Source organism: Oryza brachyantha, chromosome 5 (assembly GCF_000231095.2).
Source record: "Oryza brachyantha chromosome 5, ObraRS2, whole genome shotgun sequence".
Lineage (NCBI taxonomy): Eukaryota > Viridiplantae > Streptophyta > Magnoliopsida > Poales > Poaceae > Oryza > Oryza brachyantha.
Window position 1 is genome coordinate 5,878,183 of NC_023167.2, and position 143,358 is coordinate 6,021,540.

Consider the following 143,358-nt stretch of genomic DNA (forward strand, 5'->3'; position numbering starts at 1 on the left):
TAAATCTCGGCCCGCTCTGCTCACATGGGGACACAACGACAGTTAGTTTGGTAACGGAATTTTCTAGCCGTTAGGCCCAGTAGCAGCCCATTTAAGCCTCCCGTTACCCTGCCTATTCATCTTCTTCCCCGCCGCACCAGTCACTGCAGGCCCAATCTGCTCTAGTGATTCCTACGCCTGCCAAACCCTAGCTTCTGCTCTCCGAACTCCTGCATCTCCACCGCTCACCGCGCCTGGGCTTCCCCTCTGATCCACCGAAGAACGCCGAAGATGGCTTCCCCGACGGATTCAGGGAAGACATTGCCGCTGCACGTGTGGCACGCCTCCATCATCACCGACCAGCATCTCACGACGCTGTTCGAAGCCAACTTGATCCAAAGCAAGGAAATACCAGGGCTCCGCAGCGTTCAAGGTGAGGATTTCCCTACCCCGACTCACGGGAAGTAGTAGTATTTGAGCTGTTCTTCGAGCGGGGTTTCGGGTTGCCAGTTTCTTCCTTTTTCCATGGCTTGCTGGATTATTATGGGATCGAACTCCTTCACTTGAACTCCAATTCCATTCTTCAAATCACGGTGTTCGTATACACTTGCGAGACCTTCCTTGGGATCCCCCCTCACTTTAACCTATTTTGCCATCTCTTCGCCGTTAAGCCCCAACCCAACCGGAACCATCCGTCGGTGGTGGGCGGCGCCGGCATTCAGCTTCGTGAGGGGAGCAAAAAAGCTTGGCATTCCTTGCCTATGAAGACCTCCCTTAAGGGTTGGCATGCGGCATGGTTCTACTATTCGAACCTAGCCGACTCCCTTCCTCCCTTCGTCGGCCATGCTCCGGTAGCCTGGGAAACCTCGTCACTACTCCCAACGACCGAAGAAATGCCGCAGGTGAACTCGCTGCTCAACCTGGTCAAGAATCTGAAGACCGCCGGCTTAACCGGTGTTTGGGTGACCCGACACTTCATCCGGCGCCGGATCAAACTTCTCAAGGATCGGGTTCGGTTTACCTTCGACTACACCAGGAGTGACGACCCCACTCGGGAGACTATGGAGGTACTGCAGTGGGAAGCCATCCAGGCAAGAGCCCGCTGACTATTCTCCCCGAACACAACCATCCCGGCCAACACCATCGGCTTCCCCTCGCAATTCCATGCTGGGAACGCCCCGCTCCTGTGGTGAGTTCTCTATATCTTTGAAAGCTTATCTTTTGCGGTGAGTCCTACCCCCCGAGTCGCGCCACGCCCGTGCTCAAGGGGTTAGAAGCTTCGACCGATGAGCCCGCCGCTAAGAGGGTGGCGTTCGATCCGGACACCGAGCTCGTCGGGGCGCCGGAGGAGAACGTCGCTCAGACCCTAACTCGTCCTCCGAGCCCACCACCTTTGAGGCACTTGCGGAAGCCTGTCTTCAGAACGGGATCAAGGTAACATAACTCGGACTCTGTGTTGTGGCCCGTTTGGGATTCGCACTAACTGGTCTCACCTTACATGGTCTTCTAGGAAATCAAGCGACATCGACCCAACTGCCCTGACAGGTTCTGGGGACGTCCAGCTCCCGGGTCCATCGAAGGCCATCCTACCAGTGGCACTGAACGTGGTCCCCTCTCCGGCGGCCAACCCCATCATAAGGCCAGCCGTCGAGGCCACTCTCACGATCATCTGGGCCACCGCTCCGGTGCCGACTATGGAGTCGGAGCACACCAGGCCATCGACCACAACTGCTGCCATGGCGCCCCCGGCTGCAGGCGTCACGGGGTTAGATGCCCCCGCGGGAACGGATGCTGAGGTGCCCGTACCATCCACCGAGACAATGACCCCAGGGACATCCCAGCCTAGGGCCCAAGGGAGCCACGCCAGACAAGTCAAGGTTGACCTGTCAGACGACTCCAAGGACAACCCCGTGCACGTGACTCCATCAGCTTACGACATAGCCCACAGGGGGTCGAGGCGTGCTCCAAGGCAAAATTGGAGGTCTTGCGCTCGCTGGACCCACAGTTGGGGGACCTTGGCGCTTTGCGCCGGGATCGCGACGAGATCCTGGAGCGGGCGAAGGCTATGGAGAGTCGCCTGCAAGGTGAGATAGCCGAACTCCATGTGGAGCGAGTGTCAAGTCATGCCTAAATCAAAGGTGCGATGGTTTGACTTTGGCCTTTGATTCTGGTTTGCAACTTATAGTTGTCTTCTCTTGCTAGATCAAGATGCGGCCTTGGGGGAGCTAAAGAAGGCCAACACCGGGTTGCAAGCCAAGTGCACAAAGCTGCTGGCGGTGAAGGCCAAACTTGAAGCCGAGCGCTCCCAGCTGTCGGCCTCAAAGACCGTGACAGAAGCCAAATGCACCCGACTTAAGAAGGCTAAGGACACCGCCACTACCGAGCTCATGGGTAAGCCCTTTCTATCCTGACCTTTGCTTCTTCCTCAATATGTTTGCTGACATCGCGCCCTACTAGCAGAGGCACGGTCCCGAGCGAAATCTGTAGTGGAAGCAGCCGAGGACAAGACCTAGGAGGCTGAGCTGGCTCGGGACTGACTCGTTACAGTTGCCATCAACGTGCTCGGGGCGACGCCGTTGTTGGCACAAGGTTCCTTGTAGATCAGCATAGACGGCATAGTCCAGCAGCTCGAGGGGATGCCTACGGCTCATGATGCCGAGTTGCGGGAGACGGCGAAGTTGGCATCCAGCCATGCCCTCGCCATCGTAAAGTCACTGTATCCCTGAGTGGAACTCGATGCCGTGTGTGAGGGGTTTGCCGCCGACTGAAGTGAGGAGATGGGAATGAAGTACGTCCTTGAGGCGTAGGAGGCCGCCTAGTCGGTCGTAGATGCCCTCGGCCTGTAAAAGAATGTGGAAGTTTGAAGCACTTAACCATGTTTAGGCTGAACAATTGTAATGTGTTTTATTTAATCTTGTTGTGGTGTGTCTCGTCGTCATGTGAAGAGTTATTCTCTCGGCGTGTGCCTGTCCCAGCAGCCCCTGGGCGGACTTAGCCAGCGCGAGGCTTAGCGTAGTATTACCTGGTTCGGTGGCGAGCGAGGTGTGGCCGAGCGAATGTACAACCGCATCCAGACATCGATTTAACCGACATTTAAAGAGTTTGTAGGCAGTAGATTTTACTAAAAAGAACCTAAAGGTAGAGTACATTGTAGCCCCCGACTGGTCTTCCTAGTGGGAGCCACTCGGCGAGGGCAATCGAAGGTTAAAAAGAAAAAAATTACAAAAAATCGACTATGTGTAGAAGGGACATAGCTGTTCGATGTTCCATGAGTTCTCTAGCAGGCTTCCATCTTCCATCCTTAGTCGATATGAGCCGGGCCGAGTGACCTCGGCTATGATGTAGGGCCCTTCCCAGATCAGGGAGAGCTTGTGTCGGTCTTTTGTGGTATGTACTTTGCGTAAGACCAGGTTGCCGACTAGGAATGCTCGTCCACGAACGTTTCTATTGTGGTATCGGCGCAGTCCTTGTAGGTAGCGTGCTGACTAGATGGTTGCGATATCCCTGGCTTCCTCCAGCCTGTTGAGGTCGTCTTCCTTGGCCAGGTCTGCCATTGACTCGTTGTAGTTGCATATGCGAAAGGATTCGTGGTCGATTTTGGTGGGTAAGACCACTTCTGCTCCGTAGACGAGGAAGAAAGGCGATTGTCCCGTGGCCTGACTGACGAATGTGTGGAGTGCCCAGAGTACTGGGGGCAGCTCCTGTACCTATCGTCCTGCGTAGGGATGTAGTCGGTCGAAGACTGGTTTTGATTTCTACAAGGACCATGTCGTTAGCTCTCTCGACCTGTCCGTTGCTCTTCGGATATGCTATAGATGCATAGCATATCTTGATCCCATGCTCTTCGCAAAAATCCTGAAAAAACCCAAAGATGAACTGTCTACCATTGTCCGTGATGATACAGTTCGGGATGCCGAAGTGGTAGATTATGTTCTGTATGAAGTCTCTCGCGTGCGCCGACTTGATTGTGGCGACTGGTTTGGCTTTTATCCACTTGGTGAATTTGTCGATGGCGACAAACAGGTGGGTGAAGCCCCCTGGTGCCCGCTGAAGGGCCCGACTATGTCGAGTCCCATAACAGTGAACGGCCATGAGATCGGGATAGTTTGCAACTCCTGTGCCGACACGTGTGTCTGCCTTGCGAAGAATTGACACCCTTCACACTTCCTAACCAGCTCTTGCGTGTCTGTGATGGCGGTTGGCCAGAAAAATCCTTGCATGTACGCCTTTCCAACAAGCGTCTTAGTTGAGGCATGGTTGCCGCAGAGGCCCGAGTGAATCGACTGGAGGATTTGTCTGCCCTTGTCGGAGAGCACGCAGCGCATAAGGATGCCTGACGCACTTCGTGGAAGGATTTCTCCGTCCGACACGATGTAGCAGTAGCTTCGTCAGCTGACGCGCTCGGCTTCTGCTTTATCTGTCGGGAGGACTTCCTCCATGAGGAACTTGATGAACGGGGTTCTCCAGTCGTCGTTGATGACTGCGACCGTACGGTTGTCAGAGTTTGGTGATTCACCATTGTCCCCTTCATCTGTTCTGCCACTCGGTGTCAGCTTGGGTTCGGCCTTCTTATCGACTGTTGGTTTCGTGAGGTGTTCGACAAATATGTCGGTTCACACTTGGAGTTGCTTTGAACCGAAGTTCGCTAATTCGTCGGTGGCTTCGTTGTTGTGTCGCAGAACGTGAACTAGCTTAAGCCCTTTGAATTTGTTTTTAAGCTTGCACACCTCCTGTCGATAGGCTTGCATGTTTTCGTCAGTGTAGGTCCACTCATTCATGACCTGGTTGACCACAAGTTGGGAGTCCCCACGCACGAGCAGCCGCCGAATCCCGAGAGATATAGCCAACCGTAGCCTGTGAAGGAGCGCTTCATACTTGGCTACGTTATGCGAGGCCGGGAAGTGGATTTGGAGCACGTACTTGAACTTCTCACCGTTGGGCGATATAAGTACTACTCCAGCTCCAGCCCCCGACATGCGTAAAGAGCCATAAAAGTACATTGTCCAGTGAGGCAGTTCTTCTGGTGTGGTTTCCAGCTGTACATCGGTTCACTCGGCTACGAAGTCGGCGAGTGCCTGTGACTTGATCGCAGTGCGGGGCTTGAAGGTGATGTCGTACGACATCATCTCCAGTGCCCACTTTGCGATGCGTCCTTGAACCTCCTTGTTGTGTATGATGTCGCTGAGTAGGTAGGACGTGACGACTGAGTCCTGGTGGGCTTGGAAGTAATGAACAAGTTTCCTTACCGTGATCAGGACGACGTAAAGCAGTTTCTGGACTTGGGGCTATTTTAGCTTGGACTCTCCGAGTACTTCACTGACGAAGTAGACTGGTCGCTGCACCAATTGAGCGTGTTTGTCTTCTTCCCGCTCGACCACGAGTACTGTGTTGACGACTTGTTCCGTGGCCGAGACGTAGAGTAGGAGTGGCTCGCTTGGGTTGGGCGAAGCCAGCACGGGGGGAGAGGTCAAGTATTTCTTGAAGTCCTCGAAGGCTTCTTGTGCCTCTAGGGTCCACGTGAAGTGGTCGGTCTTCTTCAATAGCTTGAAGAAGGGCATCGCTCGTAGGCTGAGTCGTGAAACGAATCGGCTAAGGGCTGCCATACATCTGGCCAGCTTTTGGACGTGCCGGAGCTCGCTGGGAGGCTTCATGTTCAGTATGGCCTGGACTTTCTCCGGGTTTGGATCGATGCCCCTTCAGGACACAACAAAACCAAGAAGCATGCCGGAGGGGACGGCAAACACACACTTTTCGAGATTCAGTTTAATCCTGTATTGTCGGAGGTTGTTGAAGGTTTCATGTAGATCATCTAGTAGGTCATCCTTCTTCCTCGACTTGACGACCACGTCGTCGACATAGGCCTCTATGTTTTGCCCGATTTGATCGTGGAGTCAACCCTGAATCATGCGCTGATAGGTTGCTCCAGCATTTTTCAAACCGAATGGCACCGTGCTGTAGCAATACGCGCCGGATGGCGTGATGAAGGCAGTTTTCATCTAATATGACTGTTTTAAGCTGATCTGATGGTAGCCCGAGTAGCAATCGAGGCAGCTGAGCAGGCGTAGCTAGCCGTTAAATCTACGACTTGGTCGATGCGTGGCAGACTAAACAGATCCTTACGGCATGCCTTATTAAGGTCCGTGTAATCCACACACATCTGCCATTTGTTGTTTTTCTTCTTGACCAAGACAGGGTTGGCCAACCAGTCGGGGTATTTGACTTCTTTGATGAAGCCAGCCGCGAGCGGTTTGGTCAACTCCTCCTTAATCGCGTCTTTCCTGTCCTGTGCGAAGCGGCGAACGTGCTGCTTAACCGGCTTAGCGTCGTCTTTTACATTCAAAGAGTGCTCAATCACTTCCCTAGGGATTCCTGGCATATCAGACGGTTTCCAAGAAAAAATATCTTTATTATTTTGGAGGAAAGCGCAGCATGATGACTTCGTGGGGTTCAGGCATCTTGACCATAAGGTAGGTGTAGCGCGGGCTGGCCAATGATGACATGGTACGCTGTTTCGAAGTCAGCGACTTCAAAGCAGATATTCTCTCTCCGGTAGTTGTGCTTTGTTCCAAAGGTTACCATAAGAGTGATCTACCCGAGTGGCGTTGCCGATAGCCCAGGAATGACCCTGTGGAAGGGCGCATTGCTCGGGCATAGCTCCGACCTCAGGATTTTCATGTCATCGAGCGTCTTGGCGAAGAGAATGTTGAGAGCGCTCTCGTCGTCGATGAGCACATGCTTCAACTTGACGCTCTTGATGACTGGGGCTAGCACTAGTGGGTACCGCCCTAGGTGAGCCACTCGGTCAGGGTGATCCGAGCGGTCGAACGTGATCGGAACTTCTGACCAACATAGGTACTGGGGGACGTCTACTGTTGTGGTGTTTATCTCCCTTGACGCGAGCTTTTGCTTCTGCTTGAACTCGTATGCGAGCGGGCCACCGAAGATGTGGTTTAGCTCGGCTTGTGGGTCCTGGAAGTCATCATCTTTCTTGTCGATGGGCTTTGTCTTGCTCGACTCGGCGGCCCTCGACTGGCCTTTGGCTAGTTGTTCTACGTAGTGCCGCATGACAAAGCAGTCTTTGGCTGAGTGGGAGGACTTTAGGTGATAGGGGCACTTGCTGTTCATGACTTTGTCAAGAGATCTTTGGGCGTTGGATTGGCCGCCGCTTTGGGACGGTGACCAACTCCTTGGGCTTGCGTTTCCATGAGTCCGAGTCCTTCTTGTGCTCCTTTTCCTTTCCCTTGCCAGACGGCTGTCCTTTCTCATCGTGCTTGTCTCCCCGTGAGGCGGACACCGCATTAGCGATCACTGTGTAGGAGTTAGCCATGTCGAATAGATCTTTGACAGTGGTTGGCTCTTTTCTTGTAAATTTGGTGATGAATGGTTCATCCCGCACTCCTTGCCAGAATGCGGCGATGACCACAACATCTTTTATGTCGGGGATAGAGTTGTGGACCTCCGAGAACTGTTTGATATAGGCCTGTAGATATTCGCTTTTCCTTTGTTGGACTTGGTACGAATCGTACTTCGTCCTTGGCCTTTTTTATGTGCCCTGGAAGTTGGCGATGAATCGATCGCGAAGTCAGCCCATGAGTCAATAGGCCGTTTGGGAGCCCCAACAACTAATGTCCGGCCGAGTCATCTAGGGCAACCGGCATATAATTGGCCATGGCCTTGGTGTCGCCTCCTGCGGCCCGAATGACCATGGAGTATACTGTGAGCCACGCCTTCGGGTCGATGGAGCCGTCATACTTCTTAATACCAGTTGGCTTGAAACTATCGGCCAAGTTAACTAAATTATGTTTTTGGTGAAAGCCGGGATACCGTTAGTCATGTCAGTGTCAGAGCTCTCGGGCGACCAATGCCAAGACGTCTGGCTATGACTGCGGTGGTCTCGGTCGCGACGACGGTCCTCCAGGCGTCCGTGGCATTGGTGTTCAATCTTGCGGTGGAGGTCGGTGGAGTCCTCTGGGTTGACGCGCCGCTTTTTGGCCCTGAGCTCTTGGCGTTGCCGATCCAGTCGGTGGATCTCATCGTCGATGTGGCGTTGCCTCTCGACGGAGTCTCTCCTCCATGCCGAGTCGGGAGAGTGTCGGCGTGACCTGTTTTCGCTATGCGGCCGAGACCTAGTCAGTTGCCTGCAGACGTTCGCCCGAGACCTAGGAGATCTGGATGACTGAGCCTCCGAATGAGCGGCTGGGGTACCTGTCGTGCGCTAGAGGGAGTGTTGGATCGCAACAGTAGTCACCATAGCCTTGACCTTGTTTATGGTTTCAAACACGAGTAGGTTAGGCTGCGAAAGCTACTGGATGTTGTCGTCGAGTAGGTCAGCGGCCGCCCGGACGTTCTTCTGGGGCGTCTTGAAGACGTCATGCGCGTCAGCTTGAGTTTAGAGTAGATCGCGCTGCATTCTCCGAGATTGGAGTCGCAACTCGACATGCGATTGCGTTGCACGTCGTTCCTTGTCCTCTCACTCCTGGCATTCTTTTTCCTCCTCGAGTCGATACTCTTACGCTAGTCGGGCCGCCTCCTCCTCTTGCTGCTTGGCCTCGGAAGAAGGTGACGCCGGCTTGCTGACGACGAAGACCTCTCAGGGCGGCACGAAGCTTCTGGTGCTGCTACGAGTTTCGGAAGCATCGAACAAAGGAGTCGGCGCCACCTCGAGATTGGTCTCGACCTCCATTGGAATCGCGCCTTGACTTGCCTGCCGGTCGGCCGACCTGGAGGAGAGCATCTTAGTGTCATGGGACCCAGATTGGATCTAGGTCTGACCTAATGCCTTGTCGGGCTCGAACCGGAAAATCTCTTTGTCGGAGTCGGAGGAGCTTGAGTCGGTGTACTATAGTGCACCGAACTAGTCGGTCTGAAGCCTCATGCCGTCGAACTTGAAGGTTGAGCCCGGCGGGAACTTCCTCTTCATGATGTCCGAGTTGAAGTCAATCGAACTTCGCTGTAAAATACGTTAGATCGAAAAAAAGATAGCGCACCCCCTACCTGGCGTGCCAACTGTTGATGATTGATGTCAGCAATAAACTTATAGGGTGGCTATCGGGCTTAGAATTCGATGGTTAAGATGAAGAGGGGGACGATTTACCCAGGTTCAGGCTCTCGACATGGCGATCGTGTTACGTAGATGAATCTTGGTTGCCCTTAAGGGGACGCCCCGTACCCCTTTATATAGTGGGGGAGGGGCTATAGATATGATAGAGTCCTAATCTAACAAGACTAAAATCTATCCTAATTCGGTTACAGCCCAGATTCGGAGTATACGGCCTGCAATTCGATATGCACCAGACTCCTAGCCGACACCGTACAGATATATTCTCCTTCCTATTCGGTACCCTATTGACCGTACATATTCATGTAGTCTACGGATACCCCTGGTATAGGTATCCCACACTATGTTTAATATTAAACAAACTATTATATATGGAACATTTTTATTTCAAATAATTTCTTTTATAAAAGTAGCATTGTCAGGATCCATAATTAGTAATATTTTAGGGTAAACGGAGTAGCTAAATACCCATATGTGTGGTAGGAATGTGTTGAAAATGTTATTCCAACTCGAAGGTACTGCATATTTAACAACTACTGTCGACGATTGGTGTCGGCAATAAACTTATAGGGTGGCTATCGGGTTCGAGCCCGACACAAAGACACCAGATAGATCCAGATCCAATCTAGGTCATACGATACTAAGATGCCATCTCCAAAGTCAGCTGACCAGCAGGCTGATCATAGCGTCATCTCGATGGAGGTGGAGATCAACCCCAAGTTTGTGCCGACCGCCCCAGTCAATGCCTCTGACACTCACAGTAGCACGAGAAGTTTCATGCCGCCACCAAGGGAGATCTTCGCCACCGTCAAGCCGACCTTAGAAACCTCCGAGAACCGGCGCCAAGAGGAAGAGGTAGACTGACTTGCTGAAGAGCATCGACTCTAGGATGAGCGCGAGCGGCAAGAACGAGAATAAAGGTGTCGGCATGTGTTAATGCTAGATTTTAGCAAATTGACGTTATGGATTGAAACACGATTAAAGATTGAATCAGACAAGAAGGGGCGAATTGGTTGGAGGCAGGAGATTGGATGCGGGATGGATGTAGCCGATAGAGTCTGAATCAAATAGGAATTGGAGTCCGATTGTTAGAGATAGATTCGGTACTAGTTGTGAGTCCGTGTAGATTAATTAGGCTTTATCTTAGAGTTTGTTTAAGATTTTTATATTTAATTAAAGTCCAAACACTACAAGTTAGTTAGTAACGGATTCTTATCCGGTTAGGTTAGTTAACACCGGGGGTATAAATATGTGTGCCCGGGGTCCTTGTAGATCATCTTCAGATCAATTAAACTTGGCATATCGCCTCAAAATCTTCAACTTGCTTGAGCTTTTGGCATGGGGTTTGTCAGCTTCGCAATGTAAGTTCTTGTTTGTCAAAACCCGTCGATCAACTGGAACAAGACTATCTTGGTTAAGTCTGATCTCTTGCCCAGTTGATCGGCGGGCCTAAGTTCTATTATTGCTTTGACCTGTCTAGCTTGAAGTAGTAGTAGTTCTCGATCAAATCCTCGCGAGTTCTTCTGTTTAATCTGTTCGCATGGTTCTAGGCAACTTGATTCTGTCTTTGTTCGGTCTGATCAATCTTGGTGGCTGGGTTCATGTTATCAGATTAGATCGAGTGCTCGGGAGGGTTTATTACTGGAATCTTAGCCAGCATTACCCTAAGTAATCGGTTTATTTATTTATTAAGTTCATCGATCTTCATATTTCTCTGATTATATCGTGCTAGATTGCATACTGTCTCGGTTAGATCTGATCTATGTATATCTAGTACGATCAGCTTATAGAAGTTTGTCCGATTGGCTGGGATTAATAAGTAAGTTGGTAGATTACGCCTGTTTATTATCCTGTTAATCCCATATTGCAATGATTAGATGACTTCACGTATGATTATATTTAGGTCTGTACTGTCTCGATTGAATTCGATCTTCTAGATCTAGTATAATTACATGTGTAGATAATTATTATTGTTTTATACTAGTAATTGGTGTAGTATTCCGGTTTATGTTAAATTCCACACTTACCCTCCTGCCGGCTATCAATTTTATGTGCGACAAGTGCTAAATTGGTCCGATCGGCTGATTAATCTTAAGACTGTCTTGGTTGGGTCCGATCTTTTCAGATTGATTGGTTCGTTAGCCTGTTCGGTGTTTATCCTGCTTCTGACTCAGCCGATTGAGAATATTTATGTCTACTGTCATAAAATTCAAGTAAAGTCGATCGTCTAGTTCATCGGCTAAGGTCCTAGGACGGTATCGACTATTCAGCCAATAGTGGTTTCAGGGTTAACTGTTTCCTATGTTATATCTTGTCAGTTACAGGATCCAACTGACTGGCACACCCAGCATTTCTAAGAATTAGGTCCTGCACTGGAGTGGTCTAAGATTGACTCTCAGGCCGATGTATGTGACCGTTGTTACTATTTTCAGTGTCAACAGCATGCAACACAATCGCATGTCGAGCTGCGAAACCAGTCTCGGAAGATGCAGCGAAATCTACTCCAAACTCAAGTAGAGGGGCACGACGTCTTCAAGACACCCTAGTAGATCGTCTGAATTGCTGTAGATCTGCTCGGTGACATGATCCAGCAGCTTCCCTAGCAAGACCTACCGGTGGATGACACCATCAACAGGATCAAGGCCATGGTAACTACTATTGTGATCCAGCATTCTCTTCAACACACTTCGGGAACACCGGGGGCTCATTTGGTAGCTCAGTCGTCTAGATCGTCTCAATCTAGGTTGAACGTTTCCAAGCAGCTGCTGGTTCGTGACAACCTACTAAAAATAGATCATGTCGTGGGTCTCCCGACTTGGCACAAAGGAGAGACGTCGCCGACAGACAACGTCGCATCAGCGGTGAGATCCACAAACTGGACCAGGAACGCTAGGATCTCAAGGCAGAGAAGAAGCGCCTCCATCAAGAGGACTCCTCCAACCTTCGCCGCAAGATCGAACACCAATGCAAAGCTCGTCGTGACAGCTACCATTTGGATCGAGAACACCGCAGCCGTAGTCAGGCATCTAGGCATCGGTTGCCCGAGAGCTCTGACACTGACATGACTAACGGCTTCTTAGCCTTCACCAAAAATGTAAGCTAGCTGGCTTGGCTGACTGGCATAAAGCACTATGATAGCTCCACTAATCCGAAAGATTGGCTGACGGTGTATACCAGGGCTATCCGGGACATAGGCGCCGACACCAAAACAATGGCCAACTACCAACCAGTCGCTCAGGATGACTCGGCTGGAAATTGGTTATCGGGGCTCCCGAAACGATCCATTGATTCATGGGCAGAGCTTCGCGATCGGTTCATTCCCAAACTCCAGGGCACGTATGAGAGTCCAAGGACGAAGTATGAGTTGTATCACGTCAGCAAAGAAAGAGCGAGTCTCTACGGACCTACATCAAACTGTTCTCGGAGGTGCGCAACTCCATCCTGGACATTAAGGATGATGTGGTCATCGTCGCCTTCCGCAAAGGCGTGAGAGATGAGCCATTCATCGCTAAGTCCACGAGGAAGGAGCCAACCACTGTCAAAGACCTCTTTGACATGACCAATTCTTATGCGACAGCTGCGAATGTCGTGTCAGCTTCACGGGAAGACAAGCAGAAGGACAAGTTGCAACCCTACGGCAAAGGGATGGAAAAGAAGCGCCAGAAGGACTCGGACACGCAGAAACGCAAGCCAAGAGAGTTGGCCGCTGTGGCCGACTGGCAGCCGATCCAATGCCTGAAGCTAAGTGACTACGATAAAGTCATGAACAGCAAGTGCCCCTACCACCCGAAGTCTTCTCACCTGGCCAAAGACTGTTTTGTCATGCGTTACTATGTAGAACAGCTCGCCAAGGGCCAGTCAAGAGTGGTCGGGTCAAGCAAAACCAAGCTCGCCAACAAGAAGAACGATGACTTCCCAAACCCGCAAGCCGAGCTGAACCATATCTTTGGTGGCCCGCTATTGACGCTGAAAATAACAATCAACGGTCACACACGTAGGCCTAGGAATCAATCTTAGACTATTCTAGTGCAAGACCTAATTCTTAGAAATACTAGGCGTGACAGTCAGTTTGATCCTATAACTGACAAGATATAACATGGAAAACAGTTAACCCCGAAATCGCTATCGGCCAGATAGCCGATACCGTTCCGAGACCCTAGCTGATAGACTAGACGATCGGCTTTATAAATACGCCCAATCGGCTAAGTCAAAAGCAGGATAAATAACAGATAAACCAACCGACAAGTTAATCTTAAAAGATCGGATTCAACCGAGACAGTCTTAAGATTAACCGGGCGATCGGACCACTCTGATATTTATCATCCGCTAAATTGTTAGTCGATGTAAGGCGAAGCATGGAATTTGTATAATAACCGGAATGCTATACTGACTATTCGCATAAAACAATAGCACCCAACAGCATGCGTACCCAATCCAGACCTAGAAGATCGAACTATATAGACAGTACAGATCTAAACATAACCACGCATAACATTAGATATTATAGCATACGAATAATGAGATAGCAGAGCGGCATACTCCATCAACTAATTCATTAAGCTCGGCCGATCGGACAGATTTCTATGGACAGATTGCACCAGATATAGATAGATCAGACCTAACCGAGACAGTATGCAGTCTAGCACGATATAACCACAGGAATACGAAGATCAACAGAGCCAACGAATCAATCAATCGATTACTTAAGATAATGCTGGCTAAAACTCCAGCGATAAACCCTCGCAAGCCCCCATCCCAATCTAATGACATGAACCCCAGCAAACCCGATTGATCGGACTGAACAGAGATAGAATCAAGCCGACTAAACTCATGCAACCAAATCGAACATAGTGGCTTACACGGATTTGATTGAGAACTACCACTACCTTAAGCTAGAACAGATTAAAATAATAGTCAACTCAACCCGCCGATCAACCAGGCAGAAGATCGGTTTTAACCGAGACAGTTCTGTCTAAGTTGATCGACGGGCTTGACAAACCAGAACTTACATTGCGAAGCTGACAAATTCTGCACCGAAAGCTCAAGCAAGTCGAAGATTTGAGGTGATGCACCAAGTTCAATTGATCTAGAGATATCTTACAATAACCCCGGGCAGTTCTATTTATAGCCCCAGGAAATAACTCACCGGATAAGAATCCGCTACTACCTAACTTTACATTACTCGGACTCTAAGTAAATAACAGAATCCTAAACAAACTTCAAGATAAATCTTAATTAATTTACACGGTCTCATGGTTAAACACCGAATCTATCTCCAACTTTCGGGCTCAATCGGACTCCCATCCTTGTTCGATTCGGACTCCATCGGCAACAATCCCTTTATGTCCAGCCTCCTGTCTCCAGCCGATTCGAGCTTTCTTATACGATTCGATCCTTAACCGCGTTTCAATCAATAACGCCCATTTGCCAAAATCCGGCGTTAACACCCGCTCGCTTATGATTCAAAACAGAAGCAGAAGCTGACTTCGAGGGAGATAAACACTACAATAGTGGATGTCCCCAAATACCTGCGGTGGTCGAAGGTCCCGATCACGTTCGACTGCTCCGATCATCCTGACGGAATGGCTCACCTAGGGCGGTACCCACTAGTATAAGCCCCAGTCATCATGAGCGTCAAGTTGAAGCAGGTGCTCATCGACGGTGGCAGCGCCCTCAACATCCTCTTCGCCAAGAGGCTAGACGACATGAAGATTCCGAGATCTGAGCTACGCCCGAGCAGTGCACGCCGACAACACCACTCGAACAAATTACTCTTCCGGTTACCTTCGAAACAAAGGATAATTACCGGACGGAGAACATCAACTTTGAGGTCGCCAACATTGAAATAACGTATCACGCCATCATTGGTAGGCCTGCGCTGGCGAAGTTCATGGGGATCCCAAATTACACCTAGCTCATGGTGAAGATGACCGGGCCCCACGGAGTCATCACCCTCCATAGCGACATCAAGCAAGCTTTCAGTTGCAAAACGAAAAGCTGTGAGATCGCCCAGCACGCCGAGGAGAAGGTCGGTCGAGAGGAGATATGAGAAGACTCGACTCGGAAGCCGGAGGATGAAGACTGGCCATCCAAAAAGACGGTCAAGATCTCCTCCAACATGAAGAAGCAAATCCCTCTCGAGCCAGCCGACCCCTCCAAGTTTACATTCATAGGAACACAATTAGATCCTAAATAGGAACTCACGCTCACCACTTTCCTACAAGATAATAAAGATATTTTTGCTTGCAAACCATCTGATATGCCAGCGGTTCCTAGGGAAGTGATTGAGCATTCCTTGAATGTTAAAGACGACGCTAAGGCGATCAAACAGCGATTCTGACGCTTCGCACAGGATAGAAAAGACGTGATCAAAGGGAAGCTAACCAAACTGCTCACGGCCAGCTTCATCAAAGAAGTCAAGTACCCCGACTGGTTGGCAAATCTGGTCCTGGTCAGAAAGAAAAACAACAAGTGGTGAATGTGTGTGGATTAATTTCACGGACCTTAACAAGGCATGTCCTAAAGATTCTTTTGGTCTTCCGTGCATCGACCAAGTCGTAGACTCAACAGCTGGCTGCGAACTCCTCAGCTTCCTCGATTGCTACTCGGGCTATCACCAGATCAGCATAAGGAAGTCGGATCAAATGAAAACCGCTGTCATTGCACCATTCGGCGCGTACTGCTACATCACTATGTTGTTCGGTTTGAAAAATGCAGGAGCAACCTATCAAAGAATGATTCAAGGTTATCTCCATGATCAGATCAGGCATAATGTGGAAGCTTATGTCGACGACATGGTCATCAAGTAAGGGAAGAAGGGCGATCTCTCAGATGATCTACAGGAAACCTTTAATAACCTTTGACAATACAGGATGAAGCTAAATCCTGAAAAATGTGTGTTTGGCGTTCCCTCTAGGATGCTTCTCGATTTCATCGTCTCCCTACGAGGCATCAAGGCTAACCCGGAGAAGGTCCAATCCATACTCAACCTAAAGCCGCCGAGTGAGCTTCGGCATGTTCAAAAGTTGGCTGGGCATATGGCCGCCCTTAGCCGATTTGTATCACGACTCGGCATATGCAAAGGGCCCGTTTGGTATAGCTCCAGCTCCAAACTCCAACTTAACTGGAGCCGGAGTTATGCCAAACGGTACAGATTCTAATTTTTTTGGAGCGGAGTTGACGGAGCTGCTCCTGAAAAATGAACTACATGGGTGGAGCTAGGTTTTTGCTGCTCCACAGCTCCACTCCACACCAAAAGACCCACTAACCTTTATTATTTTATTGTAATTACTTGAATCTGCCACTCATGCTACTATATATTATTAGTAAATATTTATATTGTGTGTTAACTATCATATAGTATTTTATAACCATATATTTGTGTTGTTGAAGTTCAAAAGAAAAATAATTAGTATTTAATTACATGAAAAAAAACATAATTAAATCATGGTTTAATCATGACTACACATAATCCGCAAGGCTATTATTGTCAATCTACTTCGTATTCTCTCTTTTAGGAGTTCTAGAGTAGACCAAGCTAGCCAAACAGTTTTCGTCTACTCTCCAGCTCCTATAGGAGTAGCTCTCACTGGAATTGGAGTTTGGAGCTAGGATCTGGAGTTTAGAGCTCTACCAAACAGGCCCAAAATGTCCTTCTTAAGGCTGTTGAAGAAGACCGACCACTTCACATGGACTCACGAAGCCCAACAAGCCTTCGACGACTTCAAGAAATATCTAACCTATCCACCCATGTTAGCTTTACCGAACCTAAGCGAACTGCTCCTCCTTTACGTTTTGGCCACCGAACAAGTCGTCAGTATGGCTCTAGTGGTTGAACATGAGGAGGAAGGGCACGCTCAAATGGTATAGCGGCTGGTCTACTTCGTTAGTGAAGTACTCGGGGAATCCAAGTTGAAATACCCCCAAGTCCAAAAACTGCTTTACGACGTCCTAATCATGATAAGGAAGCTAGTCCACTACTTCCAAGCTCACCCGGTCTCAGTTATCACATCGTACCCACTCGGCGACATCCTGCACAACAAGGAGGTACAAGGCCGCATTGCAAAGTGGGCACTATAGATGATGCCATATGACTTCGTGGCCGAGTGGACTGACGTACAACTCGAGACCACACCAGAAGAACTACCCTACTGGACAATGTACTTTGACGGATCCCTTCGGATGTCGGGGGTTGGGGCTGGAGTAGTGCTCATATCGCCCAACGGTGAAAAATTCAAATACGTGCTTCAAATCCACTTTCCGGCATCACATAACGCCGCCGAGTACGAGGCACTCCATGGGCTCTGATTGGCTATATCCCTCAGGATTAGGCGGTTGCTTGTTAATGGAGATTCCCAGCTCATAGTCAACCATGTCATGAACGAGTGGACCTGCATTGCCGAAAACATGCAAGCCTACCGACTGGAGGTGCGCAAGCTAGAAAACAAATTTGACGGACCCAAGCTATTTCACATCCTCTGGCACAACAACGAAGCTACAGATGAATTAGCCAACCTCGGGCCAAAACGCCTACAAGTACCGACTAACATCTTTGTGGAGCATCTCATGGAACCAATGGTCAAGAGTCAAACCCAAGTGATAAAACCAACGAAGGGGAAGACAAAAAGCCGGCCAACTCGGCTCCAGCGACCGCACGGTCGTAGTCATCACGGAAGATTGGAGAACATTGATAAAATTCCTAACAGAGGAAGAACTCCCGACCGAGAGGGCGAAAGCTAAGCATGTCAAATGATGAAGCTATTGCTACCTCGTGCTGGATGGTGAACTCCTGCGTGTGCAGCTGGCATCCTCATGCGTTGCATGCTCACCGACGAAGGCAAGAAAATTATCCAATCGGTCCATTGAGGCTTCTGTGGCAACCACGCCTCCGCCAAGACACTACTCGGGAAAGTCTATAGACAGGGTTATTTCTGGCCAACCGCCGTCTCCGACGCACAATAGCTGGTCAGAAAATGCGAAGGGTGCCAATTCTTTGCAAGGCAGACACACGTGATGGCTCAGGAACTGCAAACAATCCCAATCTCATGGTCGTTCACTGTTTAGGGACTTAACATTGTAAGGCCCTTCAAGCGAGCCCAAGGGGGCTTCACCAACCTGTTCGTCGCCATCGACAAGTTCACCAAGTGGGTAGAAGCTAAGCCAGTCGCCCCAATCAACTCGGCGCATGCGAGAGACTTCATAAGGATATATCATCTACCGTTTTCGCATTCCAAACTGTATCATCTCTGGAGTCTTTCAGGATTTATATGAGGAATGAGGGATAAAGATATGCTACGCATCAGTGGCACATCCGAAGAGTAATAGGCAAGTCGAGAGGGCTAACGGAATGGTTCTACAGGGAACCAAAACGAGAGTCTTCGAGTGACTCAGCCCTACACCGGACGATGGGTGCAAGAGCTGCCTCCTGTACTTTGGGCACTCCGTACATCCGTCAGTTGGCCAACAAGCCAATCACCTTTCTTCTTGGTCTACGGAGCAGAAGCGGTCTTACCCACCAAAATCGAGCTTGAATCTTTTCACATACGCAACTACAACGAGTCTACGCGGATTAGGCAAGCGAAGATGACCTCAACAGGCTGGAAGAAGCCTAGGATATTGCAACTATCCAGTCAGCACGTTATCTGCAAGGATTACGCCAATACCACAATAGAAACGTTCGTGGACGGGCATTCCTGGTCGGGGACCTGGTCTTATGCACAGTACAAAATACGAAAGACTGACACAAGCTCTCTCCCATCTAGGAAGGGCCATACATCATAGCTGAGGTCACCGGCCTGGCTCATATCGACTAAAGATGAAGGACGGTAGACTACTAGAGAACTCATGTAACATCGAACAGCTACGTCCCTTCTACAGACAGTCAATTTTTTGTATTTTTTTCTTCTTTTCTTTTCAACCTTCGACTATCCTTGCCAAGTGGTATTACCCTCGAGAGATCAGTCGGGGGCTGCATTGTACTCTACCTCCAGGGCTTTATCAATAAAGTCTATCCCTCATGAGCCCTTCGTCTATTCACTAGCTCAACGTCTGGATGTGGTTATACAACTTCGTGGCTACACCCTACTTACTGTACCAAACCGGGTAAACGACACTATGCTCCGTGCTGGCTAAGTTTGCCTAGAGAGCTGTCGGGATGGGCACACGCTGCGAAGCCAACTCATCTCAGGACTAAGAAACATACAACAGTAAAAGGCAAAGAGCGAACAGACTAACACAAAACATGATTTCCATCACCAACATCAGTTATTACACCACACTACTCAGATCGCTACACTAAGTTGTTTGTCTCTCTTCATAGGCCCATCGAATCTGCAACCAAGTTGGCGGTATCCTGGGCCTCGTTCACTAGCTTCAAGGTAGTCTCCTCGTCACAATCGGCGGCAAAGCCATCGGAGACGGCATTCATGTCCACTCGGGGGTACAAGGATTTGATCACAACAAGGACATGGCTAGTCGCCCGCTTAACCGTCTCCCTTAGTTCTGCCCATGAAGAGCAGATACCTCCTCGAGATTTCAAATGACGTTATCGATGCTGATCGACGATGAACCTTGGGCCAATGACTCCGTGGATCCAAAGATGGGCTATGCAGCTGCGACGAGCCGATCCCGAGCCAACTCGGGTGCTTTGGTCTTGGCTTCGGTGGATTCTATCAAAGCCTTGGCTCGAGCTTGCGTTCCTGCTGACACAGAAGAACGTCAGTGGGGAACACACTCGAATGAAAGTAGAAGCTAGGCCACGGTGTCTTACCCACGAGTTTGGAAGTGGGAGTGTCTTTCCCTTTCTTGAGTCAAGCACACTCAGCTTCCAACACGGTCTTAGTGGCCGACAGCTGTGAGCGCTTGGCCTCGAGTTCTGCCTTCACGGCCAAGAGCCTGGCGCACTCAGCTTGAAGCCTGGTATTTGCCTTCTTTAGCTCCCCCAAAGCGGCAACTTGGTCTAAAAGCAGAAAATGAACTCAGACAACAGAATGAGAACCACAGCCAAAGTTAGTAAGATCACCACACCTTTAATCCGGCATGATTTGAAACTTCCTCCGCACGGAGTTTGGCTATCTCACCTTACAGACGACTCTCCATAGCCTTAGCACACTCCAAGATTTCATCATGCTCCTTTTGGATTGCGACAAGGTTCTCCAAGTGTGGGCCCAAGGAGAGCAAGGCCTCGGACTTAGCCACAGAACGAGCCTTGATGGCCTACAAACAGAAAGTGGGTCATCGAACCCGCAAGAAGATGGAGCCAATGGTGGAGAGGTATACCTTCATAATCCTGATGGAGTGCTCGATGTGGTTCTTGATCTATGCTATGTCCCACAAGTCATCCGATAGGTCAAGGGTGATCCCATCAGTCCGGCCATCCTTCACACAGGTAATCTGCAAAGGACCTGGAGCCTAGGAGGGGCGCAGCGGCATAGAGCAGCTAAACCACCACTAGGATGGGAGTCGGGGCTGCACGGCTCCGGAGCCAGTCGGGTCAATGTCACTCGACCTCCTGGAATAACGAAGAGGGTTGTCAGCATAAACAAGTAACTGAAGTGCTCGGCGAGAAAGTTCATGCTTGTTACCTTGACCCCTGCTTGTCAATAGGCCTCCTTAGGCGCTTCAAGGGAGGAGGACTCGGGGACCGCGTAGGGCTAGGCGCATCGGCATCCTCCGGCGCCTCAAGAGGCTCGGCGTCTAGGTCGAAGGCCAGTCTCTTCGCAGCTGGCTCGTCAGAAAACGCTTCTGCTGCTCTCTTGAGCTCGGGTGAAGCCCAGCTCGGAGGATAAGAGAGATATTGGTGACGCTCCTGCGTCAAAACAACGTCAGTGACTGGCAAGTCAAATATATCATTCGGCAAGGTGATAATCAAAGTGTTTTTCGCACACTTACCATTGGAGGAGCGTTCCCAGCTTGTAATGGCTTGGGGAAGCCTGAGGTGTTGGCCAAGATCATTGTGCCTGAAGTGAACATACGATTGGTCTGGGCCCTAATCGACTCGGTTGATAGCACCTCGGCTACTTCCTGAGTCGGGTCGTCACTCCTGGTGTTGTCAAACGCGAAGTGAACCCGATCCTTGAGAGGTTGGATTCGTCGGCGGATGAAGTGCCGAGTCACCCAGACACCAGTGAAGCCCACGGATTTTAGGTTCTCAATCAAGTTGAGCAAGGAATTGACTTGCGGCATTTTGTTAGAGGTGGACAATGAAGACCAGGAGTCTTGCGCCACCGGGGCATGGCTGACAAACGAAGGAAGCGAATTGGCTAGATTCGTGCAATAAAATCAGGTTGCATGCCAACCTTTGAGTGAGGTTTTCATGGGCAAGGTGAACCAAACCTTTTTGCTCCCCTCACGAAGCTAGATGCCAGCGCCGCCAACAGCCGATGACTTGAACCGATCGGGTTGTGGCTTCATGGCGAAGAAATGGCGAAAGAGATTAAAGTGAGGGGGAATGCCAAGGAGAGTTTCGTAGATGTATATGAACACTGCGACTTGCAAATGGAATTAAGATTCAGATGATGGACTTCAATTCCGTAGAAATCAAGCAACCCTTGGAAAAAAGAAGAGACAGGAAGCCCAAAACCCCTTTCGAAGAAGGGTTCAAAAACAACTATCTCTCTCGAATCAAGGGCAGGAAAGGGCTCACCTTGATCGTTGCGGTAGCATAGCAACTCTTTCCCCGGGATCAGTCTGGCGGCCGTCATCCTGGAGAGGTTCTGGTCCGAGCTTGATGAGGCGTACCAGGATGACAACGGCAACACCTTCCTGGAATCCGCTATCGCCGCCGTGAATGGCACTGTTTGGTGAGAGGAAGGGGAGGCAGTGTCACGCCCTGAGTTTTACCCTAGCCGAAAATGAATTAAATAATGCATTAAAATAATTTGTTAATTAAAATTCAGGATAAAAACAGTGTAAATTAATTCAATTAATTAGAAGCTTTTCGAAATGTTCTAAAATGTCCCGGAAGCATTTTAAATTATTAACAGGATTTATATTTGAATTTCAGAGAGTAAAATTTGCTCAAATAAACTTAATAAAAATTGGCAAAATTGGAGGCAATTTCTTTTTTTTTCCTCCTTCCTTTTTTCTTTCCGTTCTCCTTGTCATCCGTCCGTTCTTTGTTTAGCCGTAGGTTTTCGTTTATGGGCCAACATCTGAGTTTCGCTCGTGTTTTGGGCCCAAAAGGCCACAGGCCTCTCCCCTCCCCCTGTTTGTGCGATCTCTCTCCTGGACGCACACATCTCCCACCTCCCCCTCCTGGTGCACATATCCAACTCCCACCTCCCCCTAGTGCCGCACATCCTCCTCCCGCTCAACAGCCATGAGTCAGCCCCCATCTCCCTCCTCTCTCACGGTAAAACTAATTCCAAGCAATTAGGACTCTAATTTTATCCCTTTGAAACCTTTTCTATTTCCTTTTTAATAGGGGATGGATTCTTAGATTTATCTATAGTTTTCTCCTATAAATAGACCTCCAAGCCCCCACTTTTCCCCGTCTTTTTTTTTCCAGTCGCGCTGCGCCAACACTTCCCCTCTGCTTCACCGACGCCGTCTCCTGTCTCGCCAAGCCGGTGGTCCACTTCTGTTTGACAGAACAGCAGCAGCCCCAAGCTGTTTTTCGCCACAGAATCTCAGGTTCGCATATGTTTTACTTTTCCGAATCAATCTAAATTCATCTACCGTGTAATTGCTTAGATTTTCTAATCTAATTAGCTAGCGTGAGATTGATCTACAGTGCGGAGTTTGATTTCGTATGTGTAGATTTATTTGACGTTAAAGTCGTTTAGTTTCAGTTTAGCAAGTCATTAAATCTTGATTTAACGGCTCGTTCAATCCTGTCGTTGTTCCGCCAACAATGCACGGTTTTGCGTTTCGGATCTGATTCATCGTACGAATATCTGATTCGTGCACGTTTCGGTTCGGTCGTGCGAAGGGGCGTTCTATTCGCGATATGCTGAGCCGCAGCCCAATGCGCTCAAAGTCTCCATCGCCTCCTTCGACCCACTCCCCTTGTCCTCTCTACCGGCCTGGCCTGCTCTCCTCCTCTCTCCTTCCCTTCCACTGGGTCGGCCCGTCAGTCACGGGCCACTCTGCTCGCCTCCGCCTCTCTCCCTTGGGATTCGGCCCCTCCTCTCTCCCACGCGTGGGCCGAGCCACAGCCCACTGCCTCCGCCGCGCTCGAAGTCCAGACCACCTCCCTCCTACTTGGGACACCGACAGGTGGGCCCCACCTGTCGGGTCCGTCTCCCCCCCTCTCGGCCGTGCATGCCCATCGTCCTCTTGCGCCCGCTGCCTGCTGGTTCTCGCCGCCTCGCTCTCTCTCTCTCAGCCAGCAGTCGTGGCCGCGTGTCATCATCGTAGCTGCCAGCGCATGCGCTCGCCGTGCATCGCCGCTACTAGCTGAGTCACCGCCGTCGCGTCGCCACTATCCATCGCGCCGCCGTGGTAGTGTGTCGCCGTTCCCGCGCCACAGCCTCCTCGCGGGAGCTCGCCGCCCTCGGGTCATCACGTGCCCGCACTGCGCTGCTGTCAGCCGCCAACGCCTCGCTGCCACGCCGTGCCGCATTGCTGACGCGTCCCCATAGCCAATCGTCGGCGCCTCCCCTTTTCCCATGCCTGCGTCGCGCTAGCTCTGCCGCCGCCGCGCTGCCCCCTCTGCCTCGCCGTGCTCGCTCCCACGCACATGCATCGTTGTGCCATCCATCCGCGTCGCTTGCCGCGTCCCCGCCGCTCACCAATCCTACAACCACCAGGCCACTTCTCCTGGGGTGCCGCAACCACCGCCGCGGACTCTCCACGCCGCGTTTGTCCCGCAACTGTCGGTCGCCATCTGCTCGCTCGCCCTAGCGACGCCGCGCCCTCGCCTCAAGCCACGCCCTTGTTCGCGTCGGCGTAACCACCCCCGCTTCTCCCGGCGCCGCCCCCTTTCCCACACCCGCCGCCAACCATCTCCCCTCTCTGCGAGCACCGCCTCCTCCAGCTCCTACTTAACCCCCCATCGGCCACGTCGCCTCTCTCTTTCACCTCTCCCTCGCGCCGCACGACCACACCTCGCCGGCACTAGCGCCGCGCGCCAGCCGCCCTCGCGCCATGCTGTCGCCATGTCTGCACGCGCGCCATGTTCGCACCGCTGTCGTCGCTCCTCCTCTTCGCCGTCGTCCCCCGCCGGTGAGCCCGCCCTCCTCCTTTCCTCTCCCCGCCGGCCGCCGCCGCCAAGCCGACACCACCGCTGTGCGTTTGCACGCTCCGGTCGCCGTCGTCACTCCTCCGGCCACCATCACCCTCACTACCGTCCTCAAACCACCGCCACCCATGCGCGAGCGCGTCGGCGATCGCCATGCGCTGTCGCCGCCGTGAGCCCTCTGTCGCCGTCGCTCACCCCTTGCCACCATCCACCGTCGCTTTCGCACACGTGCTCGTCGCCGCTGCCGAGTCGCCCGCATCGCCATCGCCTTCGCGACGCCGTCATTGAGCTCCCTCCGCCCACGCCTGAGTGCGCCCGTGCCACCCGTTGACTCACCGCCATTAACCGCCCCTCCATCCGCACGCCGCCGTCAAGGCCACCACCTCTCCTGTCCTCTGTCGCCGCTTAGCTGCTTCGCTCGCCTCTACCACCGGTCACCGGGCATCCACCGCCGCTGGTCGCTGGACCCCGCTACCGTCGCTAGTCACCGACCGCCTCCTCCCTCTGCCTCAACCAAGCCGATCTCCCCTCTCTCCCCTGTTTTCTGCCACTGGCCGGTAGGGCCCATCTATCGGTGAGGCGCCTCACTGACCGATGGGGACCAGCCGTTGGTCTCTCCCTCTCCCCATGGGCTCCCTTGCGCCAGCCCTCTCCTCCCCCACCATGGGCCCCACCTGTCATTCTCCTGTTCACCACTCTCTCTCCCGAACCATGGGCCCGCAAGGTCAGCCTCTTTACCCGTGGGGCCAGGTCATCAGCCATCCCGTCTGGACCGTGTCCCCCGCCTGCCTGCCAGTCTCCCCTCTCACTCCCTTTCTCTCTCTCCTCATGGGCCCCACATGTCATCCCCTCTACTTCTTTATCTGTCACTGCAAGTGGGTCCTAGCCGTCAGCCTCCTCTCTCTCCTGTGCTGACATCATCCCTCCAATTAATTGCGCAATAACTCATTAAGGTTTTATGTTTAGTTTAAAAACACAGTTAATCTTCTAAAATTCATAAATAATGGATCTAGTCTCTATTTTAGTCCATTCAAGTTTCATTAAATCTAGAAAAATACCAAGAATCCAATGAAAATAGTTTCTTTCTCTGTTTTAGTAGTTTTATAGCCTTTTTTTGCTTGCTTGCTCTGCTTGTCGTAGGTTTTTCGCCTATTGAAGCGTCGTTCGTTCTCGATGTCGTCGCCGAAATTCCTCGTCGGTCTGAGCAAGGCTAGTGGCACCCTTCTTTGATCATATTGATCCCATGATTATAAAATCCCTGCTTTATATTCAAACATGCATTGTTTTATGCAAATCTATTTAATGTATTTATCTATTGGGCATTTACCTTTATATCCGTTGATTCCCACTTGTTACCATTGTCATCCCAGCGTTAATTTGACTAGAATTACAGTTAGTCAATGCTTAGCCATGCTTAGTCCAACTAGCTCACATGTTATTAGTTAATTAATTGTTAAACTTTGTTAGACCTTTAATGGTTGTCATCATGATAAATTTCCCGATGTGGATTAAATACAACTAAAATATTTCTAATGATGGGCCGTGGGTGCATGGTTTTGAGAGTCGTGCCCATGGCAATAAAGGACCGGTTCTGAGGAAACCTGAAAGTCTTACACGTACTAACCACAAGCCAGAGTGGGCAACGGTGAGACTTGTAGTCTAGCTTGTCCCTATTCGACGTACCTAGGCAAGGGTGGGCGTGATGGAGTATGGATGGGAGTCGTGGTGTAACGATGGCCTATGCTGCTTCCGGATTCACCTAGGCACAAGAGGGGGTTGCCCGACTTGGTGTAAAGAAGGGGGCGAAACCTGAAGTGTGGTGCGATTGTCTAAGGAGGGTTAGGTGAAAGGTCTTATCACAGCCACTCGGCATGGTGACGTGTCTGCGCAGGCACAGTGACATGTTGGTGGGTTGTGTCTTGTGGATACAGTTGTACACCTCTAATCAGAGTAAAACTATTCGAATAGTCGTGCCTGCGGTTATGGGGCGAACTGATAGATTAGCTGGGATTAGTTGAACATTTAATAACCTGATTAGTTTTGGAACTGGTTTAACCCTGTTGGGGCCGTTATGTGGTGTAACGTTGGCAGTTGTTTGGGTCTGTCGCAACGTGGTGAAATGTTGGACAGAGGATTGACCCTGTTGTAGTGTGGTGTAACGCTGAACAGCGGTTCGGGTCTGTTGCAACGTGGTGTAACGTTGAACAGTGAATGGTTATTTTCAAGTACTTTACTTTACTTCTTTTCAGTCTTTTTTATTTACAGTTTTGCTAAATTACTGCCGCTTTTGAGCAAGTTAACCTTAGCCTATCCTCGATACCCTATTGCATTCATTATTCTTCCTCTCTTGGGTGTTACTTGTTAAGTACGGTCGTTTTACTCAATCTTGCTTAATTTTTTCCCCACCAGAGCAAGTGCCAGAGTTTCAGTCAGAAGGTTGTTCCCAAGGTTAAAGTGAAGTTCAGTCCACCGTCAAGAATGCCTATGGTGTGGAGCCGTCATCGCCAGCTGAAGCTAAAGATTAGATGGTTTAGTTTGTTTTCTTTTTCTGCTGCATTTCGATAGATAACTGTTTTTATTTGTTTTTATGTCGTGGAACTGTGTATTACTTTGTCATAGTGTGTACTCGGGCTGATTCCTGTACCGAGATTTAATGCATGCTATTGCTTAGAAATTTGGTGTAAATTTCTGGGCATGACAGGCAGGACCGCGGTGGGAATCGGCGATGGTGTTCTCGGGGGTTCAGAGCTAGGGTTCTGGGTGGTTGAGAATCACCAGAGTAGATGGGGCTACAGTGTACCAAATGAGGAGGCTCGAAACATCGGCAGCGGAGAAGAAGATGAGGAGGCAAAGTAACGGGAGAGTTGAGTGGGCCGTTAATAGGCTTAACGGCTAGAAAATTTCCGTTCATGAGCTAAGAGTCACTGTGTCTCTTTACGAGCAAAGTGGGCCAAAATTCTCGGCGCTGGCATGATTGATACTATGCCTGTATAAGGAACGTTACAGATTTATGGTTGTGCCAAACGGTGACATAAACTTTGTAATTTCCTTAAAAACCGGGAATCGACGGTGCGCCTATGCTTCGAGCCCACGGATGTATTTACACAAGCATTGATCGATATTGCCCAAGGCACTTAATTGCACTTTTCATCTTGTACCTAAACTTTGAGTAAATCCGAATATACTCGGCACCAACTACTTGGCTGTAATGGTTAGGCACTTCTGCATAACCTACCCTACAGGCAAAACACAATTATAAATTATATGTCTAGGAAGACACGGCACAACAACCATCTCCAAACCACTCGGGTGCAAAATGCTAAGAGAGAGCAACCAGAGCTGGGTACCACTCAAGTCCGGAAGTGCTCGGAATGGTGCTGCTCGAGTCGGGAACTCAAAATTTTGAGAACACCTTTTTGGTATCAGTCCTGTGGAATACCTGTACTAGGGGTATCCGTGAACTATACATATGCGTATGGTAGGGGGTTACCGAATAGGAAAACAATCGTATCTGTATGGGAACAACCAGTGTTTCGTAACTGTCGGATACGAGTTGTAACCAAATTAGGATAGATCTTAGTCTTATCAGATTAGGACTTTACCACATTTGTAAGCCTATCCCCCACTATATAAGGGGGACAAGGGGCACCCCTCATGGGGGCACGATAGATTCAGATCGGCTATTCTCTAGTTGATCTGCCCACAATCGAATACAATCGTCAAGCAGGAGTAAGGTATTATCTCGCTAGTCGAGAACCTGAACCTGGGTAACCCTGTGTCTCCATCCTAACCATCGATCTTTACGCCTCGCTAGCCACTACATATATCGTCGACAGTTGGCACGCCAGGTAGGGGAAGCTACTCCGAGGTCTTCAACGAGATCAATGGACCCAAACTCAAAGATCATGAAGACAAAGTTTGCCCCGGGGCAAACCTTCAAGTTCGGCGGCATCAGATTCCTTGCTGATCAGTGTGGTGCACTCTCCTATACATGTTCAGATCCATCTGAGCCAGAGGAGGAGGTGTGCCGCTTCGGACCACCTCATTTTCCCTCCCTCGTATGTTTCGTAAAGACCTAATATTTCATTTTGTATAGGGGGAGGTTCCCTATTCAAATATCATATCCCTACCGGATTCCAATCCTATCTCTAACCCTACCCCCATAAAAGCAGTCTCGGGGGGCTCTTTTCGCGCCACCCCCACAGCCACCTCTCTCATCTGCCGCTCCACCGCCCAGCCATGCCGCACTGTCCACTGACGATTGCCGCCACCATGCCATGCTGGCCAATCCTCGCATTCACTAGTCGTTGCCGCTAACATGTTATTGTTCAGAAGTTGGTTATATTTCTAGGCATGACTATATATGTGTACACACTAGTATTATACCCATGCTAATCCAACAACTCAATTTAGTAATACATATAAGATATCATAAAATCTTTCAGATGCAATCGTATAAACCAAACATTCAAAATGGTTTTTCATCAAGTATTTGTTAATTTGATTATTATTTAAACAAACTCTAGTAAAATAGCAGTGAACCACCTATTAATACCAACTATTTAGCTTTGCATAATTAATTATAGGTTGGAACACATTGCAATGACAAGTTTTCAAGTAAACTTGCATGGTCAAGTTTATACACTACTTTCAAAATCGATCAAGTTCATACATTGTAAGGATAATTTTAACTAAATAATTTATTTACATAATCTAATGTTAACAAAAAAATGTATGCTATATAATGCTAGATTTAATGAAAGCTACATTATACAGACATGTTTTGCATCCAATATAACTTTTTGTCTTTTTATAATAAATGAATTTTAACAAATCTTGTTGTCTTCTTGTATTACATAAAAAGATATCTAAATCAAATATTAAGTTATGATATAATACCTAGGTAATATTTAACACAAGTATTTTCTATTTAATAAAATATGATAATTCTTAACAAAGTGAAATTACTAATGATGTTTTCATTGGTTTTGTTTCCCGTTCGGTATTACTAGGAGGTGCACATATTTTTCAATGATTAAAAAATATTCTACGGTGATACATCATTGGATAGTTCAAGGAATTTACTTATTTCATATAAAAATATATTGCCAACATAATATTTCTAGAACCTCAAATACACATTTGTATTTACCAGATTTCCATCTCTGATGTCATTGTTAGTAATTTGACTATATGTACATCCAACCAAAGTGATCTAGAGTCTTTATCAATGTTATGATTTGGACAACCGTGGCATGGTGTTGAATATGAAATCCATTGTGTTAGTATTGTTGTCGGTGTTCTAATGGCGTCTTGTGCCGACCTTATGCTACTGCGCATACCGTGTTGATATTGTGATTAAACTTTGACTCTAAAGGTTTACAATGTGTATTAATTTGAACTTTATTATTGAAAAGTCTATATTTATTTTCATATAAATTGAAAGTATTTGTCTTGTTTTGAATTGGAAAGATAATTTCTAACATACGGAAACTCTATAATTGATAAAGATAATTTCTAATTAAGAAAGTATCTAATATATAGAAAGTTTGTGTAAGAAGATGTGGAGTCCCTCCTAGCTATTCGATCTTATGAAGATGATTTGATCAGTTAAATTGATGAAGAATGAGTAAAATGAGTTGATGCACTATAGGGTACTAATACCGTACTCGTGCTAACGCTACGGCTTAATAATGCAAATAAGATATTATAAATTATTTTCAAAGCAATCATATATAAATCAAACATTTGAATTTGTTTGTCTATCAAGCATTTTTTATTCTGATTATGAAACTCTGACAAAGTACCAATATACCACCGGTTAATATTGACTATTGGAACTTTGCATAATTAATTATATGTTGGACCACATCGTAATAAATTACAAGTTTTCAAGTTTGGATGGTAATTGTAGAACTTGCAAGGCCAAGTTTATACATTCAAAAACATTACAACCATAAATTGATACACTAATTTTAAAATCACTACAATGTCAAGTTCACACGCCGCAAGGATAATTTTAATTAAATAATTTAGTCACTTTACTAATATTAACATAAAATTTAAACTTGATAAAGCTCAAATTAATGAGAACCACTTTATACAAACATGAGTTGTATCACATACAATTTTTCATTAACTTTTGCATACATAAAGGAACAATACAATCGTGTTGCTCGAGTTGGGACGCTCGAAATTTCAAGGATGCCTTTGGGTTAACGTTCTTATTAGACTATATTTTTAATTGTTTCGTATTTAAGCATAAAGTCGGGGGGCTACGTCAATTAGGTGTATCTTCAATACACCTAAATTTTCATACAACCTTTGTTAGATTTTATGTTTAAATTTTCTATTTAAGCATAAAGTGAGGGGCTACACCTAATAGATGCATCTTCGATGTACCTATCATTGTTCTTTCTTCGGGAGCCCTCCACGGTACTTAGGATTACTCGGAAGCACTCGGGGAGCATTCGAAAGATGTCAAGCATATTGTGTGAAAATACGTCTGATGACCAACAATCTACACGAATGATTTGCATGGCTATGTATGACTCCGGGGGCTACTATAGGATATCTATACTAGGGGTATTTGTAGTCTATATATGTACGTATGGGTTAGGAGGTACTGAATAGGAAGGCAATATTATCTTGTATTGGATCGGTTAGGAGTTTGGTAATATCTGGATTGTATACTGAGAATACCATATCATACCATATCTGGGTCGGGTGGATCTTATCTTATTAGATTATGATTCTATTTGTAAGTCATATTCCCCACTATATAATGGACATATAATGGACCGGGGCACCCCCTAGGGGACATACTTATTCCACCAAATATCATCGACAAGCAGGATTAAGGTATTATCTCGCATATTGAGGGAATGAACCTAGGTAACCCTGTGTCTTCATATTACCATCGTTCTTTGTGCCTCGTTAGCCACCCCATATATTACCGTCGATCCAAATCGTCGACAAAATTTATTATAAGTTTGAAAACAAATTTCATTATGTCTTGTTATATTACATAAACATATATTTAAATCAGATACTAGGTGATCATATAAGGTAGCAAATATTTATCGGACGAGCTATTTGTAGTTTAAAAAATATATGACAATTTTTAACTAAGTAAAATTACTAATGATATTTTCATTGGTTGTGTTTCTAGTTTATTATTATCAGGAGGTGTACATATCTTTCCATGATTTAAAAAAAATATTCTACAATGAAGTATCATTTGACAAATCAAGAAATTTACTTATTTCACATAGAAACGTGGGGCTAACAAAATATTTGTAGAATACAATATACTCATTCATATTTTATTAGAGATTTATGTCTGACATTATTATCAGTGATTTGACTATTTAAGCGTCTAATGATAGTGGTCTAAGCCTTGATCGATTTTATGTTTAGTGCAATTTTGGCATGGGTTGCTTAGAACTTCGTTGTAGTGGTATTATTGTTGGTGTTCTAACAGTACGATTAAAATTGTGATTAAACTTTGATTCTAAAAATATACATTTCATATTTGTAGATATTTATGATTAAAAATTTGTATATTTATCTTTATATAAAGTCTAATGTATGGAAACTATGTAATTGGAAAGATATTTTCTAACATATAAAAACTCTATAATTGGTAAGATAATTTCTAGTTTAGAAAGTCACTGATACATTGAAAGTCTATATAAAGTATGTCATTGGAAAGATATTTTCTAACATATAAAAACTCTATAATTGGTTAAGATAATTTCTAGTTTAGAAAGTCACTGATATATTGAAAGTCTATGTAAAGAGGTGGAGTCTGTCCTAGCCGTCCAATTATACGAAGATGATTTTAGCCATCAAATTTCAAGAATGATTAATTAAGTATATAAGATGAATAAAAGTAGTTCGTGCTTAAATGGTAATATATGCATGCATAAAGGTTTGTCATGCACAAAGGTTTGTACACACCTTTGTGATGTACAAAGGTTTTATAAAACCGATGAAAACTAGTCTGATTTTCATGTAGACCGTCTATATAACAAAAATCGCTCTTTTTTTGGTAAAAAAAAATCAAACTAAATTTAGGATTTTACTCCAAGTTAATGGTTCTGGCGAAAACTGAAAAAACTGCTGACGTCCGATTTTTCGGGGTTGGTAACGGTTTTGGTAAAAGATGGATGTATGTCAACTATCCTGTTTAGATAATCAGATGATTTTTTATGTCAAAATGTAAGTGCTCCGGTTATCGTCTTTCGGTAATTGAAAGTAAAACACATACAAGACAATTTTATAATCAAAATCAAGCAGACATTGTAGGAGTTTGAAAATGATTACGATTGGGTGGATCAAAGTGTGCAATAGACGAGATTCACCAACGTTGTCGGCCATGCAGATAATAATTTAGATAGAATAGTTGAATTGGAAACTTCACTTTTGTTATGAAGTTAAATTTACCCTTACTCTCTTAAGCTGATCCAGAAAAGAGGCTTTGCACCATGTAAACTTCCCCCTTCATTATTCATGGATATATATAATCTGCACTACACTAGACAGAGTGGTTCTGTCTGTAGAGAAAATAAAGAGATATGTATATTGTCCCTGGTTTGTTCAGAACTTCCGACAGGATTCAACAAATTAGAATGTCTACTGTTGATAAGAAGAGAAAGCTGACACGTACGTCATAGAAGTTGTTGGAATTGGATGTATATTGCACGTGAGATGTCGGCCCATGGCTGCCTGGAGCGGCGTTGGCGCCAGCTGCATCTTAGGGGATGTTTAGATTGAGAAAATTTTTGAGAAAAATGTCACATTAAATGTTTGATCGGATATTGGAATGAGTTTTTGGACACGAACGAAAAAGTGAATTTCACGGCTAGCCTGAAAACTTCGAGACGAATCTTTTGAGCCTAATTAATTCGTCATTAGCATATGTTGGTTACTGTAGCATTTATGGCTAATCATGGACTAATTAGGCTCAAAAGATTCGTCTAAAGATTTCTTCTGTAACTATGCAATTAGTTTGATTCATCTATATTTAATGTTTTATTGAGGTGTCTAAAAATTCGATATAATGTTTTTGAAAAAAAAATTTAGGAACTAAACGAGGCCTTATACTTCCGGGTTATCCTTTTTCGCTCGGCGGTTTCCATTGCAAGGAAGTTGCTGTTCATTCACCATCTTCATCGTGGTGCGGGGGCGGGTCAGGTGCGCCGCCGCGGATGGTCTCAGCGGCGGCCACCTTCGCATTATTGCGTAGCGGATCCTTCTCAGATTCCTCTCGGATAGAGACCGCGTCGCCGGTGGTGGCATGCTTAATTCTATTCACGGCTACCACCGGAGCGGAAAAGTCTAATGCGCGCGCGGTCGGCTCCAGTCTCTGTACGTATGTATACCCCCTCTTTATTATATATATATATACACACACGTACATTTTAGACCTATATAACTTTATACGTGTAAACTTTTAGACATGTAAAGTTTATAAATTCAAACTTATATAAAGTTTATATAAGTCTATTTCACGTGCACGTTCTTCCAAAAACAAATTTTTTTCTCTATTTTATATGTGTGAAATATTTTTTCCTTTATGTGTATAAAGTTCACATGTATAAATTTATATGTATAAAGATTTTTATATATTAAGTTTATATCAATTATTTTTCGTGTATATGTAATTTTTATATGTATGTATGTAGGTCTATATAAAAAGTTTGCATGTACAAAGTTTACGTGTGTAAAGTTTTCATGTATAAAGTTATGTGTGTAAATACATGTGTGTGTATATATATATAAAGATTGCATGTATAAAATTTATGTGTATAAATACATGTCTATGTGTGTGTGTATATATATATAAAAGTTTGCATGTATAAAGTTATGTGTATAAAGTTTACATGTATAAAGTTTGTGTGTGTATGGGGGTGTTTAGTTGGTGAAATGAAATTTTTTACATGTCACATAAAATGTTTGACTGGATGTCGGAAGGGGTTTTCAGACACGAATGAAAAAACGAATTTTAGAGCTGGCGTGAAAACCGCGAGACGAATCTTTTGAGCCTAATTATTCCATCATTAGCTCATGTGGGTTACTGTATGTGGGTTACTGTAGCACTTATGGCTAATCACGTACTAATTAGGCTCAAAAGATCCGTCTCACGATTTCTCATATAATTGTGTAATTAATTTTTTGTTTTATCTATATTTAATACTCTATTTAGGTTTCCAAAGTTTTCATGTGATGTTTTTGGTGAAAATTTTTGGAAACTAAATAGCCCTTATATATATATACACACACGCGTATGTGTGAGGAGAGGGGTGGGGGGTATATCCGATCCGATCGCTGGCGCGCCGCGGCAGCGACCGCTCGCTCATTAGACCCGCCCCACCGGAGCTCGGCCATCTGCATTGTCGGGCACGGTCCTGTCGTTTTCTAAATTGTCAAAGATATAATTTTTAAAAGGAAACAAAGTCTGATTTCCATGGTCTAGCGGTTAGGACATTGGACTCTGAATCCAGTAACCCGAGTTCAAATCTCGGTGGAACCTTTTTTTTTTTTAGTTTTTCCTATTTATTTCGATGCGTGATATATATAGAAACTAATGCAATCGCTTTCTTAGAAAAATAAAGTTGCGACCTTTTATTTATTTCTATCTGTGATATATATACACAAAGTTCTTTTACAATTGTTGAGGTACTATGTAAAAACATGTCACCTCTATATACAAGATATTTTGATATCAAAAATTTATTTTAATTTTTGATATCTTTAGATATTTTCTCACAGACCATAAAATTTCTCATACACTAATAGCGAAAATACTATACCTTTTTCCTGGATGGTTCAACAAGCATGATATACACTAATATTTAAAATTCTGCCGAAGCATTTTTAAGTAAAGTTGGGCCAATCTTTTACAAGTGCAAAATAAAATTGGTTGACTTTTGGCACCAGCTAATCTCAGTTTGGAAGATTGGTGGGTGAAGAATTCCTTTCTGAATTCCTGTGATATTCAGGTTTTGGTTCTGAATCCCCGCCTGGTTTCAGATTCACAACATTTCCAGCGGCACAGTTTCGGCACTCCCATTATTGACATGGGGGGTGTGACAAGCTTTCAGAAGCTCTCATGTCAGTTTTAGTGGTAAAGGATAGTTCTAATGGGAAGATATAGCATATAATCAAGTGCCACACCAACTCAACCCTATGTCAATAACAATAACTCATCCAGGAGCATCACTCCACAGAGTTCAGGCCAAATCTGAACACTATACATCACAGTCTACACCACCAAAAATTGCTTATTCTATGAGCAGAAAGGGAGGGTGAAAGTGAAACAAAGTTTTTTTTAAAAAAAAAGAAGAAATAAGCAGATGTTAAATGTGGTACACCAGGGAGATGACACTACAGACTATATTAGACATCATTACATTGGACTCTTCACACGAGGCTGCTTTCTTCTGGGAGTGGCAGGTATATGAAGACAGCGACCAACAAGATCAGGAGTGCCAAGGTGATGTACTTCCAGTTCAGCACTGACGGCTGTATGGTCCGCACTGCCTCAGGAATGCCTTCCCCAGCAGAGTTGTCATCCTCTGAAGAGCTTGTCTTATCTTCCTCATTAATAGGATCTACAGATTTCTGAACCTGTACACAATTTCAGTAATGCAACATGAGTTTGAAAACCTCAGAAGTCAGATCCAAATATTATTGATGTTCTTCATTTCAAAAAAAGTAACCAGCATGTTACAGCAGTAGTTTAGGTGTTAAAAAGGATGTTAGATGGATGAAGAGCATTGTAATATAGCCAGTTTTTAAGCTGGACTATTTTATTTGCACTATCCACGAGTTCACAAACTAGAAGGTGGTTGCTTCTGCTTCACTGCAAGGTGCCAGGTGGTAAAACAAATGTTGGATCCATGTTGGTCAGTTGCAAGTTTATTACGGAAATAATTGTTCAGATTTCAAGTTGGACCTACAAGCACCGATGTATGAAGTTGTACGCTCTAAGGACTAAGGTCCAATTTATTCCTTCTCAAAATTATCAATAAAGTACAACGTATCATGCTGACAAGAATGGCTGACACCTCATACAGATATGTTGCCTGTAACCTTACACAAGTGCATTGTAATGGGAGTCAGGAGAAAAATGTTTCATACATATGGGATGAGGATCCTCTGACTTAACTGCATGTGCAGTTGTGCTACTGACATGTGGGCCATAGCAAGGTGGGGCCCACGTGTCAGAGGATCTGTTTCCATACATATGTGTGTTAGTTCAAGCAATTTCAAATCATATTAAGTAGGGATAAGAAAACATAGTAAAAAAAAACTATACCTCATTCGTCAAAAGAAGTAGAAATAACTTGAATTATTTTGCAGGTAACAATATGAATTTAGTACGGATTTTTATTTAGAATGAGATTGACTGCCTTGAGTATATACTAGTGTAGTGTGTATTTGCCACGAATGGGGGGGGGGGGGTGCTTGGCCTGATTCACGTTTTTGTTGCTGACACAACCCAAGTCATACCCAAGAAGCCAAGGCAATTTGGCCAGCTTAGACGAAGCCCAACCCAACCAAAGCCAAACTCAAACTCAAACTAAACTCAAGCTAGACCAAAATGCTTGAATGGTAAAATGTCAACTAACATGTTAATGTGGCATGACTATCAATACACATGTGGATGATGTTGAGCAGCAGTAAGCACCCTTTTTATACTCTACTGTGACAGAGAAAATAAACTAAAGATAATTTTCACCTTAGTCTGTGATGATGAAAAATCAGGAACTATTTCTTGAGCTAATTTAGTAGAATGAAGCTCAGCATCTTTGCCAGTAACATTTTTGCTCAACGGTGTACCATCTTTAACACTTCCTTTGCTCTTCTGAGCTAATATCTTGTTCTTCTTTGTTAACAAAGAAATCTGCAGCCATCAGAAAAGGCCGGCACATCATATATTAAAATATACAAGTACAATAGTTAAGCAAAAAGTTTATAGATATATACTCAGATCACATATTTGTTTCAGGCAAAATCATCAAATAACTAGGAAACTGTTTAAGGAACACATTGCTTCGTATGCAGTACTATATGACTTCACACTGTATTGACTGTAGCACAAAGTCATAAGATGGTAATCATTTTTTTAACTAAAAGTATTTCTCCCTAAAATTATCCAAGACACTACCAATACTTGAATTGGAAAACAAAGCATACCATGGAAAGAGTGTCTTGTTGGCTTTATATAGGAAAACTGTCCACCCTCAAAATTTTGGACTTTTCTATTTACATTTGCAGAACTTTGTACTTTGATTTACAGAAGCTCTGGACAGGTGATCATACACTGTTCGAGATTAGAGATGTCATGCGGGGATCCAATCAAGATGCATGCACATCATTCTTTTATTAGAAAAAAAATCAACTAACTTATATTTACCTCTGTTGACAAGAATAATGAATATGGTTCCATTTGACAAAACACAGACAGCCTTCAAAACAGTCATAAAAAAATCTATGGATTTACTTTGATCCCAAAAGTTATGGGTTGATTTTTAAAATCTACTGGTCCTTTTTGAATCAACTTATTTCTTGCTAAGTTTAAAAGTGAAGATATCAAACCATACTTTGTCATTCATCACACTAAAATTAAATGCTCTAACTGAATATTTGTCTTTCTTTTTTTCTGAATCATGTGTTTCCAAACTGTAGATGAACAACACATATATTTAAAAAGATAAACATTGATAACGACTTTTTGCAAAGAGTGCATTCCGTCATGTATATACCTGATGATGAAGTCGCTCTCTTTCCAATGCAAGTTTTGTGACCAAGTCAGTAATGACTTTGGTTCTCATACCAATGTCCTTGACAGTAGACATCTTAACATGGTTGGCTTCATGTAATGAGTTCTCTAGACTTTCTACTCGACCTCTCAAAAATGATAATTCCTCGCTAAGTTCTAAATTAGTGTCTGTTAACGATGTACATTTTGATTCAGCATTTTGTGCCCTCGTTTCAGCTTTTAAAACCTTTCCCTTCAGATCGTCAATCATATTTTCCATATCTGACATTGTAGATCTCAGCATACTCTGCTGTTCAACAATGGCATCAACAGATGCCTTTGCATGCTCTAATTGGGTATTTGACTCCTTAAGTTTCCTCTCTAAAAGGCTGGCCTTGTCTGAATCATGACTTTTAAGAGAACTTAGCTCCCCATTAAGTTCTACATTAGCTTCAGTTAGCTGCATACACCTTACTTCAGCATTCTGTGCTCTACTTTCTGCTCTTGAGACATCATCTTTGAGACTCTTAATAGTGTTTTCTAATGTGCTTATCTTGGAATGCAGCACATTCTGCTCTTCCTGAAAAGCTTGTGCTGATGCCTTTGCCAATTCCAACTGTGAATCAGATTCGCTCAACTGTTTTTTGAGATCCTTAACCTTGTCCTGCAAGGACAAGAATTCAGGACTTGGATGCGTGAGACTGTAAGCAGTTTCTGTAGCTCCACTCTGTTGACTCTCTTCTTGTAACAAAGATAGTCTTATCAAGCTTTCTTTTAACTTCGACTTCATATCATCCTCCCTGAATCTTGATGCACTTAGTTGGAACTGTATGTTACTAATTCTATCCACGAGTTCCTTTGATGTTCCGAAGAGTATCTCAGAAGCATTTTCTGCTGCATACGCTCTTCCACACAATGATTCAATAGATTCCTCTAGGAAATATTTTTCCTGATCATGATGATGGAGTTTCATTTTGAGTTCTTCTATGATAAATCTTGATTCAGAAAGCTTTTTTTCAAGATCGAGCTCACTTGCTATCGATTGTTCTAACATGTGCAAAACATTTCTTCGTTGACTCTCTGTCTGCATACTAGTGTGGGAAGACATAATGCCATTTTCATACCCACTGTCTTCAGTAATTCCTGCATAATTGTAGTTAGAAAAGAATGCTAATAGATCTTCAGTGATTCCTGCATAATTGTAGTTAGAAAAGAATGCTAATAGATGCATATAGAACCTAGGGTAATTAAGCATTACCTTCTTCGTCACGGGAAAACTCTATGGCTTTCTCAAACTTGGCCGACTCTTTTCTGATATCAGAAATTAAATCCTTCATCTGGTTTAAAGACACCATAGCAGCATCCAACTTAGCTTTAATCTTGCCTCCAGATTCATCTTCATAAACCTTGTGCTCGACATTTTGAATATCATTTTGAAGAGAAGTGATCATTTCATCCAACTCCCTGACTTCTGCATCTCGAATACCATATAGGATGTCTAATTCAAAAGCACTCTTGGCAGTCTCGGAAGAAACAGATTCATCTTCCAATATAGGAGGCTCAAAATCAGTAGCCATGCGAGCTATCTCCATCACCAACATCTCCAAATTTAGTAATTTCTCAGAGGCAAATGGAACCTCAAGTTCCACTCTAGTAAGAATATCCATATTGCTTCCTTCTATATTCATCCCATTTCCATGACACCGCACATTTTCTTGAGAATAGTAATCATCTATACTGTTCTGGACATCCATAACTCCCTTTGAGCCTCCTGCACATTTGGCAATATACCAAAAGGAAAACATATGAGATAAAAGAACTAACGGGGGGAACAGATCAGATGAAAACAAATAATCCAAACTCATGATCTAACACCAAAACACGATGAAATTGGGGTCTCCCCATTCATGTCAGTAACCTTCTCCATATTTTCACTTATACTTATGCTTATAACCCAAAATTTGAATTTTCAAACTTAAATTTACAGTTGATTTTGGGGTTTTTTTCATCGAAGTTTATTTTCGAGACTTGGCTTTTAGATCGCTAAGAATATGTGCACAAAAGTTTTATTCACAAATTATTTTTCATTTCCAAACAACAATCACCTTGATTTTGCCCCTCAAAGTCGGGTTTCTCGTTCATGAACGGCTAGAGTGGGCCGAGTGGCCACTTTCCACGTGGGCCTGATATGGGTAGGCATCAACACGCTCGGCCCATGGTGAGGACGGCCCATTTATTCTATATACAGTCATGGGCCGGCCTATCTATGGTATATATGGTTTTTTTACTTTATGGGTATAAAGTTTTTTAGTATGAAATTTGCATGTATAAATTTATATGTATAAAGATTTTTCTATATTAAGTTTATATCTATTATTTTTTGTGTATATGTAATTTTTATATGTATGTATGTGTGTATATATATAATGTTTCATGTACAAAGTTTACATGTATAAAGTTTATGTGTATAAAGTGTGTATATATATATAATTTACATGTATAAAGTTTATATATATAAGTTTACATGTCTAAAGTTTGTAGGTATAATCTTATAATCCATAGTACAACTAATAGTTGTGAAATGTGATATATTTATTTCTTGGAATGTATTACCTTGAAATACTTCCATCTAACGTCGGTGGAGTTCTCATGTATTGGTTCTGGCTTCTTAAGTAGAAGTTGATGAAGCTTTAGAACAGCTAGAAGGCACATATTGAAGTGCCTACTCACAGTCTGACCACTTCTAAAAAAAAAACCCTATTGTTCTATTCTTCAAATGGTGAGACAGTATATATAGAAATGAAGCTAATGATTCTTCTAATGGCATATTCCTTGTATCCTCCAAACCTCCTACATCCCTAATCATACCACATAAAATGTGAAATGTCTTCCTATCCATTCAAAGCTCGCTTATACAAGCGATATCACTCTCACAAATAAGTTGGAATAGTCGCTCACTCCTAAGTTCTCTAATCTTGACCCTTCTCTCTATTTTCCAACATTTTCTTTTATATGCAATTACAAACAGTACAACAATATAATAATACATAAGTGTAACGGCAATCATCATATTTCTAAGTCCTAAATTTCTTCTCCGCGTTTTGGTACACAAGGGAAGACGAGCCATAACTCTCTACAAAAATATAGCAGTAGAGGTAAAATTCAGATTTGTTTCAACAGAAAAGATACAATTATAATTCAGAAAATGCACTAGTTCTGCACAGGCCTATTAAAAGGCAGCATATACATGCCACTTTCGATAAGCGTGAAAGTTCTATAAAAAAACTAAAGCTGAATTGGAAAGGTAAGACTGCAAACAACATGAACACCAATTTTGTTGGTTATACTACATACCTGCACGAATGCCAATATACAGCTCCCCTTCAATGTGAAGACGATGAACAATAGCTTTTTCTAGTACCTCTTGAATCTTCTTCTAGGACACATGCTATTATGGCCAAATATCACTGTTAGGATTCTTGAAATTAAGATCACACAGAATGGTGTCATACAAACGTGTTGGAGTGATGCAAACCCAACACAGGTATTAACAAACTAAGCCTGACAGAGTTCGTACATATTACTGAATACTCAAATATCGATCGATCATACTAAATAAATATGTTGGTAACAGAAAAGGTGAAATATTAATATTTACAGATGTAAGAGAATATCACAAAAGTTAGCTAGAAGCTAGCTAGCTCTATTATCACAAGCTTTAGTGGTAAAATTCAGAACAACATTGTTCATCAGAAGCAGCAATAATCCATGGTAAATTAATTAAAGAAAAGATCACAAGCTTGCATCATCAGCATCACAGACAGTGCAACCTCATGACCCAAAATCAAGAAAAGAATGAAAGGGATGTTACCGGTGAGGGAGTAGTTGGGGAAGAACAGTACGCGGAGCACGGTGAGGTCGCCGGCGACGGCAAGAACGGGTTGTAGGCGAGCAGGAGCTCCTGGAACGCGGAGACGTTGGCCAGGAACCCCGGGAACGCGCCGGAGATGAAGTTCTGTATCAGGTTGAGCACGACGAGCGACGGGAACCCGCCGCCGTAGGCCGCCGGGAGCTCGCCGGAGAAGTTGTTCGACGCGAGGTTGAGCGCCTCGAGCGCCGGGAGAGCGGCGAGGCAGGGCGGCAGCGGCCCGGCGAGGTCGTTCGACGACAGGTCGAGGTGCTACAGCGCCCCCAGCGAGCAGAGCGCGACGGGGAATCCGCGAGGCTTGGCGAGGTGACGCCGATGGATCCCAGGGCCGGGGATGGAGCGTCACCGGCCGGGGGCTGGAGGTGGAGCGTCGCCGGCCGCGTGCGCTGAACGGCGGAGGCGCGTGCGCGAGAACAGCCGCGGCGGCGTGTGCGCGAGATCTGGCTAGGTCACGCGAGGCTTCCGTAACAGATACAGCTCGATTACTGCTGTATCAATTTAGTTTGGGTTCAGTTTGGAAAATACTTTTCGCCAAAACATCGTATTGGATTTACGGTCACACATTTAAAACATTAAACGTAGTCTAATTATAAAACAAATTTAAGATTGCGTCTGAAAACCGCGAGACGAATCTTTTAAGTCTAAATAATCCGTTATTAGCACATGTTAGTTACTGTAGCGCTTATGGCTAATCATGTACTAATTAGGCTCAAAAGATTCGTCTGACGATTTTCTCCATAACTGTGCAATTAGTTTTAATGTTCAAGTATATTTAATGCTTTATTTAGATGTCCAAAGATTTGATGTGATAGTTTTTGGGAAAAGTTTTTAGAACTAAACATGACCTTAATATTGGGCCAGAATTGGATTCCACGGTATGGGCCCTTTTAAAACAAACGTAGATAACGTTTTGAGTTTACGGTGTGATCCGATACGGACCAGATTGGGCCGAATCAAACAGCTCCTAAAAGGTTTGATTCCTTTGTACTACAATCAAAGTCGTTCCTGCATCACAATCAAAGCAAACATTACCTTTGGTTTATGACCAAAATGCATATCTTCACTCTAGCAGCCTTTCCCTTGGTTCATCAAAATCCCTGAAGCACACGCAGAACCAGCACGACCGAGAATGTTACAAAATGTTAAAATAGAACTGAAATATCGTGTACTCAAGGAGGAATTGCATATCGGGGGATTGCGATGTGCGAGGCGGTGGAAGAACAAGAAGAAGAGACGAGGAGAGGCTTCTTCGGAGGCGGCGGAAAAACTGCTGCTGCAACATGGCCATGGCGTCCAATCGAACTGGAGACCTAGATTTCTTGGCCCCTACTTCACCATGAAGTCGTCAAAGATGAACGCAACTCCCTCTCCGGTCAACTGCGAGCCCGCTTTCTCCCCAACGACGTCTATGACCACGAGGGGTGAAATCGGGTCGGTCGGATCACAACATTTCCATACCCTAACCAATATTTTCTTTTGAATTAAGAACCGGGTATAGGTAGTATCGATAATATATTCCTTGTCCTGTATGCTAACCCATATTTTTTTCTCAAAATCGGATTCAAAAACAGGTACTTTTATACCTCATATATATATATATATATATATATATATATATATATATATATATATATATATATATATATATATATATATATATAATCTAGAAAAGTAATTAGAATTTTAAAATGATACTTTAAGGAAAAATATACAATACTACTCGTGAGCTCATAAAATAGTGATTAACTTAAATTTTATCATGTTTATACGTGGACTCATAATATATTTTATTATATATTTAATAATATGGGACATTCTGTTGGACATAGCTCTTTCCATGTCCTAATCCATTTTTTTTTGCAGATTCAGGTCCAAACTCGGATAATATCGGGTATCCATTTTCTTTTCTATATTATTCCCATGAGCCTCAGGTTAGACGGGCCGGTAGAAAATACCCGTCCCTATTTCATCCATAGCAACGACCACCGCCGGCCATGGATGCCCAAGCTCTGTGCTCAGGCCGAGACAGCTATGGGGCCCATGGGCCTCCACGTCGCCTATGGGCCGCACGTGCGCCTAGGTGGCACGCACGTCTCCGTGTTTTTCTTTTTATTTTCTTCCATTTCTCAAAAGGAAGAGAAAGAGAGAGAGGCCACCTCATCTCGCGTCGCTTCGAGACGGAGGAGATTGTGAGTGGGCAACGACGACCTGCCTGCCTCCGGCTTCGACCACAGGTAACGCCCAGCCCAGCATCCCCCCTCTCCCCCATCCCACCACCGCCGCAGACTCCGTCTCCTCCTGCATAGGCACGGCGCGAGGGTGCGCCTCCACTACTGTAGTCTGTGTCTGTGCGGTTCACTGGTGGTTGGTAGGTCGACACTCTCAGCTGTGAGCGCCGTAGATTCGGGGGCCAAACGCTTGCCCGCCCAGGGACGCTGAATCTGGATCAGCCGGCGGGTGGACTAGTTTGATGCTTGTGGGAGTTGGGAGGACGGCTGTATTACCATCAGCCTTGGGTAGATACGACATACGAGCTCGGTTTGGCTCACGGCAGGTCGTGTGCACAAAAGCAAAGTTGTACTGTATTTCCACCGTCCATGAATCAATGTGATTGTTATTTACAAATGAAAAATAATTTGTGAATAAAACTTTTATACACGTATTCTTAGTGATCTAAAATCTAAGACTGTAAATTAAACTTCGATGAAAAAACCCCAAAATTAACTTTAAATTTAAGTTTAAAAAATTAAATTTGGATTATAAGCATAAGTATAAGCAAAAATATGGAGAAGATTACTGACATGAATGGGGAGACCCCAATTTCGTCATGTTTTGGTGTTAGATCATGAGTTTGGATTATTTGTTTTCATCCGATTCCCCTTGTTAGTTCTTTTATCTCATATGTTTTCCTTTTGGCATATTGCCAAATGTGCAGGAGGCTCAAAGGGAGTTATGGATGTCCAAAACAATATAAATGATTACTATTCTCAAGAAAATGTGCGATGTCATGGAAATGGGATGAATATAGATGGAAGCAATATGGATATTCTTACTAGAGTGGAACTTGAGGTTCCATTTGCCTCTGAGAAATTACTAAATTTCGAGATGTTGGTGACGGAGATAGCTCGCATGGCTACTGATTTTGAGCCTCCTATATTGGAAGATGAATCTGTTTCTTCCAAGACTGCCAAGAGTTCTTTTGAATTAGACATCCTGTATGGTATTCGAGATGCAGAAGTCAGGGAGTTGGATGAAATGATCACTTCTCTTCAAAATGATATTCAAAATGTTGAGCACAAGGTTTATGAAGATGAATCTGGAGCACTATTCCAAATGTCTGGCTATAGCTGCCGCTAAAGTTGTTTAAGAAGGATTTCGCGCTATAGCTTCATTTAGCCCGCTATTAGCCGCTATGGCTCCATTTAGCCGGCTATTAGTTGTTTGGAAGGGTCAACCGCTAAATGTCTTAGCTCGCTATTTAAAACCTTGATCTGGAGGCAAGATTAAAGCTAAGTTGGATGCTGCTATGGTGTCTTTAAATCAGATGAAGGATTTAATTTCTGATATCAGAAAAGAGTCGGCCAAGTTTGAGAAAGCCATAGAGTTTTCCCGTGACGAAGAAGGTAATGCTTAATTACCCTAGGTTCTATATGCATCAATTAGCATTCTTTTCCAACTACAATTATGTAGGGATTACTGAAGACGGTGGGTATGAAAATGGCATTTTGTCTTCCCACACTAGTATGTAGACAGAGAATCAACGAGGAAATATTTTGCACATGTTAGAACAATCAATAGCAAGTGAGCTCGATCTTGAAAAAAGCTCTCTGAATCAAGATTTATCATCGAAGAACTCAAAATGAAACTCCACCATCATGATCAGAAAAAATATTTCCTGGAGGAATCTATTGAATCATTGTGTTGAAGAACCTTTGCAGCAAAAAATGCTTATGAGATACTCTTGGGAACATCAAAGGAACTTGTGGATAGAATTAGTACCATACAGTTCCAACTAAGTGCATCAAGATTCAGGGAGGATGAAATGAAGTCAAAGTTAAAAGAAAGCTTGATAAGACTATCTTCATTTCAAGAACAGAGTCAACAGAGTGGAGCTACAGGAACTACAGGTTGTGGCCTCACTGTTGTTCCGCACATTGAGTCAAGAGCGAGGCACTTTAGGACCAAGTTTGGTGCAATTAAGGTTATGCTCAACAAAAGTGGCTTTGCTTGGGATGAAAGTAGAAAGATGGTGCAGTGTGAGAAGCAACAACATGATGAACATTACAAAGTAAGTCCTTGAACTAATTATCGATTATGTCTATTTCTGTTTTATGAACTGGTAGAAACAAGTTTAAAATTAGTTTGCTTGCAAAGACTGCCCACATTGTGACATATCCTTGTGTTTTTTACTTTACAGAAAAACAACGAGGCAAAAGGCTTGTATGGTGTAGCATTTTCTCACTATGATAGATTAGCTACAATTTATGGGAGGGACATTGCTACTAGAGAAGGTGCTGAAGGACTTGGTGAAGCTATTGCCAACGTGGAGAAAGAAATTGAAGTTCAAGATGTCGAAGATGACGAAAAAGAGAGCGTGTCTAGACAAGTGCATCGACAAAGCTTTGATACATCAGCACCTCGACGGAGCTTTGATTCAGCGACACCTCGATGGAGCGTTGATTCAACCGCTTTAAGCTCTAAGAAGAGAAAGAAAGACAAGGATATCTACAAATGGAAGGGTACCTTGCCAAGTGATCCTTTTATGGATGTCTTTGTGGATGTTCAAGGCGATTTAAAAAGTGTTTCACAACACGTGGGAACAATGGCAGCCTCTATGCAACGCAAAGTTGAGATTTAGGAGAAGGCAATTGCTAAAGACGACCCACATCAAAAACTGTAGACTGAAGCTATGCTTGAGTTGCAAAAGCTTGAGTTGACCGGTACTGAAGTTGTAGGTGTTGCATCTATTTTTATGAAAGTGTTGGCTTAGATGAGTATGCTTCTAGCTCTTCCAGCGTCTCTTAGGAGGGAGTACGTGATGAAATTCTCACCGGTAATTCACTTTATCATTTTACATGTTAAAGACTAGTAACAATGCAATGGGTCTGTATGGTTCTAGGTCTTTCGCTTGTGATGGTAGTTACTTATTCATTTAGTTAAGCTTCTTTGCTCTGATGCAGCAGCTCTTGCTTCGATAATGTCACTTTCCTTTTCTTTCACTAATTTTATTAATCATTGTATGCTTGCATATAATGTTCCACTAATTTCTGGAATTTTTCATTACCCGATGAAGCAAAGAACTAAAGTGTTGTCTCTTGGCTCTCAATCATTTGATGCCAGGCTTTGTCTACAAATTTAAAGTGCAGTCTTCGGCTACTCATCATGAGTCCTAACTACATATGAGATTCTATCTAATAATTTTAGTTTCAAGTCATAACTTTGAATGCCTGAATGTATAAAACTCTAAATTTATGAATGTCTTGTGTGTACGTTGAAACAAGCACATGTGACAGCACAAGAATTTTAGTCTTGTTTATTTTGGTCTGAGGTTTTATTACTATGAGTTTTTTTAGGTAATCTTTACTTTTGGTGAAAGAGTGTGCTAAGATTCCTGTTCTAAACCTTGCAAGTTATTATTCCTGTAGCTTTCTATCTTTTTACTGTTCACAATGTAGTTTCCTGTGTTAATCCATTCTGAAATTTCTCAAATTATCGTTGTTGTATTCTTATAGGGTGCATTAGACTGATGTTATATATATTTTTCAGTTTGGTGTGCAGCTTCTTCCAATTTAATTAATGAGTGCAGCTTGGTGTGCAGCTGTGAAAATTTGTGTTACTTGAAACGTGCATTAGACTTTTCTGTTACTTAAAAAAATGGATATATATATATATATATATCCATTAGACTTTTCTGTTACTTGAAACGTGCAGCTGTGAAAATTTGTCAAATGGTAGTGACAAATTAAGGAGAGTGAAAATTTATCAGCTTCGTGGAAACAAACGAAGTCAGTTGCAGTGACATGTTCACTGGCATCTATTACATGTCCACCTATCCAAACAACGTGATCTAGACCCTTTGCGTTACATCAGCAAAACAAACAAAGCCTGTAATTTGATACCATGTAAATGGTTGCCGCCAAATCCGATTCCAATAACATTTACGATACAACGATCCAACCAAACAACACCTTAATGTTATCTTATTCCTTGCAAATTCCCATTTAAGTATCTAATCTCGTCCTAGGAATAATCTCGGACCTTCTAGTTTTTGAAAGCAAACCTCTTTGCATATGTTCCATTGGAAATGTTTGAACTCGGTCTTGTTGTTGTTTCAGAAAGTTTCATGAATTAGATATAAAATTTGTAATTGGGAGGAGATAGGCTACATATTGAAGTAGATATGGACTCTCCATGTAAATGATTAGATATTGAATATTGGAATTAAAACCGGACTGCCAAATGTGCTGGGGATGGGGATCTGATTGTTCAAAGCAGTGTGCCCAACTTCCGAAAAAGCATTAAAAAGCATGGCACTAAGAGGCATGTTTTATGTGATAATTGCGATTCAGTGAGAAGTTTGAAGAAATTTGTTCCGTACATATTAACATATTGTTGTATCAATAAAATCAACTCATGGTCACAGCTGGTAAGTCTGTTTTCCTCCTTGTTTTGTTGCATTTTGATGCTTTGCAACAACTATAGTTTTCCATATACTTCGCAACATAACTATTTATTTCATCTGTTCCGTGCGACTTGTTCTGCCCTGTGTTATGCAAATAGTTCTAACTATTATTGTTGTTTACTATCAATAAATATTTTATTTTGTATCAAAAATCAAAGATGATCACTAGCGCAGTTTATTTGGGGGATTTGCCTACTGTATTTTACAATGCAATTAATCTCTTGTCAGACCATACACTAGATTTGTTTATTTCATGTTTTGTTTACATGACACAAAGATCTTTATTTCTGTATTTAACACCCTGTTTATTGGTTCATTAGGAAAAGAGAAAATGCCATCTATTTATGATGAAAGGAAGGGTTTTACTCGGAGGGATCTCTTACTTAAGATCAGTGTGAAGCGCAAAAAAATATTAGGAAGAGAACAAGGTGCTTGAGGTGAAGGTTGTTGAATGGCATGCTACATCTAGGTCATGCCTTCGCATTGTCAAAGCTTGAGTTTGCTGCTGCATACCACGGACTCCATGGCTCAAATGTATTTTTACCCTTTGCTTTTCATTGTACTAGAATGCCAATCAAGGCATCGACTGATAAAACTTGCTAAGAGCATATCTAAGAGAATGATCATCTCACTTGCCATACTTAAATTTGGTAATTTTGCACAAAAAATGCCCTCCAAGAGAATGACTATTTTGACTTGTCATGTCATTTGAATGACTAAACTTGAGTCCTCAATGGTTAAATCTAGCGACTCATTCCCTCACTAGCACAGTTGCTATCCATGGGTCCCACGTGGGTGGGATCCTCTTGTCATCCCCCTTGCCATAATTTGGAGAGTGGGGATGGATAGTCTCTTGGAGATGGTATATGAATTTGATGCCAAAACTAAACTGAATGGCTAAATTTTGACTCGTAAAGATGCTCTAAAGAGATAGAAAAGTATGGCAATCCTCCGGTGATCCCATCAACCTATAAGAATTAAAAAAAAGTTGAGTTAACAATTGATAGAAGTTATAACTAGACCACTGTTAATCCCCAAGATAAGTAGAGTAAGAGATCTAAGGCAGTGGCAAAATCTGGTCCATATAAATCCCAGTGGGATATCATGAGGAGCTTTTGCCTTGCTGATGGAGAGATTGCCAAATTTCAAAATCCTTATCATTGGCTGAGCTACTTTCCTCCATTGGCCATGTAATATCTCAAGGCTTTCGGGCCAAGTTATGATTGGAGGCACTCATTTATAACCACTGACATGAATCCATTCTATGAAACAAGCATAAATTATTCGCAACTAATAACATCTTAGAGCTACATAAAAAATGCCCACCCAACTACATATGTGTTGTTGATTTGACTAAGGCTGCGTTCGGGAGTGGTGTGGGTAGGGTAAGTTATCCGGCGTGGAAAACGTGGTAATAGATTAGTATATGATTAATTAATCATTAATTATTAAAAAAATATAAAATAGATTAATATGATTTTTTAAAACAACTTTTATATAGAAAATTTTTGCAAAAAATACACCGTTTATCAGTTTGGGAAGCGTGCGCGCGGAAAACGAGGGTAGTCAGATAACTTACCCTCGTAGACGAACACGGTCTAAGGCAGCATTCCTCTCACCGGTTTCAAACACGAGATTCCCTCGTTTTTTACACACAGGCTTCCTAAAATGCTAAACGGTGTATTTTTTGTAAAATTTTTCTACAGGAAAGTTGTTTTAAAAAATCATATTAATCTATTTTATATTTTTTTACTAATTAATAATTAATTAATTATGTACTAATCTATTACTGCGGTTTCTGTTTCAGATAACTAACACTCGTATAAGTTATGCCGACCGCGGCGTAAGTAGTAGAAGAATCATAGCCGCAATTTAGTTTTTTTTACTATATGGAAAAAATGGAATCTATTTGACTGGAACACATGTTTACATTGTTGTCACAAAATATAGTTCTTAGATATAGGCATGATTAGCATCGAGCACTTGTTAAAGTCGAGAAAAAACCACATTCCAGCTAATTTAGTGGAGCAGAAAGAAATTACAAAAATGGAATAAAGAGATCCTAAAAATATTGGAATATATTTATTTAAATTAAAACACATAATTTCCCGGCCTCCTATTTTTTGGAGAGCCCGTGTGACTGCTTAAGTACTCAGAGACGGGCCGAGAAGTTAATTTTAAATTCCTCATCAAATATCAAAATATATTGTTTTCTGATATCGATGCTTCAAAATATGGGATTTGTGAAATTTACTTCTTAAAATTTCATTGTGAACATGAAACTTCTAATGTTGCATCATCAATTCATTTGTGTGTTTAGTTCCAGCTGCTGGCAGTTCCTTGGAGGCCTTGGCCTATGAATATGGAATTTCATCAATGATTCAACTCAAGAGAAGCTCCTTTTCATTGCCGGACTTCATGGAACTTTTTCTGTTAGCCGCTTAGAATATTTGGAAGGAGAGGAATGGTCTGATTTTTCAAAATAATAGACCTTCTCTTCGGTCTTGGAGAGCTAATTTAAAGGCAGATCTTAGTCTACAATTAATTAGGCTAAAATAAACTCATCATATATGATCGTTCAATCCTGGATCGACTAATTGTAAACGTTCTTTGTAGTTTTCTTTATTAATGAAAATATACCGTGGGGACTTCCCTCACCGTCTTTTGATAAAAAAAATGTTGCAGCACCAATGCAGCATGCTTGAGCATATAAGCACAGCTACAGCAATAATTAGTAAACTTCAAAGTTGGTAATTATTTATTACCCTTTCCTGAGTCCACAAATCGAACAGATCTGCATGACTCATGATATTTTGTCACAAATAACCTTTAAAATCAAAGAAAAAATGAGTATGCATCAATCCCCAGGAAATAAAGTGGAGGTGCAATAAACTAACATAATAGCGCTCAGAACAAACAAAAGTAACATAATACAGAAAAAAAAAGATACTGGACGAGCATAGCATAGATCATATAAACATGTATTGAACCATGTGAATTTTATATCAAAATAAAAGTAGCACTAAAACCCTTGGATAACAGGGAAACAAACAATGCTTACACCTTAAAATTGCATACAGCGAATTTTTTTTTATTTTTTAAACCTTTTTAATAAATAATTTTATTATTAAACCTCTGGGAAAAATATTTACACCCTATGAACCTTTTGGCCACGCCACCAATATTGGTGTGACGAAACGGCTTACCACGCTATTGTCGGTGGCGTGGTAGCAAGACTGCCACACTATTGCCATGCCGATCAGACGGCGTGGCAACATTTTCTTGCCACGGCACGACCAAAATGTTCAGTTTTGAAAAATTTTTGTTCGGTGGTTTAGTAATAAAATTACTTACTAAAAAGGTTTATTTAATATAAAAAAATTTCACGCCGACCAACTCTATGGTGCTATTTTTTCATAATCCGCTAAACAACCATCTAGTTCTACAAAACCCTGAAGAATACATAAATTCCAGCAAAGTCTCAAAATATGCACTAATAGAAAAATGTGCCTAGATTTATTCCCAGAGCGCAGCGCACGGCGCAGCTGCAAAAACCAATTTAAAGATGAGTTTGTTGGCACCTAGAACCTCAGTTCGATACATTATCCACTGTGCTATGAAGTCATATTGATCTATTGATAAGTACGAGTCCAATTGAACCAGCTCTCAGGCGATTCGGTTATGATACGCCGGAACGGATTGACGAATGACGGGAGCTTTAACAATTTTATAATAACACTAAATTTAAGCTTTTGAGTTGTACTAGTTGTACATTCAACTCAATAGGTAAAAATATGATAGGACCCTCTTAATCTTTCTTTTTTATTTTCTTCAGATAGGTTCGTTAGTGCTATAAAGTTGCACATTTTCTCTTTCTACGAGAAACATCTTTACGCCCTTAGTTCTATACTATAAAAAAGATTTACCTAAATTTATCTATATAACAATATAGCATAAATATGAATCTAGACAAGACCAAAAATTTTTATAATATAAAACAGAGGGAATAATCAAGATGGTAAACTCATTTTTCCCAAAAAACGTTACATAAGTAATTTACAATATTATGATGCCATTCATAAAAAAAGAAGAAGAAAGGAACAACTTTCTACTCACAGCCACACCTGATACTCATCTATCTTACTTTTCCATCATAAATTATTTTTAGTCTTATCATGTGTATTCATCGAAAAAACGTTCTATTTAGTGGACATTTTTTCACAATAGCCAAAACACGTGATGTGTGTCCAATGGTATATCTAGGATTTAAAGTATAGGTGATCTACTTGCACAAACTATTTTAAACAACACAACTGTAATTCTCCAACACATAAAATAATTTTGATAAAAATATATCATGCTATATTAACATAGTTTTTATTTTTTCAATTGATTTTTCTTTCTTTTTTCTAATATATATGCGTCTTTAACTATAATATTTTTAGTAACCATGGGACCACCCTCTAGCTCCGCCTATGTGTATACCACACTTTTTTATTTACATACTTAATATTATTATAATAAAAATAATATATCATTCACGAAATAAGATCAATATTTTTTTTTCAATTAAAGCAACACGTGCATAAGTATCTCACTTTACCTAAAAAAATAATTTATACCAATATAATTTTTTTCACATTATTATTACGTTTATATAGCAGATATTTAACGTGCCACATTTCAACAAAAGAAAACCCGCTGGCTCACTATCCTCCCGCCCTGCGTCTCCGCCACCCAAAAATCCTCCGCTCTCTTCCCCGTAAACCCCCAATGGCGGCGGCCAGGACCCTCCTGGCCACCGTCAGCGGCGGCGCCGCGGTCGCCGGCCCTCGACGGTTGCGCTCCCGAGGGTCCCAGTCGACGTCGCTCGGCGTCGGCGGCGCCCACCTCGCCTGCCGGAGGCAGCTCCTCCTCGGTTCCTTCTCCGCTGCCGCCTTGTCTTCCCTGCCGAGTAGGCGGCTCCGCCGCACGCCGGTCGCCTCCGCCTCGTCGGACTCCACCGGGTTAGTGCCCCTTGCCTGCCCCCCACCTTCTCCGGTACTCGTACGGCTTACTCGTGGAAGCATTTTTTTTCTTTCCTAAAAGAACAAAGATTCGTGGAAGCACCCTCTTAGGGAATGCTGATATCTCGATCTTAGGGAGATGATTGTATGTAAGCGCTATTTTGATCATTTGTTATAGAAACAATCATTTCTCCCGGAAATGATTCATTGATGGGTTCACATGCAATGCCATGTATGGATTATATTAGGACCTCATAGGCTTGCTGTTGCTGGATAATCCTGATGCTTATTGATGGGAAAAAAGTCTATGTAGGAAGAATTGGCTGCTTAATTTTACTCCTGGATGAGAAGAAGAGTCTAATGCAAACTAAAAGAGCAATCGAATTAGGTAACCGGCAAGGCAAAATGGGAAATTTAACTATATGGATAGGTTTTAGCTGGCCAAATATGCTGCTTGGCTATTCATGGACAATAATAAGACGGTGGCAGACCAATCTCAAAGCATCTCATGCTTGGATTGACCATATGGTCTGGTTGGTTCTGTAGCCTAATTCAACTAACATTTTTGTTCAGGATTTTGTACAGTCAATTCACCTGAAGTCTTGCCTAATCGTCATCTAGGCTCTAGCATTAGAAGCAATGAGGTTTTCTACCAAATTGGAGAGGAATATACCTTCCCACTACTTGAGATGTAAAAAAATTAAACCGGTTGAATTGATTGAATAAAAACACACAGTTGACAGTGTCAAGATTTTTTGGTCCTTAGAAGTTAGAAGGCATATGCTTTGCTATAACCGTAGCACAGCATGCACTGTGCTGTGCTCTTTGGTAGCAGCAGCAGGGCATACTTCCCTGGGCTTGGTCTGGAGTTATCCTGCTACGCCAATCACTGTGTTTTCTACATCTCTGCCATAAAACTGGAGATACATATTTAAAAAGAAAATTGATTTTGTCCACCTTCTGTGGTAGCACATGTGGGAATTGCTTACATTTGGGATCTTGGAATTCCCTTTCTGATTTCTATTTGGATTCCATACTGCACCAGTGGATGTCAGATAAGGTCGGTAAGTATTTTTTGGAGTTGTGTTCACTTTGGTATGTTTGGAGTTTACATTAACTTTGTATGATATCATAATTTCTACGTAGTGCATGAGTCCTTTACTGAAAAAGGAAGACTTTTGGAATGAAACAGACAAGAGTTGGTATTGTTCCTGAGTGCAACTGCTGAGTGGTTAAATTTATTTGTGACAGGCAAAATATCCAAACAGTTATAATTGTTGTTAGCCATATGGCCCATATCATAAACATATAGTGTTTTCTCCTCTCAATGGAATGAAAAAATGTTTTTCATCCATGGAAGCGATTGGCATGGAGGAATAGGCAAAGGAAAATAAAAATCAGCCAAAGCGAAGGCAGATATTCTGGTGGAATGAAGGAATATACACAACTACACACACAATTCCTTTTTCTCAGCACCAGAGTTCTCTATGTTTTCTCATCCTCTGTTTTGTTTTTTCTGCATTTATTTTCTTTTTTTGTTTCCCTACATTCCAAACAGGTCCTGAATGTGGGAAATTTCTGAGACTCTAAATTCTAGACTAGTGAGGTACTTTATTCTCAGTGGTTGTTTGTGGATATGTAATTTTCTTTTTCAAATCAGTAGTTTGTCCCCCTCTTTTATTAATGAAAAGTAAAAGAGCTAGAAAGATATGTATACAATCATTAGGGACAAGCCATAAATCCACTAATTTTTTCACTAACAGTGGACAATATCTTCTGGACAAAACAACCGTGCCAAACTTTTCACAATCCTTTCTCACACTTTGTATATGTAACTTGTAATTTCGATAACTAATGTGTTATTATACTATTACAGGGAAGCAAAGCCTGTGGGATTTGCAGAGAGATACCCTGCTCTTGTGACTGGTTTCTTTTTCTTCATGTGGTATGCTTACTCACCTGAGTGCACTTTAGACTTTGCACTTGCAGGTGAAAGTTACTGGCGAAGGTGGTCTAAATATTTCCAATTCACAATATGATTTTGTAGGTATTTTCTGAACGTGATATTTAACATCCTTAACAAGAAGATCTTCGACTACTTCCCCTATCCATAGTACGCTTTCCTTATCTTCACGCCACCTTTTTTCAATTTCATGTGAGAACATGTGTCTTCGTGATCTAAAACCTATTCTTGTTAATATAGTTTTGTGTCGGTGAGCCATCTTTCGGTAGGAGTCTTGTACTGCCTTGTTGGCTGGACTTTTGGTCTCCCAAAGCGCGCGGTATTTTCATGCCCACGTCCTTCTTTAACCATGATTCATTAACAATAATTGTAAGGGTTTATTGGTCAACATATCTCATTACCATTGTCAATTGTCAATTAATGTGCAGCAATAGTGGAACAAAATTTCTTGTGTTCCATGTCTTCATTATCCGAAAACCTATAATAAAATGCCTTATGCCCCCACAAAATATAGTAAGATCACTTATTAATTCATATGTGCAATATTTCTGATTGATGAGCATTCTGGAAGGATAGTTAGTATGTACATTGAATTTAAATAGTCCAATTGACTCAGTGTTTATCAATAAGAATAACATATTTTTTTCTGTGGCTTTACCAGTTTACATTCAATTAGGATCGATATTACCTGATCTCCTACATTAATGCAGTTTAAGCATTTTGGTTATATGTCTAGCTTGTGGCCAATGGCTAGGTGTGGGTATCTGCACCCAGCTACTAGGGTTCAAGTCTTTAACTCGCTACTGGTGTCCACCAACTTCAGTTATAGGCAGAGGTCTTTGATGCCTCCTACAAGCCTGTGTAGAGGGGCATGTGTGTTTCTGTGTGTGGTGGTGTGACATGTATGCCATTGTGCTCTCCAAAAAAGAAAATGAAATTAAATTGAGGAGAACTTGTGGAAGAAAGGGTTAAGGGCTTGTTTGGTCACATGCTGCAGTTTGCCACTTTTTCTCTACTTCTTTAAGTTGTTGGTGGTGATAGTTATTCTATATTCTTATCCTTGCTCCATCTTTTTCATGCTCTAGTATAATGAAATTATTAGCTAAATACATGTACATTGCTATGTTATTTTTCGAAAAAATCATATTGAATATTCTCAAATTTTTTAAGATATCAGGATTTCTATAGAAAAAACAGAGTGAAGAAATTAATTTAGTTCCTGTAAAATTCCTCAATTTAAAATGAGACCCAGGGAGAAGAAAATATTGTTCTTGCACTTAGATAAGATTATAGGTCAGATCTTCTCTGCAACTCCATGCTATCTGTAAATCGCTACCACAGCATATACAACAGAAATGGTAAATGAGGTGCTACACTGGAGAAAAATTTAGAAGGGCACAACAGTTATGGGCTCCACCTGTCAGTGAGGGAACAGGGGAGGAAGAACTGACCATCACCTCCATTCAATCTTTTAAGGAGTAGAGAAATTTCTGTCTAAACACGTGTGCTGCTGGCTGTGCCAATAATGTTAAATCCAAAGTTTTTTTTAATGTTAAAGATATCATTTCTGGAAGGCATTAATCAAACTTGGGAAAGTTTTAACTTATGTAGCCGATCAACTCAACGGTTCTGAAGCTGCTATTCCCAGTTGCTGTTTGCCATGCTATTGGTCATGTAACAAGCACCGTGTCCTTTGCCGCTGTGGCTGTCTCATTTGCCCACACCATTAAGGGTACTGCAACAATATCTTGATTTTATTTTGTATGTTTTGTTCTTTTTCCTCTCTTCTTTGTGCTCATATTTTTTCTGCAAATAAAATGAATGCAGCTCTTGAACCATTTTTCAATGCGGCTGCTTCACAGTTTATCCTTGGCCAGCAAGTTCCGTTGACGCTGTGGTTCTCTCTTGTTCCAGTTGTGATCGGTAATCTCATTACACCTTTTGCTTGTTCTAGCAGTACATTACTTGTATCTCAACATTCATGCAAATATGGACATATTGAAGTAGATTTCATGGTTATCAAGGCTCCTGTTCAGGTGATACTCACGCCTCAGCATCCAGGCACTCCAGTAATGATGCTATGACCAGATGCCCTTGCCTTATGATACAGGGCAAACAACAGCCAAACCGATACTTACACTTCTTTCTTTTTAGCAGAGTGGGTACATGGGCCTAATAAGTTGGGCCTTGCCATGTTTCCTTTCTCTATGTGCCTTTATTTTGTTCCTTTCTCTAATTCCTATAGCATGGTCATCATGATATTACCCCAATGGTTTGCTTACTCATACCAACAAGTGATGTGCTAATACAAAGGCATGTGTAATGAACTCTAGCTTGTCGTATGATAGACACCACCGGGCGGGTGGCTGAGCAGCCTTGGTTGCTTGGGAGGAAGAATAGAATAAAGATGAGATAGAAAAACCTTGGGAGTGAGTAGAGTATAATTTGCTTTGATAGGCTTTCTCCTAATAATCCAAGCTATCATTATCAGCTGGAGATAGCAACTCTTGGCCAACTAAATTCCAACAAAACAATAGGCCAATTCCAAATTTAAGTTGTTTGAGTCCTATACTCTTCTCTAAGTCACTGTAGGACTTCGAGGTACTTTTCCCCCAATTTTTCTCTAATGCCCTTGCTAATTTAATGTTATCCCACTTATGCATATACATATATAACTTATCATTTCGCATCTGAACTACATGGTAATGATTTCATTTTAACACTTCTTTAATTCCTTTGGAACAACTCTAGAACAACCTACATTTGGAACCAGAGGGAGTACATGGTAACTAAGAAGATATCTAAGTAATATTATTTTCTAATCTTTTGATTGTGCGGATGCTGATGCTGTCTGTTGCTAGGTGGTACGAACATGAGATGCTGCCAGTTTGCTGTTTATCGTCAACTGCCACACATTATGCACTTACATGCACGTGATAACATAGCTATCTCTGTAGTTGATGGTCCTGGTGCAATAGTTTTTGCTCTTTTTTTTTCTTTGGATGTGTAGGTAGGTTGTCTGTTAAGAGATAGCCCGTGGCTCTTATGAGGCATGGTGAGGTTATTAAGGTATCTTTTATTTTGATGGAGAGCATTCTGCTTTGGTTAATACTGTTAGCACTAGCAAAGCTTGGTGGGAAACGAAACCTATAAAATATTGTCAAGATTTAGGGATTGTGATAGAACTGTACAGTGGAATCGGTATTCTAAATATAATAAGATCCTGACTTGTGATACTGTATAAAACTGATCAGCTGTCTCAGTAACATTCCTCACAGCCTCCATGCATCTTTAATCATTTCAAGCATATTGTGTTTTAGAACTTTTTGAGTTGTCTCTATAGCATCTCCACTTCTGTGCAATGGTAATCATTTGGAGTTATTCTGTTTTGAAATAATCAGGTGTTTCAATGGCATCTCTCACTGAACTTTCATTCAATTGGACTGGTTTCATTAATGCCATGATTTCTAATATCTCCTTCACCTTACGGAGCGTTTACTCCAAGAAGGCTATGGTTTGCTTATTACCTCTATTGATTTGCATGCATATTTCATTCTTCCTTTTGATGACTCCTATTTCACTTTTTTTCCCTTTGTTACTGTTCTTTATCACAGACTGACATGGATAGCACTAACCTGTATGCCTACATCTCAATAATTGCTCTCCTTGTCTGCATTCCTCCTGCAATTATTGTAAGTTTAATTTTGTCCATTTCCCTTGAATTTTCAATAATGGAGCAGGATATATTTCTGCATTTTTTTCTTTATGCATATTACTATTACATCTAACACTTCGACTGTTGTTAGTAAATAGGCTTATAGCTACCTGAAACCCTGTATAACCTTTTATGGTTTGCACATCATAATTTGCAGATTTTAGTAGTTTCTCTTTTGCAAAGCTCCTGTTGTTTCCCAAAGTTGCAGATTCTTGTGTATAACTAAATCAATGCCATGTTGCAACAGAGCACAGTGTCTTCAAACTGGATGCAAATGCATTAGCAGAACAATAGAGAAATAAGTCCGAAAATAATTAGAGAGAAACTGAAACCTTACTATCGAAGTAATTTGAACATCATAATTGACTATTAAGAATGAACATTCACTCCACTAGTGAAATTTAGAAAAGTTGAAACTGATGTCACACCTTCCTATTAGTTAGGTGCAGCCGGTGGCTACATTTGGATGCGCGCGCAGGGGGGTGGGGGGCATTCTAACCGTCTATATTTACAGAAAGATTATACAGTTCATATTCAATTTCATATTATATAATCAAATACTATATTTTTGTATTCCTGCCATGCTAGCTAACGTGACCTGTATTGGCCTCTGCCTGTCCCTTCCAGAGGAAACTGGAACCTCTGGTTTCGATATGTGCTCATGCTTTTAGGCTGTTTGTGTAAGTATATGTATGGAGGTATGGTTGGCATGCATATTAGTGGCCTAATTCAATGTGATGTTTACAGATGTGACAATTTAACCCTTGAAACACCTATTGGTCACTGCATAAAACTTCAATTCAGTGTAGGGAGATGTACATGCACTAAGGAAAAGTCACTGGGATACCACGATGTTATGACACTGAGTCACTGACTGCTGGCAGGGCCCTTGCTTCATGACCATATGGTATAGACTCTAGAGGCGACTAGGTGAGGTAAAAGCCATAGATGTAGGTACTGCTCACATGAACTAACCATGCTGTAGGAAGGTGTGCCTAGCTACCCACGGGGCCTAAGGCCCATAATGGTGTGGTTATCTGGTTTCGAAAAATAATAATACTGTGGTTAGCAAAATTCTTTTGTAAAATATTCTTTTTTATTAAACTTTTGTATAATCCAAGCTAATTTTACATTCTTTATGCATGTTTATCATTGAATTTTATGTTGATTCCTCATAACACAAAATTTGCAGATTGAAGGACCTCAGCTAGTGCAGCATGGATTCAAAGATGCAATTGCTAAAGTTGGACTAACAAAGTTGGTTTCTAATCTCCTAGTGGTTGGCTTGTTCTATCACCTTTATAACCAGGTAAACAGCTTAATATCATATAATTTGCCATAGACAAAAATTATCATGCAATAACATGATTTACAGATGAATATTTAAAAATTTAAGCATTAAGCATTTCCAATACATCGTAACTATCAATATTTTGAGACACTAAAACTTACTGTAACTTTTCAGATTTAGAAGTAAATTAAAGTATTTGGCAAGTATGCATAAACTGTGTGCCACTTTTTGATGATATGTATTCTCTCTTCCATCCAGGTTGCTACAAACACATTGGAACGGGTGACCCCTCTAACACATGCTGTTGGCAATGTGTTAAAACGTGTCTTCGTCATTGGCTTCTCAATCATCGTTTTTGGTACTTGACTGGATTCTGATCTTTGATGATGATTATTGGCATTGGATTCTTTTTCTCGTAACACTTCATAGACTTAATTTTGGCATGCAAATTATGTGATGTTTTTGTGTAATACTTGGTGAACTTGATGTTGAGCAGGCAACAGGATTACCACACAAACAGGAATTGGCACTTGTATTGCAATAGCTGGTGTTGCACTCTATTCTTTTATCAAGGCTAAGATTGAAGAGGAGAAAACGGTATGTGTCCTTACTGTGCATTCTAAGTCTCAACTTTTGCAATGCATCCTACAATAAACCATTGCAACTGAAAGTAACATAAACTTCAATAGTACTCTAACATTTGAAACATGACCTACAAAATTCTGAGCTCTAATTGAAACTTTTGTGAACTTTTCTTCAGCACGGCAAGATTCATAACATACTTAATTGACCAGAACTACAAAATGCCGAGGATCAAAGCACAAAATGTTTTTAATTGACCAAAAGTTAACATTAACATCTTTTTGGGCATAACTCGCAGGGTAACTGAAGCTAATATCCACATTTGGACATCCTGTTTTTGGGTTTGAAAAAGAGCATCAGTTGATAGACAATTCGAACGACCTTAGCTTGATATCTTTCTTGATCTTTTAACTGAAAGTCTGAATTTCCATTGCCTGGGTGGCTGACTATACATGTCCAGTTTCAGTTTGTGTGCTTAATTGATCTTTGAGCTGGTTCATCCTGTTCTGGTGATTAATGCAGAAAATGAAGAGTGCATAAGGAGTTGGTTCTGTGGATATGGTTGCGTAGCTGCTTTGATCGATCTTTTAACTGCAAGTCTGAAATTCCATTGCCTGGGTGCCTATTGTATCTAATTTTGTTGTTTTTATCAGTTTGGCTTTGAACAGCAAAAGCTGCATATGCATATTTTTCATTTATTTTACACGACAGCTGCTAAAAAAGACGCAGAAACAAAGGCTCAATTTATCCCATTTCCCCCTTCCTCGTCTATTCGGACTTCACAATACCACATACGTAGGACATACTACCTATTTACTGTTGAGGGTGTCAAGGAGATATTTACACTGTTATATTTGGATTATGTTCATAGTGAAAGAAACTTTTCTAAAGACTAGTGCTGTTATCACGACGCAAAATGGCATATTTCATTTGCTTCGAATTTCCAATCACTGTTGCTTCTGGCCCTGCATTTGGTCGAGCATGTTAAGTAGAAGGGTGTGTAGTATAAAGTTGCCCTTTATTAATTATCTGTGTAGTTATTATTTTCTCTCTTCCTGTGAAGTCCCATAATTTTCAGTCCAAACTCGAAAGGCGAGAAGGTAAGCTAATCACTACTCCTTTTAAGTCTTCCTAGCATTACCTATATTCATACATATGCTAATGAATCTAGACATATATACATATGCTAATGAATCTAGACACATATAAAGTATATATATTCATTCATCAATGCATTTAGACAAAACCAGAAGGACTTACATAATGAAACGGAGAGAGGTAGTAACATTGTTTATCTAGACTTATTAGCTTGCAATCCAAGTCATATCATATAAGTTATTTTTAACCTTTCTCCGTAGGTGATCTAAAATATATGTTGTACAAAACGTAAACCATATCTACAAAGCTAATGTACCTTGGACAGTTGTACGGTATGGTGGACATTGTTTCATTTTTCTATAGAAAAAAGCGAAATGACATGCAAATGGAAAATAATTTGTGAATAAAATTTTTATATACGTGATCTTAGTGATTAAAATATGAAAAATAAGCTATGATGAAAAAAAATCTTAAAATCAACTATAAATTTAAAGTTTAAAAGGTAAATTTTAGCTTAAAAACATGGCAAAATTTGCTACTGGGCATTGAAAAAATATGTAATTAGCCGGTGGACATCGTAAGATTACAAATTTACTGTAGGGCACCATAAAAATGTGGTAATTAGCTGGTAGACACTTCAGCCATTATTTTATTAATTTTGGAGTAAAAAATTTTAAAAATAACAAGATTGCCCTCGGTGGCCGGGTCGCCACTTCCCTCGCCACAGCTAGGTCACCGCCGTCGTTGCCTGCTTAGTCACTCTGTAGGCTAGGGTTCGGGTGTGGTGTGGCGTCGAGACTGACTGCGCCTGGTTCGACCGGACCTAGTCGGCATAACGAGCTGGTCATTGAGGGCAATCTTATCTTTTTTAAAATTTTTGACTCTAAAATTAATAAAATAATGGCCAGAGTGTCTATCAGCTAATTACCATATTTTTGTGGTGCCCTATAGTAAATTTGTGATCTTACGGTGTCCACTGGCTAATTACATATTTTTTCGATGTCCTGTGGCAAATTTTGCCAAAAACATAGGCTCTGTTCGAATGTGCGAGTTGTGGCAACCCATTAGCTCGCACGGAGAAAGATAAATATAATTATTATATGGTTAATTATGTATTACTTATTAAAAAAATTAAAAAATGTATTTATTTGATTTTTTAAAACAATTTCTATATAAAAAATTTTCGTACAAAATAGTTTGAAAAACATGCTAATGAAAAATGAGAATTAGTTCCGCTGAAACTGATGTTTGGCACTAAAAGTATCCTCAACAGCTCTTCTATCTCATCCTCTATCTTAAAAATAGATGATAAAAGATAATCTTAAAAATAGAGAATGAAAGGTAAAAGTAGAGGTCTAACAGAATATCTATCACATCTTTTATTTTTAAATGTTATCTATATCGGAGAGAAAAATTTTCTCTATTCTTCAAAGAGATATAGAGAATGTCATATATAGATAATCTGCTGGAGTATAAAGAGCTATGAAGGATGAAACTGTTTTATATAATCATCCAAATAAAGATATGAATGACTAAATTTAGATAAGATGTTGAAGATGTTCTAAGGCCGCATTCATTCCCTCCTGCTACTAAGCAAAATTAGCTCTTTTTTCACGCGCACAATTACCAACATATTAAACAGCGTGTTTTTTCAAAAAACAATTCGGTACAAAATAAAATCATGGTTTGTACCTGAACAAGCTAGCAAAACCGGAAATTATATACCTGAATTGGATTAATTCGCCCCTTTGTCTCCCTTTTCTACGGATTGAAAAGATTAATAAGCTTTGTTTGGTCAACTTGACACGCGTCTCTTCCAATTGTTGAGACAAATGTGCTGTCTCCAAGCAAATTGTTTCTTGTAGCTCTATTACATCATCATCGACCAAGATATTTGTCGTAGAGTCAGCCAAACACGAAAACAAGATGAAAAAACATGGGCGTGATCTAACAAGTAACAATATATCAAATTATCCATATTACTGATGCTTTTTTTATATTATATTCTCTAGATTCATATAAACGGTAATAAATCTATACGTATATATAAATAATATATATTGATATATATAGTCAAAATGTTTATTATAAATAGATTATAACAGAGGGAGTAATATATATATTTGCCAGTTGGACCATCTCGGTCCTACCAATTTTTAAAATTATAGCAAATCCAAATCACATCACAGGCACAATAGTATCTTGAAGCAATTTAAAACTAAAATTAGCACTCCCTCCGTATACATGACTACATATACGATGGATTAGAAAACATATGAGTTACACCGAGAATATCCATTAGCTAATTACATATTTTTTAAAGTATCGTGATGTTCTATGTAGCAAATTTTCCCGTATTTTATATGTCGGCGTAGCCTTGGCTACGAAGACATTCGAAAATGTCATCTAGCGGAGCATGATTATCACATAAATATGGTGGTTTTTCCACGATTTTTAATGATTTTTCACGACTATAATCGTAGTTGTCGTGAACTCGTGATAATTATGATTTTCGCGGTGGGAGCGGAGGCAGTTTTGCACTCTCGTTCAGACAGCGTTGTACAAGCACAAACACATGTACGGCCATCCGAAATCTTAATAGTCAAATTCAATCACCCGTCGCCGTCGCCAACACCAGCTAACAAACAGATAGCTAGAACACGTACGTACGGTTGATGGTTCAAAAGTCAAACATTTTTGTAGAGCGTGGCATCAACTCGAATGTCAGAATACTCCCAGCAAAAAAAAAAGAATCATGAGAATATATTTTATATATACACACCGCACCCAGTGGTAGACTTGGAGTACCATGTCAAGTAATCTTGCAAAAGTCAGTATCATCTGTTGCACCTCAATTGTAAAAAAATTGTACTGTCTCCGTTCCCGATGTTTGACGTCGTTGACTTTTTAATACATATTTGATTACTCGTCTTATTTAATTTTTTTAAATATCTAAAGCTATATATATGCATAAAAGTATATTTAGTGATAAATGAAATGATATAAAAATAATTAATAATTATATAAAAAATTTGAATAAAATAAATAGTCAAACGTGTATAAAAAAATCAACATCGTCAAAACGGAGGGAGTATGATTTTCACAAGAGTTGATCAGTTATATAGAATTTGCCAAAAAAAAATTCCGGCGTTCCGACGAACCCTAAAATGAAACGAACGGTATCATGTAAAGATACAGACGAACATCTATTTTTCCATCTTTTCTTTGGTTTTTACATGCACTTACTAAACTGATAAATATTATGTGGTTCAGGAAAAGAATTATATAGATTTTTATCATCTTATATTTCTAAAATAGATTATTAAATTTGTAATAGTTAATTTCATTGTTTATACGGTTAAATAATTGTCATACAAATTAGAAAATATTTTTCATCTTTATCCAGAAAGAACACCGAAGATGCATGTAGAGTAATGTCAAGCTTGAACTAAATAATTAAACATGGTAATCTCAGACAAGCAACAGGCGCCTTCCTCCGATGGCAGCAGCAGCCGGTGGATCACACCGGCGGTTCTAACCGGCCGGCGGCGAGCTCGACGACGTCGGCGCGGCAGATCGGGCACGTCGAGTGCGCGCTCAGCCACGCGTCGATGCACTCCACGTGGAACAGGTGCTTGCACGCCGGCAGCCGCCGCACCACCTCGCCGACCTGCACCAGCCCCAGGCATATCACGCACTGCGCCCACCCGCCCGCCGCCGCCGCGCCGCCGCCGCCCTCGTCGCCGCCGCCGCCGTTCACCCTCTTGTACTCGAACGACGGGATCGCGGACACGATGGCGCCGGCGCCGTCGCTGCTCCGAGCAGCCTGGTGGTGAGCCCCGACTATGAAGACCACGTCGTTGGCCGCGCCGCCTCCTCCTCCTCGCCCCGCCACCGGCGCGGCGCGGCGCCGGCGGACCCTGAGGAACAGGAACGACAGCACGACGGCGGAGGCCGTGATGACGACGGCCCAGATGAGGCCGGCGACGAGGTAGAGGATGACGAAGGAGAAGAAGACGCCGAAGGTGAGCAGCACCACCAGCGTGCGGTCGCCGTCCTCGTCGAACGGGCTACCACCGCCACCCGGCTGGCCGCCGCCGTGGTCGTGGTGCGCCGCCGGCGAGAACCCGGAGAGGAACATGACGCTCGCTAATTAGCTCTAGCTAGCTTACAGCTTAAATGCTCATCTTTGCAAACATTCTGCTGTCTGATCCTATGGATGATTAATTAACCTATGTGTTTAACTGCAGTGTTAATTAATTATAATTACATGCATTATAGTGTAGCTGAAGCAATTAGAAGGATAGTTAACTCACAGAGGATAATTTTTTTTTGTCTTGTTTTGTTTTGAACAAGCTGAGAGCCATGTATTTTGGTATGCTTGTCCAGAAGCCAAAGTGATGATCCTTTGGCCAATGAGGATGATTAGGAGTTGGGGCTGTTAGTATTGACTTTTTTTTTCTCCTTCTTGATGGATAATTGTTGTACAAGTTGCAGCACTGAGTCCAGACAGTCATGCTTGGATTTAATGTTGGGTTTAGTATTTAATTGTGGGAGACAAATGCATGATTACACTTGGGGCAGTTCAGTAACATCGTCATTGTCCATTAAGGTTAGCTGATCTATGTTTAATTAGTGTGTGGTGTTCTGGGACCTGCTGTAGACTTGTCAACGAACTTCATGGAAGTCTACTTGGTCAGCGTGCTTCTTTAAATAATCCCATAAACTCAGATTATTTCTTCATGAGGACACAACATATCAGTCGGCTGTCATAGCGTAATCCTTCACAATTCGTTAAGCTAATGGTGAAGTAACCGGTTTTATAATAAAGTTGCTTAGCTACGGTGAATAAAAGTTGTATGGTTATATTTGTAATGCAACGTATTTGGATAACACTTTATATTCTGAGTATACACAAATTTACTTATAAAGAATAGTGGTCAAAGTTTCAAACTTTCAATGGTGATGGCTGTAAGCCTGTAACGCCCCGCTGTCCGAAAAAAATGTCTTATATTAAGCTTAAGGTCGATAAATCGTAGTGCTCACTCTATATTTTACGATAAAGACGTCATTGACTTTTATGTTTATGTTTGACTATTCGTCTTATTAAAAAATATATATAATTATTAATTATTTTATCATAATTTGATTTATTATTGTAGGAACTTTAAGTATGACTTATAATTTTACATATTTTAATTAAATTTTTAAATAAGATGAATGGTTAAACGTAGATTCAAAAGGTCAACGGCGTCATATAAGAAAACAAAAACGTGGAGGGAGTAATAAGGTAAGAAAATAAGTAGTGTTATTGTTAAGGAGAAATATAGCATAGCTAACTAGACAAACTAAAACACGAGGGCATATACATGGTCATAATAGTGGATTTTAGCGTCACTAATTAGAAATAATTTCTGATACGAAAGAGAATAAAGGAGAGATAAACATAGTTGCCATGGTTAATAAAAGGGTTAACCATGAGTCTTCTCCTCACTAAAATGGAGACCTGGTTGCATGTGTGTGAAAAAAGGGAATAACAAATAAATAAATAAATAAACATTTTTATGTATTAATAATAAATAAATAAGGGTTAAAACTTTTGTTATCAGGGTACGCTATCTTCTCAAAGAATAAACTGGATTCTACCTTTGAATATACGATGCATTACCAATCTTCTATCATATCATTAAAAAAACTGGTCTGATTGATCAGACGAACTGTTATGCCCGAACGATTACAGATACTACCCTAGCCATGACCATAATTAAAACATATTGCAAATACGGAAACAGAAATATCACTAAAATATGTCTCTAATAACAGAAAGGAAAACTATATGGGGCACCCATCCCCATCTTGCCTCGTTCTAGGAAACAAATTGGTAGAGTTGTCTTTTCATTTATGCTTATGTTTATATTTATAGTCTAAAATTTAAAATTTCAACCTTAAATAGTTAATTTTGGTTTTTTTCATCTTGGTTTATTTTGGCTTTTGTTAGATCGCTAACAACATATAAAAGTAATATTCACAAATTATTTTTTTACAATTAAGTTGTTTCCTATTTTCTCGAATATTTTAAGAGCATCTCTAAGAATGGCTAAATTTTGACTCTCCAAATCAAAATTTAGCCATTCATTTTAGTTTTGGCGACTCGAATTCTAATAGCATCTCCAAGAGACCATCCATACTCACTCTCCAAATCTTGGCAATGAGAGAATGGTAATAAGGTCCTACCCACGTGGGACCCACGAATAACAATTATGCTAATAGGGGAATGAGTTGCTAGATTTAGTCACTGAGAACTCAGGTTTAACTATTCAAATGGCATGACAAATCAAATAGTCACTCTTGAAAGGTATTTTTTTTGTCTAAAATTACTAAATTTAATTTAAGTATGGCAAGTGAGATGACCATTCTCTTAGAGATGCTCTAAGCGTCCATCCAAATTCATAAAACTGAAGACAAGTAGGTCGCCTATGCAATCATCTCTTCCTCGTATTCGACAAGGGGAGCGCAAGAGAAAAATGGTAAATAGCTATTTAACTTCACATTTGTCGTTTTGAGCATGCACATTGACATTATGTACTTCCGTTTTGTTTTTCCATAACCAAAACAAATATTAAAAAAAAAGCTTGGACACAAAATTCCATAAAAGAGGCTAAACATCGAGCTATTAAGTTCCAAAATAATTTCAGAACAAGCAGAAGATATATTCTTCAGACATGGTTCCAAATGAACGAATATCCATCCATTTCAAAGAAGACTGGACGAAACATCGCTGTTGTTGGGCTATATATATGTGCCTCAGTGCCTCCAGCCTTTTGTCTATTATAACACTATTTTTCACCTAATATGATTGTGAAAGACTATAATGATCAATAGTACTGCTAAAGTAATTGGGCAATACTATTGTTTGTATTAAAAGTTGACAGTAACAACAAAAACAATGTGGGAGGATAAATCATATCAAATCCACAATTGAATATAATGGAGTATGAAGTTCATACAGAAACTACCAGAATATATAACCAAGCAACTGGAGGACTTCCCACCTGATCTTGTACTACCTTACAGACACTTGGTGCTTGTTTGGATACACAAAGATTGAATTAAATGTCTTCACTTGAAAATCTGACATCTTTTCTTCCTTACGTTCTTACAAATACGGTCGCTTTAACATTAAACAATTAGACCATTGACTATCTCCCTCACTACATTTAGTATAATATTCTGAAATTCAGAAGCATCCCGCAAAACATACAAAACCTTATGCGGACTTAGGACTGCTGACTAGATATGCCCGAATAGGTTAGTTAAACTGACTCAAAACATATCCGTCTTACAGAAAATAGCTAATAGCTATTGCATTAAGAGGATTAACAAACCTAAGAGAGCAGTAATATTAGGCAGTTACACTAAAGTTTAGAAGAATTATCTCAATCAACAATGTCTATCACCTCAGATCTCACACCTGAAACTAACAAAAATCAGCAGTTAGTGAGCTCTTCGATTAAAGTGCCATGCAAACTGATCAACGGCCACCATGGCTTGTGAAGCAGAACAAAGAGAACCATCATACCTGTGTATTAAGATAGCAATGCCAGAGAAATAAATTTTTGGCAAAACACAGTTGTATAATGAAAGTAATTAAAGTAAACTTGGTAGTTGAGATCTGTACATCAAAAGTAGAAAAACAAGATACGTACATACAAACTAACAAATAAGCTCCAATCTCCATGACTATAACTCCTTCACCTTCTGGCTGTATTCCATTGACACAGCGAGCACAGAACCAGTGTTCATTGATCGAGGTGACCAAATCTACAAATGCAGAGCTTGTAATTACAATATTGCTGGAGATAACAAATACTCCCTCTGTTTTTTTTATTTCACACCATTGACTTTTCAGTCTATGTTTAACCATTTATCTTATTAAAAAATTATATATTTATTAATTATTTTGTTATGATTTGATTTTTTACTAAAGAAACTTTAAGAATGACTTGTAATTTTTCATCTTTACACAAAAAGACAAGCAGTCAAATGTAGATCCAAAAGTCAATAGCATTAAATAAAAAAAAGGAGGGAGTATATAATTAGCATTTGATGTTTCTATAGGCAGTAAGGTAGATTCAGATTCATATCATGAGTCTTACACTGGTTTGAGCCAATAGAGAAGAATTCCATCTGCAGATTGTTCCGTCGAACAAAGTCCAGAAATGGTTGCAGATCAACAGCTTTCAGTTCAGTTCCTTCTTGCTCTGCTCTGGGCAGTTAAAATGAACCTCAGGAACTTCAGCATTCATGTATAACAACAAATAAATTCAGCTATTGATACTGAAACCAATCTAACATATTGACATCTGCCATTCAGTTATTAGACTCCATATGTAGTAAAGTATTCCTCGATTTAGTTCCTGGATCTCATTCAAATTTCTGTTACAACCTTCCCAAAATTATGAATACAGTAACCGAACAAATATATTTATGCTGAACATATATGAATCTACCACTTCCAATAATATTGTCCCTTCCCTGCAAATAGCCTCATCTTTTCGCTTCTGCTTATGCTTATAAGCCAAAATGTGAATGTTTAACCCTAAATTTGGAGTTAATTTTGGGATTTTTTCATTGTAGCTTATTTTCCAGTCTTTGTTTTTAGATCGTATAAAAGTTTTGTTCACAAATTATTTTTCGTTTGCAAATATACTATTTGCCTTTTTCCATCAAACACCCAATAGATCACCTTTGAGAGCAAGTCGAGTGACCTCAACATACAATGGAATGTTAAAAACATAAGCAGCATTTATGAGCTTATACTTGGTCCCTGTCAGACTAAAAACTAGCTATGTTATCATTTGTCAAACATCCAAAGGTGACTAACTATCAGAGTGAATCAAAATTACCAACAAGCCAAAACCATACTTGGAGCAGTCGTTTATCAAATCACCATTTCAACCGTTGTCATCCGGTAGTTATGGATGTTATAAACCTTGATGTACCACTGGTTCGTGACATCCCCTACACTTTGGCATTGCCAAATTCATCAAAATTCCCGTCCCACATGAACCAAACTAGAACACCTCTGAATTCAGGATTGACAGAGAATTGCTACTCGTCAGCTTCCGCAGACAGAACCCAACAACCTATCTAACATTCCAACCAAATTAAGCAATCAAGTTCCAACGTTATGCCCAGCCAAAGAAATCAGTTTCACGGTGCTTAGCCACATCGAGGAAGAACAGCCTACGACCCAATAAGTCGACACACACACACACACACACACATTGCGCGTGCTTTGGGGATGGATGCGGGATCGAGAACTCACACGACGGGGAGGAGGCGAGACGGCCCGGTCGGGTCGTAGTTGAGCAGCAGCGCCGCCTTGACCGGCTTCCCTGCAAGACCAGCAACAACGGCGACTCGTCGTTAGCGGCAGCACGCGGCGGAAGGGGGGCCGGCGGCGAGAAGCGGCGGAGGGAAGGGGAGGGGAGACTGACCGGAAACGCCGACGTGCTTCCCCGCCCACTTCTCCCACGCCCGGCGCGCCCAAGCCCAGTCCGCGGCCATTGGGGTGGGAGCGCCGCGGCGGTGCGGGTAGGTGGTGAGACGCTGCGCCGGCGGTGAAGTCCCCTATCACCCTATGCGGGAGGGAGAGCGAGTGTTTTGTTCTCTGGGCCCGGCCCAACTAGCCAATATAGGCTTTCTTGTCGGCCTGTAGTAAGGAAGTCCTACGAGCCTAGAGCATCTCCAATGTTTCCACTAAAATGAGGATATGTGACGTGGTGTGCCAACTCATGTGTCCTATGTTTTTTCTCTTTACTGTCGTAAATAGAGAGGAGAGAAGGCGACGACTAAAGACACCATGTGACTAAGAACACGACTGACAGGGTTCAGATCCCGATAGAAAAAAAGAAGGATCATCATGATTCATCAGAATGATACTATCTTCATCCTAATATAAGTTTACTTCTAGCCTGGTAAAGACAAATTAGTTACAAAAGAAAATAAATAGAGTTGGCAGTGAGAAGTATAGGGACCGGATTATACTAGAACGGTCTCGGTCGTGACCTTAAATACCAACCCATCCTTGGCCCTGAAATGGCTATGAGGGCAAAATCAATCCTTGGCCATGGCCTGTAAGGGGCGGTGCAAGGTGCGCAGTGCGTCGGGGCGGGTAGGACATCGCGGCCACACGTTAGGTTGTGCGACCTGGATAGGGGCGGGGGAGATCCGTGGCTAGCACTATGATGGCTCCGCATGTAGAAATAGATAGAGATTTGAATATGATATGATTGATATGATAAGTACTCCATCAATGCACTCTTTATAATATAAATTAAAATTAAATACGGTCTGATTGTCTCAAGGTGGTCACTACAGCCTGCTAAGAGACTTGATCAACAGCTTGATGCTCTGCGCTGTTGTCTCACCACCGGTGAAATTATAAATGTCTGAGCTGATTCAAATAGCACCGTTCCGTCAGTGTGATGTTCAGCGTTTTGAAATAAAAAAACTAACAAAAGGATGTATTGTGGTAACATAATGAATTAATTGTAAATCCAAAATTTTAAAACTTTGGAATCTGCAGCATGCTATTGATATTTTTTACTTTCTATTTTAAAAGGGTAATTTCTGGAAATAGAAAGGTATATACTGAATTTCATTCAAAAGGTCAATTTGAAACATCTTTGTGTTGAATGTTATGATCTTGATTTAAAATTTTGAATCATAAACCTTTTTCATACTCCTATTGATCTAGAATGCCATTTGATGCCCTCCAGTGACAAAATTCAAACTCAATTCTTCATATTTAAGCCTAAATTCAAAACCCTCTTCTTCAATGCAAAATTCTTCAAATTATTTTCTTATACCAAGAAAATAAGAAAATTTCTCCAAATTCATACTAATTGTGAACTAATCCTAACCTTAGAAAATCTCAAAAGATTTAGAATATTGTATCGTTGTCATATCCTAACTACATGCATGTTAAAAATAGATTTAGAATACTATATCATTGTCTTAAATGATAAGAAATACTATCTCTGTTTCATAATGTAAGATGATTGTCTTTTTTTATTGTAACGTTTGACCATTCGTCTTATTCAAAAATTTAGTACAAATATAAAGAAATGACAATTTATTTTTAAAGTTCTTTTGATAATAAAGTAAGCCATAAACAAAATAATTAATATTTCCATAAGTTTTTGAATAAGACGAATGCTCAAACATTGCAAAGCAAAGAAACAAAACATGGGAGTAGCAAAATAACTTGCTAGCTTAAGAGAAAACGTAAGTGTTTCTAATAAACACCAGAGTAGAGATGGAGTGATTCCAACAAATCATTCAGTTTTTTTTTTGTCAAGATAAAAAATTTTCATATTATAAATTTAATTAAATTTCAAGAAAACCTGACTGAATTTTACTTAAAGTCAACTGTTGAAAATTACACTCTTGGGTACGTGGTACATTTTATCTAACTAATTAACGAACCATCAAAATAAATGAAAAAAAATCTTTAAAATCGCGATGGTTAGTGACTTACTAACCCCAACTACTACTAATAAATACAACTAGTAGCACTAGCACCATCACAATATAAGATACACAAAACCCTAAACCCACTCCGATCCGCCGCCGGCGATGTACTTCCTGGCGCTGCTCACCCTCGTCCTCCTCTGCGCCGCCAACACCCTCGGCTTCTCCTTCGTGGTGGCCAGGATCCTCCGCACCGACCGCTCCAAGCTGACCGTCCGCAGGTCGACCAAGTACATCCTCGTCTTCGCCTGCGTCGTCGAGGCCGCCGTCCTGCTCGCCTCCCTCCGCCTCGCCGCCGACCGCCACGCCCTCCTCCGCTACGTCGACCACATGCGCTCCCAGATCGCAACCCTCAGTGAGTGTATCTTTCGATTAATTGCCAATCTAACGATCGATCAACGAATGTAGTTTGATTGATCTAGATGAAATTTCACGTACGTGTTATGATGATCCCACTGTTTTTTTTTTGTGCTCCTTGATTTTTGATTTGGTATGCTAAATTATAGTTTAATTTTTTTGGATTTAAATAGGGGAGGAGACGAACGGTTGCATGTACCTTTGGAGATCTTATGCTTAATTAATTCTTTCCAACTTGAACATAGGATTAATTAATTTTGGAGATCGTATGCTTAATTAATTGTTTCCAATTTGAGCAGAGGATGAGTTGAAGCAGTACGAGCAACCGTTCACTGCGTTGAGAGACTATATTGGCCTCGGCGTTGTAGACCTGGGAAACGCCATTCGAAGCCTACGTGAGTATCTCATCATCTCTTATTAGTTTCTCCAACTCGTACATGTGTACATGCATTATTTCCTTACATAATTTTCATGTATAATTAATCAATTTTATGCTAATGATTATTAACACGAGAACAAATCTGCATCTATAATTAATTAATTTGTTTGACAGAGGTAGTTGCATTTGTTCTTTCCATTATCTGAATATGTTCAATATGGCCGTTCGTGTAAACTGTGAAGTTTTTAGTCCAAGTAAGAATCATTTACACACCCTCCCAAAACAAATGATAGAGAACGGGGAATCAACATTTTCTCGAGCATAGCACTCAACTCGTGTAATTTCCATGATTTTGCTTTTATCTTCTATGTTTTGAAGCCAAACTTCCGATGGAAATTTAGGCTCAGGGGTAGGGCTCGGTAGTTCTCAAATATGCATATTAATTATGGTTCATGTTGCTCCATCCGGAAGCATAAACTTTTTTTTACTTTATTGTGGTCTACTAGTATAAAAAGTAATGAAAAATATAAACCTCGTTTTACTTCAATGTGATCTAATAGCATAAAGAATAATGAAAGTCTCGTGTTATCTACTTTTGTAAGACGAATCTAATAGTATTACTTTCATATATTTCATATAATGAAGTTACACATTTTTACATGACTTTTATAAGTATTACTTGTATGAGTTTCACGATTTTAACCAACAAATATTTTCAAATGGGTGGAGTATGTATAGTTAGGGTGTACACAGAAGATGACAATTGATGTCGTTGAACCCAACTTAGTCAATTTCCTGAATGTCCTTGTAATTTATCCTAATTCGTTCTACGCCCCTAAGATTTGCTTGATCTCTTATGTACACCTGAGTTTTTATTTGGATCTTTTACATGCCAATTCCGTTAGTTAACCATTAGTTTGACCGTTAGTTCGTTACTATAGAAATGACTTTAGTGTCCTGAGTATATTGCTAAAAGCTAGAAATGTTTGATGTGTAAAATATTTGGGTTGTGAAAAATAATAAGTGATAAATTACAAAATATTTTTTAAAAATAAAACATAATTTCATTAACAAACCAAGTTCTGCATCAAATTTGAAAATAAATTTTCAACAAATATGCAGCGAAAATAGATTTGTTGTAAAAACAAAGGGGATGGAATTATTTCATCACAAACTAAAAAACATATTTATATTTTTTAAATAAATTTCAAATCAGTTTTATGAATTTCATACAACTTCCCAAAAATTTAATCGTAAATAACATATAGTTTAAGTTTTTAATTTTATGGTGAAACTAATGTATGGATTTAATCTTAATTTTTTAAAAAATTCAAAAGAATAAATTTTAATTTTCAAGTTTGGCGTTAAATGATCCTATCTCTTTTATTTTAGTATAAGTTAATTTTTTTCACATCAAAATTTTATCGAGTAGATAGCAGGAGTAATATAGTTATTTTAAAAATATTTAACGGTCAGCGGAAATGATATATAGGGGATTAAAATAAAGAGATGAGGTAAAATTAGGGATTTAGAAAGGATGAGCAAATTTTCAGGGGGTGTGTAGGGAATTTTTCCTATTAAAATTAGGTGTCCCACAGATTTTATTTCAAGAAGACAATTACGATCTTATAAACATATGGAGTATATAGTTGGAGGATATAATTGGCCATCTAGCGTTCCATAATTATTAATATCACCACCAGACAAAGTGTACATGTGTATGTGATTGAGCTACGGCCCAGCGACCCTACTAGGCCGTTGCCCGGGCTTGCCGGTGAACACAATAAAGAATAGAATATTGGTGTTATTGTGGCAATTGAAATATATTTTTTTCTAGCAAACACTTGATAAATAGCCATATAAGTTGGATTTGACTGGGATAAAAAAATTATGGCCGTGTCGAAGTGTGTATGTGCACGTGCGTCTTCTGTATCTTCGAACACTGATCGAGTAATCATTGCATCTGCTAGATATTTGGGCTAATCGTTCAATCAAATAGTTTTAGTCTGATTGATATTTATTTAACCTTTTTTGCTTTATGTACTTTCCTTCGATTGAGTAGGTGATAAGGAGGAACATCTAATGAAGGAATATCAAGCCCTGAAGCTCGACATTGAGCAAATGAAATCTGAAATACGGTCTCTTCAACATGAGAAGGAAGGGAGAGGCGATCTTAAGGTTTTTCTTTTCTTGCTTTCCTGTCCTTTAATAAAGCTCTCTTATTTTATTTTCCCTTCATACTCAACATGTTTGGTTCTTCTTTTGTACTTGTTACACAGGAATCTGTAGGTGGTACCTCAAACCAGCAAAATCAGAGGAAGAACCACAAAATAAAGTTTGTTCATCACTCTTTTTGGGAGGGAATTTTATAAGTTTTGATAACTTGTTTATCATTATATATTTTATATTTGAGGTCGGGATATATATGATCAGCATTTATATCGCATGAATTTGATTATTTTTTTTTCTGTTCAACAAGGCAACCAGTGATAAATGATATTATCGAGTCATTACGAGCCAAAGCAACAAAGTTGCAGCAGGTCAAGATAAGGTAGTTTCTCATCGATGCGTTAGCATTTTAACCAAATAAATCAACTATATAATACAGAGTGAAGTGTTAACACATACTTTTTTTTTTCTTCTCAGCTTACCTTGGGAGAAGTTGAAGAAAGCCAAGAATATATTCAGCATGGATTTCAAACTAAGGCCGTAGACTTTATATGGAGTTTCTGGAAACAAATTTAATTTAGTCCTCCAGCAAGACATGCAAGCATGTACTCATGATGATTCACATTTTTATGGGTCTCAGTGTACATTAGTCAAGAGTTTGTTTATGTACGAACCGTATTTCTGGAGCGACATTGATTCTTTATAATTTTATTATACCTCATGAACCTGCTATCGATAATTCTATATACTTATTCTGGAAAGGGCAAATTGAAATCTTGGAAATTTCAGCATATTTTTGCCAGAAATTATTTTAGTTTTGAACATGTTACAAGAATATAAAAAAATAGGGACGGAATTGTTAAGTGGGAACAAAAATTTAGGGAAATTCAAAACGAAATTCCTTTTGCTTTTTTAGCTGGTAGAACTTCGGGTTTAACATTACTAATCCAAAATACATTCGTAGCTGTCGGCTAGAGAGTGACCTTAGATCTCTCATCTCTTGAAGTTCAAACCATCAAATTTTTCTGGCCTCGGTGCATCGACAAATCCAGCAATATTTAATCTTCTTTGCCTATGATAAGGTGTTTAGATTGTTGAAAATATAAACATATGTAGGGTTAATTATTTCATAAATAAAATCATAACACTGAATATGCAAAGTAATAGAACCATCATCTTATATGGATACGATGTGGACATGTAAACAAAAGCATTACACATGAATATATCGAATATACATAACATGATTGAAACGTATCGATGGTTCTAAACCAAGTTCTAAACCAGAGCACAGCTATGTCACATAAACTTTGTGCAATGGCACATGTTGATGACATCATTACGTAGTTAAAAAAGAACAACATGCCGTGGTGGACCAATAATGAGCATGCACGTGTAGCGTTTCCTAATTAAATACCTTATTTACCCTCCTTCGGTAGAGGATGTTGAAGGTGACAGTTTCGGAGACCTCCTCTTTCAATTTACTAGTGCCACACCGATGAATAGGATAGTAGATGATGTGCGATGATGCAGTACGGAGAAAGTGGCAAAACCCTAGTTGTTTTTCACATGTGTTGCGTGGATACGATGACTTGGTATTCATAGAAAAAGATCAGGATGTGTGATCATGACACGTGTGTTATCTCTTCAACTTGTTATTAAACTAGATAAGTCATGCGTAACCTATCTAGACTCTACACGAATCAACTAAATTGAAATAATGTACCAATTGCGTTTGTCAAAATACACCTCAAAATAATTTAGTTGCCTGAAGTGCTGTTCTTGTTTCACTTGGGCCTATATCAATTTTGGCTGATCTTCGTGTTAGGAAGCTATACAAAAAACTATCAATGTAATCATTTTGCTGGTATAGAAACACTCACAGCTTATAAGAGTGGTAAAACAGTTGCTAACAAGTACAACTATGCTTATAGACCAAAATTTGATTTTTCAACCTTAAATTTGAAGTTAATTTTAGAGGTTTTCACCATAGTTATTTTCTAGCCTTGGCTTTTATATTAGGTTGCTAAATAAAAAAATTGTTCACAAATTAGTTTTTATGTCGATTGCCAAACAATCACCCCTAATATTTTTTAAATGATATTTTTGATTGTTTCGTTATGCTGATCTACATGTGAAAATAGAGCAAAGATCCATACCCCCTTTTGATTTTGCCAAAAAAACATGAAAGCGGCAAAAAGGAGTTGCAATATGATTGGAGGTTCTTATTACAATAATTTTCATTCCCGTGTGAATAATCAAGAGGAGGCAGTATTCCTTCAGAAACTGGAAAGTTATTTGTCTTCAGTGACTGTAAATTAATTTGCCATCTACGCTCCGGTCTGATTCTAATTTTATTATGATTGCCTGGCTGTAACTGCTACTAATGATAACTATTAGTTAAAGTTGCCTCAAAATTAAACTGGGATATGTTTTACTTTTACATTATGTATGTGTGTTCTTAATAGAATTTTGGATATGCAACTTCACTGTGGTCAGATTATGAAAATGCATTAGCTATCAATTCATTTGCAGTTTATGGTAAATTCACATCGAATGAATGGCAGCATATTTTCATATTGTAGCTTGGCTACAACGATGTGCTCTTTTAATTTGTGACTGCAGCCATCAACCTCGTCATCCATCTTCTAAATTTTGTATGAGCCCATTGCAACGCACGGATATTTTGCTAGTCTAAAACAAAAATTTCAAAACAAACTCTAGGTAAATAAAAAAGGCACACATGCGCAAACATAGTAAGCTCATTTTGGTGGACCATTCACGTGCATGCTGCGTGCGCACGCCCCTAAGCCTGACTAGACGAGCGAGTGGTTATGATTCTCTAGATCTATCTCACACCATTGCTCAAATGACTAGCAAAGCATCATCCCTTTTAAGGAAGTCTCCATCTCCTAGAAAAAGTAAGGTGAACTAAAGTTCATATGCATGCCTTTGATGAGGTAGACTTTTGAGATTTTTTTAGAAATTATTTCTTCTAGTTCTATAGACTAAAGTTAATATTAAAATTCCAACAGACATGTGGTGTATGGACCGATATTCTATTTCAAAAGTAGAATATATGGGTCACCACAGCCGCGTCGCACTTGTTTGCGCCACACGAATTCTCGCCCATCAGGGAATCCCGTAGACCGGTACCATCAATATGTCAGAGAAAAAAACAGTGGCATATGCAAGAATTGAACTTTATTTAGTTGCACAATCAAAATCTTCACAATACGATAAAACCTCTCTTCTACGGACGATTGTCCACCAGTTAATTCAGTTTATTCAAATGCTTTGCTACCTCATAAACCCTGGCAGCTAGCTAGGGACATGTTAGGTTTTCAAGGAGATGTAACCATTGTTGATCATCCACTCCAGATTCCAGTGGTTGTTAACATTCTTCAGAGTCCAATAGGACCATCCAAAGGTGGCCTGCCCATAAACATCCATCTGCACCTTTCCATACCTCTGGTACTCTTCCTTTGTTGCATTGGGTACTCTCCACTCAGCCACCCATTCTCCTGTAAAAAAAAAATGATAACACATCACATATTAGATAAACCTTACTATGCTACAATTATTTTAGAAAACATTAGGAATCTTGAGCAAAATAGTTATATTACTTCCTTTTCACGAGGTAAGACTTTCTAGTCTTAACTAGATTCATATCGATGCTAATGAATCTAGACACATACATAAATTATATGCATTCATCGATTGATAAATTTAGCCGAGGATAAAAAATCTTATAATATGAAACTGAGGTAGTAGTAAATAGTAATCAGCCTTTTGAGTATATAACCAATAAAACTCTCTTTTCACAGGAGAAAAAAAAGAGAGACTTGCCTACAAATGTCAGAGGGCCATTTTGTGTTGTGACACTCCTGAGCTCGCTCGAGAAGTTTGATCTGATGAAGTCAATGTTCTGCTCCACAGTCAGGTTATTGAACATGTCGTTGAACACCGTGTAGTAGTGCACATCGACGACGGCGAGGGGAAACCCGTCGGCGAACTGGAGAAGCTCCGTCGGATCATGTGGTCCCAGACGGTTCGACATGACGACATAAGCCGTCGGCGAGTGTTTCCTGACGGCATTGTATCCGTCGCGGTAGTACTTCATCAGGCTCTCCAAGGTGGCACGGGGCGCGAATGGTTCGTTCATCAGCTCCACCGCGAGGAGGCTTGGGCTCTTCGCGTACCTATTTGATCAGTGCGAGTAAAACCGTAAGGAAATTCATCACGACAAGATGGTGTTCGCTATGAGATCATGAAACAAATTGTGATTCAGGCTGAAATATCTGGAACTCCATGCATGGTTCTGAATGTTTTGATGCATTGCTAGTGTACATGCTAATAAAAAAAGCCTGCAGTTCTGAAATTTGTAAGGAATTCATCGTGACGATATCTGACTGTTCAGTAGCAGACCGTGAAAAGGCTTCTGATTCAGACAGAAATATCCGAAATGCCCACAACTCTGAATATTTCTGTCCCTTGCTAGAGCAGCATGTTCATCAGAAAGGAATTTTTTTCCTTTTTCCTGAATGAATTCTGCCTGTTTGTTAAGAAAATTCTCAAAGCATGTTGCCTTTGGCATATAATTGCTCTATAAATATGTAATGACTACAAAAGTTTGAACTGTGTAAATTATAGTTTTGTCACTGGTGGAAAAAAAAATTCCCTTCTGAAAGATGATAACTCTGACCTGGATGCGAGGAAGTCTATTACTTGCACTGTCTGTGCAATGCTAGCATCAGAGGTTCCCCACTCCTGGGTGCCGTCTCTGGAGGAGCTATGCTCCCAGGGATTCTGTGACCCGGGAGCCGCATGGAGATCAACAATAACGCCCAGCTTGTACTTCCTACATATGCATACACAAAGCCAAGATTAGCTCGTTATCTGAATTCAGAATAAGCCTACAATGAATTCTCACTCTAAAATGTTCAGAAGATCTCGTGGTCTCTGAGCATTTCTTGTTGTTCTCATGAGCCAATTCACAGTAACAAACTGCTGATGGGGTCATCTTTTCGTTTTTCCGAGAAAAAAGAAAATCAACATACATGCAAACGGAAAATAATTTACGAATAAAACTTTTATATATGTGTTTATAGCGATATAAAAGCCAAAGCTTAAAATAAACTATGAAAACTCAAATTCTACTTCGAACTTAAGGTTAAAAATTCAATTTTTGACTAATAAGCATAAACAAAAGCCAAAATGACGGGGGTCGTGAGTTTCATGAGCCAACTCACTCTGCCCACTTGAAGGCATTGTCCAAAGTTTGCAGGGATCCTCCAACATATGGAGCCGGAGGATTGGGGTCACTAGCAATCCACCATCCAACAGGGATTCTCACTGCTGTTAACCCGCTTGCTGAGATGAACTTGAAGTCATCTTCGACTATGTATGTGCTCCAATGGTTCTGCAAGAAAAAGCTTGTGATTAGTCCACAAAACTGAAGTGCAATGGTGTCAATCCTTCCGTTAAAAAAATGGCCATAATCGTGTACGCATGTATGCATTGATTTTGTTGGGTCGTAGTACTGAGTTCCAGAAATAAATCATGCTACTGTTTGGCATGTATAGGACCAATGTCATTATAATCATTGAATTGCTGAATTGGATCCGTTTCATCATTCAGAGCTTCTATCAGACCCACAAGCTAAGGCCTCGGCTTTCAGACTTTCAGTTATGACCAAAAAGAAGGGGACCAAATCATAGTGTTTAAATAGCAATCTTTGACATGACAGAGCACAAGACAAAAGGAACAAAAGCAAGATAGTGTTGTTTAAGCAATCCAAACTCAGCACGTATGCATTATTATGTATGTGAAAAATGTACACTAAAAATATTATTTTTCAATAAGAAAAGCAGAACCTCCACATATTTGGGACGCACAGATGTATGCATGCCTTGCAATAATGTTTAAAAACAAAAGAACATCCCATTGTCCTTGACAATAATGTTTTTATATTGGGTCCTTCTCCGGTATATTTTAATGGTAGTATTATATTACTAATAGAATCAATCTTAACCATTGATTAGAAATGATGTTTTTGTACTTTATTAATTAATTGATTAGTAGTATTTTATAATTTTGTTTTTTTGCAATAAAAATCACAATATAAAGGACGATATTACCCTTTTAAATTTCTACTACATCTAATATTATTGATAGTATAATTTAATAATAGTTATTCAATAAAAATAGATCAACGGTGTCAATTAAATTCTACAATGCACCGGAGACAGACCATTTTATATTATATGTGGGTAAACATATTTGTTTTAAAATCCCTGACAGGAGGTTTAAAGCTAGCGATGGATTTGTCAGCTCTTTTTAGTGCAGAATTAATCTTGAGAACTAGTATGAATAAATCCAGCTGAGTTCAGATAAACGTTAACTTGTCGGACGGATAAATATTATTTCTCCGCAACTAATTATCTGTCTTTTGTACTCATATAAAATTGACCCACCAGAACCGTACAAATGGCCAATGCATGCATATCTGCAATGTGCAACTCATGTGATCACAGGTCTCACATGCATGTCAGGATTTGTGCATTTTCTTCCAAACTCAAAGTAAACACTGGGCTATATATATGTCAGGATTTTGTGCATTTTCTTGTTTCTTTCTTCTCTCCCTATAGACATTGACATCAGATACAACAAAAATAAAAGAGACATACTCTTCAACATATGGGCCATTCCAAATCATATAGTTCAGGAAACAATCAGCTATATTTATACCATGGTTAACTAGCTATTAACAACAAAGATAAGCCTATTTTCATGGCAAGTGGGCCCCATGACATTGTCAGATATCTTATCTTAGGGGGTGTTTAGATTGAGAAATTTTTTGGGATCGAGAAGTGTCACGTCAAATGTATAACCGGATGTCGAAAGGAGTTTTCGGACACGAATAAAAAAAAACGAATTTCACGGCTACCCTGGAAACCGCGAGACGAATCTTTTGAGCCTAATTAATCCACCATTAGCACATGTTGGTTACTGTAGCACTTATGGCTAATCATGGACAAATTAGGCTCAAAAGATTCGTGTCAAGATTTCTTCCGTAACTATACAATTAGTTTTTTGGTTCATTTATATTTAATGCTTTATTTAGATGTCCAAAAATTCAATGTGATATTTTTGGAAAAAAATTTTAGGAACTAAACAAGTCCTTACCCTGAGTATTTGTGTAGCCTTGGCTGTACCATAGCCATTGCAAATCTGGTACTCTCCCTGCAGCTCCAGAACTTTTGTTACTGAAAACACTGATGGGTCATCGTCTCCCCAACTTGTGCTTTCACCGTAATCTGCCGTTACTGTGTTGGATCCCAATGCTACCTGCAGCCGTTAACTAAAATATTAATTACATGCTGTTTTACCATGGAGAGTAACTGTAATAGATCAGGGGCATTGTACATGTATGTACTCACCACACTATACAATGTACGTAGCCTATAGGCTGGTACATATTCACTTAATTATGAAATGTGAAGTAGGGTGATCTCTAGTACCTACCCTGTGAAACTAGTAAACTGCAGTGTGTTGGTCCAATTGAGTACATGGATGTTAAGTTTTTAAGCAATTTTACCATCCTTACGAAGTACTAAGAAAGGTACTAGGAGATACCATTGTTTCTATTTTGATACTTCTTGGTATTTTATGTTATCTTATGTTACTCATCAGGAATGGGAAAAATGCTAATAGTTTTTAGTTGACAACTATTAAGTGATAGTGAACACACCAAAATTAGTATGGAGAAAAATAAATCTTTTAGGCCTCTAATGGTTGCCCGTGGAAGTTCTCAACTCAAGTTGAGATGATCCAAGATTAAAAAAAGAGTAATTTTATCATCTTGAGAAGGTACCAATAGGTACTATGGTTTTCTATGTAATCAAATTTTACATACAAAACAATGGTACCTCAAAGTATCCCTTAAGGAAATACTCTTAAAAAGGTCAACAGTGCGGAGGGCAGATTTAGATCTAATAGAAGAGAAAATAATCTACACTACGTGAGTACGCTCTTAAAAAAGCTGTAGTACAAGGAAAGAGGTGGTGTGATGATAGAGTTTATTACCTGTGCATGACTGATAACTTCATTATCACTAATATTAAATCCTAGTGTTAATAAATATTACACACACGTGTGTATATTCTAATAAGTTGTATTTAATAAAATTATGATGAAAGATTAAATGATTTTTATATCTATTAATAGTACAAATGATGAAATTGAAAATCTATTCTACAAAGATGAGATTATAAACTTTCTACGTAGAAACATTTTTAATAAAAAATGAGTTCTTTTAATGTGACGTCTTACCCGTAGGGCGGTAAGAACCAATGATAAATCCTGGATGTTCAATTCTTTATTTGTTTTATCTAATGATAAATATATTTTTGCAACTTAGTTAGTGAAAAAAGAGAAAGAAAAACATTAATGAGTACTATATACATTCCTTCCAAAGATAACCACATGCAAGAAATCTTCGTCCAATAAAATTTCAAACTTTTCAAACGATTAAAATGGACCTGCACGTTATTATCTCAAATATGTGAAGTGGTTATTTGAATTTTCTTGGTAATCAAAGTTCCACAGGTAATCATGGTAAGAGTACAAAATTAGTATTCATAAAACCAAATTTATGTTTTAGAAATCTGGTCTGTAGTTTCAAAATCCAAAATTAGGATAGCTGCAATGAAATTAAATATTGTTTAGATTTTGAAGTATTTGAAAATGTTATAAGCATGTAGGTGATTCACAGTTTGAAATATAAACACCAAATTTGAATTATGCTAATTTAATAGTAGAATTTAAAATTCTCATTAAGGATAAAGAACATATAAAAGTAAGTATCTTACTATATTGTAGTTCGAATTTTTAACTGTGGTAAATGAGAACATTTCATTTATTACTTATTCTAGGCATCAATTTTTATACCAGGTTGAAGGATTTTCTCTTTCTTTATTTTTTTATCTCTTACCTCCAGCAAGGCAAGAGGAATCCTAATTATTGGATATACAAAACAATCTTAGAGCACTTGTCCGGAAAACATAAGAACATAAGTTCAAAAATAATCTGACTCAAAAGAACACGGTCAGGGTATCTGCATATGTCCATTCTTTAGAGTAGATACAATAGTAGACGTGGTGTGTATGACATGTTTTAAAGAAAATAAGAGATGAGATTGAAGAGAGTGGACTACTAATTTATAGCTAGCTACAGGCCTACAACACGAGCTTTTAAGACACAGTGTGTATGATATGTGAGACTATATATTAATGTTTTGTATAAATTAGCTATTGGATTGACTATAGATAAATTAGAGCTAGTTTGCTATACTATTGAACTTGCTCCTAATATAAGAGCAAATTCAATAGTATAGCCAACAACTAGCTCTAATTTATTTATAGTCAACTAATAGCCAATTCATATAATAGCGAGCTATAAAACATATACTACGTATCCCACATATCATACACACGGTGTCTTACAGCTCATGTGTATAATTGACTATAAAATTTATAGCTCACTCTTTTCTCTCTCCTCTCTTAGCTTCTTAAAATATGTTTAAAGCCAGCTTGAAAGAAAATATAGAATGGTCGTACTAGCTCAGTGTGTTGTGTGCCCAATGCTTTTCGCACGTCCCATAAACACGCGTGCCACACTGCCACTAGCGAAGGAAACGATGTGATGACAGAGTTACGAGGGCATGATTGATAACTGCATTTACCAAAATCTAAATCCTAACCTTAATAAATACTCTCTCCGCCTCTAAATGTTTGAAGTCGTTGACTTTTTTATATATGTTTGACTATTCGTATTATTCAAAATACATAATTATTAATTATTTTTATATTATTTTATTTATTGTTAAATATAATTTTATGCATATATATATAACTTTACATATTTTACAAAATAATTTAAATAAAACGAACAGTCAAACATGTGTTAAAAAGTCAACGGTGTCAAACATTTAGGGACGGAGGTAGTATTACACCCACGTGTGTATAAGAGATTTACTTAATAAAATCATGATATATCTTTCTAAAACTATATTAAACGTTCATATATATGTGACGTATGTATATAGTGGTGCGTGCATATTATCATATATCTGTTTTTAATGTAATTGAGCGAAAAAAGAAACGTATTTAAATAGTCGTGCTACCTCATTGTGCCCATAAACACGCGTGCCACTAGCTAGGAAGGAATGTCAGTGCGCGCGCTTTCTTATAATAATAATAATAATAATAATAATAATAATTACCTGCAAGAAGTGACCATTTGGCGCCCTAATCCGCACCCTGCTCTTGTCGCCGCCGTTGCGCACCAACTGGAACGTCTCCAACTGCCCCGGCGCGGCGGCCACCGCCACGACGGCCGCGCCACCGCCGACGCCGACGAACTGGCCGCTCGACGCCCGGAAGTTGAACGTCGTCTCGTTCATCCTCCACAGCTGCTCGCGCGTGCATGCATGCATCCATGTGACCATGTGTATCCGTTGTATAACTAACTCCGGCCAGACACTACCAGAACGTACGTACTCCGGCAAGCCGGCGGCGGCGGACTAACCTTGAAGGTCTCCCAGCCGGAAGGGTCCTGGGTACGGTTGGCGACGACCGCCGCGCCGCCGCCCTGCTCGGCGGTGAGGTACGCGCCGGCCGCGACGGCCTTGAGCTGCAGCTGCGCGCCGTCCTGCGCGCGTTCGCCGGGCACGTGCAGCCACAAAGCAACGAAACAGAGGTCATGGAACTCGCTCGTGGTCATTGTCATGGACATGGCGGCGGCGGCGGCGAAGCAGACGGCGCGAGAGAGCACCGTACCAGGAGGTCCTTGTTGGGGATGCCGTCGAAGAGGGACGGCAGGATCCAGCCCTCGGTGACGAGCCAGCCGCCGAGGCACACCGCTCGGACAGGGAGACGAGGGTAGGGGTAGGGCGACGGTGGGGGCGTCCTCCTCTTGGCGTCGGAGAGGGAGCAGAGGACGAGGAGGAGCCAGGCGCGTTGGAGAAGACGACTCCTCATGATGCAGTGCCCAGTGGATGCTCGCTGCTCAAGCTGCTCTGTTCTGCTCTGCTATCTGCTTTGCTGCTTATGACGGGAAATGATTCTGGACTCTCTCGTCTGTTACTTATGATCTATACAGATACAGTCGTAGCAAATTTTAGAAGAGACGTTAATATCAGGTATATTACTCCGTAAACATACGACTTCAAATATGACATCTACGATAAAAAGAGCAGCATGCATATATTTAGTGCCATATTTGTTATCTTCGTTACAATATATAGAAATATTTGATGGATTTACGTGTTTTTAAAGTCATATCTCATTTTTTAAATTAAGAAATAATAACTGTATAGATGGTGCCTCGAGGGTTTAGAGTACATTCTCGATGTAAGACTGTGAAATTGATGTTTTTTTTCTTTATCAGCTTAAAATTTTGAATTAAAACAGTGACAGAGCCGGTAATACCGTGGAGCCCCGGTAACAAACATCTATTTTTATCGGGGCTCTTTTATCGTTTTTGAAAAAGTGTCTCGAGATGTCATATTTTTTATTTAAAAATTTAGTTTCTTGAGGTACAAATGTACCTTAAGATACCAAAATTTTGAACTAAAATTTTTGGTATCTCAAGGTACTTCTCAATGATAATAAAAAAATCTCTTTTCTCATATATCGGTAGTAATTGGTAGAGCAGTCAACAATAGAGATGCGGCGATGGCAGTGAACTATGTATCTCTTATTGTCCGCCAAAATATTTAGATCGAACTGTCTGGTGCATACTTCGTGCTCAAGGTTTCAAATGTTCAAACGGAGTTTCCAAAATTTCGCCTCTACTTACATGCTGCGGTAAGATGTCCTCCACCTAAAAGGTTTTTGATTTCTTTTTTCAATTAGCAAAAAAAAGCATCAAATCCAAAGAAAATCTTTAATTTCTTTTTTAAAAAGATTTGCTCCAGTCTAACAAAAAGTACCTCGAGATACTAAATCATTTCTCACTATTGGGTCTAGCTGAATAGGATATGCATTGAATAAAATCCAACGATCAGAAACGATTTATAATGCGAGATACCGATATCTCGAGATACTTTTTGTTACTTTTTATTAGACTTTTTATTGTACTGAAGTAAATCTCTTTTTGAAAACACTCAAGATATTCAAAATTGTGAACCCTGTTAGTGATCCTAATGATTAGGGCATTTTAAGTGCGTCGGTGAGGAGACGATCAGCACGGGGGGAGGTTGTCCTTGTCAAGAGGGCGACTGGGTTTTGGTTTCCATCAACAAATAGTGAGAATTATTCAGTTCATGCATCCACTCTTCATCCAACTGTTAAGTTGATTGATGATGAGTCGTGGCCAGGGTCTGTCTCAATCTCCATTTCGTTCAAGTCGGGGCGCCACGTAAACCACAAGCAAATTAAAGATAGAACAGTAGCACCAAACCAAACCGACGATGCATCGGCCTGGAAGTTTGGACCGCATAATATATGTCATCGATCCACTAACAGCAAGTTTTATGGAAGGATTTGTTTATCTTGATCAGGCCCCATGACTGGAGTGGAAATCTCGGGGACCCATTTTTCCATGGAGGAAGAACCTCACAGAGTTAGCGGAAAATAACCCTTTTGATATGGAAATCCACTATAAGGGAGTAGTGGTGGTGGTAAATCTGCCACCTATGCCACCATCAACTTTTTTCTATTTTTTTAAAGAAAAAATAACTTAGACATATATATCAAACTATTTTATTAATTCTATTTTAATCATATGATAATAATATCTATAATAAGATTTCGTTGTAACGCATGGGTAATATGCTAGTATATTATAGGATATCGTAGATTTTTTTTAATTCACCGTGCTGATATCACTTGTTTAAATCAAATATGAATTATTTCTTTAATATTGGAAAAACACATGTGATTAATTTGTAAAAAAATAAAAAACAACTATAGATCATGAAACCAACGAATGGTAGATCATGGCACCAAATGATCAATCTCTGCAGCAAAGTTGCATGCACATAACTCCATGGGCAACGGATATATTTTGCATAATCTTCACGGAAAACATGGTCCATGGGCGTGTGTACCCTAGGGGACTTGCCGTGCGCCCTTTTGGATGGATGCTTCCGTGCTACTGGGATGTGACAATGGCCTTTCACGAGCGTCGCTGCTGTACACTACCGTCTGACTGGTCACTGCCTTTTGGCCTAAGATCTTGTTTGCTTCTGCTTTTGAGCGTAGCAGGATAGCCAAAGATTCTGTAGAGTGATTCCAACATGGCATTCTACATTTCTACTTCTATCCTGCTTACAGCGAGCGAGAAATGCAAGTTGCCCTCTTATTCCATGAATATGCGTTTGTAGAGAAATAATTTATGAAAAAACTTCTATACATATGTTCTTAAAGATCTAAAAATCAAGACTGGAAAATAAACTACAATTAAAAAACTCTAAGTCAACTTTAAATTTAATGTTAAAAATTATAAGCATTACGAGGGTATAACGCTACACAGATCGGTCGAAATTGGCCATAAACCGGCGTAAAAGCAGGAGCAAATTCCTGCAGGTATGGTTGTAGTTTGCCTGTCCAGCAGCTATGGTGGTAAATAATCCTGTCGACAGCTAGCAGCAGCAACACGATTATCAGGCCACGAGAAAGAGAAATATCATCTTCATGGGGTGCACACAAAATGATTTCATATGAATCACTGGTTGAGAATTCTAAACAAAATGCCATACTCCCTCCTAATCTTGTTTTAAGAAACGAAATCACTACTAGTTTGACATGCCCTTTTTATGCTAGCAGTAGAGACCTTGATGGAGCAATCACTCCGGCACGTTAACCAATTCGTACTCAACAAGCGATAGGTTATTGTCTTCTTTCACCGTGAAACTGGCAGGCTCTGTAACCTCCACACGTCCCCACTTGTCGACAGCAAGCCTCATCGAGCCCTTGAACATATCGATTCTCGCATTCCGCAGAATTGCTGTATTTCCTGGCTTCAGCATGTCGACTACAAAAGTAGAAGCAAAGCACAAATAGAGATGAGATCAAGAACTTCAAAATTCGGCATCTCAAACAAGATATTAGTGACAAAAATTCAGTTAAGTTAAACGAGAAATATTTAAAAACACAAAAAAATCTCCAAATCTGCTTCCCCTATACAGTGCAATTGAAATGCATCCGAATTTTCTTTTATACTTCTGTAGCACCAAATTTAATGCCATTCAATTACTTTGGGACAAAGTAGATGTCCAAAATCTGTTAATTTTTGGACTTCGTTTTAACTCAAGCTTATGCAAGTGAGAACAGCCAACAATTTTGTGTACATAGCTTGGCCGCAGTTCAAAAGGTTTCAAGATACCTACTATGGAATGCCATCGAATGAACAAACACCAGCCATACATCAAATTATGTGTCACAAATAAGTAGAGATGGCAGTTGGGCCCGCTGGTGTGGGTACCCACAGATCTCGTATCCGATAGGCATAGGAATGGGTAAGAAATCTTGCCCGCGGGTACACGCGGGTCAGGTACCCGCAAATATGCGGGGGTGGATGCGGGTGCAGGTCTTCGCCCGCGGATACCTTTATCCAACATTTAAAGTAGTCTGGCCCATAGAAAAACCTAAAGCAAATATTACTATGTATAATAATAATATTGTTGTGGCTTGTGAATGCCAGACTTCCAATAATATGCATGTGCACGGTGCACAAAGCATGGTGGACAATGATATGCATGTGAGATGTAACACTATTATTTGCTTTAATTAGTTGATATATGTCGTTCCTTGTTGGTATGGTGGAAATATGTGCTAGATTTTAATTATTCTTGCTGCTGTGATCACTATGATGTGATATTTGTCTCTGCCCAACAGGTACCCAAGACCCAATGGGTGCCTGGTGGGCGTGGGCGTGGGTACGAAACTCTACCTGAGGGTATACTCACGGGCAGTAAAAGTCAGGGTCATGGGTATGCACGCGGACGGGTAAACCCTTTACCCGACCAGCTGCCATCTCTACAAATAAGACACCAGAAATACAGAAAACAACAAGAAGACAACACTAAAGATAACCAAAGGAGTGCATCCAAAACTACAGCTTGAAAGGGGCCATTATATATTTACCAACACTATAAAGGAAAGAGATTAAAAGTTGAGATAACATGAACAGCAAGAGTTCTGCATGGAAATCCAAATAAATTAACTTCCACAGCTGGAATCTTCATCTCCACTTTCAACTAGGACTGGGCAGTGTGAACTGTGAAGACACTAGATCAGCAGTTGCAGATTTACTCATTGTTTCGCTAAAATTAAGCATAAGCAAAACAGCTTATTAACAATTAAAAATAATTTATGGATAAAACTTTTATATACATGTTCTTAGTGATCTAAGGCAAAGGTTGGGAAAAAAACGATGAAAAAACTCCAAATTTAAGTTTTAAAATTCAAATTTTGGCTTGTAAACATAAGCACGAGCCAAAACATGGGGGGATTTTTTCGTTGAATTTAAGCATAAGTGAAAGAACTTATTAACGATTAAAAATAATTTGTTGGTAAAACTTTTATATGTGTGTTCTTAGCAATCTAAAAACAAAGTCTGGAAAATAAATTATGATGAAGAAACCTCAAAATCAACTCCAAATTTAAGTTTTAAAATTCAAATTTTGGCTTATAAGCATAAGCATAAGCCAAAACATAGGACACACTAGTGTGGCTAACAGCCAAAGGGCCACTACACCTTGCCCAACAATATACTACCAAGAGGAAACTAGAGAGAGAAAACCTCAAATTAGGGCATATAAACCATGGAAGCCTTCTTATAACAACAAAAGGGGGGGAGATCCCATCAAAATGCTACAGATGACTGTACCAGCACAAAAATGTTGAATATTTTTTATTGGCACCAAAATGCTATGATTCTTGAGCTAATGTTGAATGGATGCTGCCATTCGTTGGTCAGCACCAAGCAATCCTATAGCTCATTGGTTTATGCTGAATGTTTTTTTATTGGCACCTCCAGCAATCATCTAACCAAGGTGTAGAGCACATCATGCCCAATCATCTAGTTAGCTTTATATGGACACCTCTAGGGAAGCTTCATAAACAGCATAACCACCCAATGGAAAGAAGATCCAATCAGATCCGAGGTTCACCAAAATTCATGACCTTCAGCTATGCAACAAGATCAACAGATGTGATGGACTTAGTAGGCCCATGGGGCAAAACAAGCAGGAGGCACAACGCCAAGACACAACCACAAAATCAGGCCATTAGTACTAGAGATAAGATTATAACTGAGCTGTTACTTGGATGAGTTATCTGCCAGCTATTCAGATGAATTGTTGCCATCTTGCCGACAACAAATCTTAAAGCATGTTGTAGAGGTAATATCACGGAGCAATGAAAAAAATAATCAATCTAAATTCTAACTTGCAGTCTAATTATGTCATATCCGCAGCAGCCGGCATCATGTGTGGCTATCATCCCAGCAGTGTTTATCCCATAATGAATTCAGTTCATGATATAAGATATGATCGGTTGACATTGTTGACAACACTTGCTCCCATTTACCCAGAAGGAACATGGCTAACTGGTAGCATGTATACTTAAGGGCCTGTCAAAACCATCAAGGGAGAGAAAACCAAGAGTACAAGGTGATGAAATGAAGGCAAAAGGATCTACGATTCACCTACGCAGCATTGGAATAGGAAACACAATATAAAAAAGTAGAAGTTTTTGAAAGAGACAAGGAGCTGTTGCTATCACCAACACCATTTGGTGAGGACATGAAGTAATTGGGACAGAGAAAGGCGATAAGCCCATAATAGCCTCAAAAGTTCATATCTGAAGTTTTGAACAGGAAGGAGATAGGGAGGATGGGATGCTAACCATACAAACAGTACTAGGGTTGGAGCTACTGCACATGCGCATGGCCTCCATCTCTAGTGGATTTGATTTTGAAAAAAAAGGAAAGGGGAAGGGTCTCTTCCATCACTATGCAAGGAAGGAGGAATCTAGGAAGGAGGATCCCACCACCAGCATTGGCCCACTGGGAGCCAGACAGGATAGTCATTGTTGACCACTTGACCACCTCCCTCCTCTACTCGAGGCAAAAGGGAGAAAATATAAGTTCCCAAGACATACAATCTGCATTAACAAATATGGAACTGAGGGAACTAACGATGCAGCACATGACAATTTGCAATCAGGCCAGACAGATGAGTGATTTCTTCTTCTGCTATCATGGTCAGAAAGGGTCAGCATGATGCCCATTTGCTTCTCACTTTTCTCTGACATCAATTCATATACTGTTTCCCTGAATAATACTCTCATATAGAGTTGTGAAGAGAACAAATTGTAAGAGAAATCATGTCAATATCAACCTACGGATCACCCTCTGACTAGTACCACAGGGTGCATCATTTCTTAAAGAAACAACCATAAGGTTTGAGCTGGACGGTTCGGTATCTTTCTGAAGAAAAGTGTGCACCCTATTATAAGGGCAAAAGAACATATTTGAGTTGCTGTGCTTGTTGAATCTAATTGTAGCTATTGTATGAGCAGAATTGGCTCAAAACAAAATGTCAGCCGTTAGCCCATCAATCCTTAAGCTGCAAGGTTGCAGCTAGAAATCAACATTTGGTGAGTCCTCAATGCTTGTGATCTTCCAAATGTCTTCTTTTTTTTTTCTTTCCCAATGCCAATTTTTCCTAATGTCCAAAATACTTGTGATCTTCCAAATGTCGATTTGCCTAATGATGTCATAATTTGGAATTTGGATTGCTTGGCTTTACGGTCTAGGCCATAATCATTTTTTAATCATTTTTAGTTTATAATCTTATTCATGAGTCAACATGTGTTGACTAAAGAAAGTGAGGCTAATTCTTACAAAATAGGTTTTCTTATAACCACGCAACAAAAAATAGATCCCTAGCACAGATTAGAGAGAGAGAGATTTAAATAGACCCCTAGCACAGATTAGAGAGAGAGAAAAGCTCGTCACAAACTACAAAGACGAGTCAAAGCCAACATCACCTTGGTCGTTGCGGGCGGTGAAGACGATGACCCCTGTCTCGTCGCCGACGAGGCACTCCGCGATGCGCACGGGGCGAGACCCGACGGCGGCCGGGCCGCCACTGCCCCCGGCGCGGCCGCGGGCGGGGACAGGGCTCGCGCTGACGACCTTGACGGTGAGGGTGTGGCCGCCGGTGCCCGGCTTGAGCTGGTCCACCTTGATGAACACCGGCTTCCTCAGCGCCGGCTTCTCGCCGCCCTTCGCCGCTGCCACCGCCGTCGCCATGGCCCGCCGCGCGCACGTACGGATTGGTGCTCGGGAGGGAGGGAGGGAATGCAGATTGTTGGGTAGCAGCGGAGTCGAGCGGGAGGCGGTCGCGGAAACCCTAACTCGGGGGATTTGCGGCGACGAGTCGAGAGCTCGGAGAAGAAGAAGGGGGTGGTTTGGTGGACTCCTCGTGGACTTGTTTCGGGCCTTCGGCCCACAGAGAAGGCCCACTAGCCCATTCATAACTTCTGTTACAGTCTTACCTCATTATTAGGAGTAGTAACAAATTTGGACTAAAGTATTTTATAATACGTAACGTATGGAATGGAGGGAGGCCCGTTCTGTTCTTTTTTCGTATGCACGCTTTCCGAACTACTAAACGATGTATTTTTTTAAAATTTTTCTATAGAAAAGTTGTTTTAAAACAATATATTAATCTATTTTTAATTTTATGTAACTATTAATTAATTAATCATATACGAATCTATTATATTTTCTGTACTAGTTATCTAACCAACTATCAAACACGGCCGGAGTTGTATTAGCCGACCATGCTTTACTACAGGTAAAATATAATATATTTTAATGTTGTTAAAGTAAAATAAATATATTTTATGAAACATTTTATATTTTTCTATAGGGAATGTTCATATTCATTTGATTTTTTATGCAACTACATTTAAATTTAATTGTTTTGAATAATAAGAAGTATAGGAGGATCATTTGTAAAATTTACAAAGAGAGCAGGTGGGGTGGCATATTCATCACCATCACCACTTTCTTTTTGAATGAGTATAAATACAAGAATTTCTCATAAATTTGCTAAAGTTTCACTGGTATAATTCAGTATTTTAGTTTGGTAGGAATGGAGGAAAAAATTGCCATTCAAATGAGGTGTTAGACTTGATCTTTGTAGACATCTTTATTCACATCTGTCGACAGCACTGGACTCATATTCACATCTTTGAAAATCTGATTGCTATTTTTGTTTGGTGTTTTCTGTAGAGATGTTTTAGGCTATAGAAGGAGACCTAGTAGTTTAGAAATGTTTTTCTATATTTTGCTGGGAAACCAAGTCAGATAAGCATTGTAGAGTGGGATTTTGTTTTGATTGGAGCTGGTTGCTGTAATATTTGGCTAGTTAGGAATGTTATAGTGTTTAGAGATAAACTTGTATCTTCTACTAACATGTTGATTTATAGAGTTGTTATTTTTCCTGACACAGTGCAAGGTGCTAGCAAGAGAAGATGAAGGCATAAAATTGGAGGCCATGAGATCCAAGCTACTGGAAGGAGTGAAGAATATGCGTTGCAGAAATGGAGTGGGATGATATAGTGCTATGGTTTAGGTTTCAGATGGGAGATGGCGTTTTTCTGTGGTTTAGCCTCAATTGTCTTGTAATTTGGACATGGTGGCTCTTTTGCTTGTTTCTAGGATGAGATTTTTTTACCATTCCTTAAAAAGTACTCCCTCCATTTTTTAACGTAAGATATTTGACTTTTTTACTTGCAATGTTTGACTATTTGTCTTATTTAAAAAATTATAAAAATATCATTTATTTTGCTTGTGTCTTACTACCTCTGTTTTATAATATAAGATGTTTGATTTTTTGGTTGCAACGTTTGATCTTTCGTCTTATTCAAAAATTTAGTTCAAATATAAAAAATGATAAGTTGTGCTTAAAGTTCTTTTTATAATAAAGTAAGTCACAAGCAAAATAAATGATATTTTTATAATTTTTTAAATAAGACAAATGATTAAACATTGTAACAAAAAAAAGTCAAACATCTTACGTTAGGAAACAGAGGGAGTCTTTATTATTGAAAGAACTTTAAGCATTACTTGTCATTTTTTATATTTATACTAAACTTTTGAATAAGACGAATGATCAAATGTTCCAACCAGAAAAGTCAAACATCTTACATTATAAAACGAAGACAGTGCCTACTAAAAATTTTAGTACAAAATTTTAGTATTAAGACACATTATACTTGAAGATACTAATTTTTACATAAAATAAAAAAATATGATATATCGAGATATTTTTTAAAGGACGACAAAAGGCTCTCGTGGGATAGCTGGTTGAGTTGTAGTTACGTGCATGCCTAAAGTTGCAGCGGTTTACCAAAACTGCTATGCGTACGAGTTGTATCGTACAATTACCGTACGACACACGGCGTGAGGCGCTGATTTGAGCTTGCTAATCAAACGGCGTGAGAGGCGCTCGCGAGACGCAAAGCAACGGCCGTTATTTGTCGTACAATTTTCGTAAAAAAATCGTATGCATAGCAACGCTCGCGGTTTACCCCTGCTCTGTGCTTTCTGTAAGCTAACCCCACCAAATTTGATACTTTTGTTATTTTAGGGGGTGTTTGGATCCCTCTTGCTTTTTTTTTTCCCTGTCACGTTGAATGTTTGAACACTAATCAGAAGTATTAAATATAGACTATTAATAAAAACTAGCTCTATCATATTCGTTTTTATATTTTTTCAGAATCGAAATCAGAATCGAAAACTCGGATATGGAAACAGAATCAAATATTATCGAATACAAATACGGAGTGAGTACGAATCGAAACGAATATGGTGATGAATATTAATCGGAACATAAAAACCTCTTAAACTAAGCTTTAGATGTCATTGAAGAAACATAACTTGTTATTTTTTATATAAGTATATAACTTATCGATATTTTTAAATATAAGTGATTACTAATATCATAAAAACAAATATTCGTGGCGGTTGTGTGATTGTGGACGCCTTAGACTGCTTGAAGCCATTTAGTCAGAACCAATTAAGGTTAACACTAGTTGGGTCGTTGGGATGGACTTTCTTAGGTCGAGCTGATTTGATCGAATAGTTAATGCATATGTACGGATATTCGGAAAAAAATCCAGATAGTATCTGACGGATATTACCCGTAGCATATTCTTTTCCGTATCCGAAGAAAAAAAATCTAAATTCGATTCCGAATCCGAAAATTTCTAAAACCATCTTAATCCAAAAAAACGATGTGGTCGGACGGAAACTATCTGAATCACTTTCAACCATACTTTGGACTATTTCGTGACACAAATTTATTGAGCCTAATTAGTCCATAATTAACGAATATGATGCTACAGTAAATATCTGCTAATCGTAGATTAATTAGGCTTAAAAAATTTGTCTAATAAAATAGTCTTTATTTATGCAATTAGTTTTATTATCAGTCTATATTTAATACTCCTGATTAACGTCCAAGCATCGGATGTGACAAAAGCCTTAAAAAAAAAAGTACCTGAAACAGTCCCTTAGTAAACGCTGGACCAAGTGGCCCTCTTCTCTAGAAAAAATAGTACAACAGAACTTGGTTCATTATAAATGGAAGCATATTGTTGTTGTTCAGTGTTGGTCTTGCATAGTTCCTAAATGAGTCGTCATCTAGCTCGTTTGATCATAAGGAACAAGAACTCTTTCTGGACCAGTCTTCATGTCTTCGCAGAGCATGTCTGACAGCGCGAGAGCGACTTTCCCCACTTTACCTGCACCATAGAAATTGAAGAGATTAATGAACATGTCCTTCAATCTGTTTAACCAATATGATTTACTAGTTCATATAAAATGTTGTAAATTTGAACCGCAGATGTATACAGGCCAGTGCCAATCATTTTCATTACAATCAACGGTTGGATTTAACTTACACTGCATTATTACCACCTGCAGTAGTGGGTACCATAAAACTGTCTCACTTCTATGTTGAATTATTTCAAGTGCATTTCTACAATCTAAAATTTCAGAGAGTATCTGTCTATCAACACCAGTAGAAATTATATTCATCTTAACAAAATAGCAAGAAAACACTGGTTAAACAGTCAGTAATCATTACTCATGGCGTCTAAAATCAATGAATTACTTGCACAAAATTTCAGATGCTTCAATCTGTCAATGGATGAGCAACATTTACTCTAGCCAAGGCATCAACAACTAATTCCTCGTATTTATTTAATACCGTTAATTTTTACATCTACGTTCCATTGTTAGTCTTATTCAATTTTTTATGAAAATATACAAAATTATTAGTCGTTCTTAAAGTTTCTTTGGTAATAAATCGAATGATAACAAAATAATCAATAATAATATATTTTTTTAAATAAGATGAATTATCAAACGTACACATAAAAATCTAATGACATCAAATAAAGAAGAGAAAATCTAACAAATGCCATGGACAAACACTTAATTCAAGAAGTACCATCGACGAGCGTGAGTTCTAATAAATGCTATCGTACAAACGAATTTATTTAAAAAATACCATCACCGTTAGGGTTTCGTTAGCTTTTTCCCGTTAAGTGCTATAGTATGAACAGTGTTTTTAACGGCGGAAATACACGAAACCCTAACGGCGATGGCATTTTTCAGACAAATTCGTTTGTACGATGGTATTTCTTAGAACTTGTATTCGTCAATGCTATTTCTTAGACTTAGACGTTTGTCTATGACAGTTTTTAGATTTTCTCAATAAAGAAACAAGAAGTACTAAATATTTTGGTTCAGAAGAATATACCATCACCAACCGGTTGACCATCCCATTCGACGACGGGCAGCAACGGGAGCCCGCTCCCGACGAACATCATCTCGGCGCACCTCCTCGCCTCGGCGGCGGAGATGCCCACCGCGGCGACGCTCCTGAGCACGCCGGCGTCCACCAGCCGGGGCGCCAGCGCGAGCACCCGCTTGGCCGTGCAGCCGCTAAGGACCCTGTCGAACGCCGGCACCACGAGGTCGCCGCCCCGCGTGACGAACGCCACGTTCATCATGGGCCCCTCCGCCACGCCCCCGGCGTCGTCCACCCACACCGACGCGTACGCGCCGCGCTCCTCGGCGTCCGCCATGGCCAGCGCGTTCGGCAGGTAGTTGACGCTCTTCATCGCCGCGAAGAACGGGTGCTTCATCGGCACCGCCGACGTGACCGCCCTGACGCCCTCCCTGAGCCGGGGATGTCCGGCGGCCGGTGCCGGAGCGCCGCCGGACGCGATGACGACGGCGTAGAACGCCGGGTCCGTGCACCCCTTCGGCGAGAGGAGGAAGTCGCCGGGGCCGGCGCTGAGCCAGTACTTGATCGAGCCATTCCTGCACTTGGACGCAGCCGCCATCTGCACCAAGATGGCGCGAAGAGTTTCGCGGGAGAACGGAGAGCCGATCTTTGCTTTAGCTGCAGATATCAGCAGCCGATCCAAATGCGAATCCAGCTCATACAGGTACCTGATCGAATCAAAAACTAACTTTTGAGTCTGAAAATTCAGTGCCAAATTTGCAAATTTTCAAGTACCTCATGATCCATTTCAAATTCAAATCAAATCAAGAACTGGTTTGATTTTATACATTCAGCACCAAACTCTAATTCTACAATGTGCAGATAAAAACAATTCAGAACATGAGACGGCGACGCTTAACCCGTCAGAAATCATGGCGGTGTCGAACACGCCGTGGCCTCTGTGGACCATGTGATCGTCGATGGGGATGACCATCATCGACGGGTCGAGGATGATGCCGCCGACGACGCTGGAGTACATCGCCGCCGGGTATCTCTGCTGCTTCGTGGACTTCCATTTCTCCTGAAGCTTTTCGAGCACCTAAAAAAAATACTCAGAACTCATAGCATCACATCACACCATGAGGAAGATTTTGATGTGCTCTGCTCTAATTATCACTGCAAGAACCTCACTTAAATCTTGGGCAGGTGCTCAGATTCTCACCTCGGAGCCTGACGCGTAGACAGGGACATGGCCATGGTGACCCTGCTCACCTGAAAGCGGAGAAGAAAGATTGCTGGTGTCATAGAAAGAACCAAAATCACAACTGAAAATCTTGACATGATTAGACCAAGAACGAACAATACCTTGCATCCTGTCGATCGCCAACGCAAGAGATGCTGCAGTGCTTGCAATTCAGAAGTTCAGAGAGAGCAGCTAGAAGAGCACGAGTTCAGTTTGGGCTTCGTGAGCTGCCCAAGTGAGTCAAAAGCCACGAGTCGACGACACGCCGATTTCGGTGGACAGCGGGGACCTAAACTGACGGATCGCAGAAACAGCTGCCGTAACGGCTCCCACCGCTGAACGCTTCCGTGGATTTCTGTTTTCTTTGCTTCTCTCTTAACTCTTAAGAGGTGAACGATTGTTGATGCTTTTAACGGAATCGATTAGCGCTGCATTCTTCTTTGATAGGTTTGATTTCTCCGATTATTTGGCATCTTAATTTACTATATTATTGATTTAGATGGTCAAGTATATCATACTTAGAAGTATTTATGAGTATTTATAAATAATTTAACAACGAAAAAAGTGGTAAACATTAAATTTATCTTTTTTTTAAAGTGCATCTCATAGTCCATTTTTATCGTTGGCTACGAAACTGGTTACTATATTTCTTTTCATTTTTATCTTTTTTGACGGATGAAATACTACATAGATAATACAGCGTTTTGTTTGAAACATATGTGGTTTTCTATATTCTGTACTCCCGGTGTTTCATGATATAAGACTTTCTATTTACTACCCAAATTTATATATATACTAATAACCTATACACATATAAATATATATAAAATAATCTAAGAAATGTTATTCACGAACTCTTTAAGTTTAAGAAATATCGTTGACAAACATATAAGTCTTAGAAATTCCATTGACGAGTGCAAGTTCTACAAAATATTATTACATAAATGACTTTGTCTAAGAAATATCATTATTATTAGGGTTCTATTCATTTCACGTCATCAAATACACCGTCCATCTTATCGCACTTAACGGAGAACTCCTAACGGAACATTTCTTAGACAAAGTTATTTGTATGATAACATTTCATTGAACTCGCACTCGTCGATGGTATTTCTTAGAATTGGGTGTTTGTCAATGACATTTCTTATATATATATATATATATCAATATAAAGTCAGAAATCTTATGGTATGGAACATATGGAGTATGCATATCTTTTTTTTTCCATGTAACACTTAATTGAAGTTTCCACTAGGAAAAAATAGTACTATACCGTCAAAACCACCTTAATGAACACATACATGTACACTTTTCACTATGAGCAAATTTAAAAACCAGACCAATATATTTTAAGATTAATGGTGTCATCAAAGACGTCTCTCAATCGACCGCAACTACAATGTCACCATATATCTTGGTGTTAAGGAGTGGTATCTCGACTACGATATTTAGGAGGTGTAGGGTAATCTCGTACGCAGGTGTTTGTAATGATATGTAAAAATGGAAAACATAGATTTATACTAGTTAAGCTTATCTTGTCATTAGGTACCAAGGTATTCACAGTAATGTACAAACAACAAAGAGACACATAGATTTATACCAAGGTAAGTAATACCCCTAATCTAACATATATATTTATAAGACCAAGTAATACATGGGAAGTGTCTAATATAGCCTATCAACTAATCTTAGATTATGCTTAGATTATGTTGTATCTGCAGTAATGTATAAAGAATAAAAAGATGAATATAAATATATACCAGGTTAATAATAGCCCTAATCTAACGTAAAGATTTAGGGCAAATTTGCTACAGGGGACTGGAAGTTTGTGTTATTTGTTATAGGACACCGCAAGATTATGTTTTAGCCATAGGCCACAATAAAAAAAAGTGGTAATAAGCCACTGGACACTACCAAAATGTCGTTGTTGTTGTTGTCTCTTTTATGTTGAAGGCGGAGGAGGGTGGCAATAAACGGGCTCTTGGAGGAGGAGCTGAGGAGGCTGGGGTACCTATGTGGTGGGGATAGGGGACGGTGAGGAGCTGTTTTTTCTGATCTGGCATCGCCATCTCAATGGTATTTTGGTAATTTGGTATCGTAAGAATTATAAAATAATATCGCTGGTGTCTAGTGACTAATTAGCAGTGCTCTTATACCGAAACACGATCTTGCAATGTCCTTCGGTAAAGAGTGTAAACTTGAAGTGCCCTGTAGCAAAATTTATCATAGATTTATCACACCAAGTACAATTGATAGGACATATCCAATCTATCCTATCAATATATGCATGATGGTACGATATGCCGTATCCATTACTCAGACACACTAAAAAATTTAAATATTTGAAAATACGAGTATCCGTGTAAAACATAGGATTGAACTTGGGTGGGCAGTTGAGTTATGTTCACCTCACCCGTAAAGTATTTCTAACAAAAGACAAAAATATTATTTGAGAGAAATGTTGCCTTCTATAAATTTTGGTGCAAAATTAGAAAAAGAAAAACAGTTGAAAGGCATCAATAAAATAAAATAGGCAAGTGAGTAAAATTGACTCCTTTTAACATTGATCTAACACCTTTTCAACTTATATTCAAACCATCACAGCCACCATTGTGTTTACATTATTACATACATATACATTTTTGGACAGTCAGTTTTAAACACGATTTAAATAATTCCCAATCCAGATCGGCGTACAGGATTTGCATAGATTCTAGAGGCCTCCTCTACTCGTGCTGCTCCTTGTGTCAACGGTGAGCCACCACCAGCACCTCTCGCTCGTACGTCTTATCGACGGAACAGGTTCATGCAACTCATCGTTCACTTCATCAACCTCCTCAAGCACCCGATCATGCCACAGAACAACAAACACATGGGAGACCCCGATTGACGCAGTGACATGCATGATGCAATAAATTATGACGGATGATCCGGATGCTCTTATAGATATGTTACGTACTCTCTCCGTTTCACAGCGTAAGACTTTCTATTTTTGTCTATATTCATATGAATGCTAATGAATCTATATATATAAATTATATATATTCATCAATTGATGAATTTAGGCAAAACTAGAAAGTCTTATAATATGAAACGGAGGTAGTAATAAATTATACTCTTTTTATCTAGAATGTAGTAAATTTAGAGCTGAATACGGATATTAATAAAGCTCGCTGAAATTAGATATGGAAAGATTGGTAGGTCTCCGGACACCCGCTCTTAACTCCAAATTTCCACTCTAGTATGAGCTAGCTCCCGCAGGAGCGGGAGAGCAACCAAAAACCATTTGGCTACCTTGGTCAACTCTAAAACTATTAAAAGAGAGGTTAGTGAGTACGTTGATAATAGGAAAAATTTGCTACAAGACACTCAAATTTGGCGCTCTTTGCCGTAGGACACTGCAAGATCGCAAAAACACGGGTAATTTGCCATTGGGCACCGACGGCATTAATTTAGTGTTTTTGCTACACTTGGAGAGAGAAACTTTCAAAAAAGACAGTCTTACCCTTGGTCCACCTCATATCAAGCCGTCCCGGTTACATTGGAACTAGATGTAGGGCGGGCGACACCGAGCCATCTCCGGGCTAGGAGGTGGCGGAGGCGTTGCATTGGTGAGGCCGGCCGGCGACGGTGGGTGGGACAAGGGCATTTCGGTCCTTTCATCCCTTTTTCTCTCTCCAAGTGTAGCAAAAACACTAAAATAATGCCAGCGGTGCCCAGCAGCAAATTACTCATTTTTTTTGATGCCTTGCGGCCAAAATGCGATCTTGCGGTGTCCTGTGGCAAAGAGCGCCAAATTTAAGTGTCCTATAGCAAATTTTACCTTGATAATAATACAAACTTTATGACTTCTACTGTATTCATGATGAAAGCCATGTAATTGATTTTTTCATATAATTTAATAACGGTTATTTTTCTTTAGGATTAGACCAATATAATTATATGTTTATCCTGTTCATCGTAAAGGAAGGATCATTTTAGAAAAGGAATAGAATATATTAGAGGTAGTGGAGTGGAGCTGTTAAGCAGCAAAAACCTACCTACACCCCTATAGTTCATTGTTTAGGAGTAGCACCGTTAACTCCACTCTAAAAAATTAAAATCTGTACTGTTTGATGCAGCTTTGGCACTAAGTAAGAGCATCTACAATAGAAAACTAAAAATTAAATCCAAAGAATCCTGTATTGGAGGCATTCAAAAAAAATCATGGGCCTAAAATATACCCCCCTACTCCAATAGAAACTCAAAAATTAAGTCCTAGAAATAGTTAGATGGCCAAATAAACTAAATTCGTTAAGATCGTTTTCACGTTTTTTCTCCCTTGCTCACGTCACTCTCTTCTTTTGACCAGCAACAACTAGCTAGATAGAGTGTAGCCTTCCCTCTATTAAAAGAACCAGTCATTGCATAAACATTTTCTCGTGTATATTGATTACTGTAAACTTTGTCCTTCCTTTGTCTACTCCTAGTAGCTCAGTATTGCAGTGTATGGTGCTACCGTAAAATTCTTGTTTTCATGGAATTAATCATAATAGAATTTAGGCTATGATCCTATGTGAATTGCTTGTTTTATAGAAGTAATCATAAATTCTCTTCCAAAATACAGTACGGGTTTGATTTATACCTAGCACCGGATCCCTACTTACATTCAACCATGCTGAAACAACAAGCACATCTTCCTTCTCAGTAAAATTCTCTGTTCTTTTCTGATTAGGTCTAGCTGAAGTACTTTTCTCCACAATGGGTGTATGATCTTCCTCTTGCTGGCTACTCTGACCATCCCAATCAGCAGTAGATGCCCTCGTTCAACGAATTAGTGTAGAATCTTTTTTCTTCCATTTTTATTAGTTCTATAAAAAGCAAGTTAAAATTTTATCGCATTATCAAAGTTTTCCACAACCAATGGCAATAATATACAAAGAAATGATCATTAACTATTTCTTCTATTGGTAATTAAAATATCACAGGATCACCATTTTTTATTGAAGTAGATGGCACATAATATGTTAAAAAAGTTCAGCTGGTAATGAGTGGAAATATTGTCATTATACGATGCATTAATAATATTGGTACTCTCATGTCAGTGCTAGCATCTTTTATCACTGTTTGCTTTTTACTGTTCTAATTAATAATACATGTACTGTCTCACGTCACTGCTAGCATCTTTTCTCACTATTTCTTTTTTACGGTTGATTCTTTTGACTATAGTGTTCTGTCTTGCCCGCAGATAATATTGTCTATACTATACTAGATTAAGCTATTTGCTCCATATAACGTTGTCTTGCCTGCAAAATTAAGAGGAGAGGGAGTAGAGGGACCTGTAGACCGCATAGGGAGCGACGCTTGAGGGGGCTGCACCAGCGGCGAACTTCGACGGAGCGGGCTGCGCCGATGGTGGCCTTCAGGGGTCGGGGTCTGGCGGCGCCGGTGTATGAGATGGCGTGTTGTCATGAAAAAAAGACGCACCGAACTCTTCAGGTGCGATTGCTTTGCCATCAAATGAGATTGGGAGGGCCGATCGCGTTCTCAGATTTGCGCAGCCTTTGAGCTTCAATTGGAAACACTGGTATTTTAGAGACAATATAGGTGGTCTGTTACCTCTGTTTTTAACGCAGAACCAAAAATAATAGGCACGCTGCTGGATATGCTCTGAGTTAGAGTTGGGAGCTGCGGCAAACGGACCGAAGTCTACGACTGATTGAATTCGGCACTGGACAGAATGGTGAGATCTTGGTGCAGCGGTCGCAGCTCATCATCTTCGCCATGGCCATGCTAGCGGCACCGCTGCGACCGCGACCTGGCCTTTGTCCATACTCGTGCTAGTGCTCCTCTTCCACGGCATGCGCGCCATCGCGCTCTGGGTCGCCCTCACCGCCGCCGTGCCCTTCTCCCCTCTCAGTGTTCTTCTTGGTTGCTTATGCACGCCCGCAAGTCGCTCGATGAAATGGCAACCTCGCCTTTGGCAACTACTGGTAACACCAGACTTACTACCCTACCCTACTGCTTGATGAATCACAATCACCTGCAGCATTCACCGTTATGTGCATCTGTAATGTCGTTGCAGGTGTTCTTCCACTACTTTGTAGGATTGACCGTGAACTAATCGGAATATGACAAAATCTTGTTAGAATCTATTGGCGATCACCTAGGGTTCAAAACTAGTTGGGTATTTTCTGTTTGTGTGATATCGATGGACAACATGCTACGGGTAGCGAAAGGGTATTAGGATTTCGGGTACCGACCGGTTGATTCGCTTGCAGAGGAAGAAGAGGAACTGACCATCGTCGTCCTCGCTGCACCTTGGGGCTGACGGCGGCGACGACGGTCGGAGTAGTCCGGTGAGGTGGCGATGCGGCGGTGGCGATTCTCGTCACTAGCTACGCCCCGTCTAGATCAGCTAGGGTTTTTGTGGGGCGGAGTGGTGGCGGCGACCATTCTTGTGATGTGTGCCATGCCGGCCTCCACCCCCTATTTATGTTGCGCAGTGTGACAGGGGCCCACCAGCCTACTGGGCTGGACGCCCCTGATCAGGGCCCTTTTAGCCGTTGGGCTAAAAGGTTAGAGATCAATCTAACAAATCTAGCTCTGTTTTGTGTGTGGGGGGTATATACACGATTTTTCCCAAAAGCTGGGCATGCATGGTTGAAATTTAGTACTCCATTTCGCTTTTTTATTTGATGTCGTTGACTTTTGGATCTATATATAATCATTTGTTTTATTCACAAAATTTACATAATTACTAAATTTGATTTATTTCTAAAGAAACTGTAAGAATATCTTAAAATTTTGTATATTTGCACGAACTTTTTAAATAAAACGTATGGTCACACGCAGATATGAAAATCGATAATGTCATATAAAAATTCGAGGGAGTAACTTGTAAGCATAGGTGCCTTATTGCTGACTACTAAAATTTTTATGTGGCTGAGAAAGATGCCCTACGCTGATGGGTTGGGAGTGTGTGATAATATGTCTCTCTTTCCATGAAACAGTCAAATAGCTGTATTGTTCAATGCATAACTGCACATATTTCACCTCAAAATGTGGCCAATTATGGATTTTACCTGCATACATTTTTCTGACCATCAACATTATAGATTTTTTCCTGTCCAACCACCTATGTATCTGGGCGTGCATTGTTAATTCTGTGTTTGATCGATCTGTGCAGCATTGTTTGTGTATTTATGACGTTCCTTTAGTATGATTTGGAAAAGTTTTGCCATTCTTTTTTCGCTGAAACTCGGGTACTCAATTTGTCACAATCTCTTGTGTGTAATGTACATTATGTACTCCAGACAGAGTCCATGTTAGAAAGAGCACACGGACGGATACTATAGCTCACCTAACTACACGTTCAGTTTTGGTGCAACAATACCAGATTAGCTCACCTAACGCCCTTTCAGTCTTATATATTGGCCATATGTCACTGACAATGATCTCATCAGTTTTATTTATATCAGTCAGCAACTCAGTACTATACGGTACGGACAATCTTAATAAAAGCAAGCACAGTCAAAGATTGTCTAACAGGTGTTATTTTGACCTCAAAATAAAACCATCTGTAGTGTTGAGGCTTTGCCATTTGCTTGTTGAAGTGCAAATAATGTACCGTCCTGTCGAACACATATAAGACCATTTTTTTTTTCATTCAAATCTTGTGTTTTTAAGAACAAAGACTTACAACGCACCCAAATCACCGTGTCAATCATAAAGTTAACAAATCGAGGCACAGTAAAACGGAGAAAACAAAAGGAAATTTTGGGTGAATATTTATAATGCTGCTCTATATGTTGATAGGCATGCATGCAGGTAATTAATGCAAGGGGCAGATGACATCGGTGACGATGTGGAGGGAGTAGAGGACGACGGCGAAGTGGAGGACCAGGGCGACGAAGCCGGCGATGAGCGCCGCCATGACGTGGTTGCAGTAGGCGTGTATCTGCCCGCACACCGGCAGCCACCCGGCGTGCGAGTTGCCGTTCTTCGCGATGTCCGATACGGCGCCGGTGGCGGCGACGGCTCCGGCGAGCACCATCCCCAGCATCTGCGGTTACATGGACGGACGGGGATCAGGTCTCTCGTATTGATCAAAATGCAACGCAAGCAAGTGCCCCCAGTAACCCTTTTCGACCCACAAATCAAACCCTGATATATTAAGTGTAGATCAGTAGGTACTTATGTTATGTGGTTAAGACCTGGAGTGAATAGATTTAATTACGACGGTTTGGTAAGGCTCCTCCATAACTCTATTGGACCAGTAGCAACAGTAAAAACATTGTGCAATATATCGATTGTAATATATGTTTTTTTATTTTATACCAATCTGAGCATTTGTTCTAATTCCATAATATATACAAATAGAAACAAAAAAGAGTTTTATTTTTACCAAACTTAGGATGGTATTTTGAATTACCATACTTTCTAGCGAAAAAAAATCGTACCTCTAGGTAGTAAGTAACTTGTGTGATTAAATGTTTATAGTAAAAATTTGATACTTCTAGTTACTTTTTCTATGACCATAAAATTTCTGAAAATAAAAACATTAGAGGTGTTCTCTAGCTGTTTTATTGGCATAGGAATACCATTTTCATCAATTTCCAAAAAAAAAAACAAATACCATATAATACTTATGATGAAAATAATGCTAACCTAACTTAACCCTTATGTGTTCTCAATGTTGATGCTACAACATTGTTATGAAGTATTTAAAAGTAGTTGTTTCCTATTTTCATTTTTAATTAATAGTCGCACATGATGCAGATTTATTTTGTAAACATGGTTCGGTGTCACCAAGGTTATATTGTTCCAATATCATTTTGGTTCCATTGTCTATCATTTTCGATTCCATTTTTAAGAGAAATCATGGTTGCAGAAACAATTTAAGCATTCTCAGACCGTTTTTATCCTAAGGACAAGGACCTAGGAGCTGGGGCTCTACCAAAAGACCGGTTTTATCCTAAGGACAAGGACCTAGGGGCTAGGGCCCCTACCAAAAGCAACGTTACATCTGGACATGTAGTTATTTGACTTTGGGTACTTTCGAGACGTGACTTTAGGTAGTTTTGAGCTGCTACTTTATATACTTAATATAATTTTACACTGAAATGCAATAATAAGGCCCTGTTTAGTTCCCAAAATCATTTCCCAAAATATTACAGACATTTAAATGAAGTATTAAATATTGATGACAATAAATCAGGATAGTTGTAATCATATTATTGGTTAAATTTCAAATACATTAGTATCATATTGTACTACCAGGAACAACAGATTTACGAGGATTGTCATTACATAATTATAATTATAGTAGTTGTGGCACCAAGGGGCATGGCACATGGAATGTAGCAGCAATGGGCAACAGGGCCTTTGGCCATGCATAGGGGGATGGCAGAGAGATGAGAAATGTGTAGTCTACGTGTTAGTAATTGAAGGGTTATAGCTCTCTGGATGTATGATGTAAATTTAACAATATTAGGTGGTTTTTTGGCTTGACGTCCGATGATAAGTTTTAAATTCCATGGACGGGAAAACCGTCTGTGCATTTACACTGTGGTACATTTTACACTATGGTTATTAAATATTAAAAACGAAAATGAATTAATAGGCCATTAATTTCAGCTAGAAAACATGACTAACATATATAATAATGAGTTTTATCATCCTTAAAAAGTACCTTGAGATACCAAAATTTTTAGTGTAAAATTATGATATCTCAAGGTACATTATATCTAAAGGTATCAAGATTTTACTTTGAAAAATATGATATGTTCAGGTACTTTTTTAAGGACGTTAAAAACACTCTATAATAATAAGATAATAACAAGAAACAGAGGCAGTACCACATCTATTGTGAGAGCCAATCTGGAGAGGGCACTCCCGGCCGGCACGGCCAGGACGAGCAGGCTGTAAGCGGCCGCCACGGCGTACGCCACCACGAAGAAGCTACACCACACACAAAACCAGTGCACATCACTCAGCGACGACGGGAATGGAAACCATACAGGAATCGACTAATCGGCTACAGATGTAATTATGCGAGGATGAAAAATTATCTGATTTGCACGTGAAGATGATATATCATATACCGATATGGAGGTGAAAGCTTGTATAATTTGTGATTTTTTTATAGCTATTTAATATTGTAAACGATGGAATTAGCTCCCACAGAGTTGAAAAATAATTTTAGAGACATGATATGATGAACTTATGTACTAAATATTTTTACAAAATATTCACACTTAGGCCGCGTTTGGCCCCTAGGTAAGTTATCTTCCTTCGTTTTCCACGCGCACGCTTCCCGAACTGCTAAACGATGTATTTTTTGTAAAAATTTTCTATAGGAAAGTTGTTTTAAAAAAATCATACTAATATATTCTATTTTTTTAAAAAAATTAATAATTAATTAATCATATACTAATCTTTTGTGCCAGATAAGTTAACTTATCCACACCTCTCAGGAACGCCGCCTTAGTGGTTCAAGAAGCTTTCGCGTAAAAACCGAGAAAAATAAATTGAGAATAGCTGGAGATAGCATCACACAACGTTGTAGCTTACATGAAGGACGGTGTGTAGGAGTACTTGGCCTCCATCTGGATGCCGAAGAAGCTGGTGGTCTCGCGGCTGGTCACCATGACGACCGCCGCCGCCGCCGCAGCCCCCGCCGCGGCGAGCCGGAGCACGGCGTTGATGAGCCGGTGCACCTTCGCCATGATCGACCGATCGACGTGCGTGCTCGATCTGCTCGCTGGCGGCAGCAGATCGGTACACCCACTGCCCACTTTCTGGCCTTAGCTTTTATCTTATATAGCTAGCAAGCAGCGCTCACACACAACTTGGCATTATTTTGTGAAGATTCAGGTGTGATTTTAAAACAAGAACTTGACCCGTTTCTTCTTTGAGTGGTTTCGGTAGTTGATCGATCAACTGACCGCTGGAAGAGTGGAGTCTCAGCATGGATGGACGGATGGCAGGTTGTTGGGCAAACTTTTAGCTTTCTTGCCATGGTGGTGCTGTGTATAATACATACATGTATATATACTAGTGAAATGCCCCATGCTTTGCTATGGGTGAAAAAAATATGTTAGCATCACCTGTTTGCTTATTAAAATAAATTATATTTACTTGTTTAAACCAAATTTTGGGATGTTTCATAATATTAGCATGTATCAGGAATCAATTTGCAAATCATGTTAAATCTTTAGTGGAGTAGCAGATTCACTCATCACCACTAGGGTTTTTACGGTAGTAAAGATATGCATATGTGTCTCACCCGGAAAATGAAAGGATTATCAATACGTTTTGTTGTGTGATCTCTGCTGATCTCTTGTCTCGTGCCATCAATCAATGTCTTGGTCACACGAAACATTTTTGCAGGATGTGAGAGAGAATTCTCGGGCCTTTGTTGTTTCTTGTGGGGCAGACATGTGATCGATGATGTGCGAAATTTCTGGGGTTTAGTGAATCACTCTGGGTCCATTTCTTAGAAGAAAACTAGGGTGGATGAAAGGGACAGTTCATCTGTTCGGTTTTTGGCCAACAAGACAGATTAATCTTGGTGTGTAGTACCCAACTTTGTTCTTGAACCGGCACGGTGGTCTGCTGCTCTGCTCACCTGTATTCCTATATGAGAGCGTTATATTGGCGTGCGTGGCTCGAGGTGTAGCTGGATTTTTTTTATTACATTTTGATCTTCTTTAAAACTTATTTCACAAATAGATTCTTATAAATACTTAGTGCAAGATTGACCTTTTTCTTTGGTCTTCGAGCTCAACATCTCTGCATCAATAACGTTAGAATTTAAGTCCTCAGCCCCCTGGCAATTGTGCCCTGACATGGAGAGGGTTGGCATCAAATAGGTTGGCGCCGAGGATCTATTTATAAATAAATTTTTATATATACACCTCAAAATGGTAAAAAGGTAGAAAATTATTATATAAACTAGTTGGCACCCCACGCCTTGCCACAGGTTTTGTAGTTTTATCGTTAAACAAAATCAAAGTTTTAAATGGTTAGGTGCAATTCTAGTATCTACAAAATATATGATAATGCGACTTCATATATACCCTATGTTATTACAATGTAATAATTCATGTTTTATTTTTCAAAACATCGTTGTGTAGTGTTATAATATATTTCGTGCACAACATTGGTATCGTTCCAGTTAGATAGTTTGCACTTGAGCATCTCTCTACTTCACTCAAGCTTGCTCTGAAAATAGGTTTAGGTAACGATAACTAATAATGAATGCTATCTAATCGTGCATAATAAAACAAAACTTATATCTTAAACAATAATTTGAGTTGTATTTAGAAAAAAAAATAGCATTATTTTTATGACTTAAAAAGGGAAAAACATGATGTTATGTGCAAAATAGTTAGTAGCATTATATGTGACTATGAGGTGGAGCAAAGGGAGGGGAATGGATGACTAATAAATGATTAATTTAGATGGATTAAACAGCTTCTTGATCTAATGATGGTTATGTTTGTACTAATACGATCTGATATCTTAAAATTGTTGATGATGTGGCTCTTATGTCTTGCTTTATAGAAATAAATGCCTCTTAGTGGATAACAACTATATAGGAAGATAGGATTGGTGCTCGGCACCGAAAACACAGACACTGAAAACCTATTTGTAAAAATATATTATTTGCAAATAGGTCGTCACCGACAAGCTAGCTATATGGCGCCAAGCCGCCAACCCCCTTCATGTTAGCAACCAGGGAGCAAAGGTGTCAGCACCAGTGTTGTTGGTGCTGACACGTTGGACGTTGGCATCAATGACAATGATGTCAAAAAAGGATCATTCGTGAAGTAAATTTCTACGGGGTCTATTTCCGAAGTAAGTTTCTCAAATGGATCTAATGTAAACAAATCATGCAAAATGTACCCTCTTCCTCAAAGTTGCCAAACTCGTTGCAAATGGAATGGTGAAATTATGTGCAATTTTGATATTTTGGTCCTTTTGAAAAACTTATTTTACAAATAGACCCCTAAAACACTTATCGCACAAATGTATCTTTTTGACTGCGCCAACGTCATTGGCATCGTCGTTGTATAGGCCGTCCTCTGGCCACATGAACAGGGCCGTCCTATACAACAACGATGGCAATGAAGTTTGCGTGGTCAAAAAGTTCATTTGTACAATAAATTTTTTTAGGAGTCTATTTATAAAATAAGTTTTTTTAAAACGACCAAAATGTCAAAATTCGTGAAATTATGGCTTACAGTGTTTTAGCGAGGCCTTGATATTCCTTCAAAATCATAATAACGTGTTCATAATCACACGGCCCAGGAGAAAAGCACAAGACAGGCCCATTAACAGCCCATATTTGACCCTACCACAGCCCGCGCACGAAAGAAAAAACTACGCAAACCGCACGATATAATTAATTAATTAATTAATTAATTAATTAGTGCCTGCCTGTGTTTGACGTGCCGTGACGTCACGACCATGGCGTACTCCGGTGCGTGGGGCGATCTCCCGCCGGATCTCCTCGAGCGCGTCGCCGAGGCCCTCGCCATCGACGACCACTCCCGCGCCGTGTGCGCCACCTGGCGCGCCGCGCTGCCGCCGGCGCCGCCGTCGCTGCTCGCCCTCCTCGACCGTGACGGAGCCGAGAGCGGCCGCCGCCGCCTGTCGGCGCTGTGCGTGTCCCGGCCCGGCCAGGAGCGGCGCCGCGCTCAACGCGAGGCTGGCCGAGATGTTCTCCCTCGGCGGCGGCTGCTGCTGCTTCGGCTCCGGCGGCGGCTGGATCGCCACCCACAGCCCGGTCTCGACAAGGTGGTGTTCGCGCCGAACCCCAAGCCCGGCGACTTCACCGCGGTGGCCATCACCGGCCCTGGCCACCTCACCTTCACGATTGCCGGGAACGACGCGTGGACCGAGGTGCGATCGCTGACTTGCTGTACCACGAGGAAGGCGGCAACAGGGCGGTGTACGTGCTGCATAGCCGGAAGCGGCGACGTGCATGTCATCAGCCTTCCCCGCGACCACCGTGGCCAGACTGAACCGGCGGCCTTCAAGCCACAGCCAGTAGCCCAGTAGTGTTCTTCCATTGAGGATAGTTACTTCCATCAAGGGGCTCAATGACCTTAAGCTGTCCCATAACTGAAAAATCATGTAATTATACGAATATTAGTAAAGTATATGAAATCAATATGCGCAGGTACTTATGTTATGTGGTTAAGATCAGGAGTGAATAGATTTAGGACGGTTTGGTAACGCTTTAGCTCCGTAACTCAACTAGACCAGTAGTAAGAATAAAAACAGTATGGAATTTATCGATTGTAATATATGGTATTTTTTATTTAAGTGAAGTGCACTGGCGGTCCCTAAACTTATGTGCATATGTCATCTAGGTCTCTGAACTCTCAAAATGTATTTTTGGGTCCCCGAACTTATCCGGGGGTGTCATATAGGTCCAAACGGGCTCCGACCCGCTCCATCCGCTGACGTTGCATGCCACGGTGGCGCCTACGAGAAGGGAGAGAAAAGAATAAGTATGAGAGAGATACTAACATATGGGACCCACATGGCCCCACCGCCACCGTGGCATGCCACGTCAGCGGATGGAGCGGGTTGGAGTTCGTTTGGACCTATATGACACCCTTGGACAAGTTCGAAGACCTAAAAATACATTTTGAGAGTTTAGGGATCTAGATGACACATGTATATAAGTTTAGGGACCGCTGGTGCACTTCACTCCTTTTATTTTATACCGAGCTGAGCATTTGTTCTAATTCCGTAATATCTACAAATAGAAAAAAAAAGAGATTTTTTACCGAATTTAGGATGAGTTTTTTTTATCGAACTTAGGATGGTATTTTGAAGTACCATATTTTCTAGCGAAAAAAAATCGTACCTGTAAGTAACTTATGTGATTAAATGTTTATACTAAGAGTTTTTTATCACACTTGAAAAGTACCTCAACGTATCAAGAATTTTAGTATAAATTTTTAGTACATCAAGGTACAATGTACTTAAGGTACCATATTTTTTACACTAAAAAGTGTTGTACCTTGAGGTACTTTTTCAAAAATGGTAAAAAAAACTCTTATACCAAAAAATTGATACCTCTAGGTTAGGGCTGAAAACGGAGCGGATAGTTTCCATCCGCTCCGAAAAAAAGGATACGGAGGTAGTTCGGAGCCGATATTTTCTGGATAATTCGAATACGGATAAGAATATGGATAATTTTCTTCGGATACAAATACGAATAAGGTATGGCAGTTTCCGACGGATATTATCCGAAGATTGCAATGAGCGGATATCCACGAACACTTAAAATCAGTTCAGCCCGCTAGATTCCAGGTCTGGTCCATCAACCAATTTACTACAAATTGCTTATGTGCTATTAGACTATCAGTAATTCAGTATTTATTGAACTCATTATGTGCTATGCGGTGAACTTATGTCACTTATCTGTTACCCGTGAAATTAAATGTAACGTGTTTAATCTATGATGAGGCCTAAAATGACAACTATCTTAAGTTAGCTATATATGTGGTGCTATTTATCTTTACGAACGGTTTGAGTGATTTGTATGTTCCGAGAAATATTTATTTTCGTATTCGTGTTCGACTACATCCGATCCTTATTTGTATTCGAGATAATTCGTATTTGTTTCCGTATCCGAGATATTCGTATCTGTTTCCGTATCCACTAAAAATATGGAAACAAATACATGTGTTATCCATACGTATTTGCTCCGTTTTCAGCCCTACTCTAGGTACTTTTTCTATGACCGTAAAATTTCTGAAAATAAAAACACTAGAGGTGTTCTCTAGCTGTTTTATTGGCATAGGAATACCATTTTCATCAATTTCCAAAAAAGAATACCATACATTAACTTAACCCTTATGTGTTCTCAATGTTTATGCTACAACATTGTCATGAAGTATTTAAAAATAGTTATTTCCTATTTTCATTTTTAATTAATAGTCGCACATGATGCAGATTTATTATGTAAACATGGTCCGGTGTCACCAGGGTTATATTGTTTCAATATCATTTTGGTTCCATTGTCTATTATTTTCGATTCCATTTTTAAGAAAAATCATGGTTGCAGAAATAATTTGAGCATTCCCAGACCGTTTTTATCGCTAAGGACAAGGACCTAGGGGTTGGAGCCCCTTCCAAAAGCAACGTTACATCTAGACATGTAGTTATTTGACTTTGGGTACTTTGGAGACGTAACTTTAGGTAGTTTTGAGCTATTACTTTATATACTTAATATAATTTTACACTGAAATACAATAATATAAGTAATTTTACACTGAAATGCAATAATAAATCGTAATGTCGGAAAGTTGTTTTAAGAACAAATCTAACAGTATGATTTTCAAACAATAAATCAGGATAGTTGTAATCATATTATTGGTTAAATTTCAAATACATCATTATCATATTGTACTAACAGGAGAAACAAATTTGCTTACTAGGATTGTCATTACACAATTATAGTAGTTGTGGCACCAAAAAAATTATAGTAGTTGTGGCACCAAGAGGCATGGCACATGGGATGTAGCAGCAATGGGCAATGGGCAACAGGGCCTTTGGCCATGCATAGGGAGGATGGGAGAGAGACGAGAAATGTCTAGTCTACGTGTTAGCAATTGATGGGTTACCGCCCTCTAAATTTATGGTGTAAATTTAACAACATTTGGTGGTTTTTTGCTCGATGTCCTAGGATCTAAAAGTTTTAAATTCCATGGACTGAAAACCGTCTGTGCATTTTACACTGCGGTACATTTTACACTATGGTTATTAAATTTTAAAAACGAAAATGAATTAATAGGCCATTAATTTCAGCTAGAAAACATGACTGACATATATAATAATGAGTTTTATCATTCTAAGTACCTTGAGCTACTAAAATTTTTAGTGTAAAATTATGATACCTCAATGTATGATTTTACCTGAAAAATGTGGCATGTTGAGATATTTTTTTAAAGATGTTAAAAGGCTCTATAATAATAAGATAATAACAAGAAACACTGAGGCAGTACAACATCCGTTGTGAGAACCAATCTGTAGAGGGCACTCCCGGCCGGCACGACCAGGACGAGCAGACTGTAAGCGGGCGCCACGGCGTACGCCACCATGAAGAAGCTACACCACACACAAAACCACTGCACATCACTCAGCGACGACGGGAGTGGAAACTATACAGGAATCGACTAATCGGCTACAGATGTAAATTATGCTAGGATGAAAAATTATCTGATTTGCACGTGAAGATGAAAGATGTAGAGATGAAAGCTCGTATAGTTGGGGATTTTTAATAGCTATTTAACATTCTAAACGATGGAATTAGCTTCCACAGAGCTGAAAAACAATTTTAGAGACATGATATGATGAACTTATGTATTAAATCTTTTTACAAATTATTCACTCTTAGTGGTTCAAGAAGCTTTCGTGTAAAAACCGAGAAAAATAAATTGAGAATAGCTGGGGATAGCATCACACAACGTTGTAGCTTACATGAAGGACGGTGTGTAGGAGTACTTGGCCTCCATCTGGATGCCGAAGAAGCTGGTGGTCCCGCGGCTGGTCACCATGACGACCGCCGCCGCCGCCGCAGCCCCCGCCGCGGCGAGCCGGAGCACGGCGTTGATGAGCCGGTGCACCTTCGCCATGATCGACCGATCGACGTGCGTGCTCGATCTGCTCGCTGGCGGCAGCAGATCGGTACACCCGCTGCCACTTTCTGGCCCTAGCTTTTATCTTATATAGCTAGCAGCGATCACACACAACTTTGGCATTATTTTGTGAAGATTCAGGTGTGATTTTAAAACAAGAACTTGTTCCGTTTTCTTCTTGGAGTGGTTTCGGGTAGTTCGATCAACTGACCGGTGGAAGAGTGTGAGTCTCAGCATGGATGAATGGATGGCAGGTTGTTGGGCAAACTTTTACTATTTTTCTTGCCATGGTGGTGCTGTGTATAATACATACATGTATATTCATCGGTGTCTCATCCTGAAAATGAAAGGATTATTAATGCCTTTTGTGTCTGTGATCTCTGCGCGCTGATCTCTTGTCTCGTGTCATCAATCAATGTCTTGGTGACACTTGGTGACACCTTTGTTGTTTCTTGTGGGGCAGACATGTGATCGATGATGTGCGAAATTTCTGGGGTTTAGTGAATCGGTCTGGGTTCATTTCTTAAAAGAAAACTAGGGTAGATGAAAGGGACAGTTCATATGTTTGGTTTTTGGCCAACAAGACTGGTTATCTTGGTGTGTAGTACCCAGCTTTGTTCTTGAACCGGCACGGTGGTCTGCTGCTCTGCTCACCTGTATGCCTCTATCGGAGCGTTATATTGGCGTGTGTGGCTAGAGGTGTAGCTGGATTTTGTTTTTTACATTTTGATCTTCTAAAAACTTATTTCATAAATGGATTCTTAGAAATACTTAGTGCAAGATTGACCCTTTTTCTCAGGTGCCGAGGTCAACATCTCAGCGTTAATGACGTTAGCACCGACATCCTCAGCACCGTGGGAACCGAGCATTGATGTAGAGAGGGTTCTCGACCATGGCGTACTCGGGCGCGTGGGGCGATCTCCCGCCAGATCTCCTCGAGCGCGTCTCCGACGCCCTCGCCATCGACGACCATGCCCGCGCCCGCGCCGTGTGCGCCTCCTGGCACGCCGCGCTGCCGCCAGCGCCGCCGTCGCTGCTCGCGCTCCTCGACCGTGACGGAGGCGAGACCGGCCGCTGCCGCCTGTCCGCGCTGTGCGTGTCCCCGGCCAGGAGCGGCGCCGCGCTCAACGCGAGGCTGGCCGAGATGTTCTCCCTCCGCGACGGCTGCTGCTGCTTCGGCTCCGGCGATGGCGGGATATTTTGAGAATTAGCTTTTAGATTATTATGAACACATATATATATATATATAATTTTTATTTATAAATTATTTGTCATTTGTAAATATATTATTTGGTCTTTTCCACCAACGAGCAAAAAGATGACCCCCACAAAAAAAAACACCATGGTATCAGTGTCGGTTAAAAAAAAATACCCAACACTGATAAATCCAAAACAAGCACCCTAAAATTCAAATAAAAAGTCCTGGCACAAATGTCGTAGTAATAACCATCGCAAATATTTTGATCAACTATTTGTGCCGAGTACCCAGAAGAACCGTTACAAATAATAGATACCTCATTTGTGCCAGACATTGAAAATATCAGAGAAAAATAGGCAGGAATAGCTACTTGTGTCGGATATATGTGTGAACCCGCATAAAAGATCTCCCTCATTTGTGCCGGGTATACAAATATGTGTCGGATATATATGTGAACCGGTATAAATATCTACATCATTTGTGCCGGGTATAACTTTAGAATTGCCTAATTATGTGTAAAGGAAAACTGACAAAAAAGTTAGAACTATTTGTGCCGGGTATTCTGGTTGGTCCTATTTGTGAAATACTCTCTCTCCGTTTCATAATATAAGATGTTAGATGTTTGACGGTTTTGCTTGTAACGTTCGACCATTCGTCTAATTTAAAAAATTATAAAAATATCATTTATTTTGCATGTGATTTACTTTAATATTAAAAGACGAATGCTCAAATATTAAGCTCGATTTGTTATTTTTTATATTTGTACTAAATTTTTAAATAAGACGAATGATCAAATATTGTATTAGAAAAGTCAAACATATTACATTATAAAATGGAGAAAGTAGTAACCTTATGGGAGAAGGCAAGCAGATGATAACGTGTACGCATACAGATACTGCTTCATTCAGGCTCCGGCCACCTCATCTTCCTCCTCTCTTCTTTCCGTCCCGCCTCCTCTACTCTGCCCGCGAGATGCGCCTCGTCGTCATCAACGTTCCAGTCTAGCCAGTTGTTGCCGTCCGTCGGAGTAGCCAAATCGGATAGCCGTATGTATATATATATATATATATATATATATGTATATATATATATATATGTATATAACAAAACTAATATGTGCCACCTAAATAACCTATTCTATGTTCCCTCCCTCATGACGCTCAAACCCTTTTCCACCCCCTTTCAAAGGCCCAAAACCCCTGTTTTAGCCTAGTCAAAGCACTCTTCCATCGGTCAAATCTGTCATTTGACCTTACTCCACGCACCATCTTTGCCAACTTCCGTCTATCTAAAAAGTGCAGTAACACGAAGCCAAAAATACAATAATATGCCTTATAAAATACAGTAACAACGTCAAAATATAGTCATGACGGATCTAGTTTTTTAAATCATATTTTTTTAACCAATATGGTGAAAACAGTTTTGAGAAATAATATAAAACACATGAGATATTGCTCTCTAAAGATCGGGAATACAATATTTTTAGCTCCCTCGCATGCATTAGTTGTACTGTAACAACAATATAAAGTCTACTGTATTTCTATCGTGATGTTACTATATTTCTATCACGACATTACTGTAACGGTGCAACACACGTGTTACTACATGTATATCGCGATGTTACTGCACATCTATCATGACGTTACTGTAATTGTACAGTAACAATACATATATTTTATGGCAACATAACGTTATTACTGTATAGGATGCGCATATTACTGCACATATAGATATTTCTTAAGATTTTGAACATTAAACAACTTTATCTCTTATCTCATATATTATTTTTTAAGAACTTTTATACCATATTGTTTGAAAAAAATAATTCTACAAAAATAGATCCCTCATGGGTATATTTCAACGTTGTTACTGCAAATTAGTCGTCACGTTACTGTATTTTTGTCGTCGTGTTACTGCACAATTCCTATGAGACGAGAGGTGAGCTTAGATAGACATGAGGGGAAGCCTAAAAAGGGGTTGATCCACGGGATTAACCCTTTGACTAGCCTTTAAACAAGACGAGGGTGGTTTTTGGCCTTGGGAGGAGGGTGGGAGGTGAGATGGGCCTTGAGAGGCCTTGGAAGAGAGACGTGTGTAGAATAGCTTATACTAAGGGATATATATATATATAACAAAACTAATATATGCACCCCTTAGAATAAGTTATTCTATGTCCCCTTCCCTCATAAGGCCCAAACCCACCTCCCACCCCTCCCAAGGGCCTAAACCCCTCAACTAGCTTGGCCAAACCCTCCTCTGCCGGTCAAAACGTTTCTTTGACCTTTCTCCACAACCCTACCTTTGCTAACTTCCGTCTATCTAAAAAGTGCAGTAACACGAAGACAAAAATACAGTAATATGTCTTATAAAATACAGTAACAATGTCAAAATATAGTCATGACGGATCTAGTTTTTTAAATCATATTTTTTAAGTAATATAGTGAAAACGATTTTGAAAAATAATATAAAACACATGAGATATTGCTCTCTGAAGATTGAGAATACAATATTTTTAGCTCTCTCACATGCATTAGTTCTACTGTAGCAACAATATATAGTCATGATGTTACTATACTTCTATCGTGATGTTACTGTATTTCTATCACGACGTTACTGTAACTGTGCAACACACATGTTACTGCATGTATATCGCGACGTTACTGTACTTCTATCACGACGTTACTGTAATTATGCAGTAACAATATACATATTTTATAGTAACATAGCGTTATTACTGTATAGAAGGCGCATCATTACTGCACTTATAGATATTTCTTAAGATTTTGAACTTTAAACAAATTTATTTCTCACCTCATATATTATTTTTTAACAACTTTTGTACCATATTGTTTAAAAAAATTGTTCTAAAAAAGTAGATCCCTGATGGGTATGTTTCAACATTGTTATTGCAAATTAGTTATCATGTTACTGTAATTTTGTCGTCGTGTTACTGCACAATTCCTATAAAACGAGAGGTGAGCTTAGATAGACATGAAGAAAAATCTATCAAGAAGTTGACCCACATGATTAACCTTTTGACCAGCCTCTAAATGTGGTGGGATAGTTTTTGAGCCTTAGAAGAAGGTGAAAGGTGAGATGGACCTTGGAAGGCCTTGAAAGAGTAAGGGGTGTAGAATAGCTTATACTACGGGGTTGCACATATTAGTATATATATATAAATCTCACGAGGCTACCCGATCTGATAGCAATGAGCTCGTGACGCCTTGTGGCATGGCAGCTGTTGCGAGGGGCCGATGGCCGAGACGAGCATGACCGGCAAAAGAAGATAGGGACAATTGTTCATTCGACCCTTCCGCCGGAGACGGTGGATGACTGACGGAGAGGAATTTGTTCCCAAATACGGAGAGTGGTTGGTTGATTTAAGAATTCTCCTGTCCTAGGAAGCTCTAAATAAATATACCATGTTACGAAGAACTATGACATTAGAACCGTGCTGTTTCAGTGTTGTACTGTACCATGCTGCGAGTTATGGTAGCACTAACTAGGACTTTGACGTTTTAGTGCTTTCAAAGCTCTGAATGTTTATTGCCCCCAAGAATTTTGAATGTTAAAATATACCTGGCACAAATGACCAACTATTTTTGCCAGGTCCTAGTAATAACCATCACAATTAGAGTTATCTGTCCGGTCTATATATATAGTCTTTTGTGCCTGGTATTAGTAATAACTGTCGCAAATACAATCATCTGTGCTGGGTCCATATAGTTTTTTATTTCGGGTTTTATAATAACCGTCACAAATATAGTCATTTGTGCCTCATCTAAATAGTCTTTTGTGCTGGATATTTGCTTTCACCGGCACAAATGTTCCACTTATCAGTAATAGGCAATAAACAAGCCCTATCCGTGTTGGTTATTGGACAAGGTATTGATAACCTCCCTCATCAGTGCCAGGGATTTTGTGCCGGCTATGGACCCGACACAAATGGGCATTTTGACCTGCCACATACGTGTTGCTCTGTGCTAGTGTAACTAACTTACTAAAGTCTATTTTCTATTGACATTATAGATACACCCCATGGGAGTGTAATACACAACAGATTCTACCCTCCAATATGTTTCACAACCTTCCTTTTCTCTTTCTCCTTCTCCAAGCTAATTTGTTGTTGCTTCACTCGCATTCTTAACACCGACTAGGTTCCCTACCATGTCTCGACAACTTTTCTTGTTCTGTGGTGGCTTATGGTAGCATGTCCTCGATTGGCTAATTATTGAAAAAGGCCCCTGCTTATCGGTTGCTAGGGTTACCTTGAGCCCAAGTCACCCTTGTTGCCCACAAGGGTACAAGGTGTAGGGCTAGACAAAAAACTCAGATCGACATGTAGTTTGCTAGGGTTGCTAGGGTTCACAACCTCTTCCAATAACGTTGACTCTATATAGGGTACACAGGCTTGTAAAAGATCCAACAGAGTTAAAGGTACTTGTGCCCCCCTAATATTATTGTATTGTGAAATCTACCGTCTTAATTGTACTACTTAGCTAACAAATGGTCACATCTTTTCTGTTAATGTGTAAGCTCGTTCGAAGTGTCTAATTAGTATATAAGAGAGAGAAAGAAAGATGTATAGATAGATCGATATAGATAGAGATATGGATATATAGATAGATATAGATAGAGATATGGATAGATGGATGGATGGATAGATAGAGATAGATATAGATAGAGATATGTAGCATTCTCACAATACACCCTACACAATGCATATCTTCGTTAACTTATTCTTACATGATTTGTTGTATAAATTAGTCAAATGTCTAAAATTTATTTTAAGTAGCATCTGTATTTTGCTTTAATTCTACTACCTTGGTTTGGCTTGCATTTTATTTGACCTTCTTTATCCATTTAAATTGGTTCAGATCTTGAAGAAATTGTGGGTCTGCAACATGCACCAAATCAAAATGACAACATGATGGATCCTTTATTGATAGCATTATATATATATATATATATACATATGTATATATATATATATATATGAAGATTGAGGTACACGAAATAAATTAGGGTCAATCAGATGGCTTTATGGATCTAACACCGCAACAACATTCGAAGTCGTTCATGCATTTACCACCATCATTGCCGATTGATTGGCAGGCACTCATGCACACGCGTGGCGTGCATCCATGTATCAGGGAACCGCACGTCCCAACATGCATCTCTACATACACCAACTATGTATCAAACAATGCACAAAAATAATAGTGATTTGTGTAATTATTTTTGGGTTGCAAAACAAAAAAAAATCATGTGTGCACGTACGTGTACCAATACCATGACCTTGTGCAACATGGTAGGATGATAGAACAATAAGCATGACAACCATTAGAGCGCCTACAACAATGGCCTTGCTATTGCCAGGCTTGCCAACAAGTGCCATTCAAAGCTGTTGAAAGAAGCTAGTTTGCTTCTTCACTTCTATTATCCTATGGTGGTTCTATATATGTTTTTGATGCAGGTGTGGCCATCACCTAGACCTTTATAGAGAGTCACACTAAAATGTAGCAGCATACAATCATTTTTAATTCATTACTAAGTATATTATGCATTTATTGTAATGTATTTGGTATGCATTTATTGTAATGTATTTAGTATGCATTTATTGTAATGTATATATGTGCCATGCCTAAGTGAGTATAAATTCTTCTTTTATATCTTAAAGAGTGAATGACAATGTGTGCTAGTTATTTTTACCATAGTTCCACAGCGAAGTAGGTCATAGTTGGTCTTTTCACTTAAGTCCATAAGTCATTGACATAATTTGCAACATGGACTAGGGAACAAGAGTCTACATGAGAGTATGAGACATCAGTGCTATGCTTGAGCACCATTCGACCTAGTGGTGCGAAGGCGGGGCCTGAAAGCCTCGTCGAAGAGAAAGAAGTAGAAGGGGGAGATTTCTGGGGGGTTGGGCCCCTCGGTGGACACGAGAGTTATACATGGTCAGGCCATCATGAGGCGTAATACCCTACTTTCTGGGATTTTACTAGATGTCCGTGTAATCTAAAATTTGATAGCATTGAATAGAATTAGAAGCAAAGAGACAAGAAATTTGACAGGCCAAAGAATCCATGAAACTACATATCTAATAGGTCTTCTCAATCGACGATCACGTCTACCAAAACTACTTGTGTGTGATAACTATGAACAGTGGTGGGGGGCCTAGTGTGGCAAGGTATGGCGCTTACCTTGTTGCCGGCGCTAGCCTCCTCCCCGCGATGCCTCCGGCGGATTTCTCGGCTTCGTGCCGTCGGTGGTGATGAAGAGCGCAGGCAGGCAGCAAGAGCAGACCACGCAAGGGTGAGGACGCGGGACATATTTATTAGGTTGTGTGAGTGCGATGTGGGTTGTGCAGGAGCAGGCATCCATGGCCCATGGCCCACTAATTTGCCATCCTCAACCTAAAGTCCCTAACTCAACTCCTTGTTTCTCAAGACAAGAACCCTAGCCGCTAGCATGAATCCTTGTTTCTCAAGACAAGAACCCTAGCCGCTAGCATGAATCCATGTTGAGCAGATGAGAGCAGGAGTAAAGTAGTAAGGGCTACGAGAATGCCAGGGACTGACCGTCGACAAGTCGACGTCCAGGACGACCATGGACGCGCCGTGTGCCGCCAGAAGGAAGCAGGCGCCAAAGACGGCGAGGCACTGAGTCGCAACCACTCACCAGCAGGCAATGGGGTAGGGGTGCCACCGCGCCGGGTCCCGGACAGTCATCGCCCGTCGGCCGGACTCATTGACTCCCTCCCATTCAGCCATCCAGGGGTTTGCACTCACGCATTAGGCCGATCCAGTGGGGTGAGCCTAGTCTGCCCAGTCCAAGCCAAACAGCTTGCTCAAAGCAGGCACAGGTGCAGCATGACAGCAACCCAGGGGCAGCCACCCGACAAGCGATATCGGCAAGTGGTCAACAGTCGGGACCAGGCCAGGCAGGCTTAATTGACCATTTGTGATTTCATATACTGAAAACTGAGTAGTAAATTTGTGAATTTGTGATTCTCATTTCACGATTCCATATGTAGTAAATTTTTGAATTGTTTATTCTCATTACATGATTGGTAAATGTGTGATTTACTAATTGATAGGTTTGATAATTGAGAACAATAGAAGATGGATAAGAATGGCAGGGCAATGCATCATCACAAAGAGGTAAAAATTAAAATGGTAAATTTGTGATTGTTCATGTACATTTCAATTTTCAGTGCTTACTTCTATGTTTGCAAGTTATATATTGTTTTCTTAGTCTAAATATAGTTTACTATTATCATGTATTTCAAACAATTATAGCGTATGTTAGTCTTGAGCTTAGCCTTGCACCATACCATAATTTTTGTTCGTCCTCCGCCATTGACCGTGAACTTTGGGAGAATGGAGATGAAGGGCATACATATACTCTTCATTTTCATCATCCCCAGGGATTGAGTCACCATCAGAATCGACAGATAGTTCATGAATGAACTCACTGAATGATGAAACCCCACTGATACCAGAACAAACAAGTGCAGCCATCAGAAAGAGTGAAACAAAGTTGTCATCACAGAAACAGATGTGAAATCTTGTTACATTAACCATATACGAGTCATAAATCTTACAAATATAGATCAGAACTTCATAAGGCTAAAATGGTAGACGTAAGGTCTCATGCAGGTGAAAATAACCTCAGCCATATTGTTCGGCTGTTGCACAGTATGATACAAATTTATTCAAAACTATCCAGCACTGAAAGGAAAGAACCCATTGGCACTTGTAATCACAATTTTCCATCAACCAAAGACAAGATTCGATGGGGTAGAGCCTATGTTAAACAAATATTTACACAAACCAATTCTAAAGTAGAAAATAGCACATAAAAAACTTCAAGATTATAGAATCCACTTCACGTTAATGAGCACTCACTACCTTGTAATTGCCAGCTTAGGTTTACAATAAAATGGTCCTTCCTATGCCAAAAGGTAAAATTGGTCTACAAATGCAAGACTGAGAAATTACTCGCTCCGGTCAGAAGTATTTGTCGTTTAAGAAAATATTTGGTCAAATTTATAAAATTGTGACAAGCAATTTTGTGTTAAAATAAATTTATAAATCCTAATAAGTTTATGATATTATGATAGTACTTTTCGAGGAGAACCTATACATGTTATTTGTCTTGTATTTAAACTAAGCATTTAAAAAATTATCGATAGTCGGAATTTTATAAGTTTGATCAAATCTTGTCCTCAACGACAAATAATTTTGGCCGGATGGAGTATCTTATAAAAGAGCTATGCATGGGCAAAACTGAATAATGTGCCCATGGCTAGAATGCTAGTAGATAGGGAAAAATATAGCGAGTAAAACAACTTGTGCCCAAAACCAATGCACAAAAACATGACAGGATACCAGTGTTCGACTGATACCAACAGTTATAAACCTTAAGCATAATTTTAAGCAAAGGAAAATAAGCTAACCTTTCCATCAAGCGAGAAAGAAGTGGACCACGGAATGATGGCCTAAGTTCCCAGGCACTGATGCCTTCTAACATGTTGGCCTTCCCTGATAATAGTGAACAAGAGTGCTGATATTCCATTTATCAACCTTACAGCGTTGTTCAGTGACTCATATGTGAATGTCTTCATAGATCTGGCCAAACAATGCATGAGTCAAATAGCACATCCCATTCGTAGAGAACGGCTAATATAAGAGCAACTTAACGGGCATCTATAAACTTTGTAGTAGAGATTGCATATAGAGGTTGCATAGATAGATAAATTTATAATTGAAGCATGAAAAGTATACATAAATAAGTAAAAGCAAATAAACTCCAGACCACAAATGCAATTATCACTGATGTAATAAAATGTTGGGAAAACAACTTACATATATATATATGACCTGAGACTCTCGTAGACATAATGTTAGATATTTGCATTATAAGTTAGAACTAACGTATTCAGCCCACATTTGTCTTCACGCTTTGAGTTTTTCCCAGTCATCTATAAAGAAAGGTAAAAATATGGTATTTCCAGTTTCACGCCGGTACTCACGACAATACTTGTGTGTAGAAGGTAACTACCATGGCTCTAGTTATGACTTTAACATTCATATGTTGTTGTTTGGCAAGGGAAGATGTACTAACTACAAATTAGTAAGGCATGAAGCTGTACTAACTACAAATTAGTAAGGCATGAAGATGTACTAACTACAAATTAGTAAGGCATACTACAAGACAACGGAGAGATGAACAAAGAGTGTAGCAACCAACGATGGGTCAAAGTGGTGTTGAGTAGGAGGGTCACACTTAACAACAGTGTCAATGAATGCCCTGTTGCCACTGATATCATTCATATCATCATTCATTGAAATATAGCCCTTGCTTGTAAGGCCGCAAGCATAATTCAGTAATTCACACAATAACATATCCACACTCCATGTCATGATAATGTTTGTTTGAATTAAAAAACAGTGCTTTAGCCATGCCATGCTTTTTCTATCTAACACCCCCACCTCCCCAAATCCCTCTGGAATTCCCCTGTTTAAAATATCAACCACCCATGTTTCAATATCAATTCTTATCCAACAAATTACATCCTATTCCTTTTTTTTGGATTGATGAATGAAATATAAAATCGGAAATAGCTAGACTCAGCTCACTCCAAATTCCCTAACCTCAATCCAAAATCCCTAACCAGAAATCCGGACCCCAAACACGCTACCTCCAATCCTCCCCACCATCTCCAACAAATTCCAACAAAAACCGCAGCCAAAACAAGCACATGCGTAGCCCAAAACTAAAACAAAAGAAAAAACACTAGTCCTCCATCCGAACGGCACGCGAGCAACCGCGCACGGGTGGGGATCAAGGCGATAGGGGGATGGAAGCTCACTCCTTGATGATGGCGATCATGTGGTCGACGAACTCCTGCAGCATTATCGCCGGCGGATTCACACAACGGGGGACGCGACGCGGATTCGGGCGCCACGGCTCCTTCTAGAAGGTCGCGGAAAGGAGGGCGAAGAAAGGAATCCGGAGGAGGGGGGCGTAGAAGCCAATGGAGCTACAGCCATCAAACAAATATTATGTGAACACCTCAAGATATACTAAATAAAAATGTTCTAGTAAAATAAAATATCTGCACAAAAATAACAAGAAACTTTAGGCTCAATGTTGGTTTACTGCATGTGTAAGAATCAATAGTGCAAATTAAGAGGTCAATGGTATTTCTTCGTGCTATTTCACAGGATATTGTACCTGGTAGTAGGTTATTTTGTGACTTAAAGTTCTGTTCACAAAAAGCCATTCGAATGCATGGTACAACTTACTAATTTGCATGTGTAAATGTGTTATGGGCATGTTAGGGGACCCTATGCAGTCAGGCCTAGTAATGAAATCACTACCACGTCCACGTGGCATGACAGCATCACAGCACCATTTGGAGACAAGCACACCGCTAGGGCTGAATAAGAGGGAGATAGAAAAGACATTGATTCATTTCTTAATGAAAAGACCCCATCTTACATAGATGGGATGACCCTTATGAAACTTATCTCTGAAATTAAGAAAATATATATCAATTTACTGTCAAAACATGTCAGTGTATGACTGGAAGGCCCAACAGATGACCAAGGCAGCTTTGTAGTCTAGGGCTTGCCTTGTCATGAGAAATTAGACCTAAGTAGCAAAACTGCTAGAAATTGAATCTCCACAGAGGTTTTCCTTTATTTGCGAACGTTGGGCTCTCTCTATGGGCATGGGTCCATTTCATGACCATTGTTCTAAAACAAGTTTTGCAAGATCGCATATAGGGCATGGATGCTCATCTAAAGTATTAAATAATTTTAAAATAACTAATGCTACAAGTAACAAATATTGATGCGATAATATTGTTACATTCATCAGACATGACTAATACAAAAGGATTCTTAAATGTTTGACTTCATTTTTTTGAAAGCATGGTGTGGATAACTGGATATTTGCTAAGGACGTCATAAACATCCATGCGGTATTTAATTGTGTGGATAACTGGATATATGTGCTTGTAATCTGTAACTATATTTTCAGTGATTACTTTGTAGGCCTATAAATTATATGTACTTTTCTTCGCGTTGTATATTTATGTATGCCATCCGCAAATCACACAACCGCTGACCCCCTCCCTGCCACCTAAAGAACAGTACAAATACGTGCAAACCCACAATAATCACTACCTTTTCTTGATGTTATCAGATGACATCTTCCAATTGACACCCACAACATCATATGGCAAGTTCTCATCAGCCACCAATATTCGAGTTACCTACAAATAACTGAATTTAGCACAGCAAACTAGAAACCATATTGCTGAATTGCGGAGTTTCATGTAAAATCAAGTATTTTCAGCTTGCACATCTGACTAGCGTAATGGAAAGTACCTCCAATCAAACACAATTACACAAAAGACATGAGTATTATACAATAGGAAAATCCACTGTATATGAACTAACAAGAATTAGAAACTTAGTTCACATTGACATAGTGTTCATGTCCATGTTTATTAGAGTTTCATAAACACAGGAAAAGTATTTTTATGCAGTTCAATCAAAGATGTTTCAAGTAGCAAATGCTTTCATACAGTGCCATTTGATTAGAGCACGAATTGTTGCATGATTATCAAAAGTATCAAATTAGAATGAAATCACTGACAAGAAACAATAGACCCTATAAGTATATTATGTTATCATTTCTGATTGCACATTAAATAAACAAAAGCCCCAATATTGAATCAATAAGGACTAAGGATAAGGGTTTGGAAACCCCAAAGGTTACTGGCCACTAAACCAGAAGCCAGATTAATGGTGCCAGGTTTTGGCTTAAAACTACATAACTCCTGAATTGCTTCCAATTTCTACTTAAGCTTATTGTTGTTGAAAGATAAACTCAGAATGGATCTACAACAAATAGCCAGTTCATCCTTGGATATATTTCCAAATAGAAGGGAAGTAGGAAAATAAACAACCACTACATGCTTGAGTCCAGTTTTCATGGCGGTTTTGATTTCTAAAAAGAGTTAAGGGCATGTATTTCCAGTAATCTGATGTAACACAGCAGGAGATTGGTCAAAGACTGGTCTAAGCAATATTAATAAATGGTGACTATACCACTGAAGACTGACAGAAGGGCCAACAAGAACCACTGCCACACTATATTAATACCATAACATGTGCTTCTAAGTGCTAACTTAAGAGCCTGTCAACCTGCCATGAATGTTCATATAAAAGAGAATCCAAGACAACTGCAGAACATAAATGATCAGCTATATGAAGCAGGAAGCAAACTAGATCGTGCAAGATCCGTGTACTACTATATGAAATCTTGAATATGTGGAATGAAGGTTCAAAACACTATGTTGTCATTGCAAATGCACCTCTTCAAATCGCTCTGCTTCATTTGCAGATGCAGCTTCAGCTACCATGGAAGGTGGTGGGGGTCCTATGAGAAAACCATAATCAGCTTCCAACTTCAGCATCCCTGGATAGAAGGGATTCGGTTAATATTGACAAAAAAATGTATATATTAACAATTTTCTCAGTTAGATATTGACTGAGCTACTTTTCACATCAGATAGCTGCTAGTGTCTGTGCACTGTCAGTTGTTGACTAGATGACAAATAAGCTATAAATAAATAAATAATCGTACTGGGATCTAAGAGCCTCTGTCATTTCAGCTTCTTCAGCTATTAATTCACGTGATAGCATAGCAGGACCAATTCCCTGGGGGCAGGACAAACATGTGTTAGACAACAAATTGAGCAAGACATAAGCACCTTTTCATATTGGATAGTGTTTGAATGACAAATAAGAATTTCATAAGGATTCCAAAAAAGCAGCATATGTGTGCAAAAGAAGAAAAAAAAATGAAAACTATACAGCATGAAAGAGAATCCCTGTGATAACAACATGGCTTATAAGGCTAACAACTCATGTATTTGCGTATTCATCATACAGAACAGATAATAATAGCTACACGATGAAGACGGCATGCCGACGGCAAACACATGTTCTATTCACAAAACGAACAACAAAGGCTCAGCAGATTCCACATGATCATCACATCACGCAACATGCCCATGCCCATTTTACTCATCGGTGACCCCATTATCTACTATGCCTGTATACTCCTTGCTGTCACAATCAGCTTCAATTTCTGACTGGGCTTTCTTCGGCTTCCTAAGGCGGACACTGGTATGCTTGATGCGGGCTTTTCTAGGGTCAGTTACTAAGAGCAGGCGGGACATAACATAGGACAAAAGCTCCTCCCTATGGGAGAATGTGAAATCCAAATGAGCATACTCGAATTCATTGTAGGAAACCTCTACACCAGCCTTGCGCATCAACTTGTAGTGCTTCTTTACCATGGATGGTGAGATAACTCTGTCTCTTTGCCCAGCAACTAAATCCACTGGGATGTCAATGAGGCCATAATGAGCTCCCAGGTCCAACGGTTCTGGTGTTCCATATGCTTCCATGTTTGCTGCTGGACTTCCATAGTCATACATTTGGAATTTTTTTGCCCTCCTTATTTGTGCAAGGTGGAGTGCAACATGGAACGACACACCGGGCATGTCATCCATGTTGTAGTGGGGCAACCCGAGTACCCCCACCCAATTTGAACTGTCGCCACCAACTACATAGCCCATAAGAGTTTGGACAAGGCCACCCAAAGCTGGATAGTTGTTGAAGTCCCTAGCCAGTTTGTTAAGTAGCATCCGGAAAAAACGAGTTGGTATGTAAAGCCCAGGTATAAGTGGAGCAAGTACTGGTCCGACAAACAAAATGAGTTTTTCTACCATGCTGAACACCACATTGGAATCCTCATGAAAGCCAGCAGGCGATAGCAAGACCAATCTAGACAACCTGTGGGACTTCTGCACAATCCTTGATGTCACTACATACATTAACATCACCGCACCACCCAAGCTGTGGCAGACAGCACAAAGCTTGTATGGTTGACTGTCTCTCTCATCAGCCCGTGAAGCCTGCACTTCCGAATTTTTTATCTTATCGTTTTGATCCTCTGTTTCCACATTTATATGAGGTCTACTTTTGCCAAGTTCTAAAGTTTTAATCTTGTGAATTTCTTCAACGATTGCTGTCATATCTTTGGTTCCATGTTCATTAACAGAATATTTCCAGTACCTAGCATGGATTGACAAAACCAAATAAGGCATGACAAAATACAGAGACCGAAATGACTTGAGCTACAACACAGATTTCTTTCCTGCATGCAGTCAAAACCTCATTAACTTTGCAGTATTACTTACTTGTAGGAAGAAATATTTTTATCAACATGCTCCCTGGAGACCAAACCACGCAAATTTCCAAGAAAAACATCGTAACCTGCATTCACCCAGAAAGAATTTTGAGCATTTGCTCCACATTACTGCAGCATATAATATCTAGTTTTAAATACTGACCTTGATCATAGGCCGCAAATGCAGGTGAGCCAACAACACCATTCGATACCCAACTACAGGAGAAACAACATGACTTTATGAGAGAGAAACTACACTCTATGCTTTAGATAAACAACATAGAAATAGAATAGATAAGAAACTATTTGAATCTATTTTGACTATTCACTACCTACAAAAACACTGGTACAACCTTCAACAACTACAATAACAGTGTGTTTATACTTCTGTATGCATGCATTGATTCTTCAATTATACACAAAAGTAAGAACTTTGGTGTAAGACCAGCTTTAAGAAACTAACATAACTAAAGAAATAGATACACAGAATGGAAAATGGGTCATTGAACTTACGACATATCAGTAAGTAACAGTTATATTATAAATCTGAAGTGAAGACATGATGATTGATATCAACAGAGTGGATCGTAAATATTATGTCCTGCTGAGTCAATAGTATAACAGTGAATAGTAAACACAACATTTGAATCTTTCTAATCACAGGATTTGCATCTTTCTAATTAACAATATCAACTTCATCATCAAAACCTACTATACCAGCTCATATTTCTCGAGATCAGTCAGGCCATGATCTCATCAACTATAGTCAGGGTGCGCTTAACATACTAGTCATCCAACTGGTCAAGGTACAAGCTAACTTAGGCAACCTCTTTCCTATCAATTGCCTGGTCATTTCAGTCTATTAAATGGGGAAATGATGCTAATATATATAAATATAGAAAAAGAATAGGAGCACACATTAAATGGAACATTAAAGATCAACCTAAAACATATTTATAAAGCACTAATAGCAAACATGTAAGAAATTAGAAATGCCATCATGATTAAGCATTTGATTATAACTCACCCCATAGAAGAGTCAAGTATTCCATGTTGCAGCAATACCACCTTCTGTGAATCACGCCTGAAAATTGCATGCATCAAATCTCAGTCATCGTACTGCAACTGCTGAGAAAAATATTTACATCTTACCTTGGAATTCTCTCCAGCAGTAGGACATATCCATCTGAAGTAACCACTTTTATAGCCTCGAAAGGATAACTGCAAAATTATGGTGAGATTAAGTTAAAAATGAACAATGACACAAAATGATTTAATTAAAAAATCAAACTCACTAAATAGACAAGAGATTATTTGAGACTCTAACCATAAACAATTGCAGGGATTTGTACATTAACATAGACATGTTCCATATTCAATTGACACATGCAATGGCAATCTTGACTGAGAAATGTAGAAAACAACAGTGCTCATCTTGGAAGTCAAGCATAGCTCAAACCTCATGGATAACTAGATCTATCAAATAATGCTAGCGTAAGCCTTCAGTGTCATTTGATGCAAATCAAAAAAAAAGAAAATCAATTACTATATAAGTTGGTATGACTAGAAAACACAAACCCACAAATTTGTGGCAAGTGCAACTGAAGAACAGTACTTTCACACTTGGAAAAAGCTAAAGATGCTCATTCAGGATGTACATGTTTATGAAACAAAAATCTTGCATCATAAAGTATGTTAGGTAAAGTCAAGGATCACCTACCCAAGCTCAGTGATAACATCTTCACATGTCCGAGAATCCGTATTCAAAGGATGTCGATATATAGTCTTCCTTTCAGTTGGGGCCGGATTATCACTGCCAACATTAGCAGTTGGTACATCAACAACAGAACTGCTAATGTTGCCGCCGCCTCCATGAATCCAGCAAAATAACTTTTGCCACACCTCAGAAGGAGAAAGGACATAATGCGCGCCTTTATGAACAATGTCAAACACTGATTCGATGAAAATCTCAAATGCAAGATGGAGATCCTAAATGGTACAAAGAGAGACAGAGATAGGGATCACGATGTGACTATTAAAAAAGTGAACATAGAAAATTAGAGACCACTAAGTGAATATCTTCAACAAATTAGTTGGGTGAATAACTTTGCATTCAACATTTAAATTAGTCCCTGACTTTCGCTTCAAGATCAATTTAGTCCCTCACATTTCACTCCAGATAAATGTCTAGAGTTTATTATGTTGCTTAATATAGCCCTTTGGCCCACTAAAATACCACATGGACATGACACGTCATCCATGCAAGCAAATTCAACATTTAAATATCCATTCTACACTTACATTTTCCATAGGAAATAAAGATAAACAATGGAGGGCAAAAAAGGGCAATTTGCAATTATTGGCCATTGGCAAAAAAAATCATATTGGTAATTAAAGAATGCAGCATTTTCCTTTGTTTTGTCTGCTTTTTTCTTTTTTCCTCCATTTGTTTTTTTCTTTTGTCTATAGCAAATGTAAGTGTAAAATGGACATTTACATGTTGACTTTATCTCGGATCAAATGTTCAAGGACCAAATTGGCTATTCACCCAAATAGGTTTAATGTTAATCACATCTTGTCATATTATGATAAAGAGACATAAACGGTGGACAAATCCATTTTATACAAGTAGTACCTCAACAACTCCACGCCTCCTGTCAGTTGTTCGTTGAAGAACTTGATCCTTGATGTTAAGCCCTCTCCTAGAAGCAAAGGTTCTAGAAACATGGGGACTTTCTGGAATATGGGGACTTTCTGGGATTTTACTAGATGTCTGCGTGATGCGAAATTTGATAGCATTGAATAGAATCAGAAGCAAAGAGACAACAAATCTGACAGGCCAAAGAATCCATGAAACTGCATATCTAATAGGTCTTCTCAATCGACGATCACGTCTACCAAAACTGCTTGTGTGTGATAACCGTGAACTTTGGGACAATGGAGATGAAGGGCATATAAACTCTTCATTTTCATCATCCCCAGGGATTGAGTCAGTTACTGATTCACCATCAGAATCAACAGATAGTTCATGAATGAACTCATTGAATGAAGAAACACCACTGATACCAAAACAAACAAGTGCAACCATCAGAAAGAGTAAAATAAAATTATCATCAGAGAAACAAATGTGAAACCTTGTTACATTAACCATATACAAGTCATAAATATTACTAATATAGATCATAACTTCATAAGCCTAAAATGGTAGACGTAACGTCTCATGCAGGTGAAAATAATCTTAGCCATATTGTTTGACTGTTGCACAATATGATACAAATTTATTCAAAACTATCCAGCACTGAAATAAAAGAACCCATTGGCACTTATAATCACAATTTTCCATCAACCAAAGACAAGATTCGATGGGGCAAAGCCTATGTTAAACAAATATTTGCACAGACCAAATCCAAAGCGGCAAATAGCACATAAAAAACTTCAAGATTATAGAATCCACTTCACGTTAATGAGCGCTCACTACCTTGTAATTGTCAGCTTAGGTTTACAATAAAATGTTCCTTCCTATGCCAAAAGGTAAAATTGGCCTACAAATGCAAGAATGAGAAATTACTCCCTCCGGTCAAAAATATTTGTCGTTTAAGACAAGATTTGGTCAAATTTCTAAAATTGTGACAAGCAATTTTGTGTTAAAATAAATTTATAAAGCCTAATAAGTTTATGATATTATGATAGTACTTTTCGAGGAGAATCTATGCATATCCTTTGTCTTTTATTTAAACTAAGCATTTAAAAAATTATTGATAGTCGGAATTTTATAAGTTTGACCAAATCTTGTCCTAGACGAAAAATAATTTTGACCGGATGGAGTATCTTATAAAAGAGCTATGCATGGGCAAAACTAAATGCATGCGCCCATTGCTGGAATGCTAGTAGATAGGGAAAAATATAGTGAGTAACACAACTTGTGCCCAAAACCAAAGCACGAAAACATGACAGGTACCAGTGTTCAACTGATACCACCAGTTGTAAACATTAAGCATAATTTTAAGCAAAGGAAAATAAGCTAACCTTTCCATCCAGCGAGGAAGACGTGGACCACGGAATGATGGTCTAAGTTCCCAGCCACTAATGCCTTCTAACATGTTGGCCTTCCCAGGTAATAGAGTTAACAAGAGTGCTGATATTCCATTTATCAACCTTGCAACATTGTTCAGTGACTCATATGTGAATGTCTTCACAGATCTGGCCAAACAATGCATGCAGTCAAATAGCACATCCCATGCGTAGAGAAGGGCAAATATAAGAGCAACTTAACGGGCATCTATAAACTTTGCAGTAGAGATTGCACAGACAGATAAATTTATAACTGAAGCATGAAAAGTATACATAAATTCGTAGAGAAGATGTACTAACTACAAATTCGTAAGGCATACTATAAGACAATGGAGAGATTAACAAAGAGTGTAGCAACCAACGATGGGTCAAAGTGGTGTTGAGTAGGAGGGTCACACTTAACAACAGTGTCAACGAATGCCTCGTTGCCACTGGTATCGTTCATATCATCATTCATTGAAATATCATAGCCCTTACTTGTAAGGCCACAAGCATAATTCACTAATTCACATAATAACATTTCCACACTCACTATCATGATAATGTTGCTTGAATTAAAAAACAGTACTTTAGCCATGCCATGCTTTTTCTATCTAACACCCCCACCTCCCAAAATCTCTTGGAACTCCCTTGTTTAAAATAACAACCACCCTTCAATATCAATTCTTATCCCACAAATCACATCCTATTTCTTTTCTTTTAGATTGATGAATGAAATATAAAATCAGAAACAGCTAGCCTCAGCTCACTCCAAATTCCCTAACCTCAATCCAAAATCCCTAACCAGAAATCCAGACCCCAAACACGCTACCTGCAATCCTGCCCTCCATCTCCAACAAATTCCAACAAAAACCGCAGCCAAAACGAGCACGCGCATAGCCTAAAACTACAACAGAAGAAAAAAACACTAGTCCCCCGTCACGACGGCAGGTGAGCAACCGCGCGCGGTGGGGATCGAGGGGATGGGGGGATGGAAGCTCACTCCTTGATGACGGCGATGACGTGGTCGACGAACTCCTGCAGCATTATCGCCGGCGAATTCGCGTAGCTGGGGACGCGACGCGGATTCGGGTGCCACGGCTCCTTCTGGAAGGTCGCAGAAAGGAGGGCGAAGAAAGGAATCCGGAGGAGGGAGGCGTAGAAGCCAACGGAGCTACAGCCAACAAAAGAATATTATGTGAACTTCTCAAGATATACTAAATAAAAATGTTCTAGTAAAATAAAATATCTGCACAAAAATAACAAGAAACTTTAGGCCTATGTATTAAAACTAAATCATATGGAAACCAGGTAAAATTATCTTCCTGAAATAAATCACAATTAGTTGTAAATATGTCAATATTCCAGACACATCTACTGTCATTGTGCAAAGAATAAGGGGACTAATAAAGTTATCTGCCAGGAAAAAGGGCATCAACCTAATATGTAAATATTTATGCATCGAAAATTGTATGTTACATCTCTTAAGGAAACTAATCCTGGCAAACACTACCATCAAGTGGAATGCATGCTGGGAAAGACCACTTACAAGATACTAATACATGGTTCTTAACAAGCGGCGTACTATAATTAGCCTTAAACTAGCATCAAGTAAACTACCACTGGCTACTAGATGTGATAACATTATAGAGACAAGAGATAATTATAGCAGAGCAATGGCAAACAGAAACAATTCTATGTGAAATAGCAATATCTTATAGCAGAACAATGGTATTTTCTATCTGAAATATATCAACTATATCCAAATGAATAAAATCTTCTAGTAGTATGGCAAAAAGAAAAGCTACAACAAAGAGCCATATTTTTCTTGTAGAGATTATAGAACACTTTACCTCCGGTTAGGGGCTTGTTCTTCAGCATCATTTTTCACTGGCTCTTCAGAAGTGCTATCGTTTTCATTTTGCACATCAAAATTGGAAGATGGTTGGTCCTGTTTAGTTGGTGATACTGGTTTTTTATTTTGACTATCGGCCAGTTCACCACTAGCTACTAATACTGATCCAACAACATCAAGGGTGGGTACACTTTTTGGTGGCAGCAAATAAGCCCCATTTGAGCTTTCTCTCAGTTTAAGTGATCTGAAAAGTTTCCTTAGACGCTTCACCAGTGGCTTGTTAGAAATTCCAGAAATATCAATTCCTTCACCATTATCTATCATTTGAAGAAGCTGCAAATTAATAAAAGTTTTTATTAGTATACTTTTTCATATAGCAATAGGAATAGTCAATATGATAGAGGGTAACAGTACAGCTGGAACTATGGAAGTGCAACATAAATGTCATTCATACACCAATAAGACAAATGAATTAGAACATTCAAAATCAACAGGTCTGGACATTCTCGTTTGGACATCATACTACAAATACAAAAAGAGTTAAGTAGCATTGCTAATCAGTAACCACAACACATTAGAACAAGTACCCGAGAACAAACTAACCCAATATGGCAATAGATGATAAGCATAAATCATGCAATTAGTTGGTTGGAAGCAAAGGGCAATGGCATTCCGATCTCCACAGGTCTAGTATGTTTTGTATTTGATGGTTGATAGGCTAGTCCTATGAAAACAAAATTAGATGCTTACACAAGGACATTATATCAAAGGAAGTATTGGATTGAATTTACAGCCATAACTGAATGGTATGGAGAAGTTATTTGGTCCCAATTATTAGAGATGTCAGTCATCCAGTTCTTTTACAGTGCTATGACTGCTTGCGATGCACAAACCACACATATAACTAAACAATTTAACTTCACAAAGCTCAGGGAAGAATTTTTCACGAAAGAGCTGCTATTCCTAGAGTAAATCAATGAATTTTCTCGCAATCCAATTGTGCAGGTCTCGAGTCACCCATACTAATGAAGGAAATTGACGTTGGAAGTACAGAATGCGGAAGCGAACGAACCCTACCTGACGGAGCTCCCCGGCGACGGCGGGGAAATCACCGAGGATGTCGCGGACGATCTCCCGCGCCTCCTCCGCCCTATCCGGCTCCTCCGAGCCCGAGCAGGACGAGTCAGACGCATCACCGCCGCGCCCCCCGCGCCCCTCGTCCCGCCGCCTCCGCCGGTGGCGACGCGGGTCGTCGTCGCGCGAGCGGCCGCTGCCACGGCTCCGGCGCTCGGGGCTGCGGCTGGGGGAGGAGGAGGCGGAGGACGGGGAAGGGGGGGAATCGGAGCCGGGGTCCGAGGAGGAGACGTCGCGGGATTTCTTGCTGCTGCGGCCGCGGCGGCGCTTGCCGTCCTCCTCCCCATCGCCTTTTCCCATCTTCTCCGACCGACCTGCTGAGGAGAAGTGGCGTTTGGGTTAAGGGGTTCGGGATACGAGAAAAATCTAAAGTCTAATTATTATTATTATTATTACTACTATACTCCGGAAGGCGATCTGCGCTTGCGTGGCCAGGCCGGCGTGCCGACGCGTCGCCTACTGATTTTGCGATTTACATAAAGGCCCTCACATATACTTTTATTTTGTTATGGGTCCAACGTGGTATCTTTTCTGGTTTTGTGTTCTTATATTTATGCCCTCGATATCTTGAAATATTCTATATGAAAACAAAATTTGCAAAATAGAACCATGATCTGAAACATGAGAACCTAAGGTTTTTTTTGAAATATGTTACATAATGTAACCAATTATCAGAAGACAAATTCTCACATAAAGATTAATACATAGAATTTTAAGAGTAAAATATATGATCGGTCTTTAAACTTACGAGCGGATGTTATTTAGGTCCGTAAACTTAAAAATTGTATATCTAGGTCCTTAAACTTAGGAGTGGATATCATTTAGGTCTGTAAACTTTTAAATTATATTTATAGGTCACTAAACTTTAGAGTGGATGTCATTTGGCTTTGTAAACTTAAAAATTACACATGTGGGTTGGAATTTTACGTCCGCATCCAAGTTTAAAAACCAGTCATGTATTTTACTCAAATCTTTATAACTGAAAAAAGGTTGTTTTGTTAATCTAATTGCAAATAGGTTGGTAGGGCACGCAACTTGTGCCGCCCACTCTAGTAAAGTCTTAAAGACCGCCCCGAATTGAGCCCTTCGCAGCGATTTGGTTGGCGTGGATGGTGGGTCGGTGTGACGCGTGGCCCCTCCTGCTTCTAGCTACGTGTGTGCTAGGTGCACGGTGTGCCGTGTCACTGGACGGTGGGGCTGCCTCGGTCTACCTTTTTGCCTTTTTGTTAGCCTATAGCTCTATGGCAACTTGTTTGGTAGATTGTCTCTCTTTTGTCTCTTTGTACATGTTTGCCAATTTTTTGCCTTACCCTCTATGCGCTTGGTCCATGTGTGATGCATTGTTGTGCTGTGGGGCTTGTAATTGCTCTTCATGTCTATGTGTGCCATACACCCGGTCTATTTTGTGGTTGGTCTGTTTTGTTGAGGCCAAACCTTGCATGGCTCCTCTCACCATCATGTGAGGTGCTCTGCATTCTCCTTTGTTTTTTCTTGTGAGGGTGCAGCACAGGGTTTACATGCGTGGGCGCTGTTGTTTGCCTTTTATGTTGTGTAGACTTGTTTCATGGGTGTTTGTCCTTGCTCTTCTTTCTTCTCTATTTTTTTGTTGTGCACTTTGTATATGGTTTTATTGTGTTTCCTTCTTTAATGGTGGTTCATCCCGTGTGTACAGGTTTTCCTGTTTGTTAGACATTCTACCTGCCTATGGGCCCTACCGGCTTTCTATTGGCTGTTGTCCTCTCTGTGCTGACGGTTATATAGGGCTAGCATGTGTCCTCTGGCTACCATGTGGGCCACTCTGGCCTCTCCTTACCTTTTTTGCCTGTTAGGCTGCAGCGTGGTGTGCCACTCTCCATTTTGTCGGTCTCTGTTGTTTCTTCTTCTCTATTTGCTCTCCTCTCGCGTTGGTGTTAATGATGGATGGGGCTGCTTTTGGCCTCACCGTTTGCATGTGGGTTGCTTTTGTTGTGTTGTCTCTTACATTGCTGCTCTTCTCATGGTTTGCTCCGCCTATGTGAATAGCCTGCTATTTCCGCACCATTTTCCCCTTCTTTGTTCTTTCTCTTCCTCTCGCTGTGATTTTCTCTTGCTGCTTTTTGCATCCTACCGAGCGATCGTCCTCTTGTCGGCGACTTCTTTTGGCAGGGGCGCTAGTTGGCTTTGCTTCTTGCACTGTAATTTTTTTCGCTCGGTTTAGTTTGGTTCCGTTCTATCTGTGTGTACTCATGGTCAGTCTATGTGTTACGCTTATTTCCAGCAGTGATGGAACTGGATTTGCTCGATAGGTGTTTCAAAGGATCGTGATGGCTTCCCTTCCCTTTGCTTGCTGCGGGTTGTGCTGCGTGCTCGTATGTATTGCTGCCACTTCTTGGCTACCATGTACATGCTTACTGATGCTGTTGATTAGCCCTTAGTTCTTCTGTTGACATTC

At 40.6% G+C, this 143,358-nt stretch overlaps 11 protein-coding genes and 1 non-coding gene across 14 annotated transcripts; 3 read left to right on the forward strand and 9 right to left on the reverse strand.

Moving 5' to 3' along the window:
- The first annotated feature begins 34,682 nt into the window (after positions 1-34,682).
- Positions 34,683-34,755, forward strand: TRNAQ-CUG. The gene has a single exon. It is a non-coding gene; the product is annotated as a tRNA-Gln (tRNA).
- Positions 34,756-35,202: 447 nt separating this feature from the next.
- Positions 35,203-42,370, reverse strand: LOC102707961 (WPP domain-interacting tail-anchored protein 1-like). 2 transcript variants are annotated; one of them, XM_015837865.2, is made up of 7 exons: positions 41,861-42,370; positions 41,344-41,437; positions 40,603-41,122; positions 39,248-39,760; positions 37,994-39,132; positions 36,967-37,131; positions 35,203-35,852 (listed from the first exon to the last, which is right to left on the reverse strand). In XM_015837865.2, exons 3-7 carry the CDS (start codon positions 40,616-40,618, stop codon positions 35,646-35,648), a joined length of 2,040 nt encoding a protein of 679 aa, XP_015693351.1. In that variant the 5' UTR covers positions 40,619-41,122; positions 41,344-41,437; positions 41,861-42,370; the 3' UTR covers positions 35,203-35,645. The 2 variants fall into 2 exon arrangements, with proteins under 2 accessions (XP_015693351.1, XP_006654174.1); XM_006654111.3 differs by lacking the exon at positions 40,603-41,122.
- A 10,934-nt stretch (positions 42,371-53,304) lies between these two features.
- On the forward strand, positions 53,305-62,087 carry LOC121054471 (triose phosphate/phosphate translocator TPT, chloroplastic-like). Of its 2 annotated transcripts, none has more exons than XM_040524316.1 (12): positions 53,305-53,605; positions 55,482-55,550; positions 55,653-55,718; positions 55,809-55,887; positions 57,180-57,300; positions 57,396-57,491; positions 58,970-59,082; positions 59,183-59,260; positions 60,476-60,592; positions 60,833-60,932; positions 61,071-61,171; positions 61,679-62,087. In XM_040524316.1, exons 1-12 carry the CDS (start codon positions 53,373-53,375, stop codon positions 61,694-61,696), a joined length of 1,191 nt encoding a protein of 396 aa, XP_040380250.1. In that variant the 5' UTR covers positions 53,305-53,372; the 3' UTR covers positions 61,697-62,087. The 2 variants fall into 2 exon arrangements, with proteins under 2 accessions (XP_040380250.1, XP_040380251.1); XM_040524317.1 differs by lacking the exon at positions 61,679-62,087 and adding an exon at positions 61,455-61,671.
- Positions 62,088-65,774: 3,687 nt separating this feature from the next.
- LOC121054388 (RING-H2 finger protein ATL67-like) lies at positions 65,775-66,395 on the reverse strand. The gene has a single exon (XM_040523790.1). The coding sequence runs from the start codon at positions 66,393-66,395 to the stop codon at positions 65,775-65,777; it is 621 nt and encodes a 206-aa protein (XP_040379724.1).
- Positions 66,396-69,169: 2,774 nt separating this feature from the next.
- On the reverse strand, positions 69,170-71,871 carry LOC102708438. Its single transcript, XM_015837446.1, has 5 exons — positions 71,755-71,871; positions 71,583-71,652; positions 70,411-70,520; positions 69,961-70,075; positions 69,170-69,833 (listed from the first exon to the last, which is right to left on the reverse strand). Exons 1-5 carry the CDS (start codon positions 71,822-71,824, stop codon positions 69,749-69,751), a joined length of 450 nt encoding a protein of 149 aa, XP_015692932.1. The 5' UTR covers positions 71,825-71,871; the 3' UTR covers positions 69,170-69,748.
- A 1,971-nt stretch (positions 71,872-73,842) lies between these two features.
- LOC102714189 lies at positions 73,843-77,480 on the forward strand. The gene is made up of 6 exons (XM_006655068.3): positions 73,843-74,147; positions 74,449-74,544; positions 76,591-76,706; positions 76,808-76,863; positions 77,008-77,079; positions 77,175-77,480. Exons 1-6 carry the CDS (start codon positions 73,898-73,900, stop codon positions 77,239-77,241), a joined length of 657 nt encoding a protein of 218 aa, XP_006655131.2. The 5' UTR covers positions 73,843-73,897; the 3' UTR covers positions 77,242-77,480.
- A 2,406-nt stretch (positions 77,481-79,886) lies between these two features.
- On the reverse strand, positions 79,887-87,824 carry LOC102714464 (probable glucan 1,3-beta-glucosidase A). The gene is made up of 8 exons (XM_040524126.1): positions 87,539-87,824; positions 87,288-87,410; positions 86,983-87,171; positions 83,886-84,047; positions 81,950-82,119; positions 81,403-81,558; positions 80,547-80,899; positions 79,887-80,221 (listed from the first exon to the last, which is right to left on the reverse strand). Exons 1-8 carry the CDS (start codon positions 87,737-87,739, stop codon positions 80,034-80,036), a joined length of 1,542 nt encoding a protein of 513 aa, XP_040380060.1. The 5' UTR covers positions 87,740-87,824; the 3' UTR covers positions 79,887-80,033.
- Positions 87,825-90,363: 2,539 nt separating this feature from the next.
- Positions 90,364-95,148, reverse strand: LOC102708717 (uncharacterized protein At4g28440-like). The gene is made up of 2 exons (XM_040524505.1): positions 94,760-95,148; positions 90,364-90,737 (listed from the first exon to the last, which is right to left on the reverse strand). Exons 1-2 carry the CDS (start codon positions 95,022-95,024, stop codon positions 90,550-90,552), a joined length of 453 nt encoding a protein of 150 aa, XP_040380439.1. The 5' UTR covers positions 95,025-95,148; the 3' UTR covers positions 90,364-90,549.
- A 3,075-nt stretch (positions 95,149-98,223) lies between these two features.
- On the reverse strand, positions 98,224-100,974 carry LOC102714740 (D-amino-acid transaminase, chloroplastic-like). The gene is made up of 5 exons (XM_006655070.2): positions 100,885-100,974; positions 100,742-100,791; positions 100,440-100,618; positions 99,550-100,247; positions 98,224-98,527 (listed from the first exon to the last, which is right to left on the reverse strand). Exons 1-5 carry the CDS (start codon positions 100,889-100,891, stop codon positions 98,427-98,429), a joined length of 1,035 nt encoding a protein of 344 aa, XP_006655133.1. The 5' UTR covers positions 100,892-100,974; the 3' UTR covers positions 98,224-98,426.
- A 7,378-nt stretch (positions 100,975-108,352) lies between these two features.
- On the reverse strand, positions 108,353-111,519 carry LOC102708996 (CASP-like protein BLE3). Its single transcript, XM_006654115.2, has 3 exons — positions 111,317-111,519; positions 110,602-110,704; positions 108,353-108,806 (listed from the first exon to the last, which is right to left on the reverse strand). Exons 1-3 carry the CDS (start codon positions 111,469-111,471, stop codon positions 108,576-108,578), a joined length of 489 nt encoding a protein of 162 aa, XP_006654178.1. The 5' UTR covers positions 111,472-111,519; the 3' UTR covers positions 108,353-108,575.
- A 6,189-nt stretch (positions 111,520-117,708) lies between these two features.
- Positions 117,709-118,457, reverse strand: LOC102715023 (CASP-like protein BLE3). Its single transcript, XM_015837519.1, has 2 exons — positions 118,250-118,457; positions 117,709-117,877 (listed from the first exon to the last, which is right to left on the reverse strand). The coding sequence occupies exons 1-2, from the start codon at positions 118,402-118,404 to the stop codon at positions 117,724-117,726; spliced, it is 309 nt and encodes a 102-aa protein (XP_015693005.1). The 5' UTR covers positions 118,405-118,457; the 3' UTR covers positions 117,709-117,723.
- An 8,292-nt stretch (positions 118,458-126,749) lies between these two features.
- On the reverse strand, positions 126,750-141,266 carry LOC102715308. Its single transcript, XM_015837757.2, has 16 exons — positions 140,871-141,266; positions 139,792-140,126; positions 138,942-139,112; positions 137,915-138,088; positions 136,524-136,947; positions 135,609-135,877; positions 135,041-135,109; positions 134,916-134,972; positions 134,052-134,104; positions 133,899-133,974; positions 132,275-133,773; positions 132,003-132,106; positions 130,807-130,895; positions 129,486-129,656; positions 128,070-128,241; positions 126,750-127,102 (listed from the first exon to the last, which is right to left on the reverse strand). The coding sequence occupies exons 1-11, from the start codon at positions 141,225-141,227 to the stop codon at positions 132,714-132,716; spliced, it is 3,045 nt and encodes a 1,014-aa protein (XP_015693243.2). The 5' UTR covers positions 141,228-141,266; the 3' UTR covers positions 126,750-127,102; positions 128,070-128,241; positions 129,486-129,656; positions 130,807-130,895; positions 132,003-132,106; positions 132,275-132,713.
- Between the last annotated feature and the right edge of the window lie 2,092 nt (positions 141,267-143,358).

Excerpts from the sequence above, each read along its gene's own strand:
- LOC102715308 (XM_015837757.2), bottom strand. The coding sequence starts at position 141,227 with ATGGGAAAAGGCGATGGGGAGGAGGACGGCAAGCGCCGCCGCGGCCGC. Across the intron at positions 138,089-138,941 it reads GTCATCGCCGTCATCAAGGA|ATCTGTGAAGACATTCACAT; the intron begins GTGAGCTTCCAT and ends TTGTTTGGCCAG. Across the intron at positions 136,948-137,914 it reads CTTCCTCGCTGGATGGAAAG|TGGTGTTTCTTCATTCAATG; the intron begins GTTAGCTTATTT and ends TTTTGGTATCAG.
- LOC102708717 (XM_040524505.1), bottom strand. The coding sequence starts at position 95,024 with ATGGCGACGGCGGTGGCAGCGGCGAAGGGCGGCGAGAAGCCGGCGCTG. Across the intron at positions 90,738-94,759 it reads CACCGCCCGCAACGACCAAG|TCGACATGCTGAAGCCAGGA; the intron begins GTGATGTTGGCT and ends CTACTTTTGTAG.
- LOC102708438 (XM_015837446.1), bottom strand. The coding sequence starts at position 71,824 with ATGGCCGCGGACTGGGCTTGGGCGCGCCGGGCGTGGGAGAAGTGGGCG. Across the intron at positions 71,653-71,754 it reads GAAGCACGTCGGCGTTTCCG|GGAAGCCGGTCAAGGCGGCG; the intron begins GTCAGTCTCCCC and ends CTGGTCTTGCAG. Across the intron at positions 70,076-70,410 it reads CTCTATTGGCTCAAACCAGT|ATTTGGTCACCTCGATCAAT; the intron begins GTAAGACTCATG and ends CTGCATTTGTAG.
- LOC102715023 (XM_015837519.1), bottom strand. The coding sequence starts at position 118,404 with ATGGCGAAGGTGCACCGGCTCATCAACGCCGTGCTCCGGCTCGCCGCG. Across the intron at positions 117,878-118,249 it reads TCCTACACACCGTCCTTCAT|CTTCTTCATGGTGGCGTACG; the intron begins GTAAGCTACAAC and ends TGTGTGGTGTAG.
- LOC102714740 (XM_006655070.2), bottom strand. Across the intron at positions 100,248-100,439 it reads ACCGCCATGATTTCTGACGG|GTACCTGTATGAGCTGGATT; the intron begins GTTAAGCGTCGC and ends TGATTCGATCAG. Across the intron at positions 98,528-99,549 it reads TGGTCAACCGGTTGGTGATG|GTAAAGTGGGGAAAGTCGCT; the intron begins GTATATTCTTCT and ends TCTATGGTGCAG.
- LOC121054471 (XM_040524316.1), top strand. The coding sequence starts at position 53,373 with ATGGCGGCGGCCAGGACCCTCCTGGCCACCGTCAGCGGCGGCGCCGCG. Across the intron at positions 57,301-57,395 it reads ATTTGCCCACACCATTAAGG|CTCTTGAACCATTTTTCAAT; the intron begins GTACTGCAACAA and ends AAATGAATGCAG. Across the intron at positions 60,593-60,832 it reads TCTATCACCTTTATAACCAG|GTTGCTACAAACACATTGGA; the intron begins GTAAACAGCTTA and ends TCTTCCATCCAG.
- LOC121054388 (XM_040523790.1), bottom strand. The coding sequence starts at position 66,395 with ATGTTCCTCTCCGGGTTCTCGCCGGCGGCGCACCACGACCACGGCGGC.
- LOC102714189 (XM_006655068.3), top strand. The coding sequence starts at position 73,898 with ATGTACTTCCTGGCGCTGCTCACCCTCGTCCTCCTCTGCGCCGCCAAC. Across the intron at positions 76,707-76,807 it reads AAGGGAGAGGCGATCTTAAG|GAATCTGTAGGTGGTACCTC; the intron begins GTTTTTCTTTTC and ends CTTGTTACACAG. Across the intron at positions 76,864-77,007 it reads AGGAAGAACCACAAAATAAA|GCAACCAGTGATAAATGATA; the intron begins GTTTGTTCATCA and ends CTGTTCAACAAG.
- LOC102708996 (XM_006654115.2), bottom strand. The coding sequence starts at position 111,471 with ATGGCGAAGGTGCACCGGCTCATCAACGCCGTGCTCCGGCTCGCCGCG. Across the intron at positions 110,705-111,316 it reads TCCTACACACCGTCCTTCAT|CTTCTTCGTGGTGGCGTACG; the intron begins GTAAGCTACAAC and ends TGTGTGGTGTAG. Across the intron at positions 108,807-110,601 it reads TGGCTCTCACAATAGATGTG|ATGCTGGGGATGGTGCTCGC; the intron begins GTACTGCCTCTG and ends ATGTAACCGCAG.
- LOC102707961 (XM_015837865.2), bottom strand. Across the intron at positions 37,132-37,993 it reads GAGAGCGACTTCATCATCAG|ATTTCTTTGTTAACAAAGAA; the intron begins GTATATACATGA and ends TGATGGCTGCAG. Across the intron at positions 35,853-36,966 it reads TTTCATCATCACAGACTAAG|GTTCAGAAATCTGTAGATCC; the intron begins GTGAAAATTATC and ends AATTGTGTACAG.
- LOC102714464 (XM_040524126.1), bottom strand. The coding sequence starts at position 87,739 with ATGAGGAGTCGTCTTCTCCAACGCGCCTGGCTCCTCCTCGTCCTCTGC. Across the intron at positions 84,048-86,982 it reads CAAATGGTCACTTCTTGCAG|GTAGCATTGGGATCCAACAC; the intron begins GTAATTATTATT and ends TAACGGCTGCAG. Across the intron at positions 81,559-81,949 it reads AATGCCTTCAAGTGGGCAGA|GAAGTACAAGCTGGGCGTTA; the intron begins GTGAGTTGGCTC and ends ATGCATATGTAG.